General features: G+C 39.3%; 2 protein-coding genes and 2 long non-coding RNA genes across 7 annotated transcripts; 2 read left to right on the top strand and 2 right to left on the bottom strand.

Annotated features, from left to right (window-relative positions):
• Window positions 1–2,416: 2,416 nt before the first annotated feature.
• lrrc53 (leucine rich repeat containing 53) lies at window positions 2,417–13,818 on the top strand. Of its 2 annotated transcripts, none has more exons than XM_085389225.1 (9): window positions 2,417–2,554; window positions 7,188–7,287; window positions 7,364–7,492; window positions 8,824–8,922; window positions 9,723–9,898; window positions 10,483–10,646; window positions 10,746–10,935; window positions 11,029–11,221; window positions 11,442–13,818. In XM_085389225.1, exons 2-9 carry the CDS (start codon window positions 7,281–7,283, stop codon window positions 13,694–13,696), a joined length of 3,213 nt encoding a protein of 1,070 aa, XP_085245351.1. In that variant the 5' UTR covers window positions 2,417–2,554; window positions 7,188–7,280; the 3' UTR covers window positions 13,697–13,818. The 2 variants fall into 2 exon arrangements, with proteins under 2 accessions (XP_085245351.1, XP_085245352.1); XM_085389226.1 differs by lacking the exon at window positions 2,417–2,554 and adding an exon at window positions 6,659–7,123.
• An 8,929-nt stretch (window positions 13,819–22,747) lies between these two features.
• tox (thymocyte selection-associated high mobility group box) lies at window positions 22,748–94,594 on the bottom strand. Of its 2 annotated transcripts, XM_085388064.1 has the most exons (10): window positions 94,025–94,594; window positions 64,248–64,313; window positions 51,321–51,422; window positions 44,029–44,313; window positions 34,943–35,188; window positions 32,025–32,249; window positions 30,199–30,279; window positions 29,608–30,096; window positions 25,386–25,546; window positions 22,748–24,077 (listed from the first exon to the last, which is right to left on the bottom strand). In XM_085388064.1, exons 1-10 carry the CDS (start codon window positions 94,127–94,129, stop codon window positions 24,041–24,043), a joined length of 1,797 nt encoding a protein of 598 aa, XP_085244190.1. In that variant the 5' UTR covers window positions 94,130–94,594; the 3' UTR covers window positions 22,748–24,040. The 2 variants fall into 2 exon arrangements, with proteins under 2 accessions (XP_085244190.1, XP_085244189.1); XM_085388063.1 differs by lacking the exons at window positions 22,748–24,077; window positions 25,386–25,546; window positions 29,608–30,096; ... (3 more) ...; window positions 44,029–44,313; window positions 51,321–51,422 and adding an exon at window positions 58,164–60,642.
• Window positions 94,595–98,749: 4,155 nt separating this feature from the next.
• On the top strand, window positions 98,750–101,118 carry LOC146648708 (uncharacterized). Its single transcript, XR_014908615.1, has 2 exons — window positions 98,750–98,956; window positions 100,622–101,118. It is a non-coding gene; the product is annotated as an uncharacterized LOC146648708 (long non-coding RNA).
• On the bottom strand, window positions 101,119–103,214 carry LOC146648707 (uncharacterized). 2 transcript variants are annotated; one of them, XR_014908614.1, is made up of 4 exons: window positions 103,093–103,214; window positions 102,880–102,992; window positions 101,788–101,882; window positions 101,119–101,679 (listed from the first exon to the last, which is right to left on the bottom strand). It is a non-coding gene; the product is annotated as an uncharacterized LOC146648707 (long non-coding RNA). The 2 variants fall into 2 exon arrangements; XR_014908613.1 differs by lacking the exon at window positions 103,093–103,214 and having other exon boundaries at window positions 102,880–103,085.
• Between the last annotated feature and the right edge of the window lie 16,196 nt (window positions 103,215–119,410).

Genomic DNA, 119,410 nt, shown 5'->3' with positions numbered 1-119,410 from the left:
TGCGGAACCTTCTACCAGATTGCAGGTTTTGTCATCTACGGTTCATAACATCATCATAAGATAGACAGAAAATCTGGAGAAATCTCTGTGTGCAAGGGATAAGGCCAAAAATAAGTATTGTATATCTGTAATGTTTGGGCCCCTTGGTAAAATTACATGAAAAGCATGCATGATTCTGTCCTACCCTCAGGAACACTTCCTGAAATCATTGTCTGTGAACACAGTTCACCGTGCCTTCCACAAATGCAGATTAAAGCTCTGTTGTGCAAAAAGAAGCCATCCACCAAAAAAGCCACTGCCTTCTCTGGATTTAAGATAGCCTGTGACAAAGTGGAAAACACTTCTTTTTTAAGCCCTCAGTTCAAAAGCCTGAATCTCTAATGCCTACAGAACCGACAGCTTGCTCATCTGGAAAGGCACTATCAGTGCTGGAAGGTATAAGCATGTTGATGGGTTCGTCTAGCATAAACCTATTTGCTGGAACGTTCAAGACAATTCTACTACACAGCAAAGCAAGACACAAGTTGCCAAAGTTCTTTGTGTTACTCGTGCACGAGGGAGAGAACTGGACGAGCGCCGTTCCTTCACTTGACCCCAGTTGCTCTCGTCTGCTCCCTCGTAACACTGCTCTTTATTGAGGTTACATGAATATGCGTAGGTTCATTACCATATGACATCTTACATCTTACATTTGTTTACATACATGTAAACAAAGAGTACCAGTCTGTGCATAGTGTAGGTGTGTTTGCCTGGAAGTCCAGCAGTTCATCTACACAAAAGGGACTTATACTAAAACAGATATAGAGTAGGTTTCCTATAGTATAAATCAGTAAGAGAAGGTATGACCTCTCTCATGACCTTAAGATGTGTGTGCATGCCAGAGTGCTGTGGAAGGCACACAGAGTCTTTGCAGACTTCTAAGGATCAGACATCCTGTAATTATGACCAACACCAACATATGCATGCAGATGACATCTTTTTAATGTTGTTACACCCCGGCCTAGGCAACCGGGGTGCAACGTAGAAAAAACAGAAATAAGGAAAATAAAACCACGAAGGCTCTCCACCAAAATCCCGAAACGAAAATATCCCATAACGAAAGTATTGACAAACCCATTCACAACTATTTACAACAAACTATTTATTTACAACACGGGGGGAGATCGCGACCATGACATACTGAAACACAAGGCTTAAATACATAGAAGGAGCAATAAGGGAAAGGACCACAGGAGGGAAACACAGCTGGGGCAAATTAGACCTGACGAGACAAGGAAACGTAAACTGAACACACTAAGATAACACAGACTTTCAAAGTAAAGCAGGAAATACATGACAGTCACGCAAAAACAAAACACTGACAACACCGAAACCTAACAATGTAAATAAACGAGATCAGCTGCATCTATTCCAATAGCACGGCTTTGTAGTAGGAGGATCCGGTGCTGAACTAGTCTGCCTACAGTTTGGATCTTTCACCAGTTCAAAACATTCTATTTCTCATGAATGTAAAATATGGCAAATATTATATGGCAGACTCAGCACTTGAATCCAATATCAAACAAGAATGGGACAACAGTCCTCTCCCAGCAGCTGGTGTCTTCAGCTCCCAGATGTTTACATACTCTTCCTGTCCAAACTGTTTTAAAACATGTCATTGCCATCAAATTCAAAATCACCTTATTTTCTTTCTTAAAATAGCATGTTTTCTCAATTTAATTAGCCGATTGCTCATTTTGAAAAATGCACCATTTTTACCTCCTGGTAACTACTTTGTTTGCTGCTTAGCGACATTTAAAGAAAAAAAATCTGTATTTTTACTGGCATCACTTCCTGACATCAGTGAATGTCCTCCAGCTTTAAGTTGGTCTTTAGTTCCTAAATGGAAATTAGAGCATCTTTAAATGCAGTATAATGTAGCATATACATAGCAGAGAGAACCAGAATCTCAAGACTGGCTTTGATTCAGATGTAGCAGTTACAATGTGCTGAGTCCTGCGTTGTGAAAGTGTGCTGATCATGGAGCACTTATGCTTGCCATGGTCAAATTTGTGACATTCATTTGGGCAACCAACAGAAATGCAGAATGACAGGAAGAAGGTGCATATAGTACAAATAAAGACCATAAGTGGCCACACACAAAAAATGGTTAAACATCAATAGAAAATCCTCACTTTGAAAGCAAATAGTAATTATTATGTAAAACAATGCATCTTTTCAGTTGCAGTCACTCTAGACATCAGTGATACTTATACTTAGAATTAAGATAAACAAAACAAACAACGAAAAAACTAAGACAAAGTTTAAGGCTCTATTTCCAAGTCAGACATGACATCTGTTCCTCTCAGGTAACAGCCAGCTCTACTGAGCATGCTTCAGAGACGGCCAGGTAACCTGAGCTAGACCCACTCATATACACGGTACGTGTTGCAGCACTACAGCAACCAGTAAATGATGGCTCTACAGCAGACAAGCACTACAGGTCATTCTGATGGATCATGTGAGTGGAGTGCACCATATCAGGAGCAGGGTTAAAACACTTGGTTAGGAACAGGTAAGGAACCTGCTAATGTTTTTAATGGATTTCTATGATGACGATCTGACAATGATCTTTTTTAAAATTAATATTTAGATGTTCAGATTAAGAAACCAAGCTGTAGTAGATGACACTGGAATAAAGGTATACAATTTGGTATTTGGTAAATACCAAATTGTAATTGGGTCACTAATAAGCTCTGTTAAAAGCATATTTTCCAAATGTTGTAACTGTCTAGTGAGTTGCCGTGACGATGGTGGGTCAAACTTATCCAAGGAGTCAGTCAACTAATAAGATGGGAAAAGTTTGAACTGGACTGAAACCTAATATCCCATGGTTAACATGTGTGTACCCTGACCATCACACTATCATAAGGCCTGGCGTGCTTCAGTGAAAGTCTCACTAATGTAGTTTCCAGGCAAGTTCGTAGTTTCTTCCCAGCACTTCATTAACCAGTGCAGTTCATCAGGAAATCTAGGCTATATTACCAGCTGGTAATGCCATTTTCAACTTAAACCAGCATGAGGTTAGCTTTACCTCAGGAGGTAGAGCAAGTTAGGTACTAATTGTGACTTCCTAATAATGTACTAACTAATCCAAAGGTCAGTGGTTTGATCCCTGATTGTTTCAGTCTGCATGGTCAAATATCCTGGATAAGATACTAAACCCCAAATTGTGTTTGTTGAAGTGTGACTGTTGGATAGAAAGATGGTAAACAGTGCTTGTATGAATGGGTGAATGAGACATAGACTAGAAAAGTGCCACATAAGAACGAATCCATTCAGTATTACCACTGAAGCTATGTTTGGCTGCTCCCTTTAATCATAAGGAGCCACCACAGCAGGTAGCTGTTTTGACTTGGCTGATTTTTGTTCCTCACACAAACCCAAAGAGATCTGTGTGCCTCCTCGGGATTGAACTGAGGGACCTTCAGACTGTTTTGTGAATGTATGAACCACTACGCTGTGACGTTGCTCAGTGATGTTTTACTAACAGCAGGCAGAAAATCTCTAAAGCAGATATACTAGAAGCTGAACATCCTTAAAACAAAATAACACATCGACTTCAGGAGGCACAGACAGGCTCACTGCCCTCTCATTATAAATGGAGAATGAGTGGAATCTGTCTCCACCTTCAGGTTTCAGGGCGATCACATCTCCGCTGATCAAGTGCAGCAGCAGCTACACTTCCTCCTGAGGAAGAATAACATGGACCAGAAGCTGCTGCTGCTACTGTTCCTCAGTGTAGAGCAAGCTCTCCTACTGTGTGTTCTGATGTCTTATTATTTATATTTTGTTCCTGCACAGTAGATGTGGAGCATCCACAATTTCATTTTTTATGTACAAGGACAATAAAGGGCAGTTCTATTCTGTTCCACTACAAATGTATATTTGTCCTGGTCCTAGGTTCTTGCGTTTACTTATTATTACTGTTATTCTGTGCCTGAAGATTTAGATTACTATCTGATGATTGACTTTCTATCAAACTGTTAATTCTGAGTGTCAGTTCTTGTTGTATTGTGTGAAGTCTGTTGGCTGTTTAGTTTCTATGAAATTTTGGCTACAAGTCTAGATTGCTTTACTGTTATGGTGTTCGGTCTGAGTTCTTTGTTTTCTGTCTCATCCACATGTGTCTTGTCAAGAGACAACAAAGAGACACAAAACAGCTTTAAAGAAATACAGTACACAAAAAAGAGATGCACCACAAAACAACTTTTTTTTTTGGCTGCTCCCTTTAAGTGTTGTCACAGCCGATCATCTGCCTCCATCTAACCCTATCCTCTATCAACAATTTCTGTTCCCCTTCACTACATCCATAAACTTTTTCAGAGATCTTCCTCGTTTCCTCCTGCCTGGCATTTCCATCTTCAACATCCTTTGTCTAATATATCCACTTCCAACTCGAGTTTCTAACTCTGTCCCCAAACTGCTCACCCTGAGCTGTCCCTCTGATGATGTCCATCCTGGTCACTCTGTCACTTGCACGTCAGCCTCTTGTCTTTTTCTTAGAGCTACTGCCTCCAAACCCTGCATCATAGTAGGTCTCACTACTGTCTTGTAAACCTTCCCTTTCTTGCTGCTATCCTTTTGACACAAATCCCCCTGACACCATCTCCACCTACCCCTCTGTAGAACCTGGGACCATTTCGTGGCCTTTGCGTTTTTTAATTCCACGCCATTTCCACTGTGTTTAATGGAGTATAGCCAAATTTTCAAACATGTATTTTTTTCCCATTTTATTTTAAAATTTCAGTCTGAGTTTTTTAAATGAGCTTAAATGGCTGAATAAAAGGCATACATCCACTACCGAACCTCGTGGCCGATTTGTGCCCCATTGAAACCCATTATAAACGCTATTTTTCACGCCAGAAAAATTACGGTCAAATCGATCGTCAGGTTTCCAGCTTAGGTTTCGTTTTGGACTACAGGCCTTAGAGTTGTAATTTTTTTATTTGTCCACCGGGTGGCGCCCTTGCTCCACATGTGACGCCTGCTGGAACATACACATGTTCTCCAGCGGCCTGCTCGAGACAGATACACGGAAAAGGCACACTAATTTCCCGCGTACCACAGCAGCCTGCCCCGCTGCTCGTTCCGGACCATTTTCTGCCCTTAGGTTCGTTTGATTTTTTTTTTTTTTTTTTAATCAACAGGAAATGACGTATTTGTTTTCATGTGGTAGCGGAAGTGTGTGCTGCAGACACGGGAACCGAACCATATGCTCCGGCGCTGCGCGAAACACACCCGCGGCAGAGGCACTCCTCCCCGGGGGAGCAGGAGCAGCAGCGCCGCCTGGGGACATTTTTGGCTTCTGGAAAAAAAATTAAAACCGGATCGAAATTAATGTTCGTGCCAATCTTTTGTCCATCTAAAGGCCTAATTATAATAACAATAAAATATTACTTCAAATGGTTTTTTTGGAAAATATTTTATGTTTTATGTTTTATGTTTTTGGGGCAAAAAAAGCAGTGCGCTCATGTGACGAAACCGGGATATAAAGGGTTAAAATCCGCGAAATGTAATTAAAACTTGACATGAATATTTCAAGGAGAAGTAGGTCTAAAAGATTGGCTAATTTAAAGTGGAATAAAATATTAATATATAAATTTTTTATAGCACTTTTTGGGCGTGGTCGATAGTGTGCATTTTATGAAATGCGCTCCTGGAAAAAAAAATAAAAGGCGATCGAAATGACTGTTGGTGCCAATCTTTAGTCCATCTAAAGGCCTAATTATAATAACAAACAAATATTACTTCAAATGTTTTTTTTGGAAAATATTTAGTTTTTTTGTTTTTTGGGGCTAAAAAAACAGGGCGCTCATGTAATAAAACTGGGATTTAAAGGGTTAAAATAATGAAAATATAATTAAAACTTGACATGGATATTTTAAGCAGAAGTAGTTTTAAAAGATTGACTAATTTAAAGTAGAAAAAAATATTGATATATAACATTTTTAGAGCACTTTTGGGGCGGGACCATTTTTTGGTCCCGAGGTTCACGAAAGGATGGGATTTTGAGGTTCTACCAAGGGCTACTCCACTCTGCCTACACTCTCTTCTTCACCTCTTGTGTACTGTCTGTTGCTGTGGATAGTTGACCCCAGATATTTAAAGTTGTCTACCCTCACTCCTCTATTCCTAGGAGCTTCACTGTTACACCTGTCTCCCGGGTGTCTACTGTCTCTTCAGTAGTATTAAGACGAACTATAATGTCAGTTAAAACAGTTCCCTACAAAAGAAAGCTATGCAAAAGAACAACAGTGTCGAGACTCACAAAAATGGGGCAACATGACAGAGACAAAAGAGATTAACGTGACACACAAAGATGCATGAAATGACAACAAAGAGACTTGATGTGATGAAAAACAGACACAAAACAACTACCAAGAAATTCAAAATCACTATGTAAAAATGCACGAGATCAGAGTGCAGCTGTACATTTACAACAGTGAAAAAAGAGCTTAGTGAAGATGGAAGCTCCACATTGAGTTCAGTGTTAATAAAACATAATGCTTAAATAGCTCTTAAATCAGGTTTAAGTGGTGCTTAGACATTATTGTTTCAACCAGCAGTGCTGTCTGCGCTAGGAATAAACTGCAAAATGCGTTTCTTGTATAGGAGATAAAAGTCTGCCGGGTTGAAATATAATTGCACTCTGTAATGAATGTGTTGTCTTGCTGGTCAATCTGATGAGCCATTCTGCTTTATGGTTATTGTGGAGTAGCTTACATATGTTTATCACCAGAGAAAAGTCCATTAGTAAAAGAGCTTCAGCAGAAACATGATAGGCCTCATTTGGCTACAATGTCGAGCTGTTATCCATCAGTCAGCCTCCTCTGGGGACAAACTCTATCTCCCCAGTGCTGCCTAACACACAAGTACACATGGTGATGCATTACCATTTAGCTTTATTTGTTTGCTTAGCAACAGAGAGCAAACGTGTACTTGGTGATTATTTTCAGTCTGTGAAAACACCTATGAAGACGTCTGTATGTGTTTTATTCATGATGTCACTCATTCGTCTGCAGTACTTGTGTGTTGTTCTTTTCAGGAAGCTGCAGGCTAAGGTCCACACTCAGCCATGCAGGTCTGACTACACAAGATGGGTGATTATGGTGTTTTTACAGTGATACAATTACGTCTTTTTGTAGGACAAACGGATGATAATGGCGATACGGATAAAGCTGTATCAGGTTACGACCCTGTGGAAGAGAGGCCTCATCATCACTGCACTGTAACACAACATGTACAGTGAGTAGTACACATGGTTTTCTTGCATCGCAGAGGCCCACTGCAGGCAGTTAAGATTATGCAAATTTCTTTTCAGATATTTTGCTGATGTTGTTGCTGCTAGTCATCAGCGCCCAGCGCATGTCCCAAGTCCCGTTGTGTCCTGCTTCCTGTATGGTTTGTTCTGAGGATGCTGTCATCTGCCAAAGACTGACTAAAATTATAGGTAAAAAAAATATGCCCTCTATAACTGAAAGCTGAGCCTAAATAAGTGCATAGTCCTACTGTACGGTAGTCATATGAAAAACGTTATTTGTCAGTATTCAGAGCTGAAGACAGCAAAACACGAGAGAAAAGGAACTAACAAAATAAAGGAGAAAGTAACTAAACAGGTAAACACTGAACACAGACATGAAGGATTAACAATCGAATAAGAGGGTACTGGGATATGGAGGACTGGGAGAGTTACGTTACACTGAAATAAAGCATTTCATGCTTTAATAATCAATTGTAAATTAATAAAATAATTTGCTAATTACTTTTTGATTATGTTTGTTTTGTTTGTTTGTTTTAAAAAATATCCATTATATGGTAATTTAATGGACAAAAACACAAGGAAGTTTGATTAGTTTCCAAGTTTATTTGTGAAAGCAGACATTAGCTTACTAAAAACGGTAGAATTAAACCCGATTCTTTGATCCCTTTGATAGAACAGAGAAAACCCGACTCAGAGTGGTCAAAACATTTATAATTCTTTATTCAATCATCTTCCGGAAGAGAGAGCCCTGCACAGCCCATAGCCAGCTGCAGAATCTCTAACATTAGAAGCTCAGCCTGTGTCTCATATAGTGTTATTTTGGTACTTCACACGTCACACAGTTTCAATACAAACAACTCCTTATATGTCAGTAGCTTCCTCTTTTTCTGTCTAACTTCCTCTATTTATTAATATGCGTGTACAGCTGCACACGGACTTCCTGTTTTTCAGTCTGGCTGAGCACTTAGTTTGTGAGTCAAAAGTGCCTTTGGTTTACAAGCCTTCATTACTAAAATACATAAAACCATATAATCAGCAAATAAGCATTAAGAATATATATATATATATTTATTTATTTCTTAACAGTAGCTAGCTAGTACCCCCATATCACAAACTAACACAAGCCTACAAGGGTAGGGCTACCTGGAGTGATGCTAATGTTACGTGCTACTTTCGTGTTACCTTCCGCAATTCGTAATTCATAATACTAATTTGCAAATGGATTGACTAATACATATTTTATTGCACAATGCATTATAAAATGACAAAATGTAATAATAATAAAATCAATCCTTAAAGCTCAAAGAAACACAAAAGCCAGTATTGCAAAATATAAACTAAAGAAAACCAACAGAATTTGACATTACTAAAAACTGTCATATATTACACTTTTTTATAAGCTTATGATGTAGCATAATGCAAAATGTACCACTTTAATGTGGTACATTTACTTCTTATGTATGTAACCGAAAGGCACTAATATGCTGATGATGTTGTGTGTTTTTGTATGCCTTGACCAGTTGCTCCGAATACCACACAGGCTCTGCTGCTAACAGAAGGCTCAATTTCTACAGTTCCGCCTGCCTCACTGTCTGAGCTGAGCAACATTACAGTCATTGGTGAGTAAACTGGTGAGTTCTGAGAATTGCAAAACAGCAACAATAGTGGTAAGACAAGTTGATTCTGTTCACGGGGGGCATGTTCTGATATGTTCTGATTTAGGACCTGGGTGGCTTGGGGATAGAAGCTCCTCTTGAGTCTCTCTGTTCTTGCCCGTATGGTATGGAACCTTCTGCCTGATTGCAGAAGTTTGAACAGTTTATTGAAGGATGGGACGGGTCCTTCAAAGTAAAGCAAAGTTAGTTTAACCCTGGAGAACCCATGGGGTCAAATTTGACCCCATGGGTTCTCCAGGGTTAAATAGTGAATCAAAAAGCAGCCACAATGGTCAAGAGGGGTATTTGAAGGTAGCAAGCAAAAGCTTCTAATGCAGCTTTTCATATTCATTCTATGATAAATTTTGCCTCTCAAATTTACAAAAAATAAAGACTCGAGACTAACTACACACAAGCAAGGCAATTAGTCTTGCTTGTGTTACATGTTCCCTCTTAGTACAGCCTTTAACTTTTGATCCATAGAGGTCAGTGTGCCAAACCCTTTTGCTAGATGAAATAGAGTTACTTTTAAAACTTTGACCCACTAAACTTCAGAAGAAAGTCCTCTGCACCATAAAAATACTGCAAAGCAATGGCAGATGACAGACAGAAAAAGAACAAAAGAAGGGAAATTGTCCTTTTCTTTTTTTAGAAACAATAGCATAGCCAGGCAACAGGACATCTTTCACTTTTTAGATGCATTAAAACATTTAGACTCCCGGTTTTATAGTGTTCAAATGTATTTCTCCCTGCTGATCATCCAGGTTTGAGTCATAACAACATCTCAGAACTTGGTAAAGAGTCCTTCAGAAATCTGCCCTTCCTCCGCACATTACTGCTGGACCACAACCTCCTGAACAGTGAGTCTCTACAGGGTGGAGCTCTGATGAATCTAACCCAGCTACAGGTCCTTACCTTGGGCCATAATATCATTAGCACGGTAGGTACCTTTGCTGGGGAAAATGCTACTATTTGCAACAGTAGCATTTTCAGTTGAGAGATTTTACAGTTAAGTGATTACTTCATTAATCAGGGATAGTAAGTCATGGAAAAGATGGATGTAGCCGTTGTCACTTTACCAGCTGAAGGCTCGAGCTGAACATCTTAGTTTTTTGAAGACCTGATGTGACTAACTCATCATATATGGTGAAGCATATCCTCCTTTTCTCCTTCTGGACACCTATGGGGACAGTAATGAGCAAAATGAGCATCATATTGTATTCAGCAAAAATTGAAACCAGAGATAGAAGTCACAAATGATGAGTAAAGTGTTTACTGAGGTAATAGAGCAAGGCTGCCCAGGGTAATCTTCCTATGGAAGCTGAACCTTTTTCTACCTGCTGGCATTTAGAAAGAAGATAACCTTTATATAAAACATAGACAGTAAAACCAAATACTATGTGCAGATGGTAGTAGATGTTTATCGTCTTCCACAACGTTTCTTGTGCATTTAAAGAACATACAGCATTTTAAGTTTTGGGACTAAATACATGAAGTAAGAATCAACTCTGTGTTGCTGTGTAGATCCAGGGTGGCTGGTTTAAAGGTGCCAAGGCTCTGCAGAGTCTTACACTGGAGGGAAACCTGCTCACCAGCTTAGATTCTCGTTCCTTCCCTCTAAATGACCTCAGAGAACTCAGGAATCTGGATCTGTCAGATAATCTGATTGAGCATGTGGAGAGAAACAGGTAAGAAGTTAATATTACAATGTTTATTTATTTCCTTCCTTTAAAAGAAATAAAGGACCTTCACCAAACCTAATATATATATAACCCTCTGTGTCTTAGTTTCCGTGGCTTGGTGAGCCTGACGACTCTGGATCTTTCCAGAAACCGCCTGAGTTCTGCTCCTGTGGATGCTTTTTCTTACCTCACCTGGCTGACAAATCTCAACCTGGACCTCAACTCATGGAACTGCTCCTGTCAGCTGCTGGAGCTCGCCGACTTCCTGTCCACCTTCATCCAACAACCTGACAAGGTACAGGAACTCCCCCCACTAAACCTACGTCCACTCACCAGTACAACCTGAACTGACTTAAATCTTTTCTCTTTCTATTTGTGCTGATCTCAGATCCTCTACAATGGCCGTAGGATGGTTTGTGCGAGTGCTGACAACCCAGCTGTAACCACAGTGCTGGAGCTGACCGATGCCAATTGTGTCCCGTCCAATCAGAACATCACAGTGCATATAGAGCCAAGAGCCAGCGTAACGCCTCAGTTGTATGCTCGAGATCTAGCCATCACTGCAGTCATCTGCTTTATTGGTGAGAATGATAAACAACACAGGATAAAAGAACAATGATTTAACTCTTAGATGTTAATGAAAGAATAAGAAAAGAGGAGTATTAGATGGAGAATCATAAGCACAGAACACCCAGCTGAAGCAACACAGTTCTAAATGATCAACATTCGAAAATAAAAACAGGAGAAAAATACACTGCAGAACCTTTAATACCCAATCATACTCATTCTCCTGTGCTTCAGGTGGCGTTGGCTTGACTCTGCTGATAGTTCTGATTTACTATCAAGTGTCTCGAAAGAAAAAAATGAAAGAAAGTAAAAGACTGAAAGAGCAAGAAGGAGGAAGCAGCAGCACAGCTAACCACCGTGTTAATCACCTCGATGTTAGAGAGAGGAGGAGGGATGTTTTCTTGCAAGAAAACAGCAGGCAGCAGTGGAACAAGGACGCCGTGACTTTGGACACATGGGCAAATGAACCCAGAGACCAGTTTAGATTTAGAACTGATGAGAACGGTGGCTGTTTCAGCTGTGCTGACTGCAGCAGTGATGCACCACAGCTGAACCCAATGAGAAGAGAAAACAGGATGAATGGAGGGATTGAGGCAGAGGTGGACAGAGAAAGGAGAAAAATAAGAAGGATACCCGACGAGGAGGGGAAAAGGACAGAAGTTCAGCATAGAATCTTGAACAGGGACACCCCTAACAAGTTTGTTTTTCAAGAAAATACAAATTCATCTTCTTATCCACAGAGTGAAGCCTTTAATCAGAGAGCAGAGATCCTGCCAGCCCGGAAGAACGGCAGAAATGTGAACAATCACAGGACACACGCAGAAGTAAAGATTAAAGGATATGAGAGTTTACGCTGTGAAAGTTGTCACAGGACATACAGAGCAGAGCAGGACATGAGACAACGGAAGATTGGGACCAATCCAGGAGACTTTGCTTTCCCTAATGGCTTCTCTTCTCAGTACAGGCTGAATGAAAGCGGAAGGAATGCTCATAACCACTCTGACATGATGAAGAACACAGAGTTGAGAAAAGTAATCAGAAATGTGTCGTTTGATCTGCAAAGTTCAAGAACCCTGGAGGAAGGAAACAGTCAAATTGAGGACAAGAGAGAGGAGGACGTAATAAGAGACAAAAGAAAGAGAAGAGAAAAGAGGCAGAAAGTTCAGTCCAGCCGGTTGGTGAAGGTCAAACTAAACTTGAATCCACTAAGAAAAAGCAAAGTCCATCCAAGGAAGAAAAATGAGCAGGGTCCTTTGGAGAAAAGCAGCTCCAAGAAAAGCAAAGAAAAAAGAAAGGATGGAAAAGAACGTGAGGAGAAGGAAGAAAAAGGAAAGTCTAGCAAGAAAAAAATTGGAAAATCCTCCAAGATTGAGACATCGGCTGAGGTTGGAATCAAGGAAGAAGAGGTCGGAGGAGAGGAAGGACAGAAAAGCCAAACACCCTCTGAAAAAACAACTTCCAAAAGTGTTAACAATGACCAGAAAAGTACAGAAGACAGTAGATACCCAGAGAACAACCAGTCTGTGCAAAGCAGCAGTGCTGCTGACCAATCAGGGTCCACTATTGTTAGTGGACATGGGCAAAGTCTGCTGGGTAATAAGTATCAAGGAACTGGCCTGACTCTGGGTAGTGCTCAGCATTCGTCTACCAACCTCTCACTGCTTGGCTCAGCTGGCTCACAGCTAAGCGGCAGCAGCCTCTCTCTTCCAGGGGGGAACTTTCTGCTCAGCACCTTGGCCTCAGGATCAAATTTGCTGTTCCCCAGAGGTCCAGCTCCTAGTATAGCATTCAGTGGGCCTAACGTGGCTCCAAGCAGTGCTCCAGACATGCTTATTAGAGAAGCTGCAGGGGGAGTTCTGTCTGCTGCTAACCCTTTACATGCAAGTGCAACACCTCAGACCGGAGGAGCTCCCTTGAACTTAGCAGCAAACCCAGGTGTTAATCCTGCAGTTGTCCAGTCCCCCTCTCAGAGCCAAATGCTTCCTGACAGTGCTCCTCTTGTAGCCATGCCAAAACCTGAACTAGTGCAGGGACAAGTCATTCAGAATGCAGGACTGCATGAGCTATCTGTTGAACCTCAAACATCCATGACCAAAGAGAACCTCCCTGCCTCGCAGGATTGTATGTCTGAGGTTGCCCCCAAAAGACTCGAACCAGCGAGCACAGTGGAGAATATATCAATTAGTAACAGTCAGGCAGAGACTGGGAATGTATCTGTTGGTACAATAGCTGATATATCAGTAGGGGGTGTGGCTCAAACTGAGGTGCCTGCAGTGGAAAGGTCTGGAGCCAGCATGCAGGAGGCAGGCGTATCAGGTGTGCCCGGTATATCCACAGAGAGTGAATCCTCCACAGCAGCTGCTCTGCTGCAGCAAGAGTACCTGCCTGAGGAAGGAGGCTCCCCTTCCCTCAGGAGGAAGCTGAGACTGGTGCTTCCTGAGAAGACATCCAGCCGTCCTCTCACTGCTCTGGAGAGGAAAATACGTTAGAAGCTAACTCAGTATTTAAACTACTTTTTATCTGAGTAAAAGGAGCTAATGTTACTACTGAATCATTTTGAGATTTAGAGGATTTCATATTGTTTATTTTTTATCAATTAGTATTTTTGCATTTTAAAATCATTCATGGCCTTTGAAGCAGCATTTGAATAAAATTACATCACATGAAAACCATTTAGTGGCTTTGCTGCAGCTTTCTGTCGTTCCTCATAATCTTCATCTACAGATGGTATTTCCTTGTGTGTTGTGACAGTATAGTTAAAAATGACGACATTTATTCGTGGACATGAAGCACAGTTTCATGTAAGGCGGAGCTGTTGCTTAGTTCAGCTGCTAACTTACAACAGCCATTCACACATTTGAGGTTATAATTGCTCGAGTAGTACAGTAAGTTCTACGGTAAATACAGTAGTGAAATAAAGACAACATCTTTCAGTGATCTGAGGACTAAAACACTGTAACTTTGACCTTTATGCAGATTGCAGCAGGTTTCTGGGGTTTTGGTGTGCATGCAGGATTGGGTTTCAGTTTTGGCCCTAGGGTGGCTGTTTGCAGAGGATTAGGTTTCCTGGTCACACTGCAGAGCTCTACATGCTACCTACACAGGGGTCCATTTACTGTCTGAGCTTTCCTCCTCCCGTGAGTCACTGTGATACATTATACTGTCGAACGTCACTATCTTGTTAATGTTGTTCATGGATATGATCACAGAGAAGGTGTCTGTGGTCCTGATTCTTAGACGGCATTGCATTTCTAAGAACAATAACTTTATTTGTATATCTGTTTTTAAAACACACAGTTTAAAAAAAAGTGCTTCACAGATTGGATAGAAGCACGTGTTAATAATAAGTGTACATTTAAACACACAAATACTTACATTAACTGCTGCATGCACACTTCAACACACATATAAGAAGAATGAGAGCCAAAAATTAAAGATGAGGGTAAAGGTAACTTATAAAAACACTTTTTTAATACAAACCAAACATTGAGCTGACCTGATAAGGCAGAGGAGGGCTGTTCCGAAGTTTTGGAGCTCCAACCTAAAAATTGTGGTCACAAAAAATTCATTTCACTTCAGTTTTATTTATATAGTACCAAAGAGAAAAAATGGCAACAATCAAACAACCCCCTCTGAGCAAGCACTTGGTGATAGCGGGGAGAAAAAAAACTCCTTTTTAAAAAGAAGAAATCAGACTCAGGGAGGGGCAGCTTTGGGTGAGGAAAAGAAGACAGGGCAAAAGACATACTGTGGAATAATATCTAACGATTAAATGCAGAGTGGTGAATAAACACACAATGAATTAAAACAAAGTGAGTGAAGAAAGCCTAGACCTAGTGCAGTTTAAGTAAGGGAAGATTCAGGGTTACCTAATACAGTATAAGCTTCATCAAAAAGGAAAGTTTGATCTTAGAAGTAGATCCAAACTAGGAGCTGGTTCCACACAGCGCTGCTTCCCATTATACTTAAAAACCCAGAGCGGGAACCACAAGTAAGCCTGTAGTCTGTTAGCAAAGTGGGGTGATATGGTACTATGAGGTCTTTAAGATAAGATGGGGCCTGATTATTAGATTAACACGGAGCCAATGAAGAGAAGTTATCATGGGACATCTTTCTAGTCCGTGTCAGTACACTTGTTGTAGCACTTTGGATCAATTGAAAGCTTTTCTGGGAGTTTATAGGACACCCTGATAATAATGAACTAGAGTAGTCCAGCTTAGAAGTAATAAATACAATTAGTAGCATTTTAGCATCTGTTGTTTGTAATGTGTTTGTAATTTTAGAGATACTGCAAAATGCAAGAAAGCAGTCCTACATATTTGCTTAATTCAAAGGTATTGAAAGACAAAAACCTCAAAGATTTCTCACAGTGTTTCTGGAGGCCAAGTAATGCCACCCAGAGTAAGTATTTGGTTTCTAAGATTTCTAGGGCTGAGTACAAATACCTCAGTTTGATCTGAATTTAGGAGCAGCTTGTTAATTTGTAACACACCTAGATGGAGAAAGATTTTTACAAAGGTAAGGACTTTTCAGCAAGCAAACTTTATAAACAGGCTATAAAAAGCCTATTTTAATGTCCTAATTCTTTGTAGAGCTTTCAAAACAGATATTGGATTGATATATGATGTGTTGCTGAATTATATATATTGCATAAAAACATACTACTACTACAAAGTTTGGTATGGTTTTGTACAGGCTAAACTGGTTAGCTGGCAGTAGCAGTGTAGTTTGCAGTGATGCACTATGGTGGGCTGATGCATAGCATGCTGTGGTGTTTAATGTAATCATTACATCAAGAGTAAAACATGTATATTTGAGGTCATGATGCTGATTAGATTCACTCACAGACTCCCTTTCATACTAGCTTCCTTAGTGTCCAGGGGATGGAAATCAGCCATAGAGCTTGTGAAACATCTGCTTATATGTTGTTGAATTCAGTGGGGTTGATCCTCAAAACACAGTGAATATCAGAGTAGCAGCACAGGCCAGCTGATTGCAGCCTTACACAAAGGAAAATTGACTGAAAGTCACAAAACAACTCATGAAACATTTTTCTATGCATGTCTTCTCTCCCAGCTGCACCACAACACCTGACTTTAGGGCTCCCCCTTAGGGATACACCCTGGACAGGTTGCCAGGATGTTGCAGCATATAACTATATAATGTATAAGTAACATGAAGCTATGCACCAATAGATTTTTTTTTTCTTCAAAAAATCATCTCTTTTCTTACATTGGTCTGTTTCCCATTACATCCCATGTAACTCTTTTACTTTCCAAAAGTAGAGTAACACACTGCAGCCCCCCCCCCTACCATTCAACATATTTCTAGTTGTATGCACACTATTTTATTCACTCCATTACTTCACAGCTAAATCTGGTGCTTTTCCAACAAAATCAGCTTAGATGACGTGACGATGATGGATTTAGGGATAGTGTAATAACACCGGGAAATGTATGACATATAAGAAGTGGTTGCAGTCCTTGCCTGTGGTTGTTAGGGGGCAGTGTGTACCTGCACACACAAACGGAGGCACCCTTTCAGCAGCTGCACTTTTGATTTATGACTCACTTTGGAGACATAATTATAACAGAGGGGAAAATACCTAATTTGCTAGAGTTAGGGGCCTGAGTGTTGAATTTGAACTCATTTTACCAAAAAGACAAAGGCTGACAGGAGAGAATGAAACCATTTAACATTTGATATGATCTTCTAAAATATCAAAATGTCAAATGTACACAGGTTTATATTCTGTGGAGGGGGAGGTTTCCCTCAGTATAAAGGTTTAACACTTATGATAGACCAAAGATGGTTTTGTGGGCAAAAATTATTCTTTTTCAAGGTACCAAAACAGATCTGGACTGGACTCCAGATACCCCCCAAACAGGTAACCTGTTTGGTTTTCTCTTCACCACTTTCTCTCTTTAGAAACCATGATGGCTTCGCCATAGAGTACAGAATAAGTCCAGAACAAATCAAAAACCCAGAACACTACCACAGTAAAACGCTATACAAATACAGGCCATTTACCATTTACAGTAAGTGCAATGATCTAGCAACAACTGAGGACCTAGTAGCAGGAGAGTAATCAAATTGCACTCAGGTAGATCATTACTTAACTGTTTCCAGGTGCATCAACAAGGAAGGTAGGAGAGCCAGCAAGACCTTGCCGCTGAAACAAACAAGCAGAGTTACAACAAACACACATGCACACCACAGAAGAGAGAAGCGTTCGAGCATAAGGTGGAGAAACGGTAGAAAACGATGGTAAACACAGGAGGACAAGGAGACCATGACGTACCCCCTACCCCACCCCTCAACAATAAGAGGCTCCAGATGACCTAACCTGGCTTGTTGGAATGCCTACGTTGAAAATCTCTAACCAAGGAGGCATCCTTGACTGTGGAACCAAAGTCCTCTCCTCTGGCAGATATCCTTTCCAATCAACTATCCGGTCTTTAAGTGATGACATGACAAATCCTGCTTCCGGGCCCAAACTACCCTGTGTTTAATAAGGCCTTTGTGTTTTTAATATGTTTTAATGCTTTGTATCTTGTTCTATTTAATCTCAACAGTGATCACAGTCAGTGATCACTGTCGGCCTCTCTCGGTTTTTATTACCTCTATTCATTTTAAAGCTCAGTTTTTAAAACCTTATGATGTAACTACAGCCCATGCAGCAGTATATTAATGACTAACCTCGTATTGTGGATGGATTATCTCAGTTGTTCTCGTGACTCAAGTTCGGTCCGTTTACAGCATCCTGTCATGCGATTGCATTTGTTTGTAACCATCGGGAACCCTCACGTTAACTTTTATCGGGTGGGAAAAAGTTAGCGTTCATCCTCCAGCTTCACTGTTTTAATTATGCTAACATAGCTGTGTCACTAGCGATCATGTACTAGCTAGCCTAACTTCAGTAACTCTACAAATGTCACTGCTGTTTACTTTACTGTCTTCATTTATGTTGAAAGTGATAGCAGAGCTACAGTATACGTCTTAATTTGTTTCGAAAATCCCTCAGTCAGAACATGGTATATTATATTTAGATGGAAACTAGCGAGCTAACTATATTTTGTTGTTCAGTTGCTGTGAGAGGGCAACTCTTGGCCCAATCAAAACTGAAGTTGGGGAAACCGTCCTTTGAGAGTGTTAAATGCTTTTGATGGGCTGCAGCATTCCATGACTCGTGAGAGGTAGGGCAAGTCTACCGAAATCTCTGAACTTCCAGTAAGTTAGGAAACCCTATGAAGTGTTGCAACTGTTTGACTTGTGGGGTCTGGCCACTCCATCACTGCTTGAACCTTGGCTGAGTACACCTTGACCTTCAACATGAAACTTCAATTTTTTACCCTTAACATAGTGTCTGCTCTCAAGTAATCTTTGGAGTACCTGATAAACATGGCGTTAATGGTCCAAAATAGTGTGAGACAAGATGGGAATATTATCCAGACAGATTAGTATGGAGCGGTTGAGGAACTCTCAAGGCACATCATTCACCAACACCTGGATAACAGCTGGAGCATTGGTAAATCCGATGGTCCTTGAAGTGACCCAAATGAGTTAAATGTTGTCTTCCAGTATTTTCCTTCCTTGACGTGGACCAGGTGGTAGGAAGTCTAACCTTGGAAAGACAGTGGCTCCTTGCAATATTTTAAAACAGTTGGAAAAGATAAAAGAGATTTTTCTTTTAACAGTGATCTGGTTCAGACCTTGGAAATTAATGCCGAAGAAGAGTCTTGTCAAGTTGATACAGAGTTTTGTCTTGAAGGCCGGATGATACATACCAGCAGCAAGGGAGTAATGGATATATTTTCCCATTACATCATGTCCTGGTGTGATGAGGCTGTGGCGATAATTCGTGGGGAGCAGTTTACCAAATCTTTAAGGAAAACTTTCTCCAAATCATGATATTCTGCAGGATTGATTGAAAGATATGTAGAATCTGTGCTGGAGGATGCAGCACACTCAAACCTGGAGGGGAAGCAGACTGTAGACAAAATTCATGGCAATGAAGGCTCTACCCAATAATCTTATTTGAATCCCAGTTAATTTTGGGGGGTCACAACCTTTCAGCCAAGTGTGACTCAGAACAAGCAGCCTACCAGGAGCATTAAAAATCTATAAACTGATATACCTTTGGCAAATACTTTTGGCAATATAATTATTGCCAAAAGTATTTGCTCATCTGCCTTCACATGAGCATATGAACTTCAGTGACATCCCATTTTAATCCATAGGGTTTGATATGATGTTGGCCAACCTTTTGCAGCTTCAACACTTCTGGGAAGGCTTTTCACAAGGTTTAGGAAGTAATTTTTATGGGTTTATGGGAATTTTTGACCATTCTTCCAGAAGCACATTTGTGAGGTCAGACACTGATGTTGGACAAGAAGAACTGAGGTGGATTGAGGTCAGGACTGAGGCCAGTGAGGTGCTTCTACACCGAACTCACTCATCCATGTGTTTATGGACTTTGCTTCATGCACTCGTTCAGAGTCATGTTGGCACAGGAAGGGGCCATCCCTAAAGTGTTCCCACAAATTTCACAGCATGAAATTATCCAAAATAATATGGTATGCTGAAACATTAAGAGTCCCTTCATTGGAAATATGAAACTCCTACAACAACTCCTGAAAAACAGTCCCACACACCTCACCCCTCCAACAAACTTTACAGTTGGCACAATGCAGTCAGAGTAGTGCTGTTCCCCTGGCAAAAACCAAACCATCGGATTGCCAGATGAAGAAGTGTGATTTTTCACACCAGAGAACACATCTGCACTGCTCTAGACCACTGGCAGCGTGCTTTACACCACTTTATCTATGCTTTGCATTGCGCATGGTGATATAAGGCTGCTGCTTGGTGATGCAGCTGCTCTGCCATGGAAACTCATTCCATAAAGCTCTCTATGCACGGTTCTTGAGCTAACCTGAAGGCCACATGAAGTTTGGAGGACCTACCACTTTGTTGGTAGGCCACAAACAGTTGACTGTGGAATATATGGTAGTGAGGAAGTTTCAGGGCTGGTCTTGTTTTGTTGTTGGCATCCTGTCACGATACCACAGTGGAATTCACTGAGCTCCTGAGAGCGACTCATTCTTTCACAAAAGTTTGTAGAGACAATTTGCATGCTAGGTGCTTGATTTTTATACACCTGTGGTCATGAAATGATTGGAACACCTGAAATCAATGATTTAGTTGAGTGAGTGATGTTTGGCAATACCCATCTGAGTACAATGGATCCATCTAGACACAAGACAGCTTTAGGTGACAATGTATCGATATTTGTCCACTGGGGAAGACTTCAGGTGACAGAAGAGATATTTTTGTTGAGACAACCTACAACAAAGCTTGGTGACGGTGCTGCAGACATACAGACGGTGCTGTGCTTTTTTGGAAACCGAATTTCCCAGAGGAACCCACCCGAGGGATTAATAAAGTTTTATCTTATCTTATCTTATCTCTTATATGGACAGGCACTTGGGGGAGGTAGGCAGAGCAGGGAAACTGGATGCAAGCGATAATAGTAAAAAAAAGACAATGAGACAGGCGAAGAAATAAAACTAAACTTAAGACATTAAAGACAAGACTATATCAAAATAAAACAGGAAGTGACTAAACTTAACTAAAAAGGGAAATGCAGACACATATATGCAAACTCTAGAAGTGTGACTAAATTATAACAGGACCTAAGGACTCCAAATATTCAGTAACATGGATATAATAAAATTATGAACACTAAAAAAAGAATACAGCCTAAAAGGCTCAAAACCACAGTCAGATCCAGGTCATGACAAAAAGTCCACAGCAAAAACAGCTCTAATCAGGAACCAAGGAACCTGAACATCAGTCCAACAATTTAGCAACAACGAGGGATTTTTTTCAGCCTTAAGTAGCAGGTAATTATTGATTAGATTGCACATAGGTGGGTACCTACCAAACTGTTTGCAGATGCGCCAACAAGGAAGGAAGGCGAGCTAGCAAGACCTCACCTCTGAAACACACAGAGTAACACCAAACTCCTCCGCACCCACACCAACAGAGGAGAAAGAAAGAAAGCAGAAGGTGGAGAAATAGGTAGAAAAGGTATGCCAATGCAGAAGGACAAGAAAACCGTAATATTCTTATTACATATGAGCAATCCAAAAACAGTAAGATAAGACTATTGTGCAGTAACTTCACCCTGTGCTGCCACCTTGTACACCTTGGTACAAATGTAACTGTGTCTGCAAGCATCTACATGAAATGCAAATGTTGAATGCAAGAGAAGTAATGTCTAGTGGGCTCCGTTGTGGCTCTGACTCTTCCCACACCCATGGTAGATGTTCCCACGCACATGTATAGAAATAGTTTAACAAAAATAGCACGAAATAAATAAAATATGAAGCATATGGTAAGTTCAGTAAGAAAGATCTGCAATCACTCATCTTCCTGCTTTTCTGTTCTTTACATGACTACTGCTTTACCACACTGTTCATCTCAATGCTGATATCATAACTCTAGTCCAATCATTTTCTCACCTGCCTTTTTTTAAGCCAATCAGCCTCCACTTTGCATGGTTTAAATCTTTCCTCTACATCTATTTTAGCTTGTTATCATTAAAGAGTAGATAGAAAAAAATGGATGTAGAAACCAGGACATCATGAAGTGCCAAAAACTGCAGTTCCTCATCTGGCCACATGAGGCTGGCACCATGTGTGAGTCATACTTCCATAACTTTATAGCATTAAAAAGCCCGTTTACAACCTGGTACAAAATGTGCTTTAGTGTTTAAATGTAGATTTTCTTGTGGCTTAACGTTAAAGCCCACACCTCAATTAAAGCCAAATAACTGGATTCCATACAGAACATTTAAAAACAAAATAAGCTTTTATACTTCACTTTTGATGAGCACTAATTGCACTTATCCATGTTTATGCTAATTATGAATTTGCTCTCATACAGTTTGCTAAACACGCTTGCACTTAGCCCTTCATTCTGTTGCACCACTGTGAACAATTCTTGGCTCCAAACACCACCAACAACATGCTGGACTTGAAAACTAATTGGTGACATCATAGTGGATATCTTTCACATATAGACTCTGTATGGGGTGGCTTTTGGAATCAGCCTCAAGAGTCCATTAGTTTTTGGCTAATCAGTGCTGGTTTTATTTTTTAACCCTATAATATTAATGGCATCCAAAAATCTGAAATTCAATACTAAACACAATGTGACAAGCCAATACATTAGACCATTTAAAAAATATTAACATTTTCACTGACGTCTCCATCTAAGAAACTAAAGCTGTGTGGCTACAAAAGAAAAGAAACACTAAAGTAGGATTTTCTGTTTGACCTAACAAAGGTTAAAAATACTTATTTTGCGAGACTTCAAAGGTATTTGTTTTGCACTTGCAAACTACTTTAAATAAATGAAGGGGCAGGATACAGACAAAGGTGTATTGTGTCAAAGGAGTTGTAAAGGGCTGTGCTATTATGTGCAGTTAATTAAAACAGCTGTCACAAAGCACTCAGAAATAACATGAAAGAGGCAGGTTTGGAGTAATGAGTGCATGTCAATGCAGCGTTGACTTTATTCTCAAACACATTATTAGAATCTAAAAATAAGGAAATAGGTGCTGTTGCCCAGCGTGCTTTCATCTGCCAAAAAAACCAAACAAAAAACACATTAATACAAAGAGATACAGAACGAGAGCGATATGTCTCGTTATCATTAACACTAGAACAAAAGCTGATTAAAAAAAAACAAAACAAAAACAAATTTAAACACAGCCAACCCAGCAACAGTTAAAGTTTCTTAAATAGCCTCTGTGAACAGAGAGATAGAGATGACAAAGGAGACCATGCAACCCACTTGTGCGTTCTCATTAACACTTCACACACTCACACAGTTTGGATCCAAATCAATATTATCAACAGACATATGCCAGGAGGAGGAGCTGTCATCATACAAAGGGATGTTTTTTTTCAGCAGACAATTGTTTGACATTTTATTATTTCATGGACTAAAATACAGTGGATTTCATCAGGAGAACAACAAACGTTCTTTAATCGTACACAATTATTCACAGTCGGTGCCTGGTTAAACAAACAGCTTCAGGTGCTCTTCCAGATCTTTTTCCAATTTGTCTTGAGCCGAACGAAGCGGTGGGATTTCAGTCATTATCGCAGTGTTCCACACTCACAGTAACCATATGTTCTCTGTCTCTGCAGACACCGAGTGGGACTTCAGACCAGACGGCATCAAACTGAGGGCTAACGTTCATGTGATTAAAGAACCAGTTATCAAACACAATTTGTGTCGTATTTGGTTAATAACATTTTGTTTTTTTTGCCGTTCCTCTGACTTTGGCTATAGAAGGAGACCGCAAGTATGAGTTAAAGAAAAAAGAAACGAGTAATTGTCCTTATATGGACAACTGAAAAGATTATGTTACAGCAATTTACAGCAACTAATTGTAAACACCATCCTTGCAAAAGAGGAACTGGGGCAGATGGGAAATCAGACAAAGGTTGGAGTATATACACCAATATACCTCTCCATGCTGGTGTACACATTTTCAGTTCAATGGTGGTACAATGCAGTAAACAGACAGTAGAAAGCGCCAAATGCAGATGTTTTGTCAGCATTCTCGAGAAATGTTCCATTCTTCTGTTGCTGGAACTATTATTTTAAGAGATAAACTAATTTATTACGGATTTAGACGATCCACTGTGAGTCTGATTTTTGGCTCTCGCTGTGTTTAAGGATGGAGAGAACAAGCTGGAGGTTCTGTGGTGTGGCAGTAGAAGGGCTTGGCAGAAGGTTGATGCCATTTGGTCCTGAGATTAGCTCAGATACAGAGGTTTGTCTCTCTGGAGAGCCCTGGAAGCAGAGAGGAGAATCAATAAGGACATGTTTGACACGCTTCATTGTTTCAATGATGACCACGAGTTTTTCCCCTTTTGTTTCCTAACGAGCCTCAAGAAAAATCAAGTCTGTTATAAGATTATATGAACTGGTTTTGGTCATTTCTACTCTAGATTAATTTACGTTAATCCAAATCTTTTGTATGCCGAGGTGATATGCATTTAAAGTGATTAATGTAGACTGCAGAGTACACATTGGTTAATATTACAGGTAATACAGTTGTATTTCATTTTAATAGGTGTAATCCCACGCATCTGCTTTTAGGCATTTTTCTACATTCATATGGAAACTGAGAACTACTGCTAAAAGGTTTTTATATTTAGCTAAGATAGAAAAGCTTCTGCTTCACTGGATGGCTATCAAGAGCAGTGGGTAAATGTTCCTCACATTATTATATATGAAAGACTAATAGAAACACCACATTCCCATCATGTTTTCAACACCAACTTTCCTTTGTCTTTCATTGACATCGTCTCACTGTATTCTCTTATCCTTTAACAGTTTAGCAGCACCATCTGGACAGGTAACATTTTCTTTCTGTTATTTTGTTTAAATATATGCTGCACCTAGAAACCCATCTAATAATAGTGCAGTTGAATCAGTGAGCAATGACAGACAGGCTGGTTGTTCCATGGTGGAAGTATTTGCATTATTTTGTGTCAGCCAATGATAAGTGTCTATCAGCTGCTAAGGAGCTCTGCTTTGCATTTGGAAGAGTTACCTTAATGCTAACTACAGCTCCACAACACTAGTGGTTAGGCTCACTGGGCAGGACAGCCCTGAAATCACAGTTAGCTAACTTTTACTTTGGCTAAAGCTGTTAATTCAATAGAAATTACCAAGCTTTTTGCTGGTTATGTGGTGGTAGAGATGCTAAATGCAAAAGTGAAAGTTAAACGCAAACTTTGACTAACAATCTCTCTTCTTACAGTATGGAATATAATGTTACATGCCAACTTTTTAAATGGTACTAATACTGCTATGTTACAAATTACTTTTAAAAGTTTTGTTATCCAGGATTATAATAACATGTCACAGACTTCCACACAGGAAAGGTGTAGTCAGAAAGGGGTTGTTGCTGCTCTTGAAATGTATCTTTGATGTTACTTTTTTCCCCCTCCATGAACCATGTTTTCTTGATCGGATGTGGCCACTGCCATCTGTAACCACACATCATCTAACATCACTGCAGACAACAACACGTCTGTCGAGTATTGGGTTTCTTTTTAAACACCTGCAATCCAGTGCAGTGTTAGTACACACCCGTTGCCATGGTAATCAGTGCTCCAGTCCAGAGAGGGGTGATGATTCGGTGTATGCCGACCCATCTGGTGGTAATCCACCGATGATGACATCACTGCTCCACTGTTCATGATACCTCCACCTATTGGCTGGTAGTCAGATTGGAGGGAGGGAAGGTAGCCCTAAACAAACAAACAAACAAACAAACAAACAAACAAACAAACAAACAAACAAACAAACACCCCCAAACAATTAAATTCAAATTCTATTTATAATGTGCCAAATCACAACAACAACAACTGCCTCAAGGTGTAAACAAACAAAACGATTATAACTTATTTAAAATAAATAAATAAATTCAAGAGGGAGCACCATTAACAATAAGTTAGTGATTTCAAATATGCATTTGACAAAAAAGGAGACCTTGAAAATATTCATTCTTTAACTAAATCACAATTACAAGCCCACTTTGTTCTGAGTGGCCACTTTCAAAGCTTGCAACAGGACAGGATTTGTGAGCGCCGCAGTGGAGAGTTCTAAAACAGTAACATATTGTGGCCCCAGATATAAATGTATGTGTCAGATCACATTAGCTGGTGAAATAATTTAGCAAGCTAGCCAACTAGTATTTCCACTTAGATGAAAGCAATAATGTTAGCAAGAAGGTTAGTATGTACGGAGCCCCTCTGATGACATGGTCCAAAAAATAAATAAATTGTGGCCACAAAATACTACTTCGTGGGCACAAAATAGTATAACGTGCCCACAAAATACTTATTTGTGGCCACGAAATACTATTTCAAGGGCACGAAATAGGTATAACGTGCGCACGAAATGCTAATTTGTGGGCACGAATTGGGTATAACGTGGCAACGAATTACGCATTTGTGGCCACGAAATAGATGTGTGCACATCATATTGATACAATTCCTGGACAGCTGCGTAGAGACATAAGCATGAGAGTAGGCTAAACCTATAAACCATGGACAGAGACGGTATGATTGATTTTTATTTTAGGCTGGGAATGAGCTACAAATGCATTTTGAAAAGCCTGGCAATGCAAGGAACCATTATTACGGAGAGACATTTAAACAGGATATTGAGAGCCCAGTTGCTTTACAGACGTAAGTACGACCTGGACGCCGGGATCGATTTTATTGTCAACCAACTGCAAGGGGCTGGGAAAGATCACAGTTATCGGTCAAGTGTTTCGTGGCTACAAATTAGCATTTCGTGTGCATGTTATACATATTTCGTGCCCACATAATAACATTTTGTGGCCACAAATAAGTATTTCGTGGGCACGTTATACTCATTACGTATATTTTGTGGCCACAATTTATTTATTTTTTGGACCATGTCATCAGAGGGGCTCCGTAAGTATGCAATGTTAAATGAAATTTTATTTTAAGAGATAGTTTGTAGTTTGTCCATTGTAACAACCCTTATTATGACATAGCACCGCTAGGGAGTGTCGTCCTATTATTGTAGTAGTTTGAGAGTCTCCTAGTGTGAGTGCAGAGGCCGTCATTACAGCCAAGCATCTGTTTAGAGAGACCGTACCACTGTAATGGGCTGGCGCCGGCGACTACCTACCCCCGGCACATGCATGTACGAATAGAGTAGAGCCGTGGACACCTAGCTTGTATGGTCTTGTTCTGCTAATATAACCAACTAAAGGTCTTTTGTTCTATTTAAGTGACTCGCCTCCGAGTTGTCCGGCTAACCTCCACACCACATGCCCGCTGGACCTACTAGCCGCTCCTTCCTCGCCAGACCGCCGTTAGCATGTTAGCAAACATGGTAGCGTTAACACAAGCCAAAAGTTTATGTTAAACCCAAACTTAAACTTCTTAAACCCAAGCCCCACGTTTCAAATTCCCTGCTGATGACCGATAGTTAAATACAATACTGGTGCTATCTATACTGGTTGATGAGATGGTTTGATTTAATAGATAAAATTAGTTTTTATCTGGCAAAAAGTTAGCTTACCTGCTAGTGCTAACAAACCGCTTGAGACCCAGTGCGACAACCATACAGTACATTTTTACACTTATGTAGCGATGCCATGCATTTATGATTCCTAGCATGCACAGCAACAACAATCCGATGACAATTAAATAAATAAATAAATAAATATTATTTTAACAACCTGTAACACAAAACAGTTCCTGCTAAAGGTGGAAAAAGATTAACTTATTTCACCTATTTCCCCACTTAGGTCACAAATGCACTGTGACTTGCTTGCCTGCTAATATTGCTGCTAGTAAAATAATAATGAAGTGTTTTTGTCCTTATGTGGAGTTTGTGTCATAGAACGAGTCTATGTCACAGCTGCTCATTGTTGATGGTGAGACAGGAAAAGTAGCATTGAAGAAAAATACTGGGGTCTCTCTTTTGTTACACTAGATGCATTCAGACAATAGCAATAAAAGTGTTTAACAAGAAAAAAATGAAAGGTTTAAAGGAGAAGTTGTCCTGAATAGTCTGAGAGGGTTCACTGTGCCAAACATAACTTTAGTGAAAATTTAGTCACAGTACTTGAAAAAAGCAGGTAAAAAGTAAAATCTTTTTTTCTTGCATTAAAGTGTCATTAAGGAAAGTTTTAATGATATACTGTTTATTTCCCCCTTCAACTTGAATTAGTCCATGGACAGCTGATGGGTTCTGAAAGCCATCTATTAGCACATCTTTGGCAGAATGGTTTCAGATGAACAGAGATAGGAATGAAGTTCTGAATGAAACTCGCATGAAAAGGAGAGGGATGGGTCGCAGGTTCATGAGCAGTAATTACAGAATTTTGAGAGCTTTTCTGATTCTATCTCCCAGGAGGAGGGAGGGAAAAAAGTGAAAATGTAAAGTTAGGAGGAAGAGGAAAAAAAACATCAGCAAGCATGTCTCTAACCATAGGATACTCGAGGGAGGAGAGAGATGGAAAAATGAGTGTGTAAAATGACAAAAGTGTGTATGTGGGGGAGGGGGGACTGAAAGGGAAGTTAATCTGAGTGTTGTGAGTGAAAGAGGAGAAAGAGGAGGACAGCAGGTGGTTTGGTTCCCCCTGCTCTCCTCTCCCCCTCCTCCTCTACCTCACCTATTCATCTATTGTTGAGCAAATTCTTCTCCTTCACTCCTTCACAAAGACCCCATCTGCCTCTTTTGTCTCTCTCTCTCTCCTCTCTCCCTTCCCCCATCAGTTCTCACTCTTGACTCAGTAAAAAAAAATAAAACTTTTAGCGCTCTGTAGCTGTGTCCTCTCATTTTTGCCTTCTCTTTTACTTTTCTGTGTTTTCGGGTCTCTCTTTTTCTAAAAATATGCAAAATGGAGGAGAGAAAGGGATTATGGGAGTTGGGGATTAAAAAGTGTACCATAAAAAGGAAGGGGGATCAAATGGGAAGTGAGGCTCAGTGGTAATCTTTGGATTTTAACTATTCTGGAGGAAACCGTCTTCCATGAATTCATATCATAGCTGTTCATCTTTTCTTTTTCCCCTCTGTTCGCAGAAATACTAAATGAGCAGCTAACACTGACAGTAAAGGCAGAGAGGCTGACTGACAGACTGATTGACTCTGTTACAGTCGAGGTAAGTCCTTTTTCAGCTGTGTAACATTGTCGGTTTAACTAATCTTAAAGTGACAACATTCTGCCATTTAGACATTTAATCACTAACATTCAGGCAAATCCACATCAGTGATGGAGAAAGCCATGGTACCTGTGCCAAAAGACTTCAAACACCTGCCAGCAACACCATTAGTGATGGGTAACCACATGTTCTTACATGTAGTTAAACAGCAGTATCTGTGTGTTGTAGCTGTCCTCACCCCTCACACCATCTCAAAGTATTACTAGCAAAAATGACTTTTGCCAATTATGCAGCAAATGTGGTTGGTGCATTGCACTTTTTTCCTACTTCCACATCAAACCGATATCAAACGCACAAACACAACGGTTGCTCAGCGGGTTCTTGGAGTTGTCCACACTTATTTAAGATTTATGCTAAAACAGATACATATAATTAAGACATGGAATCATTCTAAGTGAACAAAATCTTGTAGTAAACTGAATCAAATGCTGCGTCACCATTACGGTCCAACACACACATAAATGACCTTATGACCCACATCTGATGGAAACAGGGCAGCGACTTGTCCCTGCAGATTGATTGTAGGAGAAATTAGGAAACACACATACATACACACGCATGTATCATTATCATCATAGTAAGATTTATCAAGTGCAACTGACCTGTGTCATAGCAGGGGAGTGTGCCATTCCCATTGAGTGGCCACTGAGCTGCTGGTGCTGATGGTGTGGATTGTGCAGCCCTCCCAGGTGTGCCTGGCTGTGGAGCGGAGGGCTGATCTGGAGAGGAGGGGTGGACGCGGCCGCTACAGTGCCAAGAGACATGGCTCCCTGATGGGGGACGCTGGCTCGTGGCACCGTCCCTCTGGAGGACAAAGCCTGGAGCTGGGGATGTATCTGAGGGTGGGGAGGGGGAAGATGGGGGCTGAGGCCAGGGCTCGAAGTGTGGGAAGGGTGTGAGGGGTGAGGGTAGGGCATGTACATGCCTTGATGGTGATGAGGAGGGAGAGGGTGGCTGAGTGGGCTGGAGGAAGGGTGCTGCCCTGGGTGACCAGGGTACACTGAATGTTTGGGTGTAATCATGGAGGTAGAAGAGGGGGAAGATGAGGAGGAAGAGTGGGTTTGCTTCATTTCAGATGGGTCATTGTAACTCTGTAGAAGAAGAAAAAGGAAAACTGAAAATCAGGAATTTTCTGACCCTTCACTCTTATAATCCGTAACTTAACTTGGCGTGTATCAGTGTGTGTAGCGCACCTGTGAAACCAGACTGGCTCTGTAGGCAGCCAGCTGTTTGAGATACTCCTTCTTAGCTGTCTCAGTCTTCTTCTTGTACACCTGAAACGCAAACATTTAACTCTGAAAGTGTGAACCTTCATCACAGAATTTGATAAACAAAAGGCACAACTACAAAAATTAGGTTGGATTTAATCAGAATAATAATAATATCACTCTAGTGCTGAGCTAATGCCTTTTTCTAATAACACAAATTTATCAATTCCCAAAGCATGTGCCAATACTCTCTGAAGCCCAGCAGCGATCAGTCCAGCTGACATGCCACTTGTATAACTGTTAGGTTCACATTAATGACTGTGAATCTCATTGGTATTGTTAGAGCTCACATTCCCCTAATAAACGGTTGATTCCTGTCACAAACATGATGCTGACACTTATCGCCTTTTTCACGCACTCTGCATTTGCTTCCTTCATGATGTCACAGAATAAAATGAGCATGTTATGCCTCAAGGCCAAGAGTGCAGTAATGCTAGTGCTTCTCTGAAGCTATATCTGCACTCCACACTGTATATAAATGCCACTTGTTTTGCACATGTTCAACTACCAACCTCTGTATATTTTATATATTTTATTTTATTGTTTACTCTATTTAATTTGTAAAATATGTATATACACACACACACACGTAGAAAAACATATTTAGTATACACATCCAGTAATGCACACACTCTTATATTGTACATATATTTATTACTCTCAGATTTAGCCTTTCTTATATTTTGCTTGTTTTATGTTATTGTATTTTTTTTTTTGCACACCTCTGGTTGCTTGTGAAGCTCGCACGCAAGAATTTCACTCGCATATACTGTACCAGTGTACCTGCGCACGTGATGTGACAATAAAAGTGATTTGATTTGATTTATTTAGACAGTGGTGATATAAACAAATCACTAATGTCAACATTCTCTCACAAATATAAAAATAGTGTTTGCCATCATCCCAACCTCAATTTTGCATCCTAATTTTGGATTTTACTGTAAACTGATACCAAATACAAAAGACAGATAAGAGGAATGAGAATCAGTTCTGTATATTATGCAAGTACCAGAAAAAACGACTTACTGTTAAATTTGAGTACACCTGTTTTAGCTTCATTTCACTGTTGGTACTCAGCTTTTAAAATGCTACTGCTGATTTTTAAGGATCTTCGTGGCATCCGTCCTCTATATGACCTGCTAGTCAGACATGAGCTTCGACAGAGCCTGAGATCTTTGAACAGAGGACATCTGTTAAAACTGCAGCTGGCAGACATTTGCTGTCAGAGCCCTAAGCTGTGGGATGAACTGCCTGAGTATTCAGGTTAAGTCGGTCACTCACAGACCAACGAAGACTAACTTATCGGTAAGCCTTTTCTGATTTGATTTTGATCTGTTTTAATATGTTTTCTCTCTCTGCTTAATCATTTTTAGTGTGTGTTATGCTCATGTTCTTAGCAGTATTTGATTTTCTGATGTTCTTGCTTTGGGCCGTGTTAATCATTTTGTTTCAAAATGAGCTCTATAAAAGTGAAGAGCCTGCCTTCATAGTATCAGTTTTAACTAGAACTTTGCAGAATTACTATCAGTTTGGTTGCAATTTTGTGCAGCAAACCACCAAATATAAGCAGTGACACTCATCGGAATCAATATGAGTCATGGGGGTGGGGTGGTGCTAATGACATTTTTGGAAATGTTTCACATATGAAGGGAGACGTCACAAAAAACTGAACTACTGAGATACAGTGAAATTTGTCTTTTCCTATTTATTATCCCTTATTCCTACTTTAGTACAGCCTTCCCTCCCCTTACCTGTTTCTCTTCTTCTGCCAGACCATCCCACATGGAGGCCACAATTTTTGACACCTCCCCAAAGGTGGCATTGGGGTTCTGTGCCTTGATATTAGCCTGGGTGTCCCTGAAGAACAACGCGTAGGCAGACACTGGCTTCACTGGTTCATTGGGGTCCTTTCGTTTCTTTTTCTTTGGCGTTTTCGGTTTCTTGGAGATGTCCGCTGCTGCTGGCCTCTTCTCTCCCTGCCGAAACAGAATAAAGGTTAACACTGTATATAGAGAAAATGTGAATGGATGAATATATAGATCCTAGGTCACCAATAGGTGGACTGCGACTATTACTAGATTTTGACAGACTGTTTTTATTTTTCAGCTTTTCTCTTGTTTACGGTAAGGTTATTTTAACCTCCTTTGTCTTTACAGTTGTCAGTGTAATTAATTATTAAGGAAAAACATAGAACAATCTCAGCCAATCAAAAAAGCGCATGTGAAAACAGTCATTCAGAGAAACAGACAGAGGGAAAAGGAGTGTTAACACCGAGATTGTTTGCATGTGAAGTGTAGTTAAGGAAAAAGAAGAAAAAAGGAAACTTAAATGAAACCTTTTCATTTCTCAAAATTAAACATTTTATTTGAAGACACCTTTTTTTTAAAAAAAAAAAAAACAAAAAACTCCAAATCCTGTTTTACTTGAAATGAGAAAAGAACATTTTATTATTATTTTATTGTTAGAGTACCTGCCAGTCCATTGTAAAAGTTAATTGCAAACGTTAAAATACTGTTAAATTGTACTTTCTTTTACAACTGTCAGTCTACTTGAAAACATATTTTACATATATATAATTATGTGGAACTTTATGATTTTCTGGACCAATGTTTGAGGAAATTTTCTCTAACTGGACCTCCTTAAATTTTACTTGGATACCCCCGATATAGACTGACAAAGAGAAATTTGTATATAACACGTAAAGCATAAAATGTTAGAATGTAAATTAAATATATCCTTAAAAACTGTAGAGTGAGTGATTTTCTTTCTGTTGTCAGCAAGTTTGCATTTGAACAATTCACACCAAAACTGTTTTTAAAACATGTCCTCAGCTAATCTTTGATGTTAAGCAATAAGTAAACCGCAGAGATGGTCTTAGGGAAAGTCCCCACCAGCAGAAGAGCCTCTCAGTAGAGTGGTTACAGTCATTGCTGCGCTAAACGGGTGAAGTCGCCATAATACCTCAGCAAAAGCAGCACATCTGCTCAAACGTTATTGTCTATATGGTTCTAAGTTATTCTTCTGAGAAACTTTCACTAATTACTGATTATCATTTAACAGGGTTCAGATCATATACTTTATGTCATAACAACATAAGCCCAGCTGAGGAAGAAGAATTTTCTATACTGTTAAAGAAATCCTTGTATAAATGTGTGCTTGAGGTGCACATGACGTCGGGGGCTGATGTGCAGTTTGCTCACATGTTTAAAGGGCACACTGCATACCATGCTGAGATGCGTCAAGTTATTGGCTAATAGCTTTTTGGAAACCACCTTGTTAGTGCAAAAATGCCTGTCAAATTGTGTCATCTTTGACAATTTTCATGGATTTACCTAAAGAAGTAGTATGCAACAGGCTGCTAGTAACGATGTGCCTAGAGGTACAATATAGAGTTGTGTCATTGCTATGTTATCTAATATGTTTAAACACAACACTGGTTTATCACTTGAGGTCAGTGTTATTAAGTGGCTTAGTGAACAATTCTCTGAAAATGAGTGAAAAAGCAGCCAATGTCCAAACCATAACTTTGAAAGACATTCAGAAAGCTGGAAAACTAGTGCTCAATAACACTTTAAAAATGACAAGAAATGATATAAAGAAATGTTGAGAAAGGGCGTTAAAACATAATTAAGTAATTAATGTTTGACTGAAAACAGCAAGTCTGAAAATAATACTACACACAAACTGGAAAGTGAAGGAAAGTACTGGACCCAGGGTGCAAAGTTATGACATCATAATGTCACGATTGGTCAAGCTGCAATAATGACCCTTGAGCAACATTATTGTGTCTACAAATTATATTAAAGTGGTATCAGTTGTGCTGCTTTCTCTATGATTTGATGGCTGCTAGCTGTTGCAGTGATTTTCTGTAGAGAAATACATTTTCACTTAACCAAAACAAACTCATCTAAGCTGCTTCATCAGCACAGTATGTGCTTTAATCAAATTCATCTGTCTGCAGCCTTACATCATAGGAAAAAAAATCCTCCTGCTGTTATCTGATTCACGTAACATCACCATCTGGCCAATGGCATAACCAAAATCTTTGGATCCTTCACTTGGATTATGAAGAAGGTCATATTTAGCCTGTAATGCTGCACCACAACTGCACTTTCTTTATCATGGTAAATTAATGCCTTTAATATTGCTCTTATGAATAATTTTTCTTCCTTAAAGCACTCTAAACCATCTGTGAGTAAAAGCCGCCAGATAAATTAATCTGCATTGTCTAATAAGCACGCTGGGTTTTCCTGAGCTTGCATACGGCTCAATAAAGGGGTGCCCCTGTTATGATGTGTATGAGTATCAGACTCATTTTTGCTCTTTTATTTTCCACCCTTCCCTTCCTGAAGAAAAAATTACCTGCACAGTGGCTTATACCGTTTCCTATCTATAGTGTGTGACCAAGTTGGTAAATATTATTCAGCAACACAGTAATAGTTTCATTTCCCCAGAAAACGAGCAGTTAGTTTGGAGCGGTGTGAGACAGCCAACGACGAGAGAGCTGATTTCTGTCTAGTTGATATGCATGGAGAATGCCTCCATGATGACACATAACATTATTAAAATAGCTCTCTCACAAAAGAAAACACAACTGGGTGTTACAGCCCAACAAGATGTGAGTCATTTGAACAGAAGATGCTGCGTCCATGTGTCTGTGTGTTGTTACCCTGAGTCCATCATCATTGTCGTCCTCGTGTGCTGAACTGGAGGGAGATGGTGTGGCAGATTTACTTCCAGGAGGTGAAGGGGAATTATGGGTAGCAGAGTTCCCACTCAGTCCCAGCTGGGATTGGTTGATGGTGGACAACTGGTTTTGCTGGCTCATGCCTGATTGGCTCTTGGGCCCAAGCGCTGCTTCGATTGGCTGTTGGCTGCTGGTAAACCGAGAATCTGAATTCACCATCTGCTGCATCTGTGTAAACAAAACAAGTGATTATGGCAGTGAAAAAAGTGGATGACTTCCCTTTATTGCATTTATGTTTAAAATATTCCAATCTGCTGTTAGCTCTCTTAGCTTTTCATTATTGTACAGGCAAAACACATTATGTAATGCACTACAGCCTGGGATGCAAAATCCAATCAGTATTAGTTGATTTGGATAAGAATAAAAATTAAAAAAAATGAAGCATCCTTGATCTGGGCCTCTGTGTGTGGACATTCTACCCCTCATTTGATCAGGTTTTGTCTCTGCTATGTAGCAGTCCGGGATTAACTGATAATGAAATCTCACAGTAATGGTGGTAACAACTGACAGGTCTGAGGAAAGATGGTATCAGAAGCCCAAAAGTATTCTCTACAGATCTTAAACTCCACTGCTACTCCCATGAGAAGCTAGTGCAAAACTTCACATGTGGGAGAGGATGAGTGCAAAGTAAATAATAACGTACTACCTTACTGCGTGAGTGCCTTAATTATTAGACTGCAATGTCTGTCAAATCCCGGGCTTACGTTTATAACAATGGTATGGCAGATACCAACACTTTCCACTGAGTTTTCTCTTATTTATTCCCCCTTACAAACAAAGAATTATTTAATATAACTAAAAAAAAGAGCAAACTTTAAACTTGAAAACTTTCTTTACCTTACAAAATAAACTGATGTGAGCCATTTGTTGTTGTGAGTTTATATAAATAAAAGTCAATTGATTAACTGTATGAACACAATGAAGGGTTGAACAATGCTGAACAAATCCCACAAAAAACTCAAAACATAATATTTCATCTTTTTTGTTAATGTTATTAAGTAGATGTCAAAACATATTTATTAAATATAGAAAATCATTTACTTAAAGAAATGAATGACTTGATACAAAGATATCTCCTTGTGTCCCGTTTTTGTGTGAACACTTGTAATAGTTGAGTTTTTACTGCCATTCCTAAGGTTGAGCTCTTCTTGCAGTGAGCCAGTCATCAGCGATATTCAGTCCACTTCTCAGGAAAACAAAAGTTATCACTGCTAACACCACAGATGTGGGGACTTTGACACCTATGATCACAAATATGAAGACGGGACTCCGATGATGGCTTGTATTTAGAGTTTCCTCTTAGTAAGCATGTGAATAATAACGGATGTGGTCTAGTGTGATGTGTCCCTGTTGGGAACATGTTACCTCAACTCGGCTTCTGTGTCTCGGCAGCGGTCTCTGCTTTGGCGTTTCGATAGAACTGTGAGTGACATTTCTCTTACATGGGAACAGGTTTCAGAACGATGTGTATGTGCTGATGGAAATGCTGAAAATACGAGCTGTGGTTTGACATTGCCTGGGTTGGGACTTTAATAAATGTCATAGTAATAAACTGTCAAAACACCCTATCGCCATAACTTTCCACAAATGCTTTTGCTCTTTGCCAGATTTATTTGACAGCAAAACTATAAAAAGAGGAAATGATATTAGAGCTTCATTAAAAATCTAATATTTTCTTACTATACCTACTGAAATAAAATTACAAATCAATATTTAGTTATTTTATTTGATTACAATCTTACTATGCTCAACTCTATTACAAATTTTAAACTGCCTGGTTCTGAATAACAAAGAAAAGGAGCAAAGGTACCAATGGAAAATTCAGAGCAAGATATGTAACAAATGCCCGTAACATCACGAGTAGCAACAGTTAACTGGAAATAAAGGTCGCAAGGTTATACCAGAGGCTGTAGGCACAAAATAACAAAACTGTTTCACAGATAAAAACATTATCGATGGAGAAAAAAAAAATCTGATTTTCCTTTGCGGGGGTCATTTCTGATGATGGCCTAAGACAGCCACAGAGGGGAAACCCCCGAAGGCTGAGTAATGACTGACTCATGCCATGAAACAAGTGCTGTATGCGGTATTTTCACACCTTCACACAGGTGTGGTTATTACTGGATTTCATTATGAAAAGTAGAGGTGAAAAATTAATAAATATGTTCCTGTTTTTAGTCAAATACAATCTGTATCACTCCTTTGCATGCAATCTCAAAACTGCCAGCAAGAGCTGCCATCATGCCTGAACAAACAGAAAAACCATTTACCTACATGACATTTTACAACAAGCATGCCAAATAAAGGATTTATAAAGTTGTTTTTTCCTGGTCAATTAAACAACAAAATGTCAGCTTAGTAAACATAGATGAACATACAATATGTTTAATGTGTAAACAAGACTGCATATAACATTCAGGATACTATAACAAATAAACTGGTCCTTGGTTTGGTCCTAAAATGATTTAAATACAACTTCAGATGAGCTAGAAAGCATATTATATATTACAGCCTGCCATTATTTATTTAACGATTTAGTCAAAATGCAGAAGCACCATGTGAAAAACTAACCATACCCTTTGCTTCCATAGAGGTTAAGACACTAAGCAGCAAACATCAGGAAGTGTGAGCACCTTAATGTTTTGGCATTTTACAGGTTTGGAGCATTCAGGTGAGTGTTAACGCAATGCCAAGGAAGAAAGATCTCAACGTGATTGGAATGCCGCTGGTTAAGAAAGCTGCGTATAAACAAAGTGAAGCATCAATGTAAAGATGAATGGACCAAAATTCTTCCAAAAAAATGCGAGAGACGAATACTTGTACTTAGTTTTTCACAATCTGCATTTTGGCTTTGTTTGACTAAATAATGATGTGGTGCAATACACCATGAGTCATTGGTCTGATGTTGTATTTACCCAAGTGTAAGACCTGCTATGGACAAGATAATTTTTTATTTCGTCCTGAAATGTAAAATCATAGAAATGATAGAAGGTGTACTTTCTTTTAACCTTGATTGTATTTAAAAAGTTATTTTCCAAAGATCAATTTGATCTTTGATTGTGTTGTTTATCACTATACATCTATATCTAAGGGGTTTCCTAGCTAAATGGGCTTAAATGGGAGTGAATGCATAGTGACAATGACTGACATATTTAATTAAAGCAAAGAGTCTGTGTTACCCAATTTAATATGCATTTTCTTGTCATTTTATACTCTGGTTAATTAAACCCCAGTTAAGAAATATTTTTAAAATGGCACAAGTGATATTCCCTTTGTTTGGCATCAAGACTGTTTTTATATGGAAGTAAAACCCTGTTGAAGCCAGCACCATTGCTTGTGGTTACTGACACTGGGACTCAAGGACAAGTAGATGCGCGAAACATTCACATTTAATGTGGAAAGTTTTCAGATTTTAAATGTTTTATCAATAAAAAAACTTGATATTTTTACTACTGATATTTTTTTGGGGGGGGTGGGGGGGTGGGCTTGGAATTCAACCCACAACTGCTTTCATTAAGGCTTCACCTAAACGTTGCCTTCATTGTTATTCATGTTTTTAATAAGTAACCGCAAAATCCCCAGATAATATCCTAGAGCTCACTTGTTACCAAAATGAAAGACCAGAAGAAGAACAACTAACTCTCATCTTTAAGACTTAAGTCATCAAATATTTTTCCTTTTTGCACAAACAATTTTCACACATCCATCAGCTATAATCGATTAATCAACTAATTGCTGCAGCTTCAATTAGAACAGTGACTTACAACTGAGCAGTTGTAAGTTGTGTCTAACAGATTTTAAATTTAGAAATCTTGCTGCGTGTCTGCAACTGAAATATTAGGATAAGCAATAATTACATTGCACCACATCATATGAAATGTGTATAATAATATGGATGGCAGCACATCTTCTGGATTTCCAATTAAAAAGCTGAGATGGAAATATCTGTTCAGGCGACAGGTGTTCAGGAAAATATATCATAGTACTTCCCAACACCGCATAAAGCAGATGTACGAAGCGCTCCACAATGAACTCGAAATACTAGAGGGTTTGTAAACTTGTAAATGTCATCATGCAATCTGTATTATCATTTATGATTTGTTTGTATTTATTCATAATGCCCAATTTTGGGGCGACACATTTCTGCAGAGTGGTGCTCATTCCTGCGTTCATACATTTGAGTTCACAGCTTGTTCCTTCACTATACAATAGACAAAAGGAAAAATGCTGTTTCGTAAAGATAAATATCACAGAATGAGTTGGAACCAAGTTCCACCAAAATCACCATTCAGAGCAACAACTTCCAATCAGACTGCAGCCAAACATAAAAACAGAGCCATCCACATCTGAATGTTAACTGCATCTGAGTAGTCCTGCCCGTCCTAGGAATCTCTCACACACACACACACACACACACACACACACACACACACACACACACACACACACACACTCACACGCACACGCACACACACACACACACACACACACACACACACACACACGCGCACACACGCACACACACTCACACACACACACTCACACACGCACACACCTTCTTGCTACCACCCTCCCAACATTAGGCTGAGCCAGGCACGGTTGCTAGGCAACCATAATTCATGGACTGGCAATAAATGTATGTTAGCATGAAAATATAAAACTGAGGTACAGAGAAGAGAGAAACTGAGACAGACAGCGACTGAGAAATAAGAGCTTACCTTTATTCCCTTCAGCCCATTAAAATAATTATCTGTATTGTTCCGCATTTAACAAGCAGGTTAATCACAATCAAAGAGTCTGAATCTGAAAAAAAACTGAATATATTTAAAAGTTATTTACAACAGTCTATTCACCTAAAGTCAAAGCTGACAGCTTTCTGTGTTTTTTCAAAATGATACTTAATATTACAGCAGGTACACTTCATATGGAGACAAGAGACAAAAAGGCTGAAAGATCAAGAGTGGGAGATGAGAAAGTTTCATTCTTAACAAACACTGGAGCAATCTTTATTACTGAGACTGACAAGTACTGATACTGTTTCCTCTGAACAACCTTTTTTTTTTGACAGTTCAAATAACTATGAGTCTCGAGTCTGGCTTTCATTTCTTTACTGTATCACACAGTGAGCCACATGTGAATGTCACCGCTAAAAGCAAGAGTTTCACTTTACTGTGAAACGAAGATTGAACATAAGAAGAAAATGTCAGATCAACCAGCTGCCATGATTGGCCTTCAAATAACACTGCCCTGGGCAATATCCTCTTTCACACAGTTAAGCTGAATAAACCATTAAAGAGTACAGTTAAAAACATATAAAGCTGTCAGTTTCACTCTCTTGGAGTCTCCATTTCCTTGAAATAAGTACATTTGTACTTTTTGTACCTAATTGAAAAGATAATTTTGCAATCATGTGTTTTTGTTTATAGATTTCCATCCATCTTCTTCCACTTATCCGATTTAGGGTTGTGTTGGGGCTGGAGCCAATCCCAACTGTTAGTCTGTGGCAGTGCTAACACAAAGAGAGAGAGAGCTATTCGCCCCTACAGCCAGTCTACCAGTTAACCTAACATACAGGACCCAGAGAGAACCCACACACACGCATAGATTCCACACAGAAAGGCCCCATCTTGCCAGTGGATTTGAACCCTTGGACCCTTTTGGTATAAGACAACAGTGCAAACCACCGCACCACTGTGGCATCTGTTTAAGGAATCATTAATATTATACTGAAATGTCTATACTTAATGCTTTACTAAACTTGTTGTTAATCCAATTTTAGTCCAGTTAACTAAACTATTTACACATTTTGACTTCTAGTAAATGGAAAATTGCTTTTTGAGTTTGTAGTCATACGTGTCTCTGTGTGCAAGTCTTTTCAAAACCTAAAGAGTAAATTTTCTTTCCAGTATGTCATTGTTTTTCTTGAGTGGGATATGATTTCATCGTTGTAATAGGGCTATAAAAATACACACACTGATCTTGGGCTACATTTAGGCCTAACGCAGCTGAGTTTACGATGATTATTTTTTAGGCTAATTATAAGCCATTGAAGACCAGACATATTTAGCCCAGAAAAGAACATCCACAGATGCTGATATTTAGGACTTGGCAACAACTCCGTGTATGAAGGGTATGTAGTTAGATTATTAAAGAGGTTTTTAGAGGGAAATAAATGCAAAACCCTTTATTGCGATGGTCAAATCTCCTCCATCTAAATGTACATGTGAATGACCAAAATATGGCTAAATACAAAAACCAAAACTGATTTAAAGACTTAAAAATATCAACAAATGTCTCTGAGATCATCCATGGAAACACATTTGTCACAACAAGTTTATCTTGACTAACACAATAAATAAAGAAAAGCTTGGCAGTGGATTTCAAGTTTCACATTGTCACACAAACAGCAGTTCAGATTGTGGCTGCCGTATGCGTCGTGTTCCTGTAAACTCTGATCACCCAACCCAATCAACCGCACATTACCGAATTTAGTCACCCACACAACATATTTTGTTCATTAAGTGCTGTCAAACCCGGTATCGAACTATACGTGAATGAAAAGAGAATCTACATCTGAGTGTGTGCATATACTTTTCAACATCAAACATGGTAATGTGACCTCATTGTGTGCTTTTTAAACATTTTCAGCACATTACACACACACACACACACATATATAGTAACATAAAATTTAAATATCCAAAATCCATTTTCTTATCATTTAATTGATTTTAATCATGTGAATTATGTTTATGCTTTTAATCAAGCATGATTTGATGGTAAGTGGAACGAGATGATGACTGTTCATCTAGGGCAAATGTAGTGTGTACTAGAGCAGGGCGATATGGCCAAAAATATTTATCACGATATATATTTGAAAATTTGCGATAACGATATAACCGACGATATAATTGATGCGAGACAAAATACAACTCCACAACATTACTAGCGCAAAAAGACAACCTTCCATTTATTTTCACTTAAACAAGAAGCTGGTTTTTATGTACATTAAAGCTTTATAAAAATGTAACAGTGCAAATGCAAATTCCTTGCTGAAAGTTTAACCAAAAGGCATTTCCAGTAGAAATGGGCTGACATATCCTGAGCATAACCATGTATAATATCCACTGAAGTTAAAAAGAGGTGCTTTGCAACATTAAACTGCAGTGTGCAGTACGTATTTTTCGGACCATAAGGTGCACGGGATTATAAGGCACATTAAGCGAAACAAAGCAGTCAGATAAATCAAACTTTATTAAACTCATTCTTCTTGCTTCCTCCACTTCTATACCATTGATTCATTAATGTTGAATTCTCTGGCAGCTGCTCTATTCCCATGTTGTTGCAGTATATTAATGACTAACCTCGTATTGTGGATGGATTATCTCAGTTGTTCTCCTGACTGAAGTTTGGTCCGTTTACAGTATCCTGCCATGCGATTGCATTTGTCTCTAACCATGAAGAACCTTCGCGTTAACTTTTATAAGTGGAAAAGTGTTAGTGTTCGTCCTCCAGCTTCACTGTTTATGTTATGCTAACATAGCTGTGTCGCTAGCGATCACGTAGCACATCATTATATACCAGCTAGCCCAACTTCAGTAACCCTACAAACGTCACTGCTGTTTAGTTTCCTGTCTTCATTTATGTTGGAAGTGATAGCAGAGCTGTACGTTTGATTTTTTTCAGAAATCTCTCCGTCAGAACGTGCTATATCATGCTTAGGTAACTAGCGAAACTAGCGAGCTAACTTCCGCTAGCTTCTTGCTAACTTCTAACTCCGTTAAATGTAATAACTTTTGTTTTCATGGATGCCTGGAAGTTAAACTTTATAGTTACACCTGGTAAAGCAGCAATGCTGATCGTTTTATTAAAGATGAAAGAATTTAGACAGTTTTTAACTCTAAGTGATGCTGCAGTGTTGTTTGACCTGAAGCATACGGAGTTTAGGACCCAGATTACTCCCAGATTTAAGAGCATCTTAGTCCGACAAATATGACAATAACAACGGCCGCTTGCATGTTCTGCAAAAAAATGTGCTTTGTTGTGTATCTGACGGACAAACACCAAACCAGTTCCACATCACAGAAGTTGCACCATTTTTACAAACCAATTGTGGTTCATCTGTTTCACTCAACAATCGGCCATGTGCGTATGAAAACAAAGGCTCTGCGCATGCGCGTTTTACTCCCATTCTATCGCGATATTTCATTTTCCTATCGTTGCCTAACATTATACCGGTATTACCGTGAACGGTATAATATGGCCCAGCCCTAGTGTGTACCTCACTTTTAATGTGAGATGTTGTTGGAACAAAAGTTCAGTCAGTTTTTCCAAGGTAAATACATAACAACTAACAAGGGAACTGTTGTATCCATGCTGAGGATTATATGTTTTACAGTAAAATACCATCTAACATGTCAAAAGAAAAAAAAGATTTTGTATCAGAGAGAAAAAAATAAAAATCTACAAAAATGTAATTGAATTGAAAAATAACTTAAATACACTACACAAGGACATAAAATTGGAAAGAGTAAAAAACAAACACTAAATTCTTTAATTCAAATAGGTTCCTATCATCGTACTAAGGCCAATGTTACAGCAAATTGTGACTTTCCTTTAACATTGACTCCCTGCTTTGTGTGTGCAGAACCCTCAGTGTAAAGTCACAGAACTCAGACTTCAGCCAAAAAAAGAAAAAGAAAAAAAAAGTCTACTCAGACTCATTTTGCGTAGGTCTGCATTTTTTGATTCCATCTGAACTTGTGTGTACAAACCACAAGAAGAGCCATACAAACCTTGTGTTTGTGAGTAGACACCAATTAGAACAAAACTGGCTTAAAGTGCCTGCACCAAGGTCTCGCATCAAATGTAAAGGGGCGATTTTGAAATGAATCATGTAAAGCTACTCTGGTATTTATAGTCGTAAATCCATCTTTGAAATTGTATTTCCCTACTAGTAAAGCATAAATGCCAGGTGTATACACAGTGACTTATTTGGAACCACTTACCACAGACAGAGTGCTAGTCATTGGGCCACCATCCCGGCTGAATGTGCTTCCATCTTGGCTCAACATAGTGGCCCCATCCTGGTTACCAGGCATGCTGGGCAAATCCATGCCCTGCAACTGGTAGGGGTGGTGTGGAGCTGAATTGGAGGGAGGGTCCAGAGAGTGATACGGTCCAGACGGGGAGTTGTGGGGGAGGTGAGGGGGTACCATGTGATCTGGCAGGGTAGGAGGAGTGATGGGTGGAATGTGGAAATCATCATCGCCCAAACCACTGACTGGGTATGACTAAAGACAGACAGGACAATGAAAATAAACAAATACAGTTTAGTCAGGGTCACTGTATTCAATAAAATATTGAGTCATCATTAGCAACATGGTTCTGCTCAGGGATTCCTTGTTCTGTCACACATGGAAAGTACGAGACGGAAAGAGCAGCTGCAAGATCCCAGCACAGAACAGAGCAGGTATCCGTGACAACAGACATGACAAAGATTGCATCAAAATAGAAGCTGCAGTGGAGGTGGGTTGCAAAGAAGCTTGCATGTATGCAGTAACATTGGGCAGGGTAAAGTAGCTTAAACAGCACACCTTACATGTGTAAAAGCTAAATCACCATCAGCTCATGACTGCTGGTATGATATCAGATTTTGACTTCATGGCTGACCTGAACTAACAAGCGTCCTGCCCCTTTGCTCGTAGGGGGCAAGAAGCCCCCCTACGAAAAAGCTATTGGCATCAGCAGGAAGGAAAACCTCACTTTTTCCGATCGCGGCTCAAGAGTTGGTAGTTCGTCTTGTAATCGGAAGGTTGCCGGTTCAAACCCCCGGCTCGGACAGTCTCAGTCGTTGTGTCCATGGGCAAGACACTTCACCTGCCGCCTACTGATGTTGGCCAGAGGGGCCGATGGCGCGATATGGCAGCCTCAGTCTGCCCCAGGGCAGCTGTGGCTACAACTGTAGCTTGCCTTCACCAGTGTGTGAATGAATAGTGGAATTGTAAAGCGCTTTGGGGGTCTCGAAAAGCGCTGTATAAATGCAACCCATTATTATTATTATTATTACTTTTAATAGGAATCAGCCTCTGACAGAACCAGGCTCAGAGGCTGGGGTGATGGGAAGTAGGCATTTATTTAATGCCAACTAGACTTCTAATTTTATTAAGCCAATGTACATTGCTGTTGCCTCATGGGCACTTCATTGGTGTTGGAAAAAGTCCAACCATCCATCGTTGTTTCCTTAGAGTGTTGAATCTACACTGTACTTTGAACAGATGTGGGCATCCATGTGGCTTGCAAATACGGGATATGATCGCTGGAGGGTATAAACTAAACCATCAGCTATTGTGGGCTGGCACTGAGATCAGCTGATTTACCAGAAATGCTGAAATTCATGGTTTTAGTGCTTCTTAATATTATCTTATTAAACAAACAAACATTGCTATGAGCTTTCTGAAATGTTATGGATGTTAAAGTCAGGTGTGGAGTAGCTGACATAACATGATGGGCAACACTTAAAACTTGAAGTGACTGGGCTATATTGCTTTTAGCAGAGTGCACAACTTAAAGAAAATCAATAATAATTGCATAGAGGTCTATAGGAGTACAAGAGTCATAAAACATTACTGTCAGAGTTATTAAATGACTGCGAGTGGAAAAACTACACACCATTGTTTCCTCAGACTCCAGTCTACAGCTCCGTATTGTGTCATGCAGTCTGTCTTCGTCAGCCACAGCTTGTATCATAGACTAATTATCGCTAATGATATTCCCCGTCTTGAAAGAAAAGCCTCGTGAACAAATACTTGCTCATTCAGTGACACAACAATACAGTAATTTATATGTACAAGCCCATTTTGCCTGAGAGAATAGACACAGGCAGGTTTTTGTGTGTAAAAAATACAAAGGTGCTAATCTGACATACCAAAAAACAAAACAAAAACAGGAGCAGTCCCCATATCATAACAAATTATGCTGAGAGCAAAGACACATGAGAGGGAGACATGAAGAGGGAAATGAGTGAGAGAATCATGCAAGAGGAGTGAGAGATAAAGAGAGGGAGAGAGGCAGTGTTAGAGAAGCCCTCTCATACTAATCTGACAGAGGAGATCTTTTATAGAGACTGACAGTCTTTTCTGCTTGGCTAGCCACACCAGTCTCTCCATCTCTTACTTTTTTGCTCTTCATCTCTCACCATCCCTCTCCTTCCACCCCTCTTTTGCTCTCTCTCCTAATCTCATCCTCAATTTCCATTTCATCTCTCACTCTTTTCTGCTCTATCTCAAACCCCATGCAGTGTTGAGTTACAAGTTGCATGACTTGTGAACTAAACGATGAGTTATACAGTATAGGTTCACTGTGGAACTCACTGCCACCGTGCTAAAACACGGTTCCACTTATAAGTTTCCGCTTCAATTTAATATTTAGGAAACAAGATATAAAAATAAAACAAAATGATCAACAAATTGAAAAAAATACTTTCATTTCCCTTCATTTTGTGCTCATGTTCTCTATATTTTATTAATAACCAACAACTGATATTATATGCCATGAAGCTTGTTGTGCAGACTAACAAAAGCTAACTCACATCAGTGAGTCAAACTGCTGCACTGGGTCACAGAACACAGCAGATATGCATCGCTCCCTCTCACATCTTTCAGTTTTAGGCAAATTTAAAACTACTTTGATTTGGCTGCAATTCAACAGTCAATCTACAAAACAGGTTTGTTAAATAAGTCTTTATGGGTGTGTCATGTAATCCCAGTATCAGCTTAGAAGGGCTACGAGGTAGCACCAGCACTGGCATTACCAACGCTGTCTTGACTGTGTCTTTTCATAACTTCACAGCCTGAGTACTTATCAACTTCTTACACGAGTAGCAAAGTTTGAGGTGCCAGGGGCATATTTTAAGATGCTTTTGCACATTCTAAACAGTGCAAAAGCAATTAAGTCAAGCAATGTGTCATACGGTGGAAGCGAAATAGATAAATGCTGCATATAGAAAGAGTGTTTTATTAATCCCAAAGGGGAATTGCACTTTAAAGGAGCATCAAAATGTTGAATATGGATTGAAGATTTGCATGATTGAATAGAGACGCCATTTATTCTCTGATACTTATTTTGGCTCTGTCCTGTTGCTGTAAATACAATCTAGAGCACAACTCTGAATAGTCCCAAAATAAATGCAATTCAGTTTTCAGTAAACTGTACTAAAACAACAAACACAGTCGCTAGCCATACTGAAATGTTACCAAGCTATTTCATTAAATAAAATTATGGACAACAATGTTTTAATTGACCAAAATCTGGTCAGAAACAGTAAATCTGTGAAGCCAAAATGAAAATAATCGGGCTCTATAGACGAGAGACAATTGGAAGATAATTTAGGGAAATGTGAAAATGAAAATAAATGATAAATAACTGAATAAATGAAAGATCAGTAATGACATATAACAGGATACAGTACCTCACATAATGCAAATCAACTGCACTGTTAATGTTCTGTGACTTAGTAATTTAATCTGAAATGTTAGCCTTTAATTATTGTTAAAGAGGATCAACAACCAACATGTAACTTTAGCATCTAATTAAAGAAATGTACCACTCATTTTCACTGTTGTACTCATCCATCTGTTTCTCTGCAACTTTTCAAACTATTCATGGTTCTCCACAGCTTACACTCTGCTTACGATGAATATCATTATATTCTATGTTTTAACAACATTTCACAAATAGTACATTTCCCACATCTTGTCTGTGATCAGCCCCACACCCATTTTATTGTTTACAGTGCATGTGTGGTCAAGTGCAGTTCAACTATAGCTTAATTATAAATGGCACAACTATAACAGTTTCGGGAGGCATTATGTTATCATTTTATCATCAGTCTCACCTGACTAAGGTGTGTCTCGATTTCTGAAAGCAGTTCTTGCCTATGCTGTCTGTGGACTTTTGTGAGGTGATTTCTTTTTAAAAATAACCCACAAGGGAAAAATAGCTAAATCTTGCAAGAATGTTGTTAAAGTTGCGAGAGTACGTGACACTTCTACATTAAAATAAAACAAAACTTTACATACCAAACCATTAAGTAAAACTTGATCTAGTGCAGTAATTTTACTAAAACCTGTGTGACCAACTACATAGCCCTACAAGCGTATTGGGTTTATCGGGCAACCATCAAGCCGAATGGTCCGTTTTCTTGGATCACTGTTACACTGTTGAGCTCTGAGCTGTGCATAAATTATACTGCTTGTCTGTCTGCCTCTCTCCCTCCCTCTCCAACTCTGTCATTCCTTCAACTTCTGCATAAATTATTCTTCTCCTTCTCTCTTCCATTCATGTTGGTAGTACAATAGACTGTTCCTTGTGCAATGGGAGCTCCTAGAAAGACTAATGTAGTCAGGATTAAGTCCTTTCCCACATGTAGTGTTCGTGTTACAAATGCATGTCTCACAACTCCATGTCGATTTCATAAAATTTAAAAAAAGCACATATGATTGTGAGTAATATGTTGCCAGCATTTACAGAAGGAGGTTATCAAATACATCTGCTGCAGACAGGTTGCTGATTTGTGAAGTATCCAATGGGCATTCAGTTAGAAATTTCTTAAATTTACAATACTGTGAGTTGCTTAAAAGTCAATATTCAGTATGACCACTTTTATTCTTCAGCACAGATTCTGATCTTAGGCAAGCTTTCTTTCCAAAAGCTCTTCTTTGGCTGTTCTGTTCTCCGTCAAGATAATGTTATACATGTTATATCAATAATGTTAAGGTCTGGTTCCAGGGGATGTCAGTTCTTAACTGATGGTAATCTATCCAGGTACGCTTTTATTCCATTGGCTGTGTGTTTTTTCAGATCATTGTCCTGCTGAAAAATGAAGTTGTTGTCAATCAGACACTTTCCAGATTGTATTCCATGGTGCATCCAAATCTGATGGTACATGCAATCATTATTTCATCAATATTGACAAGATCTGCAAAAGCACTCGCTGGAATGAAGCCCCAAACCACAACTATGTTTTACAGACGACTGTAGACACTCAGTGTTGTCTCTGTCCTTTGATGATAGTTTGAACCAAAAGTTTTAAAAACGGGATTTATCCTTCATAAGACCTGTTCTAGGACTGATGGATTATAGCAAAATAAAAATATAATCATGATTATTTTACTACAGTTATTCATTTACTTAACAATCATGTCGTTAATGAACTTTACAAAATGTGCCTTTTAACAGTTGATTGCCTTGAACTTTAAATGTAGCCTAATTAACATGAAAAACAAATAAATGGTAGAAATAGAAGGTGAAGGTGGTGGGGGACACAAGGTCATATATCAAGGTCTCATAAGAAATCAGACTCCGATTAATGGCTGTTTCACTGTAAAGCCAATTATGCAGCTGGAGCAGTTGCTTCCTGCAAGTCTTTGGTGGCCTACAGTCTCTAGAGTGGGGTGATTAGGGCCATGGTGGATTACCTGTTGCCCTTGCATACATGCACAGTAGTCACACAGATAGTCGGTCAACAGCCAACCAACACCTCAAACACATACAGCCAAAACTGGACCAGACAAGACCCTTGATGATCCGGAGACAAACAGTGAGTGAATTTGGGCTTTTAGATAGAGGTGAAAGTGCACCAGGTTTAAAATGAAAATCTAATTTTATCCCTTATTCATTATCACTGAAGGCCAAAAATCATAGAATTAAAATTCTACTGACACATGGTGGGGTGGTAATTAGAGTTTTTTAATGTCCACTAGTGGCCAGCTGTTACAGCAGCTATACAGCAGTGTGCGATGCATAAAGCCCTGGTGTACGTGGGTGGGGATTTACAGAAAATGATTCCACTGTGCTGTGATTCTTTCCTGTGTCTTCATAAAAAAAAATAGTGCTTGTAGAAAGATGATGTTTAAATTGATTGTGCAGAGTAAACTGAAGAGATACACATACACTGACTGTATCCTCTGAGAGCTGGATGTAAACACACTCACACAGAAGCTACAGTATGGTTTTATGAATGCTGAATTTCTCAGTCAGTTGTCTTCCTGATAAAACGTGGGAGCTTGTTTAAGAGAAAGAGAAACAGACAAAGCAAAGAACATCGAAACAAAAGTGTTTTTTAGATTTTGGAAGACTTGGTGCCCCGACATATCTTCCACTGACATATTAAATTTGTAATTCACTGATACATCATGATTTTCCACACTGCAAAACACAGACTGAAGAGAAATGTTGCATGAAGATATGTTGACGAGTTTTACTGGAAACAAACTGATATCTTAAAATAAAATGTAATAAATAAATAAATAAATGAATAAAACCATGAACTAACAAAGGTAAAAAAGACAAGAAAACAAATCTGTCAGACTCTTTGATTATAGTGTTTGTTGTGTAAACTGAACAGACAAAACCTAAAGGTCAAGGTTAAAGCTATCTAATAATAAACATCAAACCTCTTTTGTATGATACACAGCTCAGATTTTCATGAAAGCACATGAAAGCTAAATTATACGAGATGTACAGAGACTGTTTTTGTTGTTTTTGTCTCAGATGCACTCACTAAACCATATCTTGCTGCATCAGTAAATATATATTATGACTATATACCTCATATGATGAATAAAAGCTGATTTTTCCTTAGACCAGGTCAAAATACGCACAATACAACGTACAAAGTGCATGGTTTAACCACAATTAATGACCTTTGACTAATACTATGATTAGAGGCTGTTAAGTCATACTTAACTGCACCACCATCAGACATGGAAAATAAAAATAAGCAGCATCAATGTACAACTGTAGGTGCAAACATATTGATCCCAGAGATCAGGTGTGCATTAAGGTTTAAATGATTAGAATGACTTTTCCCACAAGGTTGGCTAGTGTAAGCCAAAGCGTCACAGTTTGGGAACTCACCAATTTCTGGTCAGTCTGTTCGTTTAATAAAATAAATATCATGTACAAGTGAAGTCTAAAAATTCAAACTGACTTCAATCTGGGCGTGAGTTTACTAGAAATTGGGGCAAATGCCTTCCACCTAACTTAGTTGCTGTAAGCATAATGTGCAACTCCAGTTGAATTCTGGGTATTGCAGGCTTTGACAAAGAGATAGTGCTGCAATGATACCAACACTTCAGCTGCATAAATTCTCATCTGATTTTGCGCAAGCGTTACAGATGTGAAATGCTAAATTCCAAATAATCTGCAGTCAATGCTTTTACTTGGTACAGTTTTCTGTGGACACCTGGAAGTGTTTGGTTTTGTGCATGTAGAGGTGTGTGTCTGTATGAACATTCACCCAGGGCAGGCGATGTGTTTCGGCCATGTGTGCGTCTCTCCTCCAGTGCTGTGAGGGTGGTGTCACCTTGCTGAGAGGGTGAGGGGGATGTGGCACACGAAACTGTGGGAAGAATCACAAAGACAAATACAAATTCAAATGGGCCCAGAGGTCAGAGGGAGGTCAGAGGTCAAATCAAAAGGTCATGAAAAGCAGCAAGGAGAAAGCAAGAGACACACACAGAGACAGAGAGAGAGAGAGAGAGAGAGAGAGAGATCAAGTTTTCACTCATACAGAGGAAAACACAAGTAAAGTTCTGTCTTTATAAATGGCTAATATTGCTTTGCTTTATGTGAAAGTTGGGCTGCAATGATACCGAGGTGATAGAAGGAGCAGAAAGAGAGAAAGAGAAGCTGTAAATAAATTGCTTGTTTGTTTCCTCCACAGCTAATCCCCGATAAGAAAAGGTTACCCGGTGCTGCACAGCTGCAATGAGACCGAGACAAACACATAAAAACATCATTGTGACACAGTGCTACAAACAGGCTAGTCACTTTGAGTAAATGTGGCGATCACCACGTTCTTTTTAACACCACTGTGCTGCTGTGATTCATTTCTATGCACTCACATTTCAAACTCTCCTGCTAACACAACAACCACCGACCAAAAACTAATTTGTTATTGGATAAAAACATGTTCACATTATCACATACTGTAAAGAAAGTTATTTTCATGATATAAATCCATCTTTTCTCGAATACATCCTCCATACTCTTGGATTTGCAGGTCAGTTTTTCTATAAATTGTACTTCTTGTATCATACTGGTACATTTACTTCACTCAGCAGTTTAGTTTTTCCCACCCTTTTATTTGCCTCTGTGCTGTTATGCTTGATATTCTGTATCAGCCCACGAATCTTCATGACTTTGCTGATGCCCTGACTTTTCCTCTAGCACTACCATGAGGTTTAAAGTGAGGTGAATGTCGAGAATGCACAGAAGCGGATAGATGTCCGGACTTCCGGTAGACGGCATGTCGAAATAGTCGCTCTTCGCAGGGCTTCTACTTTTATCACAACTACTTGATAATTTCTCACTACCCGCAACAAAGTGTGGAGTTGTATTGGTGGTATTGTGTGTCTGGTGTCATAATCTGCCAAGATGACCAGTAGAAACACCAGGAACCAGGAGCAAAAAAGAGATGAGCTCGCTGCGGCTAATGAAGCCATCATGGCTATGCTAAAGACCACGCTGGACGAGCACAAAGCCTCGCTTTCGGCAGAATTCAAGACATCCGTTCAGCGACTTGAAAACAAGCTGGACAGCATCCAAACGACTCTCAACAACCATGACCAACGGATTACAGCCTTGGAAACTATGGCCACAACTACGAGCGCGGAGCTCCAGAACGTGGTGGCTAAGTTAGCGGTGGTGGCGGAGGATAACGAGAAGCTGAGAGCTAGGCTAATCGACGTTGAAAGCAGGAGCCGCCGCAACAATATTCGCCTCTTGGGGGTCCCTGAAAATATTGAATGGCCCAGGCCGACTGTGTTCTTTTCTCAGGTGCTTGTGGACATATTTGGAGTGGACGTTTTGAAAACGGCCCCGGAGTTGGATCGAGCCCACCGGGCACTGGTGGCAAGACCAGGCCCCAACGCGAAACCCCGAGCGGTTGTTGTCTGTTTCCATAGCTACCAGACCCGTGAGCTCGTTGTGCGCAAAGCTCGGGAAATGCGGGGTAAACTGAAATATAAGGACACCCCCATCCATATTGTCGAGGACTATTGCCCTGAGGTGCTGGAACAACGGTCCGCTTACCGCGGAGTTATGAAGGAGTTGTACGATCTTGGACTCAAGCCTCAGCTTCGCTACCCGGCTAAACTGTTCGTTATGACTGACGAAGGGAATCGGAAGCGACTGGCGTCACCAGGCGACGCTCGGAGCTATATCGCCTTACACCGTCCCCTGAGTTCTAACATTCTGGAAACCTGATCTGAGGGTCATGGTTGGATCCTGCCACTTCCATAGAAGGGCTCATGACATTTTAGTTTGATGTTTGGTACCTAGAGGACAGCATGGTTTGAGTAATTCTAACCTCATTGTTTTTTCTGTTTTTCTCTCATTTTCCTTTATAATACCCCTGTTTATATTTTGTTCTAATATCACTGTTGGCATGCTAGTCTGCTACGTATACATATATGTATATACTGTTTTACTTTATATAAACACACATTTTTTCATTATTATTGCCTCTCCTACAGTTTGATTCCTGCCATGTACAAATGGGGGACAACAATACCCCAGCCTGCCTTTTTTGTGCTTTTCTTCTGTCCGTTTTTGTATAGTAAGATACATCCTAGTTCCTCAATTTTTTCTAGCAGAATATTGACAAGGCATATTTTCATAGTGAGACCTTGCCGCCACAGGGAAGCAAGCCATTTGATAAGAGTTGTGATGGCGAAGTCTTCACATGGGAATGTTTACACCCTGCTGTGCAATGGACACTTGCAAGTTTTGTTTTCGGGGGTATCCAGGTCCAATTTATGTTGTTCGATCTGCATGTATGTATTGCCTTGTTTTATGTTTTTTCTGTTGTTGTTGTTGTTGTTGTGTCTTATTTATTTTATTTTATTTACTTTTTTTTTTCTGTTTTTTTTTTTTTTTCTCTTTTTTCCCCCTGTTCTGTTCAGTCTACTACCTCAAATACAGACACCAGCTTTCCCCTGGCCACGGTCAACTTGTCAAACCAAAGACCTGTCTGAATATAGTAAGGTATGTCGAGCACAATCAATGGTCTTAGAATTGTCTCCTGGAATGTGAGAGGGGTGGGGAATGCAACCAAAGTTAACAAAGTTATGGCGCATTTACAGCAGCTTAAAGGAGATGTGTTTTTTCTTCAAGAGACACATCTCTGCAACAGAGAAGTGAGGCGACTCAAGAGAAACTGGATCGGCAATATATATCATTCCAAATTTAACGCCAAGGCCAGAGGGACAGCTATACTTATTCGTAATAATATTCTGTTTGAGCAACATAAAGTTATTGCTGATCCAGATGGCCGTTTCACATTTGTGTCAGGAAACTTGCAGGGCTCACTTGTGATACTGGCTAGCGTGTACGGGCCGAACTGGGATGACGACTCTTTTATAGCTAAACTTTTCTCTTCACTTCCAAATCTGGAAAACTATCATCTTATTATTGGAGGTGATTTTAACTTGGTTCAGGACACTCTGTTGGATAGATCGTCAACTAAGGCCTGTTCCCTGAATAAATCTGCTAAAACCCTAGAATTTTTCAAAACTCAGCTGGGGATTGTGGATCCATGGCGACATGCGAATCCCACTACTAAGGCATTTTCCTTTTTCTCTCATCCCCACCGTACATATACACGTATAGACTTTTTTCTTGTTGATATTAGGTTTCTCTGTAAAATTAGCCATTGTCAGTATCATGCTATCGCCATTTCAGATCATTCACCAGTTTCTTTTGATGTGGTATTAGCGACCCCGTCTCGACCCATTAAACATTGGAGATTTAACTCTAGCCTGTTGATAAGGGATGACTACACACATTTTTTGAGATCACAGTTCTCACTTTTCCTTGAGTTGAACGATTCTACTGAAGTGTCAAGAGGTGTATTATGGGAAACGTCGAAAGCCTACATGAGAGGCCAGCTTATAGGATTTGTGTCAAATTTAAAGAAGAAAGAGTTAACTTACACGTCCAGTTTATTGAATAAGATCAAAGATCTAGATGGCAGATATGCATCAAACCCAGATCCTAACCTCTATACAGAACGTGTGAAAGTTCAAGCCAGTCTTAATTTAACCACCACCGCAACAGCTATGGTTCAATTAATTAAGACTAAGCAACGCTTTTTTGAATCTGGCGACAAGGCAGGGAAACTTCTGGCTTATCAAGCCCGTGCCGAAGCAACCTCTAAGCTAATCCCAAAGGTCAAGTCTGCTGCTGGTGACATAATATCGGACCCAGAGGGAATTAATGAAGTATTTGTAAGTTTCTATTCCAATCTGTACACTTCAAGTTCTCCCCCTCTATCAGAAGAAACTCTCCAAAATATACATTTTCCAAGAATAGATAGAGATCTGACGAAAGGATTAGGGGGACCTATCACTGTAGTAGAGGTACAAGAAGCCATTAAATTCTTAAACACAGGTAAATCGCCGGGCCCTGACGGTTACTCTGCAGAATACTATAAAGTCAATTCTGATCTTATGGCACCGTTGTTGAAAGATATGTATAATGAAGCCTTTTCAAAATGTCAATTACCCAAGACTTTGTCCGAAGCTACTATTTGTTTAATCTTGAAAAAGGATAAGGATCCCTTGTTGTGCAGTAGTTACAGACCAATTTCTCTTTTAAATATTGATTTTAAAATACTATCTAAAATCCTCGCACTTAGGCTACAACGTGTTCTGTCACAAATTATCGCCTTTGACCAGACGGGGTTTATGGCCGGCAGGCACTCATATGACAATTCAAGACGCCTCTTGAATATTATCCATACATCGTGCAACTCAATTCCAGAGGTTGTGGTATCTCTTGACGCGGAGAAAGCTTTCGACCGCGTCGAGTGGAGCTTCCTCTATGAGGTGATGGATAGGTTTGGCTTGGGGGCTGACTTTATTCTCTGGGTTAAGCTACTATATTCCTCGCCATCCACCTGTATTCGTACTAACAACAACTTGTCTTTGCCTTTTCCACTTGAGAGGGGCACTAGGCAAGGGTGCCCTCTCTCACCCCTCCTATTCGCCATTGCTATCGAGCCTCTTGCAATATGGCTGCGTTCAGAGGATAGATTTAAAGGCATTACAAGGTTCGGTGTGACTCACAAACTCTCCCTTTATGCAGATGACTTGCTCCTGTACATTTCTGACCCTCTAAACTCATTCCCGGTGCTTTTTGACATACTGGACCAATATGGTACACTGTCAGGATATAAGGTCAATTATCAAAAAAGTGAGTTGCAACCCCTTAATTCCCTGGCCAGAGCTCTTCCCCACTCAATAGTGCCTTTTAAGTGGACAGAAACCGGATTTAGATATTTGGGGGTTTTTATTTCCTCTTCTATACATAAAATGATGAGGGAGAATTTTCTATCCCTACTAGAAAATGTTGGGAAAGATTGTGACCGTTGGACTTCTCTACCATTGTCAGTGGCAGGGAGAGTTAACCTGATAAAGATGAGTGTCCTCCCAAAATTCTTGTATCTTTTTCAACATGTCCCGATTTTTCTTACCAAGGCATTTTTTGACAAGTTAGAAAAGATTCTGTTACATTTCATATGGGGAGGGAAACAAGCTAGAATTTGCAAGTCTATTCTTCAGTCCTCTAAAAGTGATGGTGGTCTTGGTTTGCCCAATTTTAGACACTACTATTGGGCAGCTAACATACAAAAACTTTTACAATGGGTTCATAACGACCCCCCTGTAACAGCCTGGGTACAAATGGAAACTGCATCTAGCTGTTACTCATTATCATCAATACTCAGCTCATCACTCCCTTTTTCTCCAACCCTTGTTGGGGATAATCTAATAGCTAAGGAAACAGTAACTATTTGGCGACAGTTCAGAAAATACTTCGGGCTACTTGGACCGTCTTTGCTAACACCTTTATCAAAAATTTTTAATTTTGCACCTTCAAACACTGATGCGGCCTTTAGTAGTTGGAAAGATAACGGACTTAGGACTGTTAAGGACTTGTATAGTCAGGACACCTTTCTATCTTTTGCTGACCTATCGTCCAAATACGACCTGCCTAACTCCAACTTTTTTCGCTATCTTCAGGCTAGAAATTTTGTAAAAACGCAGTTCCCTCACTTTCCCAATCGGCCTCCAGAAACAAATCTGGATATCATCCTGCAGACGAACCCTCATCAAAACAGACTGATATCAGCCTTGTATAAAATACTAGATGTTTTGGTCCCCAAATCCATTTCTCATATTAAGTTGAGATGGGAGGAAGAGCTTCAGACAACCCTGCCAGAACAGCAGTGGGATCGTGCTTTGAAATTGATTCACTCGTCTTCAATTTGTGCTCGTCATGCTTTGATTCAGTGTAAGGTGGTCTATAAAGTACACTATACAAACGCAAAATTATCTAAAATCTATCCAACCATCAGTGATGCCTGTAGCAGATGTGGACTATCGCCTGCCAACCATGTCCACATGTTTTGGTCATGTTCGAAACTGAGTGCATTTTGGAGGAATATATTCGACACACTTAGCCAAGCATATGGCCAGACTGTCCTTCCTAACCCACTCTCTGCAATTTTTGGCATTCCTCCTGACTTGAACTTATCTGGTCCCCTCAAACAGGCCCTAGCCTTTACCACTTTACTGGCCCGGAGGCTTATTCTGTTGAAGTGGAAGCTTCCCCACCCCCCAACTCATGACCATTGGGTGAGAGATGTACTCTTTAACTTAAAGCTGGAAAAACTTAGATTCTCTCTAAAAGGTTCTATTAGGGAATTTAATAAAATCTGGAAATCATTTCTCTTGCTGGTCGACACTATTACTTTACTTCCTGAGTCTGCAGTGAACTGAGCGAAGCTACATTATAATGTTTTTTTTGTTTTGTTTTTTTAATCTTATTTATACCTTATCTATTTGTTTTTCCTTTTGTTTTGCTTGGTCCTTTCTCTGTTATTTGTTTTCTCTGTTTTTGTTTTGTTTGTTTTTGTTTGTCTGTTTGGTTACGGGGAGGGGGGGGGGAGTTGTGGTTGTTGTTGTTTTTTGGGGGTTATGCTTGTTATGTGTATGGGTCCTGAGGTGTTGGTTTTTTTTTTGTTTTTTTTGTTTTTTTGGGGGGGGGGGTTTGTGTGTGTGTGTGTGTGTGTGTGTGTGTGTGTGTGTGTGTGTGTGTGTGGGCAGAAACTGGTTTTCTGCAGTGCTTTGTCTATTGTAGACCTGGTAGGGGGAGAATTTGGGTTGGGGGGTTGGAGGGTATAATGGACATACCACTGTTCTGAAATCAAGATGGACTTAGCTGTTGCTAACTTTGTATGTCATTGTTGAAATTAATAAAACAAAGTTGAAACGAGGTTTAAAGTGAGTTTTCTTTTGTTTTGTTTTGGGGGGGTTTTAACACCTAGCACCATTATCAGATGATATTAGTATTTAGTATTTAGTATTTATTTATTTATTGTCATTGTCAAGAACAATGAAATTGCGTTTGGGGCTTCCATACAACCCCCCAAAAAAGAAGAAAATAATAAATACCCCTTAAAACCCAAGTGTACATATTTAACCCAGTGTGACTCCAATGCAATAAGACAATCCTTAGCAATAATGTTCGTAGAAATTCAGACAAAGACCTGAGAAACATGACAAAATACAACAATGCAACCCATTCAATATTATTGTACTGTGAGATATGATATCAGATATGATAGTTATCTATTTAAGAAAGGGGGGGGGGGGCAGGAGGGGGAAGAGAATAAAGATATGATGCACCAATGCAGACCAGTTCATTGCTATTAAGAAGTTGGATATGGTTATTGTCCGTGAGAGGGGGGCAGAGAGTTCAGGAGCCTCACAGCCTGTGGATACAGGCTGTTGGCCAGTCTGGATGTTCTGGCCTGTATAGACCTGTACCTTCTCCCTGAGGGCAGCAGATGGAAAAGGTGGCGCGCACGGTGATGTTGGTCCTGCAGGATACTGTGCACCCTCCTCAGACAGCGAGTGGGGAAGATATTACTGATCTCTGGCAGACTTGTTCCAATAATTCTGCCAGCTTCCTTCACCACCCGCTGGAGTGCTTGCTGATCGGCCTTGGTGCAGCTGGGGAACCACACTAGAAATCCATACGTCAGAACGCTGCTGATGGCACAGTTGTAGAAGTTCAACATCAGAGATCTGGGAATGTGTGCGCTCCGCAGTCTCCTCAGGTAGTAGAGGCGCTGTTGGGCCTTCCGTACAACTGAGGTGATATGGTTGCCCCAGGACAGGTCCTCGGTCACAGTTACCCCCAAGAATTTAAAACTGCTCACCCTCTCCACCGCCTCACTGCCAATGAAGAGAGGCAGATGGTTGTTATGACCCCTCTTCCGGAAATCTACAATGATCTCCTTGGTCTTTTTGGTGTTTAAGACCAAGTTATTGTCGTGGCACCATGACTCTAGTTGTTGCACCTCTGTCCTATAGTTTGTCTCATCATTGTTGGAAATAAGTCCGAGCACTGTAGTGTCATCTGCAAACTTAACAATGAGATTGGACGCGCAGGAGGAAATACAGTCATGGGTGAAGAGAGTGTATAGCAGAGGGCTCAGAACACACCCCTGAGGGGCACCGGTGTTGACCACAAGGGTGGAAGAGGTGTTCTTACCCACTCTGACACTCTGTCTACGGTTAGTGAGGAAGTCCACAATCCAGTTGCACAGAGAGGAGTTAAGTCCCAGTTGGTGGAGTTTGGGACGTAGTTTGTATGGCCGGATGGTATTAAAAGCCGAGCTGTAGTCTACAAAGAGGAGCCGTGCATAGGTGTTCCTGTGTTCCAAGTGCTTCAGTAATGTGTGCAGCACTGTGGCGATCGCATCCTCGGTTGACCGGTTCTCCCTGTATGCAAACTGGTGCGAGTCCAGGGATGGTGGAAAAGCAGCTCTGATGTGTTTAATGACCAGTCTCTCCAGGCATTTGGCGGGAATGGGGGTGAGTGCCACAGGTCTGAAATCGTTCAGACATGTGACATTTGACTGTTTTGGGATGGGAACGATGGTTGCTGCTTTGAAACAGGATGGTACCAGTGAACAGGACAACGAGGTGTTATATATAGAGGTGAAGACGTCCGCCAGGTCCGCAGCACAGTCTTTTAGCACCCGGCCCAGCACTCCATCCGGCCCGGCCGCCTTCCTGGTGTTAATGCTCCGGAACACACGCCTCAGCTCATGAGTGCTCAGGACCGGAGCAGGGTCGGTTGAGGGGAGAGGGGACAGGACAGGGTCGGTGTTCTCCCTGTCAAAACGGGCATAAAAGAGATTTAGATCCTCAGCCAGAGTAGAACTGTCGGCTGAGGGTGATGGTGTTCTTCTTTTGTAGTCCGTGATAGCCCTGATGCCCTCCCAGACCTGCCTTGGGTTTGTGTTGTTCTCAAACCTGGCCTCGATACGCCTCCTGTGCTGCTGCTTGGCAGTCTTGATGCCTCTTCTCAGGTTGGCCCTGGCAGCACTGTATGCCTCCTGGTCCCCGGATTTGAAAGCGATATATATATAATCATCTGTTCCATGATGTTGTAAACCAGCAACATGGAAAAGAGGGTCAGATGACTTCTCATAAAATTCTGCTGCACTGCGTGGAAGTATTAACAGCATGTATGTGAACTTTAACCTGCATCAAAAGAAGACAATGTACATGTGAAAGGTCATAGAGAGCACAAAGTTCCACACATGTCAGAGGCATTTAAAATACCATTTGGTTACTGAGACAGCTTCAAATGGCTCGCAGCTACATTAAGATAGAACAGATAATGTTTGACCAGTGCGTGTTTTCTGAGTGTTTTGTTCCTGTTAGACTAACTACTGTAGGAATCAGAATGTAACTCTTAAATCAGTGCTGGGTGCATTTGTCTGTAAAGCAGTAATGTGAAGATTTCTAAATTCAGAAATCAAGTTGCAGTTACTAATCATTATACAGCTACTCTCTTACACAAAAACGTTTTGTATACGCATGAATGATGTACAAAAAAAAATTCCCATGGGCATGAGATTCCAGACCAATTAATGTTTGAAGAGTGTCAATTTTCACATTATTTAAAGTTTTCTACAATAAATATAAGCATGTGATGGTAAACACCATCCTCGCTTTCCTCATCACTGCAGTGTCCATAATTAGATGGCATCACATTACAGTGATTTTGTAAAGCGGAACAGGAAGCCAACGCATTATATTTCTGCATCGATGTCTTGTCTTACCCATACTAGTTGATTAGTCTATGAATTTATTTCATAGGCTAATCAGTGAAATGAATTCAACAATTAGTCACCTTTACTTTTTTTTACCGTTACCAATTCTTTACATTACCAATTCTTTCATGTAGAATTTTCTGTAGAAAAAAAAAAATCACAATACCTTTAGACTGCAAACCTACACGTATTATTTTTATGCCTTCCAAAGCACTGATTCACCTGTCTTTCTCCCTGTTTCTGCATTAATACACTAACATTACTGCCACTCCATTAACATTTCCAAAAATGACAAGGATGAGGGTCAGACTTGACTGAAATTGGTTCCATTCATCACAACAACCTGCCTTTATAAAGGCAGTGGTGATTCAATAATAAAGCCATAAATTCTTATTCCACACACACAACTCCCCATCTTCTTATGGCAAAACACTATGAATAAAACATCAAATCATGTATTTCTTTACTGCACAATATTCTCTATATTGTACTCTATGAATAATGTATCTATAGTAGTGCATCTTATTAATATAGGCTTTGCTTGGTGGTGAGGTAATTCTGCACTAACAAACACACATCTTAGGCTTCCCTTAGGAGCTTGAAGTGTACTTTCAAAAGCAGCAACACCCACTTGCTGTGTAGTCTGTGCAGTGTACTGTTCTAGGGCTGTTGCTAAGTTATCTTGTAACAGCTGATGTTTACTATGTTGATCTCACTTTATATAATGAACAATTGTTCTCTAGTGGAAATTTTCCCATTTTTCATGACCATATTTTCAGGTAAGTTGAAATTTAAATGAAAGCAGACCCTTCATAGCGCTTTTTCCCCCCACAAATCTAAAACTCAAGGATTTGAAGTTTGTATCACAGAAGACAAAGAAAAACAATTATTCCCACATTTAAGATTACCAGCAAATACTTCTGATTGACAGTGACAATTAGTTGATTAAAATAATTTTCTATAGGGGTGCTGTGCCAGTGCAATTTGGGTTTTGGCGTAAAGAAACATACCGTTGGTATTTACAAAGAGAGCGTAGTGAGAAAACTGCATATATATATATATATATATATATATATATATATATATATATATATATATATATATATATATATATATATATGAGGCCTTTTTCTCTTCTCCCGTGATGCCCTGCTGTGTAAAGTGCAGCTGTTTACAAAGTAGTCTGCATCACGAGTTCCCTTATAACAACTTTGAATACAGGTGATACGACTTGCTTTGTCTCATTGGTTTTTCAAACTAATCCCTAAATCTCTACTTCCCCCTCTTAGTAAACTAATCTACCCAACTTATGTATATTCAAACAGTGACACACACACACGAGCACACATGCACGCACTCCTCCTATTAATGTCAGAAAACCTTCCAAGATCACATAGTAAAGCTACATTTCTGCATGCTGCAGTTTAGATTGCATTTATCTTATTTTATTTAAATCTGATCTTTTAATGTACTTGAGATTATTTACATATTTTTGAAGTAAAAAAATTATTTTGATACATTAATAAATGTAAAATGATAAATACAATGAAAGTGTTGTTTTTGTTTGTTTGTTTGTTTTTACACGTTGTATACAATTATAAAACACTGTAATCTCTAAAATGGAAACCAATGAGCAGTTCATTCTGAAACACCAGTGTTTCTTCTCTTTTGAATATTTATTATTGCTCATTAATAAGACAATTGATAGATTACTCGATTACTTAAATAATCGATAGCTGCAACCCTGACTCACAATGCAGTATTATTGGGATTTTTAAAATTTGTGATATGGTAAGTATTGCAATAACATGTATTGCAATCTATCACCATTTTTCAACTGCAAATTATGTCCTGAAAGTTAAACTTAGACAAATCTGACTTACATAACAACATAAAGTTATCTCACTTCATTTTTTTAAAACTCCAAAATAGTATTCTCAGACACCGTCAATAAAATCTGCCATAAATGTCGTCATAAGACAGTTAGTTTGATGTCAGTGAGAAACTGAATGGGGTCAAGTTGGCAAGTACATGCAGTCCATTTCTGATAATACAGCAATTAACTGTGATAAACTGTCTAAAATCACATATATGAATTTGAGTTTTCAGTGGAGTCAAATTAATGTAAGTTTGCTTGTCTAACGTTATCTCAGGATTTTGGTATGTAAGATTAGCGCATTTGTTATATTCCCAGATCATTTTTATTTATTTAATAAAATATCAATATTTGATATCCCTGCATTGCTACATACATTGTAATACTATGCTGTATCGAACTCCCCCAATACACACACACACACACACACACACACACACACACACACACACACACACACACACACACACACACACACACACACACACACACACACGTGTGTGTAGTCGTATCCTTGTGGGGACATCTCATTGACATAATGCTTTTCCTAGCCCCTTACCCTAACCATCAAAAATGAATGCCTAACCCTAACCCTTACCCTAAACTTATCCATAACCTTATGGTAACCCTGACACTAAAACCATATTTAGAGTCTCAAAAATGCCTTCCAACTTGTGTGTACCGGGATTTTGGTCTCCATAAAGGCTGTTGGTCCCCACAAGTATAGTAAACTTCCAATTTTTGATCCCCACAACGATGTCTAAACCGGTACACACACACCTGCTGCCTTTGTTTACTCCAGATAAATGACAACCACACTGCATGATTTTAGAAAAAAGGGAACACTCATCCCATGAAGTCACCATGTTACACTGATCCATGGTGCAAGATATCCCCAAGATAATTTGGCTGCACGTCAGAGAAGCTGCAACTTTCTCAAAATGCACTCTATGCGTTCTGATTACGGTTTCTCATTAGTAACCATATTCAATAAAATATGGAACATCCAACATTACTGCTGACATACTTTTAAAAGGAATTTAGAGAACAGCTCAGTGTGATTTGAAAGCAGAAAGTCAAACAAACAACTTCACAGGGCACACTCTGTCTCTACACACAAATGAACGCACACACACAGTCTCATAAACACACACCTGATTGGTTGAGGCGAAGTCAAGGCCTGGTTCTGGCATACCCAGGAACATGGTGTCCCCATCCAGCTGGAGAGAACAAAAAGCAAGAGCAACAATGTCAACAAACCATAATCAAACACAGCAAACACATAACGGAAAGCCGGCAAGGACACAATAAGTAAAGATGGAGGTAGCAGATTGCTGGCTGGCTGCCAGTCAACTATCTGTTTGCCATCTTCTTCAGACATTGAAAATCCTGCAACCTGCCTGAGTAAGAGGGCCGTAAACACACTTCTGTTTTATTACTGTCCATGTCCATCATACACAAGCAGAGATGAGGTGATTTAACAGTGACTGTCTTTGCCAGTCACCATAAAACAACCCTATTATTTCAGAATTTGACATTTTCAGAATGACAGATATTAGTATTTGTTGTTTGCAGATTTGATATGCTGAATCTAGAATTTTGATCCTGCCATTTTAAGTCACTGTGTGACTGACATTTGTTAAAGCACGTTACATAACTTTCACAACAGGAAATATTACTCTATACTTTATATCAGGGCAACTCATATACTATGAGAATAAAACATTATATTTACACAGAGCATCCTATTTGTATGCAGGGCCTTTTACTTCCTTATTTCTCTCTCTTATCTGCACAACACTTCCTCCTGTGAAGCCCTTTCTTTCACAATAGCTTTTATTTGTCCTACATCACAGACAGCAGTAAAGAACAAAGGGTTTTAATGTCACTGCATGTCACAGGCAAGCCACTAGAAGAAAAACAGTCTACAAGATGGTTTTTACATTTCAGTATTCTATTTGTTTTTCATTTTAACTGCATTTAATGTTCAAAGACATTCATAGTGAAGAAGATAATTATAGACTTCAGTTCAGCATTCAATACAATCCACCCCTCACAACTCATCAGGAAACTGACAGACCTGGGTATCAGTTCCCTCATCTGCAAATGGTTACTGGACTTCCTGACCAACCGCCCCCAACATGTCCGGCTGGATAACCGCTGCTCATCTACCATCACAATGAACACCGGTGTACCACAAGGCTGTGTGATGAGCCCTTTCCTCTACTCCCTCTTCACCCACGACTGCAGACCTGCTGATGGTTCCAACACCATCATTAAGTTTGCAGATGACACCACGGTGATTGGCCTCATCAGTGACAACGATGAGGCCGCCTACAGGGAGGAGGTGGATCGTCTGGCTGAGTGGTGCGACAGAAACAACCTGCTGCTTAACACCGAGAAGACCAAGGAGCTCATCGTGGACTACAGGAGGAATGCTGACCCACATCCACCCATCCACATTAAGGGGACAGCTGTGGAGCGTGTGAGCAGCTTCAAGTTCCTGGGAGTCCACATCTCCGAGGATCTCACCTGGACGACCAACTGCTCCAAGCTGGTCAAGAAGGCTCACCAGCGCCTCTTCTTCTTGAGGACTCTGAGGAAGAACCACCTGTCCTCAGACATCCTGGTGAACTTCTATCGCTGCACCATCGAGAGCATCCTGACCAACTGTACAACAGTCTGGTACGGGAACTGCTCTGCCTCGGACCGGAAGGCGTTGCAGAGGGTCGTGAAAACTGCCCAGCGCATCGCCGGAGCACCACTTCCTGCCATAAAAGACATCTACAGGAAGCGGTGTCTGAAAAGGGCTGGGAAAATCATCAAAGACCCCAGTCACCCATCACATGGACTCTTCACCCTCCTGCCCTCTGGGAGGCGCCACAGGAGCCTCCGGACTAAGACCACCAGGTACCGGAACAGCTTCTTCCCCACAGCTGTCAGACTCCTGAACTCTGCCTCCTGACATCTGACCCACGTTAAACTCATGGACTGAACATACACACACCCACAATGGACAACTGTACCCTCAAACACAATAATAACATGGACTGAACCACCACTCACAACCACTAGCACTTTATACAGCCTCTGTAGAAACTATCTACACCCTCACTTATCTTAACTGCACTACTGTATAGCTCTGTGTAAATAATCATTCTGTACATTCGATAATCTTTAATCCTGCAACTGTTTACAACTTGCATAGTTCCCATTTCTGTATAGCTGTATATCCCAGATTCTGTAAAGTTATTTATTTCATATTCTGTATAGTTTTTCATATTTATATCCTGTTCATATCCTGTACATAGCTTGTACTCACTACAGCCTGTACATACTTATAGTTATAGAATATTCACAACATACTTCATACCGTGTACATTATAACATACCATAATAGACCCATTTCTGTAATATACTCACATATCTATATTATTGCTAATATATATTGTAATATATCTATATCACTAAAGCACTTCTGGATGGATGCAAACTGCATTTCGTTGCCCTGTACCTGTGCATGTGCAATGACAATAAAGTTGAATTCTATTCTATTCTATTCTATAATTGCTCATTAAATACATGTTTCTGGCAGTGTATTTATAGACTAGGTTGACTCCCCCAGCAGGTCTATTCATGTGATAAAAAACTAAATTCATTAACTGCTATGGTCTCTATTAGCCTACTGTTCCAGTTAACCTTTTTTTATCAACATGTAAAATAATGATTTATATGAAATTTTCTCTTGTATTTTGTTTATCTGCTTCATCTGTTCATTTGATATCTAAACACTTAAGTCGGCAAGTTAACAGTCATTCACTGTTCCATGTAAATAAGGTTAAATATGATTTCTGTTCTCCTGCTGCTATATATACAGATTAGTTTGTCTTCATGTTGGAAGCGGGTAATAAACTCCATGGTGCCTCTCTCTTCCTGTGTGCAGAGCTACATACAAATAGCTCAGCTGCTCTAAACGTGCAACTACACTTAACAACTAGCAATATAGCACGTGGATGGTGCTACATTAATTGTGCCCCAAAATGTATTTTGTAACGTATTCAGAATACGTTACTCAATGAGAGTAACGTATTCTGAATACTTTAGATTACTTAATATTAGAGCTGGGCGATAGAACGATAACGATATGTATCGCGATATAACTTTTACTCGATAGAGAAATTAAGCTATCGCGATAGACCTCGCCGCTCTTGTCCTCTAAATTAAGTAGCGCAGAGCCGAACCAATCACAGCTGCAGCGTCACGTCGCGTGACTTGTTACATACAGCACAAGTGCCAAGCCGCACGTGGGTTTGTTTGGGAAGCAGCCAGCGGGTAATGGAGCCAGCGCGTAATGGAGGAAATGAGTGTTCCGACTAGAAAAATCAACCGAGCGTGACCGAAGAGAAAACAGATGATGGTTCCAACGCCGGAGAGATTGTCGAACGGAAGAGCCATAGAAGTTCCGTAGTGTGAAGGTATTTCGGCTATTTCAAGTCTGACAAAAAACAGAGTAGCGTGCACTGTAAATTGTGCCGAAAGCAAGTCTGGAAATACAATAAACTGGTGCATGCGTCACACTGTGCGCCACGTTATTGTTTCGGTGAAATGAATTTCTACAATACTGTTACTGTTAATTCTACTCTCTGCAGTGTTTAAATGCTTACATATACACACAGTTACTGTCCCTCCACACATACGACTCGGTTCTGCTTCTATGCCCCAGCTTTGTTTACTTTTTCCCACCGAGGCTTCTAGACTTCTGATTGGCCAACATTTCTGCACGGTTAGGAATCTAGCGCCACCTGCTGCTTTGGCATGTTCATAGCAGCGTTTTCCTTCATTTCTGCCTTTATTGTGTGGACGGGATTATTTTTTAAAACGAAAACGGAAAATCTCCGTTTTCAAAAATACCCGTGTACGTGTGGACGTAGCCTCAGTCTCTGACTGGAAGCGCTAATTCGTCATTCGGCTTTTGCCAGACTAAAGTAACTGTTAAAACTGTTTGAAAAGCTAAACTATACAACAAGGAGAGATTGAGAATTTCCTTTTAGTTCTCAGTTTATTTGATATTGACAAAAGTTAGTCAGTTTTGTCTGTTCTTCTGTAAAACAAACTAAGATTTATTTTTAGAATTAATATTTTGTTTCTAAGTGGAATTGACAATTTAGTCTGTTTCGTTTGTTCTATTTTGAAACTTAAACGCTTTAGCGGCTGCCTTTTGTGTAGTTTGCAATATTTGCCTTTATTTATCTGAAAAAGTCTCATGTTCCTTAAGTACATCTACCCTGTTGAACTTATTATGGGAAATAAATATTTAAATAAAAACAAGCTGCTGATTATTTCACATTTTACTTGTGAGCAACAGCACATTTAAATCTTACAAATATAGTTATTTGGCTTATATCGTGATAGATATCGTTATCGCCTGAAATGAAAAAAACATATCGTGATTTGAAAAAATCTCATATCGCCCAGCTCTACTTAATATATTGTCAAGCTTTTTACAACTACATGAATGTACTATTGCTGTGTGATTTATTACTATTACTGAAGGCTACTTGCGATACCAATACAAACTAGATTTTTTAATTTTAATATAAAATGAGTAACAGTAGGGTGGACATTAGGTAAGGCTGCACTTTTTGCAGCAATCCCTGAAAACTATTCCAGGCGTATATAAAACAGGTCCGCGGCTCCAAACTGTAGTAAAGGGACCTCTGGCTAATACGTTGGGTTCTGTGTCGGGCTCGTAGCCGAAAACTAGCTTTACTTTGTTGTCTGGGTCAACTTTGCTAGCACGAGACAGAGAGAGGCGTTGAAAGGCTGCTGCAACGGAGCTTATTGTTTCGGAGGAAAACACGAACAGTCGAGTCTTAATAGCTGACTTACAACTGGGCTCGTCAGGCACTCTTTTTGGCTGCAGTGGTTATTGTTATATTTACATGCTTCCACTTCCCGTTTCTGGTCGGTGACAATTCGTACTTTTCCACTCTCCTTTTTCTCCCACCTCGCGCTCACAGACACATAACGGGTATGGCAGTCCATTCTCCCCGCAGCACAGACTACACTGCCCATGAAGCTACATTATTTAGTTGACACTAGACAAAATACTTTACAACTCCACAACTTTATGAAAACAAAGGCACTGCGCATGTGCGTTTTACCCATATTCTATCACGATATTTCATTTTTTTATTGTTGCCCAACATTATACTGGTATTACCGTGGACGGTATGATATGGCCCAGCCCTACTAAGAGGGAAGAACTTTCACAAACTGACAACAGTGGCCTCCTATTTAAAATACTACACTTCAATTCTTTGAGCTCTTTAGAACAACACATTTGTTCACACATTTTTGTAAAGCCAGACTAGGCTAGGTGTGCTGTACTTTTATTATGGTATAAAGGTACTGACTGCTACTGCTTTAGTGTAAAACAGCAGTGACTATTACTAATAAAAGCCTACACAACTCATGGGACTAAACAAAACAGTATTTGAATCCAGAAACCATATTCAAATCAATCATGGTATCCTTGGTAGATAATCATTGTCTTGGTTGACAAACACAAACAGAAGAACAACATTTGAACAGGTGGGTAAAAGCAAAGCACTGTTTCTTGTAGACTAACACACACGCACACACATACACACACAGGTGACAGGTGGACAGACAGGTGTAGCTGCTCTATCCATTTGCCAGCTGCTGGGTATTATGCAAATGAGGTGTAGGTTTACAGAGTCAACAGAAAGTCAAAGAACAGTGTTGCTTGTTGCCTGGTAGAATTAACAGTTAATTTTTAATGCCTTACAAGGAACACGTCCTCAAAAAAACATAACAATTACAGGAAAGGTGAGATTTGCATCTCTCTCCTCGCCATTCTCTCTCTCTGTGGGTTTCCCAGAAAAATCAGAGGACAAAAAGAAACAAGCAGACCTGCTGACTTCACTGCTAACCTAGCTTCTTCCATTTACCTTTGACCTGAATATATGACATCTCACAGGCACACACACAAAAACTACAGGGAAGCCCTTCAGAAATATACACAAATAGCAACATGCAAAAAACCATCATGGATCAAGACTGATGACTGACAAGTTTACCATTTGTTACTACATTTGATTCTTTCTTTATCTCATTAAACACAGTGGAAAACAAACTAATATAGGTTAAAATATATCTGCATACAAAATAGTTTAAGGAGGAGTATGGCTGCTATTTCAAACCGCTATTATTAGCCAAGTATTAGTAAATATATTTGCTCTGATAACAAAAACAATTGTTAGTTAACCATAACTGATGTATGTTGCCAAGTGTGTAAGGATACAAATACTTAAAAAACAAAAATACTTTTTCGCATCAGTATAATTTATTATTGGGAGGATGTATAGCAACAGCTTGACAATACAGTCTGCGCTACTTTCCACTGATCAGCTGACAAATTCATCCACGTTTATAATTTCCACTTCAGGTGCCGCTTGCATTCATTTAAGAAGGTTCCTCTAGTCTTGCGGCAGCGTAATATCCCTCACACGAGCACAACCAATGTGAGCACCTGCCTCAGCTCTTATCTTAACCACCTGCTTTGACGTATGATCTAACCTCAGCCTGATGCTGGTGCCTTAAGACTGTAAATTGTGGTGTTAATGCCATGCACACTTACCCTCTGCAAATCATAAATAACAATTCATCAATTCCTGAACTTTACATAAAAAACATGAAAAATTTCAAGACCCACATTTACAAACCAGGGTACAAATACTCATTTATACATGCTAAGCCAAGTGGCTAATGTGTTCTTGCTATCTAAAGGACAAATACAGCTCTCAACCTACAGTAAGTACCATGAGAAGAGAGGAGATGAGAAAGAATGAGGGCAGAGAGGTGAAAAAAAGCGAAATGGTGATGATTTCTTTTCAACGGGCGCTCAGTCTGGGAGGCAGAGTGGAATCTATTAGGCTTTTCATTAAGTCAGAAGGACCGACAGAGATCTCAGTTGCTTTCAATGACTTGAATTTGTGCTTATTCGCTCAGCAACCGTGTTGAAAAGATGCAGCCTCAACCTAAACACTAACATTTATTTGACCAAGGTACCATTAGGTGGTGGTTTGCCGTCGACATTACCAAGGACAAATATTTCTTGATTTCACTAGTATCATTACGTTTGTAGAGACTATTACTGATTGCACATTTCAATTCATTAACCACAATAAGGCTGCGGCTGTGGACTATTTAAGTAATTGAGTAATCTACTGATTATTCCATTGATTAATCGAGTAATTGTGTAAAAAATACTTTTGTCTTATTAATGAGCAATAATAAATATTCAAAAGAGAAAAAAACACTGTTTTTTCAGAATGAACTGCTCATTGCAATTTCTAAAATGAAAACCAATGTTTACAAGTTTAACTGCATATAACATCTGTCAAAAAAAAAAATCCAACCTTTTGATTATATGTTGAAATTAAATTTTTAAAGAAAACATTTTCTTACATGCAAAAATATATAAATAATTTCAAGTACATTAAAAGATCAAAGTCAAATTTAAAAAAAGATAATCATCTAAAGCAAGACATAAAAATGTTACCCTTACTCTGTCTTCTTGGAAGGCTTTCTGAAATTAATAGGTGGCATGTTTTTGTGCTGCTGAAAACAGATCGTATGATGGTGTAGGCAATATTTAATATTAATAATCATTCAGTGGCCTACTTAACAACCTTCAGGTTGTTGGCTCATTTTTATTGGCTTGTGAATTTTTTATATTTTTAAATATTAATGCAGTTGAATTATTACAGTATTTTATATGATTTCACTTTCAATCTAAAAAAGTTACGAAAGCCTTGAAATTAATAAGGTCTAGTACACCCCATCCCCCCCTTTAGACGCACCCGTTTGCTGCAGGTACGGCTTCCATGTAAGATAGGACGGCTGCTGTCGGCCGTCATTAGGCTGTATAATTTAAACATGTATCAGACTAAGATAACAGTTCATCTGCATATTTTATTACAACTTCTGGAGGCTTACTGCCGATTTTTTCTGTGTAAAACAAACGGTGGTGGATGGAGCAGCTACAAAGTTTGCTTTTATTCACGCCTGAGTTTGTTGATCAGGTGCTTTGATGAAGGACTCCCACCAGCTTTTTCCCAGTAAAGGTTTTAATGCTGATCACAGGAACAGCGCTGCTGTTTTGGAAGCTAGAAACATATTTTCTTTCATTCAATAATGGCTCCGCCTCTTAGTCGTCAAATGAGGGTGAAACGCTCTTTGTTTACATCATTTAAAACATCTGCTGCAGAATCGTGCCTTAAAAGAAACATTGAGGCAAAGAATGTGTGTCGAGAATTTTTTACAATCAAATTATTCAAATTACTTGATGAATTGTTACAACCCTAAACCACAATTATGTTTGAGGGCAAAAAGTCACAAATGCTGATTAGCAGTGCAACATACTCAATCTCAGCAAAAACACAGCTCATCTGTTTAGGTTACTAATGAGCTGGTTGATAGCTGGGCTGCCATTTATTGTTAATTTCCTAAAGACATTATGTCAGAGAGTTGACATCATCCCCACTGCAGATGGCTACAGTTTACAGTACTGTTGTATGACCATTGTAAACATTCATATAAATTAAAAGAAAAAAGTCACAACTTGAAACCATTACTTTTTTGGGCAACAAGCTGGTTACTGGATTTTCTCCAACAAAATTAACATACAGTCAGTTGGGTTATATTCTCTATAAACCAACCGACCTTATATCATCCTTTTCAGTTGATGATGTGAGATACAATCGCTCTGTTCCTCTCTCCATCCATATACAGTCTGTGTTTATGCACCACATACACACAGGGTGAAACATGGAGCAGAGGGGAGAAACTAGTGTCTCTGCAAACAAAATTACTTTAAGCTCTATATTAAAAATCCATCCATCAATTTTCTTAACTACTTAGCCAGTTTAGGGTGGGGGGTACGGGTGTTATAGCAGCTAATTTGTAGCAAAATAGGTGTCAGGTTGGCAAAGTTTAAGTCATAAGTTTGAGACAAGCTTGAGACAAAAGTCTGTGTTTCTTATTATTAGCATTGCAATAGTGTTTTTGTTTAAAGAAAACTTACTACTTCCCCAATCCAAGGTCACGGTGGGGCTACAGCCCAGGGCAAGAGGCAGGGTACATTTTGAGACGGATGCTAGAGAGATAGACAAGCAGTCACACTCACAACCACATCTACAGCCAATTAACCTAACATGCATTTCTATGAACTTTAGAAGAAAGCTAGTGTACCAACAGAGAACTCATGCAGGCACAGAGAGGCCAGTGGATTCAGATCAGGAACCATCTTGCTGTGCTAACCACTTAATCACAGCAAGCTCTGTTTCTCTGTTTTCTGCTACTTTCTAAAGGATCGCTTTTTGTGATCCTCACACACACACATTCATTTCAATATATTGCGAGAAAAGAAAGAAAAGGGGTGAAAAAAAGAGCAAAAATAGTCCCAACTAGCAAGATACTGGCAATTCTGGAGATGGTGTTCTGCTGGCGCAGACCTAATGTGCAGTACAATGAATGGTCTATATGTCCTGTGACCTTCTCTGGGCGGCATTTCTGTAACCAACCAACCTAGTGTAATGTGTTATACCCTGTAGATATAAAATCATCAGTTTTATAAACCCTGTCGACCGTAAGTACCTGATTAAGACTAGCTAGCTAGGTTTAATTTAGTATTTAAAACTAATTTGGGGTTTAGTAGTTCACGGCTGAGGCAGCAGCTCTGCGTCAGTCTGATTGGGAAGCACCCTCATTAGCACGGTGTGGCTTTTATGTGGAAATGTGTTGTTTGGGGTGTTTTGTCTTCGATTTCACTCTGCTGTTAAAAATCAGACATTCTTACACTTATAGGCTTATCAGTAGTCGTACCACAAAACAGGAATGATTGTAAAAGTTATCAGTGTGCATCTCAAACCTACCACTGAGAGAACAAAAAAGGATGGCAAGGTTTGTAGTCGAACCAAATTCCTATCTCTTACTCTCTCCCCGCTCATGCCTCTCTCTCTCTCTCTCACACACTCTCTCATCTCTGCTGCTCCCTTTCTTCATTTCTGTGTATGTGAGTCTGTATTTGTGTGGGTAAAGCAAAGGTTTGAATAACAAGCAGCCAGCTAAGTGGGTCAGGGTCGGAGGAAGGGGGAGAAATGGGAGAGAGAGACTATTAGGATGACAGACAAGGACAAAGGAAAAGAATACAGTGGAATACAGTGCATCAAGAAAAAGGGGAGCAGAATGTGGAAGAGAAAGGGGGAGAGGTTAGAAATAAAATGTGTAGTAAACGAGATCAAAAGAAGTCATTTGTGAGGGTTACAGAAATTCATTCAGGGGTTTTTTACATTAATTCGCACTCAATATTGTAATCTACTTGAGTCTGAAAATCAAATGAAAAACATCTTAAGTGTGAGGAATCATCAATCCCCAATCATAAAACCAAAAAAAGCTTAATTTTTAGGATAAAGTAAAATTTTAGCTTAAAGAGATCACGGCATAGCTTTAGGTGTTAGAACAGCAATAAAAACTGCAGATGCGTGTACAACAAACGATCTGTGCTCAGCGTGTTTGCAGCGTTGGATTCGACTTACTCTTTGCACAGAGCTCAAGCTGGAGTGGGAAACATGACATGTCCTCTTCTTGTGAAGATCTTTGACTAAATGTGTCACAAAGACAAAGTAACCATATTTATCACTCATGGTTTTGGGTGGAGGTTGAAACTACTTGGCTGGACCAGAGTGAATAGATTTAAGCTCACTCTGAACTGCATCAGGAGACATAAATCAAAATACAAGTGTGTACAGAGAGATAGATGGAGAAGGACAGGAAGACTTATTTTGTGTGTGTGTGTGTACGTGCTTGTGTGGGGAGCTATGATAGTTCAGCTCTGCAATTGTTTATCTGTCTTTTCTTTGTCACCCCGACAACAATATAAACCAAATTTTATTGGCTAAATGTATTCACCCTGACTGTAAATTTAGACTGTGTGTGTGCACTTTTATGTAAATATCGTTCAAATATGCGTGCCTGAGTGTGAAGAGAAATTTTACATTCTTGAAACAGCTGTTTAATCATATTCTTCTGTGTGTTTATGCTGGCTCTGTGGTGGCCATTTCCCCATTATGCTGCCAGTAAATAGCAGCAATCTTTTTTTAAATTTGGAGCTAAGAGTAATCCAAGTATAAAATCTGAATAAATCTCATGAGACAAACTGTCTTTTGAGTTTCTAATATATTTTCTGTAAATTACAGCGTCTTACCACCAGCAAACAAAAGCCTGAACACAGGTTCTTATTCAAGAATTACTTGTTTCGACTAGCAAAACACAGGCAAGTAGGTCTACGAAGGCAACGCAGTCAAATAAAAGGCTATTAACACATTTGGCAAATTTGGTGTTAAACAAGGGGACAAATCTTTTGCTATACACTTTATATATAACCCCAAATCCCCAAAATGTTGGGGTGCTGTCTAAAATGTAAATACAGACAAAATGCAATGATTTTCCAATCTCATAATCCCATATTTTATGAACATAGAAAACAAACTGTTTAAAGTGAGAAAATGTACTTTTTAAAGAAAAAACAAGGTTATTTTCACTTGGATAGCAAAAAAAGTTGGGAGAGGGCCATGTTTACCACTGTAGCATTTCCTCTTCATCTAATAACAGTCTGAACTTCCAGAACAGAAGAGACTAGTTGAGAGGAGTATTGTCCTATTCTTGTCTGATGCAGGATTCTAGCTCCTCAACAGTCCCAGGTCTTCTTTGTCGGATTTTTCATTAATGTTTTCTTTATTTTTGTGAATACAATATATGAGTTTAAAAGATTTACAAGTCACGCATTCTGTTATACACATTTCATTTAAATCTGCTCCATGTTGTGTTCAACAAGACTTCAAAACAGACTATCCAGTCTTTAGGAAAATATTTGCTGAGCCCACAGATCAAGTGAGCTAAAGAGTCACTCTTATTTAGACTTCTATAACATCAGACCAGGACATTTGCCCACCACTGGCAATTACAAAGGATGCTTGTTTAACAAAACTTCTGCATCAGTTTCATATTTCAGATCTGAAAACCATCCTTTAAATACAGTCTATGATTTTACACCATCTAGCACGATCATAAAAAAGTTAGTTTAGCGTTAAAGTGTAGTTCAAGCCTTTGCCAAAATTACTCAATACACCAACACAACTGGCTATCACTTTGACATAATGAGATTAATGTGCTTGTGTACACATCCAGCAGTTAGCCAGCAACACAAACTTTCAACTGCAAGTGTGCTGGTGGTTACCTGTTAATTTGTCAGCCCAATATGCACTCTCTTTTTGTTCTGTTTCTGGTCCACCGTAACTCCAGAAGGCCTCTGACTCTTTACCTCCTTAATGTTAATCAGCTACTGTAGTGATAATGGTATGTGTTATTATCCTAGAAGATCTGGCGGACCTGTTTGATAACAAACGTTCAGCTCAGCAGACCCTGTGATCAAAAAACGCACTTACAGAGGTCTATTGTGTCTAATAGCTATGTGTCATTACTAATGACCAAAAGAGAAGAAGATATTGAGAAATGTTTTTTTATTCACTGTTAAAAAAAAACAAAAAAACACTGCTGTTTGGTGCTGAGCAGAGAATGCATAGTGGCCTTTAGTAGTCTGCTGTTTTTACAGAGCAAGAGCAAAAGGCTGTAAGTTGGACTCGAACTCTGGCCACTGTATTTAAGCCATCCACCTGCTCAACCAGTGAGTTAAACTAATGTCCAACAGTGATGCATAAAAACAACTTTTTTTTAATGCATCAAATGCTGGGAGAATAAACCGTGTGAAGTTTTGCCTTTTGTAAGATGGAGCATTAGATGATGTCCTCGCTGCTGGAAATACTGTGGTTTAGGTGAAGGAGATGCCATGATAGAACATGCAGGAGGCAGGACGCGGGACAACCACAGCACGAATAGCAGACCCACTGATATTCCAGACAGGTTTTCTTTTTTACCCTACTGGTTTTGTATGATGTTATAGAAAGTGGATGTTTCTAAGCTGTTCATCTCAGGGACACAGGTATAACTGTAAGAGGCAGAAGTAACAACAAATGCCGTCGGACTAAGGGCCTGCTCCAAGTGTGTCAATGTAACAGATGTCAGTAATTGTGTTGGGCAGCAGTAAACAGTAAACTGCTAAACTATGACGTGAAAGTCACTCTAGAGCTGTGGGGGGCTGTAAATCAGATCACACCTAAATGTCTGCAGTTTTATCACCAGAAAGCTTCCACAGTTACACAGCTTTAACTTGTTACACAACTAATTATACAATGATGTTATGCACAATTTCCTCATGGCATGACCAGCATTTCCTATATAACTGCAAGAAATTTTAATACCTGAAAGAACTTCAGAGCGTGCATTCACTTTTGCTATGTTTTCGTTTACTGTCTTGCAGCAGGACTTGAGGTTTACATTGTGATAGTAACATTTATGAAAATCCATCATAAACAAGCACCTTTGTGAAAAAAGTCTGACCTTTCCTGAGAGAATTAAATTGACACTGACACGTCACACTCCATGCACTGAGACGAGCAGCAGAATCACAGAAAAGTTTGTTTGAAGTCTCAGATAGTTTATAAGAGAAGAGGAAACAGGGTCAAAGCAGATACAAGTTTACACATTTCTAATGTGACAAAGTTATTTCAATCTATCCATGGTAATTAGCAGTTCACTGCAACAGTTATGATTGTATGATCAGGAACAAAAGCTGAGTGCTAAAAAAAATAAAAAAAATAAATACGGGCCGCAACAGCTCTTGAATAATGCCTCGGGAACTGATCCAATCTCTTCCACGACAATTGATCCAAGTCATTGTCACTAATACAGTACACACACACACAGAACAATGCAGCAACGAATGCAGTATGTGATTTGATTGCAATATGTTTGTTTTGGAAATGAAATCCTGATAATTAGTCCCTTCTGGCAGCGCACTGTCTCTGCCCGTCTGTTCCGTTTGGCATCCCTCCACCAACCAGGAGTCCCTCGCCACCCTGTCCCCATGATTCCACCAACTGAAACACTTTCAGACACACCGGCACACAAGCAACAGTGCTGAAACTCACCCAATCGTGCGGGGGGGGGGGGGGGGGGGGGTTGGCATGATGTTCAGTAGCGTGTATGACAGCCAACTTGGACAGACGGACGGACAGATTGATTGGTTGTGTTCTGATAGATAATTAGATGAAATGCCGACACTTTGGAGAGTGCTATAGGAGTAAGACTATTGTAGAGGTACTGTACAACTTTTTAAATACCCAGCACTGCTGATATATGACAAGAGCATTCTAGCAGTCCAGCATAGCACTTTGTTACTCAAAGAGCAGGTTAGTTCTCACTCACTGTTCTCACTCACTGTGCACAGAAGCACATTTTCATACTGCTGATATGTCATTTTAAAGTCACTGCCAAATCCCTATTAATTAATTTTTTGTAATCCTGAGTGACAGCGATTGTTCTTTAAAAATGCTAATACTTCCATCAGGGTTTGGTGAGGAGTGCATTCTTTTTCACAGTGGAGAGGATCGTCTGTTTATGACATGGCTGTGAGCCAGCAATTACAATATACAGTAAGCTAAGTCAGCCAGCTCATGTGGAGCAGATTTATTATTACATGAACACAGAGCATGTTCCCTGCAGGCGTACACTGAGCCTGAGGAGAACAGGGTGTGATGATGATGATAATGTAAAGTCCCCCAAGGTGACTTAGAATGCTTTAACAAATAACCTGTCGGCTTTGGTAAAAGCCGGCATGTTTGTTGGGTTAATTTGGGGTTGTATGAAAACCTGCAGTCGACATCTAAGAGTCTGTTAACTGGTGATGTTGTATTATTAAGCCTTGGCTCACCCCAAGGATTTGACGCTCCCAAGTTTGTCAATTCACTGTTTTCATGGTATGTCCTGGACCCCTAGATTGGTCGGATACTTCCTCAGAAGGAAGCTGAAAGCCAGTTTTAGGAAGCAATAGCAGAGGCTGTGACCCAGTTCTTGAAAAACTCATACTTGTGGTGAAATGGGGAGTCCACATAACCACCTGCACATAAACCATCTCAAAAGCTACTGATCTGGGATGCCAGCAGCCTTTAAGTAAGCACTCTTAAGACATCTGTTGGATGAAGATGGTTAATGCCAAAATGGTGCATATGAAGGTAAAGAAGCAAATTAAACTTATTCTACTTTAAAATAGCCCGGGATCTGAACCAGAGGCAGTAAGACCATTGATGGACATTGATGTCAAAGTGTCAGATAAAGTGATATGGAGAGGCAGCTGATTATTGCTATGTGGTTTCTTTGTCACCAAACAATCCAGCATCACCTGCCATAACACAATACTTACTAACAACCTACAGAAAGTAAAGAGAGCCAAACCTATAGTTCAGTTACCATGTTCAGTAAGAGAAAATAATCATGATACAGTACATTATATGCACTAAACTAAAATATGTGCAAGATGTGACAAGTTCAGTTCTCTATTTTCGCTTATTCCATCTTTTTCTTTCTTTAAAAAAATAAAATAAAAAATCTCTGTGTTTCACAAATCCTCGTCTTTCCCCTTGCTGTCTACTAGGACTGCAACAATTCATCGAGTAACTTGAATAACTCAATTAGAAAAAGTCCTCAACGCAAATTTTTTTGCTCCAATGCTTCAGTTGTCACTATGGAAGGAGTTTAACATGAAGCCAGAGTCGGTCTATACACACACGCGTTCACACACACACACACACACACACACACACACACACACACACACACACACACACACACACACACACACACACACACACGCGCGTTAAGAGCAAAGAGGCGAATGAAGAGACGGCAAAAAGAGCAGTGTTTGTTACTGTAACTGCCATTAAAACCTTTACTGACAACAGCTGGCAGAAATCAAACCCCCTGTTCAATAAGATCCAAGTGAAGAAAAGCAAACTTTGTAGCTGCGCCCATCCATGGCTGTTTGTTTTACACAGCAGGGTGTATGAGGCCATATTTATGTAGATTAATATAAAATATAAGTATTAACTCATTCACTGCCAGCCATTGGCAGTGAATGAGTTAAACCCATTGACTCATTCACTGCCATTGACGGCTATAGACGTCAATGGCAGTGAATGAGTTAAGATTAATTAAAAATATAAAAACAAGAGCTTTTTTCACCCCCTTCTTCTACAGGACAGTAAAAATATACCTCGACCGGTAAAACGCTGTTAGGTTGGACACTGAATGATTATTAACATTAAATATTAACATCTACACCATCATCAAGTCCTTTTTTTTCTGGACCAGGAAACATTGCATCAAAATACAGGGCAAAGAAGACTGCTCGCCATTCTTCATTGCAGGCACCACGTATTCTTTTTACAGGCTTAAAGGCACACACACTCACCCCTTCACTTGCACACTTAAACATGTAAACACACTCACAGGAACACACACCAAATCTCCCTCATATCCAGGAGACACAAAACTGTCAGAACTCCTTTGCTACATATTAATGTAAGAAAGCCTTCCACAGTAAAGGCAGTTTGATTTTACGCCTTACTTTAGGTTGCATGTACACCTTGACATGACTGTACTTGTGATTATTTTACATTTAAGAACATGTTTTCTTTAAGATTATGATATTGCATGTAAACACAATGCGAGGGTTTAGGTTTTTCACAGATGTTGTATGCAGTTAAACTATTAAAACACTGCAATTTTTAAACACATGAACAGTTTGATTTGAACAACCTGTATTTTTTCTTTAGAATATTTATTGCTGCTCATTAACAACACAAAATAATCCATAGAATACTGAAATAACTAGATTACTCGATAGCTACAGCTTACTGTCTATCCCCCATGTTTTTCTGTTCTTGTCTCATGCCCTGCTTTTTCCGCCATGTTCACTTTTTCCTCAGTATTTGCTTTAGAAATACCTCACCCAGCTTACCCAATCATCATGTTTACATTAGGCTCTCTCTCTTTCTCTCAGTGAGTCTTTATTCATTCCTTTCTCACTTGCATACAGTTTCACCACAAATACTTGTGTTGACATATATGCACTTATGTTACTTCACGGTACTTCAGATTTACAGTGAATTCACTTTTGGATCAAATTACCTTCTCCTTTTCACATCTGTTCAGAGTCACTATGAGCGCTGTCAGCCAATCACAGTTCAGCACAACTCACTTCTGTATATACTTTCATTAAAACTAGCAGCTGGCCACAGGGATGACGAGCCTGATGCTCTTTACCTTCTGTTTCTTTGTTAACAAAAAGTACAAAACCCAGAAATGAACTAGAAGAATGAAGCACACATTGTTGCTCCAATTAAAAATACACCATGCCATCTGGCAGCGAGAGCACAGTCCAGCTGATGTCAATCAATGTTACGTGCAACACAAATGACGCCCTACAAATAAGACAGGGGGTGTGAAACATTTAGTGAATTCTAAGATTTACAAAAATAACACATTGACAATAACTTCTATATTTTCACAGCTGGATGTGGGGATGAGCACTACATTGTGTAACTAAATAACCTGCAACTGCACATAAGTCATTGGCCCTGATGCAATGTTGGTTAAACTTACAAGTTTAATGATCAATCACAGAGCGTGCCAGAACATGTCTGTTGTTTTTCTACCACAACGCATAAACTTTGGGTGCCTACTAACTCTCCAACAGAGGGTGAGAAAGAAGGAGTGCCTCACTAGCGGCACAGAGGTACAGGGAGGAGAGGGAGACCAAAATCTAAAAAGCAGATCTGCCCACAGATTTTTTTGTTAGGTACTTTTTGGGGGAAAATAAATCAAAACAAACTACATCTGAACATCTACATTCAATTCAATTCAATTTTATTTATATAGCGCCAAATCACAACAAAAGTTGCCTCAAGGCACTTCATAGATACAGAGGAAAAACCCAACAATCATATGACCCCCTATGAGCAAGCAGTTTGGCGACAGCGGGAAGGAAAAACTCCCTTTTAACAGGAAGAAACCTCCGGCAGAACCAGGCTCATCTGCTGCGACCGGTTGGGGTGAGAGAAGGAAGACAGGATAAAAGACATGCTGTGGATGCGAGACAGAGATTAATAATAACAGATATGATTCAATGCAGAGACTATTAACACATAGTGAGTGAGAAAGGTGACTGGAAAGGAAAAACTCAATGCATCATGGGAATCTCCGGCAGCCTACGTCTATTGCAGCATAACTAAGGGAGGATTCAGGGTCACCTGGTCCAGCCCTAACTATATGCTTTAGCAAAAAGGAAAGTTTTAAGCCTGATCTTGAAAGTAGAGATAGTGTCTGTCTCCTGAATCCAAACTGGAAGCTGGTTCCACAGAAGAGGGGCCTGAAAACTGAAGGCTCTGCCTCCCATTCTACTTTTAAATACTCTAGGAACAACAAGTAGGCCTGCAGTGCGAGAGCGAAGTGCTCTAATAGGGTGATATGAATCTGGTTAGATACCATATTTCTAAGATTTTCAGGGCCAAGTACAATAACCTCAGTTTTATCTGAATTAAGAAGCAGAAAGTTAGCGGCCATCCAGGTCTTTACGTCTTTAAGACATTCCTGCAGTTTAACTAATTGGTGTGTGTTATCTGGCTTCATGGACAGATAGAGCTGGGTGTCATCTGCATAGCAGTGAAAATTTATGCTATGTCTTAAAATGATACTGCCTAAGGGAAGCATGTATAATGTAAACAGAATTGGTCCTAGCACTGAACCCTGTGGAACTCCATAATTAACCTCAGTGTGTGAAGAGGACTCTCCATTTATATGTACAAATTGGAGTCTATTAGATAGATATGATACAAACCACTGCAGTGCAGTACCTGTAATACCTACAGCGTGCTCTAATCGCTCTAATAGGATATTATGGTCGACAGTATCGAACGCTGCACTAAGGTCTAGCAGGACAAGCACAGAGATGAGTCCACTGTCAGAGGCCATAAGAAGATCATTTGTAACCTTCACTAAAGCTGTTTCTGTGCTGTGATGAGCTCTGAAACCTGACTGAAACTCTTCAAATAAACCATTCCTCTGCAGATGATCTGTTAGCTGTTTGACAACTACTCTTTCAAGGATTTTTGATATGAAAGGAAGGTTGGAGATTGGCCTATAATTAGCTAAGACTGCTGGGTCTAGAGATGGCTTTTTGAGTAAAGGTTTAACTACAGCCAGCTTGAAGGCCTGTGGTACATAGCCGATCATTAGAGATAGGTTGATCATATTTAAGATCGAAGAATTAATTAATGGCAGGACTTCTTTGAGCAGTTTTGTACGAATGGGGTCTAAAAGACACGTTGATGGTTTGGAGGAAGTAATTATTGATGTTAACTCAGAAAGATCAATTGGAGAAAAAGAGTCTAACTTAACATCAATGGTACTAAGAGTAGCTGTAGATAATATTACATCTGTGGGATGATTATTGGTCATTTTTTCTCTAATGATAAAAATTTTATTTGTGAAGAAGTTCATGAAGTCATTACTAGTTAACGTTAAAGGGATGGTTGGCTCAAAAGAGCTCTGACTTTTTGTCAGCCTGGCTACAGTGCTGAAGAGAAACCTGGGGTTGTTCTTATTTTCTTCAATCAGTGATGAATAGTAAGATGTTCTGGCTTTGCGGAGGGCAGCAAACTATTTCTCCAGGCTAAATGATGATCCTCTAAATTTGTGACATTCCATTTCCTCTCCAGCTTACGAGTCATCTGCTTTAGGGTACGTGTTTGAGAATTATACCACGGAGTCAGGTACTTCTGATTTGAGACCTTAGTTTTCACAGGAGCTACAGTATCCAGAGTCGTACGTAGTGAGGAGGTAAAATTATTAACAAGATAATCGACCTCTGTTGGGGTAGCGTTCAGATAGCTGCTCTGCTCTGTGTTGGTACAGGGCATTGAAGATGATAACAGTAGGTGGATTATATTCTTAAACTTAGTTACAGCGCTTTCAGAAAGACATCTACTTTGATAAAGTCTACTCTCCACCGCTGTGTAATCAATTATTGTAAATGTAAATGCTATCAGGAAATGATCAGACAGGAGAGGGTTTTCAGGAAACACTGTTAAATGTTCAGTTTCTATGCCATATGTTAAAACAAGATCTAGAGTGTGATTAAAGTGGTGGGTGGGTTCTTTTACATTTTGAGAGAAACCAATTGAGTCTAATAACAGATTAAATGCCATGTTGAGGCTGTCATTTTTAGCATCTACATGGATGTTAAAATCACCCACAATAATTATTTTATCTGAGCTGAGCACTAAATAAGATAAAAAGTCTGAGAAATCAGACAGAAACTCTGTGTAAGGCCCAGGTGGACGATAGATGGTAACAAGTAAGACTGGTTTCTGAGTTTCACAGCTGGGGTGGACGAGGCTAAGCATCAGGCTTTCAAATGAATTAAAAGTCTGTCTTGGTCTTTTGTTAATTAATAGGCTGGTGTGAAAAATTGCTGCCACACCGCCCCCTCGGCCTGTGCTTCGAGATTTCTGGTAGTTAGAATGACTCGGGGGTGTTGATTCGTTGAAACTATTGAACTATTGAAATCGCGTTTGAATTTGCACTTGTTTTTTGCTTTGACTTTGCGATCGCGCGAACTGTGTATAGAGAGCGGCAGCACTGATTGGTAAGTCACAGATTAATTGCGCAACAATTCCTCTGGCATCGTCTTATCAACTATCAAACATGACAAGTGAAATCTCCTGCAGCAAGCTTGAACATGTGAGAGAGGTTGATTGCGCAGAGAATTGCTGATCGTTATGTAAGTATGTGTGTAAAAGCAGATGGATTTACGCAGGTATTTTAGTTCTGCAGAGCCAAACAAGACAGGTCAGGGTGAAGAAGGGGCAGCCAAAGAAAAGCCTACCACAAAACGGAAAAGTCATGACAAATCAGACTATGAGGCAAAAGGAAAGCGCAGCTTTTTTGGTTTCATGGACAAAAGAATTTATGTGGCTGGAATATGACGAGCTAAATAACATAATGTTCTGCCGGGTGTGTCTTGAGTTTCCCTCGATTTCTGAGTCGACAAGCGCCTTTGTTACTGGGACCAGTCATTTTAAGAAAGACCCCATCAGAACCCATGAGAAATGCAAGAAATGCATTATTGCTCAGTCTGCAGTATCTTTCCCAGAACAAACACCAATTGCAAAAAACATACTAAAAATAAACCAAGTACAACAAGAAGTCCTGAAAAAGCTGTTTAGAACAGCGTACTATGTTGTAGAGTGAACTACCACTGGCAAGATTTAGCAGTCTTTGCAAACTTCAAAAAGCAAATGTCCTAGATCTTGGTTCCACTTGCCTCTTACTGAACACTGATTCATGTTCTACACAGTTCTTGCAAGTTCATAGAAATTTCTGTTCAATTAGAACCAAATATTTGAGTTGATGATTGTAATTTGTTGTAATTTGTGTTTGAAATTTTTTTAGATTGATGTTTTGTTTCCTTTACAATATTATACATTAAAGTATAACAAGGAAACAAAACATTAATGAAAAAATTGTCCTTTTTTTTTTTCTTTTTTTTTTTTTATTCGGGCTACTTAAATTTATTTTGGGCTACCAAAAACTGAATAGTGCCTGCCCGAAGGGCTAACAGGGATTTTGACATTTTGCGAGCCCTGCTTTTAGCCATAAACAAGCACAGTTTCAGAAGCTAGAAGACGTTACCTTACATATCAAGTCTTCAGGCATCTGGCCTTCTGTGATAACACTTCCATTAGCATACAGGGAGAATTTCTGTGAGAAGAGCTAGTTGTAAAACAAACTCTAAACAGGATACTGGCGACCTGTGGACATGAACACTTTAAATTTGCCCTCCTGTTCACTGAGAGGATCTCTGAGTAGAACAAGAACTGCTAGCTGAAAGCCCTCCGAGAGGCAGATGAAACATTCAGGAACACAACGACAACAGCAACTGAACTTTTAAAATGAGACAGAGGGGAATTGTTTATTACTAAATTAATTGCAAATGGCAATCAATTTACCAATGGACAAATGCCCAAGTAAAGTGGAGAACAGTGTATATGCAGATGAAATAGAAAGTTGTATATTAAAATAGAGCTGGGCGATAGAATGATAACGATATGTATTGCGAAATAACTTTTTCTCAATAGAAAAGTTAAACTATTGCGATAGGCCTCATTAGGGCTGGGCCATATTATACCGTTCACGGTAATACCGGTATAATGTTAGGCAACGATAGGGAAATGAAACATCGCAATAGAATGGGAGTAAAACGCGCATGCGCAGTGCCTTTGTTTTCATATGCACATGGCCGCTTGTTGAGTGAAACAGATGAACCAGAATTGGTTTGTAAAAATGGTGCAACTTCAGTGATGTGGAACTGGTTTGGTGTTTGTCCGTCAGATACACGACAAAGCACATTTTTTTGCAGAACATGCAAGCGGCCGTTGTTATTGTCGTATTTGTCGGACTAAGATGCTCTTAAATCTGGGAGTAATCTGGGTCCTAAACTCCGTATCTTCAGGTCAAACAACACTGCAGCATCACTGAGAGTTCAAAACTGTCTAAATTCTTTCATCTTTAATAAAACGATCAGCATTGCTGCTTTACCAGGTGTAACTATAAAGTTTAACTTCCAGGCATCCATGAAAACAAAATGTATTACATTTAACGGAGTTAGAAGTTAGCAGGAAGCTAGCGGAAGTTAGCTCGCTAGTTTCGCTAGTTACCTAAGCATGATATTGCATGTTCTGACTGAGAGATTTCTGAAAAAATTCAAACGTACAGCTCTGCTATCACTTCCAACATGAATGAAGACAGGAAACTAAACAGCAGTGATGTTTGTAGGGTTACTGAAGTTGGGCTAGCTGGTATATAATGATGTGCTACGTGATCGCTAGCGACACAGCTATGTTAGCATAACATAAACAGTGAAGCTGGAGAACGAACACTAACACTTTTCCACTTATAAAAGTTAACGTTAAAGTTCCTGATAGTTAGAGACAAACGCAATCGCATGGCAGGATGCTGTAAACGGACCAAACTTCAGTCAGGAGAACAACTGAGATAATCCATCCACAATACGAGGTTAGTCATTAGTATACTGCAACAACATGGGAATAGAGCAGCTGCCAGAGAATTCAACATTAATGAATCAATGGTACAGAAGTGGAGGAAGCAAGAAGAATGAGTTTAATAAAGTTTGATTTATCTGACTGCTTTGTTTCGCTTAATGTGCCTTATAATCCCGTGCACCTTATGGTCCAAAAAATACGTACTGCACACTGCAGTTTAATGTTGCAAAGCACCTCTTTTTAACTTCAGTGGATATTATACATGGTTATGCTCAGGATATGTCAGCCCATTTCTACTGGAAATGCCTTTTGGTTAAACTTTCAGCAAGGAATTTGCATTTGCACTGTTACATTTTTATAAACCTTTAATGTACATAAAAACCAGCTTCTTGTTTAAGTGAAAATAAATGGAAGGTTGTCTTTTTGCGCTATTAATGTTGTGGAGTTGTATTTTGTCTCGCATCAAATATATCGTCAGTTATATCGTTATCGCAAATTTTCAAATATATATCGTGATAAATATTTTTGGCCATATCGCCCTGCTCTAGGCCTCATCTCTCCTGTCCTCTTAAAAAAAAAAAAGAAGAAGAACAGCCAATTAGGGCTGGGCAATATGGACTAAAATTCATATCGCGATATAATTTAAAGCATGTGCAGTAACAATATATATCACGATATATTCTTTTCTTCTGTATAACGCATTTTCCACACTGTAAGGCACACTTAAAATCCTTTAATTTTCTCAAAAATTGAGAGTGTGCCTTATGTATGAATTCTGGTTGTGCTTACTGACCTCGAACTGATTTTGGCTGCAGAAATCTGTTAAAAAATGTTTTAGTACAACTTTGGTAAGCCGCACTGCTTGATGGATTGTCAGGTCCCAAAGTCAAACGAACACTAAGCGTTAAAAACGGTCTAAATTATTTCATCTTTAATAAAATCATCAGCGTTGCTGCTTTATCGGGTGTAACAATTAAGTTTAATATCCATGCATCCATGAAAACAGAATTTATTAAATTTAACGGAGTTAGAAGTTAACAGGAAGTTAGCTCGCTAGTTTACACCTAAACATTTCATACCATGTTCTGACTGAGAGATTTTTGAAACTAATTAAAACGTACAGCTCTGCTACCACTTCCAACATAAATGAAGACAGAAAACTAAACAGCAGTGACGTTTGCAGGGTTACTGAAGTTGGACTACCTGGTATATAATGTTGTGCTACGTGATTGCTAGCAATACAGCTATGTTAGCATAACATTAGCACAGTGAAGCTGGAGGATAAACGCCAACTTTTTTTCCACTCGATAAAAGTTAATGTGTGGGATTCTGGTGGTCAGGGACAAATGCAATCGTATAGCAGGATGCTATACACGGGCCAAACTTCAGCTAGGAGAACAACTGAGATTATTCATCCACAATACGAGGTTAGTTATTAATATACTGCAACAACATGGGAATAGAGCAGCTGCGAGAGAATTCAACATTAATGAATCAATGTTACGGAAGTGGAGGAAGCGCAGTTTTTGGCTTTCCCCATATTTCAAGAGTGAGAGACGAGATCTCTTTGTTATGACTGTCGCCCGCCATAATTTGCAGATGAGAATGGTTTTAGCCGCTGCGATGCTTTCGACCAAAACAGGCACAGCTTGATGACATCATCAACATGCGCTATCACGATAGAGTCAAAATCTCTGTCGTTGGCTAAATTTATATCGTTTCTATCGTATATCGTTTATGTCGCCCACCCCTACAACCAATCCAAATTAACTAGCGCAGAGCCGAACCAATCACAGCCACAGCGTCACGTGACTTGTTACGTACAGCACAAGTGCCAAGCCGCACATGTGTATTTGTTTGGGAAGCAGCCAGCCGCCGTGCCGCCCGGGTAATGGAGGAAATGAGTGTGCTGACTAGAGAAAAATCAAACGAGAGTGTGACCGAAGGTTACCGAAGAGAAAACAGATGATGGTTCCAATGCCGGAGAGATTGTCGAACAGAAGAGCCACAGAAGTTCCGTAGTGTGAAGGTATTTCGGCTATTTCAAGTCTGACAAAAAAACAGAGTAGCGCGCACTGTAAATTGTGCTGAAAGCAAGTCTGAAAATACAATAAACCGGTGCATGCTCAATGACTGAAAACGCTAATTCGTCATTCGGGTTTTGGCAGACTAAAGTAACTGTTAAAACTGTTTGAAAAGCTAAGCTATACAACAAGGAGAGATTGAGAATTTCCTTTTAGTTCTCAGTTTATTTGATATTGACAAAAGTTAGTCAATTTTGTCTGTTCTTCTGTAAAACAAACTAAGATTTATTTTTAGAATTAATATTTTGTTTCTAAGTGGAATTGACAATTTAGTCTGTTTTGTTTGTTCTATTTTGAAACTTAAACACTTTAGCGGCTGCCTTTTATGTAGTTTGCAATATTTGCCTTTATTTATCTGAAAAAGTCTCATGTTCCTTAAGTACATCTACCCTGTTGAACTTATTATGGGAAATAAATATTTAAATCAAAACAAGCTGCTGATTATTTCACATTTTACTTGTGAGCAAAGGCACATTTAAATCTTACAAATATAGTTATTTGGCTTATATCGTGATATATATCGTTATCGCCTGAAATGAAAAAACATACCGTGATATGAAAAAATCTTATATCGCCCAGCTCTATATTAAAAGCACAAGCAATGTTGGACAGAGGTGGAAGAATCATGTGACAACAGAGTTGGGCGATGTATAAAAATTTTCCAACCAGCAATCGTCAGTCCAACAATCACCGATGGGCATTTGCGCATGCGCAGACTTTTTGATGGGCAGGGCAATGTTATCATATATATATACATATATATATATATATATATATATATATATATATATATATATAGTCACCAATTTGGGATTTCTTTGGCTTTAAACCAGATGAAAGAGGTATACCTAAGGATGTGACCAAAGCGGCATGCCACTTGTGCAGATGTACAAATTGTTTGAGTACTTTGCCAGCAAAATACTCAAACACGACTAACTTGCATGAGCATGTACGTGTCCACCATCCACCTGAGTATGCTAGGCTATCACCAGCTTCTGCAGCTCCAACAACAAGCATTTGGGCGCACTCTGAGGAGGGTGCATTTGCTCGCAGATGAAAGAGGGTGCTGTTAAAACAGTGCTATTTTTTTCTGTTCGACTGCATCTATTAGCTCCATCATTATTAGCAAACTTACTCACTGGTAAATAAAGAAATAAATCGCCCTTGTAAAAACTATCGATATATTCGTCCAATCACCCAACCCTATGTGACAACAACCTCTTATTGAACTTTACACCCATTAACATGTAGCAACACATCTGTAAAATTCTGACTGTATTCAGACATGCTGCACAGTTTACTTGCAATTCTTCAAGGTTTTTATTTGCAGCCAATTGCATGCCAGAAGGCTCGGCTGTAAACTATCTCTTTATATTTATTTTTGTTTTTTTATTACATTTCTCCACACAACCAAGCTACTCATTATTTTTGCACCAACATTTTTCTTTTTATTAAACACCCTACATTATCAGTAGCTGTCATACTCAACCTTGAGAAATAGGTTGTTATGAATTGGCTATAAAGCAGCCTTAATGCAGAGCTCTAATCAGAATGGATTATTTTGGATTGATGGATAATTTAGCTTGTTTAATCCATTTGTTGATGAAGTGAGGATTCTAAGACCACATTCTGCCAAAGATATACAAACAGACACAGACAGTAACACAGAGAGACTCACAAGCTAAAAGTAGCATGGGCCTCACCGTGAAGCTATTCAATGCAGTGTATTTTAAGGGTGTAAATGGTAAATGGCCTGCATTACACCCTTTGGTGTAAGAGCAAAGGGTGCAATCAGACTTATTTTGCCACTTTAGAAAAGTAAAACTGCTCTGTATTTGAGGTTGAATTCCTGAAAACAGTCACTCATTTCAGATTCAGAGCCAACCAAGAAGCTCAAGTACGTCTTTAAAAGAACTGAATTAATGTTTAATCAACTCTCCTACTTTTGGCCTCTCTCCCTTTTCTTCAGTTTTTCTCTGCCTCTCTATGCAGTAATATGATCTCTTCTATCAGGCCGACAGGGCCGTGAATCAAGACACAGAGGAAAAAAAAAATATAGTACAAACCTTGGTGGCCCCACCCCCACTACACACACTCTACCTCCTCTGTGTGTGTGTGTGTGTGTGTGTGTGTGTGTGAGTGTGTGTGTGTGTGTGTGTGTGCGCGCGTCTCCCTCTCCCTCACTCGCATTCTCTCTCTCTCTCTCATCAACAACATCCCTACCCCCAACAACTCTCTCTCTCTTTCTCTTTCCAATCCCTACCCCCAACCACACAGGCTTGCTCTCTCTCCACATCCTCCGAGCTCTTATCTTCTATCTCTCCTTCCCTCTTTCTGAAACAAATACACACTAGCAACAACATGGCGCAGTGCTATATGGGGCCTTTCCACACTTGATGTGATTATGAGCTTAAAAACACAGCCCAGTATACACCACAGTGAGTTTGGTCATTACGGTAACAAATAAATAAATCAAAAAAAAAAAAAAATGGGGGAATAACTAACATATGTGCTGCTTACGCCCAATAACCACAGATTAAGGTCAGAGGTCACAACAGCTTTGTCATCACTTCTGCTCCATGACCTACAAACTGCATATAGTTTAGAAGTTCTCCAAATCTGCTATTTTTGTACTTTATTCAAAGAAAAATTACATTTATGCACCATCAGAGATCACACAGCACAGTCATGTCAGAGTCAAGAAATAGTCTCCCCACTTTTACCAAACTGCTTCATAATCCAAACAGAGCGGTGGCATACACAGACTCCATCAGCCGAGCATATTTCTTATTCCAGCACATATACACGTATATCAGCATATTTTATTATTGAACAAGAACTTAACAATGAGCATACTAATTTAAATATGTCTATCATTGGTTAACCACTTCAAGCAACTCAAGAAGTCTTGAACTCAAAATGGGCTTCACCAAAGGAAATATGGGTTCTCACTGATTTTAATCAACTTCCACTTTACAGCCCCATCCCATAATTTGTGATTTGTAAGTAAGTTCTCTCCATTTGAAGTGTCATTCTCTGATATATAATATTTTCTAACATCTGTCTTGTCAGCGAGCTCAACAGCACCGTAGCTGGTGTGACTGTTTCATTAGATGGTCTCCAGTTGTTCATGTGGCCAACAATGAAGGAACTATCCTGACGGTGGCATTTTTGGGGTTCCAGAGCTTCGGAAATAATCAGGTCTGAACTGTCGGGCAAAGACGCAATGGGACAGACCCAACCGTATGAGAAAGAGTTCAGTTAAACTCATCAGTGGAAACAAAGAAAAGGTGGAGTCAAAAGTTATGACATCAGGCTACAGGCCTGCCTTTGTTGGTTCCTCCGGTGCGCATTACATTTTACCCTCTGAAGTAGGTTACTAGCGACCAATCTAGGATTACGAGTAGAGTCTGGGTTAGGTTAACCTCCAACCTTTTTTCCAGCACTAGCTGAAAAGTTTCTACAGGAAAAAAAAATGAAATGCAAACTTGAATGTATATAACCTGCTTTGGAAACTTAGTTCTTCTAGTTTCTGAACATTTGCATGTTTAGCTTGTGGCTAGAATGAAATCCAACCCTTACACTAATCCTACATGCTTTGTCAGTGACCTGATGGATATTTTGATGTTAAAAGGCCTTCATCCGATCATGAAAACTACTGCACGGGTTTGTTAGGAGAATTTCATATGACATGAGTATTTAATTTGAACTTCCAGTTGCTGTTGTTTGCATGGTATGTCAATAAAACAAATTGAAGTATAAAAGAAAATAGAGAGAAAGGGTTCAACACACCTTAACTACAGGTGCACAATTGACTTAGAATGATTTATTGATTAATAGTTCATTAAAGTCAGTATTTTCTTGTAATGAACTCATTATTACTATTTTTTTTTACTTCTATTTAAAAGTACCAAACTACAAAATGAACCAGTCTATTTGAGACAGAGGATAATCGAGGTTAATAGTAGCAGTCAATTCACCTGGATGCAGTCATTAGCTAAACCTTATTAAATAATTAGGCAATTTTTTACTGTCAAATGGGCATGATTTGATTGAACCAAGACAATTTACTCTGACAAACATCCCCATACACTGGATGGGGATGGATTGTCCTTAACTGCAATCTACCTATAAGCTAAGCATCCACATCCACCCATCCTGGATCCCTATCAGGTCCAGGTTTCTACTGTAAATCTAACCCTGACCTTTGCTTCCCAAACTCCATTCACCTTGACCAAGATAGAATCAGAAACGAGTACTGCAAATTCTACACAAGATCACCTCTGTAAGCATACTACAAAAAGAGATCCTGGTTTCCTGTTTTCCTCCCTCATGCTTGCCATCTCTTTCATTCCAAACATACATCTTCTGTTTGGACTTCAAATATGCAGCATATTTAAACCCGATGGCCTTTCTATTACCAGTGGGCGTCTTTTTAATTATAGGTGTCATCACATCACAGACGACAAAGCCGGAATAAAATTACAGGCTCTGCACCCTCTAGTGAGTGAAAAATATAAAAAGAAGCACTCAAATGTAGTTACCTTCAGTAACTACGATAATTAACTGGAGCCTAACAAGCCAATTAATTACCCCTTAATTGGCAGGGCGCGGAACATGAACACGGAGAGGGGAGACAGCTGAGTGGGACTAATAAGTCAGAATAAGACAACACAAAAGTGTATTTTATCTGCTAACAGAAGAAGCCTATGTGCGGTAGTTTGCTTTCTTTCCCCCACTTACCTTGTTGGTCCCAAAGGCCGGGTCAGGGTAGGAAATCTGTCCCAATCTATTGTGGTCTGGCGCGGCTAGAGACTGAGGAGGAGGCGGGTAAACTGTTACATCCATGGCTGGAAATACATCCACTTCTCTTCCGAGTTTCTTTCCTTGCTTTTGTAATTTCAAAATTAAAGAGATTTAACAAAAACCTGAGCTTACTCTAAAAAAACAACTTTTTCAAAGACAAAACTAACTGGTGAAATAATTCTTAAACCAAGCTGTGAGAGGCAGCGAAGTTTTAGGCTGACGCTGTTCTCCACACACCGGCTTTCCTGCCCAAGAAACTGCTGCTCTGGGGAGCAAAGTTCCCTGTTCACGTACTTCTCACGTTAAAAACAAACGTTAAAATGAAGTAGTGCTTTTAAAAAGCACCGTTTCCTCTAGTGCGTCCGTTAGCCCTGTGTATGGTTCGGACAGGGGACGTCGTGGACCCTGTCTGTCCCTGCTTGGGACTCTGTTTGAATTTTCCTCCACTGCTGATGCTGCTGCTGCTGCTGATGCCGCCGCTGCGCGTGTGCTCAGTGCTGCGGTGCCTCGCGGACCAGTCATACAAAGAGCTTTTCTGTCAAGTTAGCGAGAGTTAGTCACAACGAAGCCGGAAGTACGTTTCACCTCACAAAGCCCGGGTTCTGTCAGGAGAAAAAAATAAGAGCTTAGCGATGACAATACAAATATTACCTTTTTCAGGCTTTTCGTAGAATTAACACGCTGACTAAAATAATGATGAATGATTTAAAAGAATATACTATTCCCCAGAGAGTGACTTTATTTTGGTGGTAACTGACTGTATGAGGCGTTTGCAGCTACCTTAGCAAAAAAAGATGGAGCTTATGGCAGCACGTGCTCCATCTAGAGGGGGGGAGAGTGTTATAAGGTCCAGCCAGTGCTGTACAGTTAGCTGTTGTCTATGTATTAATTTTGACTGTCATCACCTTGAACAGCTTGTTGGCTTATCTGTTAAACTTTGGCTAATCATTATAGTTTAGTCTTACCAGGACATAGGTTTGCCAGAGACAACAAGGCAGGAATATTGTTGTTTCCCACTTTCTATGAAATGAACCTGTTCCAGAACACTCCAGAATTGTACATGCTTAATGACTCAGTCTGCTGAGGTATACTGAAATGTTGTTATGTATGAAAAACAAGTACACAAAACTACACAGGTTACCAATGTTTAGCATGTACAGGACTTTTATTTATTAATATTAATATTATTATAATTAATAATACTAATATTTTTATTCAACTTTCCACACTCCTTTTCTGAGTAAATACAATACACCTGAAAGCTAAGCAAAAACTGAGAATTGCCTTCTACCAGCTTCACCCATGTGATAAGAATATTTCCAGTCTTTGTTGTAGCTGCAGTTCCCTTTCTTTGTGGTAGTTTCCATCGTGTCTGCTGAAATATGCATAGTGTGACTTGGCCCATAATGGCAGCCCTTCCTGCTCTCTTCACAGCCACTGGATAAAAGGCAGTCTTTAGAGATGTCTGACAGGGGCAGAAAAGATGGAAATGCTGTGCAATGTTTCATAAAGTAGGACACCTGGTCACCCTATCAGTGACTGACTGGTAAATTTAATTACACTTCTGCATTCTCTTCTGAATTCGGTGGTTACACTGGTGGTAGCTACAGTGAACCTATAGCAGAATGTAGCCTAATGCAAATTTTCAGGCTACAGGTTCACTGTACAAAAAAACAGGTTAGGCCAGCCAGGCCTGATACCGTCTTTCACATTTCTTTTGATGCTACACAAGTAAGCTAAATTTTACTTTCATTTCTCTTGTCTGAGCTGGCTCTGGTAGCAGTGGAGCCATGATCATCAATCTGGTGGTCCATATTTCTCCTTGGATCTCCAAAGAGTTTCTGAGAGCTAGTTCAGAAATAAAGCCTGAACTGGCAGCAGATCAATCTATCGAACTAAGGTGGTATGTGGAACCTTTAAAATACATTCTCCTGACATTCAAGTAATGTTTCCACCAGAGTTTAAAGGGCCTGTGATAACTGCACTTAATTTTTAATTTTTCAGTTTGAGCAATGCAGTCTAACTGGTGTTGGCAGAGTACACCATCTCTCTTTATTCCTCTGTCAGAATGCCTTTACGTAAATGGAAACTGATGTCACTTCAACAGACAAAGGTTTTCTCTTCAAAAGTACAAGCTGTGCAATGTCAAATTTTGACTACACACGATGAATATGCACCAGAATATGCACTTGTAGAAACAAGAATGTAAAGAAACAAGAAAGGAAAGCAGTGGGTGGACCTGTCTGGAGAAGCTGAGCCAGAGTCTGTTTGTCCTTTAGCTCATTTTTTTGTTTTTGATCAGCATCATAGCACATTCTATGAAACTGTCAGAAAATCGATGGAAAGGTTCAGATACTGGGTTAAAACTCTTTTTGTTGATGCAGCATCTACTTTATTACAGATCAGAATACAGTTCAGCCCAGCCGTCATTTTTCAGTCTGTTATCAGGTCAGTATGGTGTGACAGTTTTTGTTTGCTGTTTTGTCTACAGATGTCCCAAACAGCATTCCTAAAAGGTGGATTGAAGTCCCAAAATGCTGCCACAGAGAAAATAATGGGGTGGGGAGGACTTCAAAAGCAGAAATAATGACACTAATTTTCAGTCTGGGAGGTATACTCTGGGACAGTGTTAGGTTTAGTTGTAGACGGGAAAACAAATAAATGAGTGTGAACTTTGGTAGGCAGGGAGGGGGGCATCAGGGGTTGCATTGGGGTTGGGGTCCCCCTCCTCCCAGAAAGGTCTCCAGTCCATCAAAGGGCAAGTTTATTATGTGGTTATTCTAAATTTACCATATTATAGATGTTGATGTGAGAAAGTGTGATGGTCTGTCTCTCTGTGAAAATCATTTACTTTCATTTAAAAACAGCAAATGGAAAAACTGCAATGTTGTCTCTAATTTCAGATGTGGTGGTAGAAAAGTAATGCATTTAAATTTGTTTGTGTATGGATATAAACAAGACTTATTTTTATAGTCTCCTGTGCTCATTTTAAATCAGATAATTGATAGTGTAGCCCTTAATTTAGGTTTGGGCAAAGTATAAATAGTGTCAAATTCAAAAGTCATGTAAATCATGGAGATGAAACAAGATAATCATAGGGTAGGGATATTGTAAAAGAAACAAGGAAGCAGGCTGTGTGTTTTAGAGTGAAAGAAAGAGACCATTCAATATAAACGAAAGAGGAATGATTCCTTTCATGTTTTCATGATATTTAATGACAAAACATATAGCCAGTATCTGCAATTACACATGTGTACACAGTTGCACATAAACAAAGAAAAGCTCTCCCCCTACGCTAAAATACACACACACACAATATATTCATCTTGCAGATTCACACACAGTGAACTTAAACAGATGGTCACACATGCAGATCAAATATAAAAAAAACTGCTCACACAAAAAGTATGTGCAGAACCCCACATAATTATACCCTATATGGAATAATTATGCCACAGCCACATATAAGCATTTGTGTGCAGTCCAAATACACACACTCTTAGGAAACATGTCTATGCTCATACCAGAACACTCACGAACATACTGCACACACAAGCAGGTATCATAAAATACATTTTCTTATTTTTATACATCCCTGATACTCTCACATCACACAAACACACACAGCACAGACCAGCCCACACATACTTAGCGAACATACAGTGTTTGAGTTGCCCATCCCCCCAAATACACACATACATATATGCACCCCTCCCCTCTGAAAAAGGCATAATTCACTTCCACATTCTCCTCCCCCACACACAGTTCCTCTCTATAAAACTCCACACATACATAGACTGTATACACACACGATGTGCACATGAACTGAGCCAGTCAACACACACACACATACATACACACTCACACACCTATAAGAGTAGATGCAAGGACAGAACTGCAAACACACACACATGCCTGTGCTGCAACACACATGCTAATGCATGTCAAGACACACACAAATATGTGCACAAACAAAAGACCGCACTCTCTCTCTCTCCATGACTCACTCTGCCTCATACAGTGTTAAGATTGCCATGCATGAACTTTCCAACATATTTTGGGTTAAAATTGCAGTGTACTATAGCATATGAATGATGTGTGTCCCTTCATGTTGGGGGATTACATTATAGATTCATGGCACAGCCATGCACTCCTGAATGAAAACAGCCAGTGCTATATGTGTTACAGCTTTCTAGTGGGAAAGAGACAATGCAAAAGAGGAAGGAAATCAGAAAAAAAAAGAGTTTATTAAGGCAACTGTTGCATAGAAAAGAACACAGTGCGATATTGCTAATGTGTTGTTTTTTTTATGGAAGAAATATAGTATCATCAGAATTCAAGTATTTTTAGACATTGAATTTATGACACTAAATTTTTATCCTCCAAATTTCCCTGCAAAAATATTCACCTGCAAAAATTCACCTGCCAAAAATTCACCTGCAAAAATTCACCTGAAAAAAATTCACCTGCAAAAAATTCACCTGCAAAAAATTCACCTGCAAAAATTCAACTGCAAAAGTGATGAACTTTAATGACCCAAGCCAGAGCAATCAGCACCAGATCGAGTCGAGTGGCTCTCGGCCAATTAAATTACGCTGTTTGATCACATGACACTGTTAGCCAGCAGTTTGTCTCCTAAAAGAGAGCTGTTTAGAGGTGAGTGATTAAGTTTTTCTCCTAAATAGAGATCATTACAGAACGCCTAGTCCTACTTAAAATCCCATTTATTTTTATTTTATCATCTACTCGAACTAAGGAAAACGTTTGACTAACTCAAAGACAATTTCCACGCCTCCCCTGCCTGACTGCAGAGGCAGTTTTGAATTTAGGAGCAGCAAGATGGAAGCGGCAAACCCTGGCGATTCTCCGGTAAGTATATTGTTTTTTATCTTCAAGTTTGTCTTTTGAAACGTTAATTTTATTTAAATCCGTTGCTCACGTATAAAGTACACAGACGGGGTCTTTGCTCAACTCGTCTGAGGCGTGTCTCACTAAGCGCTACATGCTAGCATCCTGCTAACCGAGCTACCCTTTACATGCTGTGCTTTAGAAAATAGGATACTCGTTAAAAAATACTCCGCAGATATTGATAGATAGACGAACACTGCAAATATAATGTTGTAAACGAAAACGGCCTTTGGTGAAGTGGTAAAATACACCATGAATAAAGCCATAGATTGAATGGCTGCCATGGTTGCAGAACGGCCTGATTTAATGACAAGAATGGGGAAGAGTGAGGCGAAGTGAACCAAAGCCACAAAACACGGTCAGACAAGGCGGCAAAAGGGCAGTGATCTGTCCGTCAGTATGAAGTTGGTGTGTGCTTTGGTGAACAAAAACTCCAGACCGGTAGCAGGAAGGTGGGAGACTCGTGTTTCACTGGAATAGTGGTGAATTAAAACATCCTTTGTTGGGGACATTTAGGTGTAAATGCATCCATAAAGGTGAGACAGAGGCAGACCAGACAGTGAAGAAAACAAGGCAAACATTAGAAATATTAAAACGGAAATATAGGATTAATATAACATACAATTGGGGAAAATGTAAGGAACACAATGTAAATGATATTGTAAAGTCATTAAAACAGCATACTCTGATTAAAAGAAACAGATAATTGGGTAGGAGGATGATGATTTTGATAATAATAATAATAATAATAATAATAAAATAAAAAAATGTACAAGATGGGTATGTATACTTGTAGCCAGAACTTAACAACTATAAAGTTGTAGCATGTCAGTACCTTACCCCATCCATTATATCCACACTTTCAGAAAAGGATATGGTCAATATCTTTACAAATACTATCTAAACTTAAACGGGATATCCCCTCTGCTTCTTCTGCTTCTCGTATACACCCTCAGGGTTTGTGATCAGCCAGCAGCTGATATGATCATTAATCCTGTAAAATAATATTCTTTCAGTTTATGAATCTGTTTGCATGGATTTCTTAATCTGTTTCCACTGTTAGCAGAAGTTGTGCATGCAGTTTTGGTGTGCTGCTCTCCAAGACTACAAGCTGCGTTAAAGTTGGAAGTAACTGGCCGATGTTCCACTGTTGAAGATAGCTGTGCCCATTTGTTGCACATTGTGGGTATGGAGAAGTTGAGGCCCTTGCAGGCTACCCACAATTTCCCCAAACTGAGCGATTATACATCTTCCTTCCATATTTGTATCTTGTGTCACTAAAAATAATTTTATTTAATTTTATACATTGATTAATGACCTGCAGAATCTCCTTATCATATTAAGTGATTCATAATTGTCACTTTATGCTTTCTCCATCTTGAAAGTGATGACATCCTTGCATTACATCCTTTAGGTTCATTTTCTGCAGGCAGGTTTCTGACAGAGAACAGGCAGATTTACACTATAACATGCAGCGTTCTATAGATGGACACATAAAGAAATGAAAAATTACATGTATGTGCTAACTTTCTAAACACTGTTACATTAATGATTAAGTAGATAAAACATTTATGTCAGCCTTGGCTCATAGTTCATTTAAAGACAAGAACTTTGTGTGTGTTTCAGGTCCTGCACTCTCAAAGACTGAATGAACCAGCATTGCAGCCATGGGTCACTGTGAGCATCACAGGGAAGGTTGAAGCCGCCCACTGCAGCTGTAAGGCCGGAGTCACGGAGACCTGCACCCACGTCACTGCTCTTCTGTTTAATGTAGAAGCAACAGTGATCTGTGGCACAAGGACTGTTACAGGTGAACCTGCATACTGGGTTTTGCTGGGTAATATGACCAAGATACAGCCAGAGGTTGGCCATAAGAGACTTCTCCTCTTCAGCTGCCCAAAAAAAGGCTCTTGATCAGAACAGACCATCTGTAGTGACAGGTAAAAGGAGCCGTCCTCAAAAAAAAAATCCCACCTGCTACTGTGGAGGAGTTGTCACTGCTATAATGCCATCATGTTTTATCTAGGGGTCTAGATTTATGCCTATAGTGCACTGCCATGTAAATAATTTGCATTTACTGAATGAGTATCACTGTTCAAAAATTGAATAAAGAAACAAACTAATTTTTGCCTTTTTTTTTTATTAAAACCACTTTATAGAACATCACATCAGTTACAATGTAGAATCCATGTCACTGGAGAATTTTGATTCAATAAACAGTAAAAAGGTGAGCTGTGAAGACCAAGGACAAGTGCAGCTCACAGGTTTTCTATCCAAGGAATCCCAGAAGATTGCATGGTGTCATTGCCCAGCAGTTGTTCGCAGGACATATGGACTCAACCTCAATCCCTCACACTGAGCAGCATGAAGTGACAGTGCAGAGGAAAAACTCCCCTTTAACAAGAAGAAACCTCCAGCAGCAGTTCAGTACCAGCAGCCATCTGGGTTTGGATGGGTTTGGAGGAGAGAGAGAGACACAGAACTACCAAAAGTATTTTTTTTTTTTTATGTGATTGACTGTTGTTGTAATTCAAGCCCTGAGTGTAGAGCAGGTAAGATATAAAGTTGCATCCTAAATTCCATGCTCATGCAGAGTGTTTAGTTTATGACTTTTTCACCTGGTCATTTCTTGATGAACAGATGGTCTTTTAGGGTTGACCAAGCTGGTACCTTGACTCTGTTCTCTGCAAGATGTTGCAAAAAACAAAATCATATGGAGACAATATTGGACACAAAATATATAACAATTTAGTTAAATGTAGCATTAACTCATAGGTCTTGCTAAAGTAAACCTTGTATTCTGATTCATCACAGCAGCAGTTCAGTTGGATGATGTCAGTAACTGCAGCAAGTGTCTTGCTGACTGAATAATTACATCTTGCATAATCTGAAACAAACACATAAAGACAGAAACAATTTATAAATTAACGTTTGATAAAATCTAAGAATTAATCATTTATTAGATACCAATATGAATATGTCTACCATAAAACTTGTGTGGAGCGAAGTTACATTCAATCAAGATGGTCTGACATGCTACAACTTTATAGTTGTTAAGTTCTGGCTACAAGTATACATACCCATCTTGTACATGTTCTTTAACATTATTATTATTATTATTATTATTATCAAAATCATCATCCTCCTACCCAATTATCTGTTTCTTTTAATCAGAGTATGCTGTTTTAATGACTTTACAATATCATTTACATTGTGTTCCTTACATTTTCCCCAATTGTATGTTATATTAATCCTATATTTCCGTTTTAATATTTCTAATGTTTGCCTTGTTTTCTTCACTGTCTGGTCTGCCTCTGTCTCACCTTTATGGATGCATTTACACCTAAATGTCCCCAACAAAGGATGTTTTAATTCACCACTATTCCAGTGAAACACGAGTCTCCCACCTTCCTGCTACCGGTCTGGAGTTTTTGTTCACCAAAGCACACACCAACTTCATACTGACGGACAGATCACTGCCCTTTTGCCGCCTTGTCTGACCGTGTTTTGTGGCTTTGGTTCACTTCGCCTCACTCTTCCCCATTCTTGTCATTAAATCAGGCCGTTCTGCAACCATGGCAGCCATTCAATCTATGGCTTTATTCATGGTGTATTTTACCACTTCACCAAAGGCCGTTTTCGTTTACAACATTATATTTGCAGTGTTCGTCTATCTATCAATATCTGCGGAGTATTTTTTAACGAGTATCCTATTTTCTAAAGGGTAGCTCGGTTAGCAGGATGCTAGCATGTAGCGCTTAGTGAGACACGCCTCAGACGAGTTGAGCAAAGACCCCGTCTGTGTACTTTATACGTGAGCAACGGATTTAAATAAAATTAACGTTTCAAAAGACAAACTTGAAGATAAAAAACAATATACTTACCGGAGAATCGCCAGGGTTTGCCGCTTCCATCTTGCTGCTCCTAAATTCAAAACTGCCTCTGCAGTCAGGCAGGGGAGGCGTGGAAATTGTCTTTGAGTTAGTCAAACGTTTTCCTTAGTTCGAGTAGATGATAAAATAAAAATAAATGGGATTTTAAGTAGGACTAGGCGTTCTGTAATGATCTCTATTTAGGAGAAAAACTTAATCACTCACCTCTAAACAGCTCTCTTTTAGGAGACAAACTGCTGGCTAACGGTGTCATGTGATCAAACAGCGTAATTTAATTGGCCGAGAGCCACTCGACTCGATCTGGTGCTGATTGCTCTGGCTTGGGTCATTAAAGTTCATCACTTTTGCAGTTGAATTTTTGCAGGTGAATTTTTGCAGGTGAATTTTTTGCAGGTGAATATTTTTGCAGGGAAATTTGGAGGATAAAAATTCAGTGTCATAAATTCAATGTCTAAAAATACTTGAATTCTGATGATACTATATTTCTTCCATAGCATTGTGGCTGATCGGACACACCCCTCTCACACACTCTTCACACTCCTGCCATCTGGAAAAAGGTACCGAAGCATTCGGGCACACACATCCAGCTTTTTTCCACAAGCCACCCGTCTCCTCAGCAAAAAGGGACTGACTGATAAACACACACACACACACACACACACACACACACACACACACACACACACACACACACACACACACACAAACATTATCACTCAGCTTAACTCAACTACCTCAAAACATTGAGACTGGACTGTCTAATCAACACAAGCGCAAACACACTGACCTACACCACCAAACTATCGTACACACCAACCTGTAAATGCACAATATTATTACTGGTCTTTTTGCACTAACTTCTTTACTTCCTAATTTTTGCTGCTACACTAAGGAATGTTTACTGTTCCTCCACTACTTCAACTCATCATCGCAAAACCTTATTATTATGTTACGTTGTGTTTTTTTTGTCACATTGTCACTATGTTGCTCTTGTTTGCACATTTGCATGTACACTTTGTTGTCTGCTGTCTGTTAACAAAAAAAAAACAGTCTTCCTTAGATAGTTAGATAGTTAGTTTTTGTTAATTTATGTTCTAATTTATGTTAGGTCAGTCTGTCTTGTCTCTGCTAGCCAGCTAACTAGGCCTCTTAGTTAGCTAGTTTAGTGTTTTCTGTTAATTTATGTTGTAAATTTATGTAGCACCTTGGTCCTGGAGGAACGTTGTTTCGCTTCACTGTGTACTAACTGTATATGGTTGAAGTGACAATAAAGCCAACTTGACTTGACTTGACTTGACTTGGTAAGAAGAAGACCTAAATACAAGTAACTACAAAAATAAGGGCAATAAAGGGCAAAAGCAATCACATGAATGAATTTAACATGAGGGAGCTGACACAAAAGGCTGGCCCAAGAAACACAGAAGGAAAGAAATTCTAAATTCTAAAAGCTGAATTTAGGAACTTAGGACTAAAAAGACCCAGGAAATATACAAAGATGAAAAGATAAACATTAAGGAAACTAAGAGTTAAAATAAATAAAAATTTAATAATAAACAGAACTTGAAAGTCTGAATAATTGGTCATAACCTGAGCTATGGTTCACTTTTTCTATTGGAGTAAGTACATTCAGATACTGCTATGCATTCTTTCTAATGGCAGCTAGGGAACTCCTGCTGTTGGAAAAACACTTCCAGCTGTAACATCTATTGGAAAATACTTTGATTCGGAACTTCCAGATGAGCTTATGGCATCAGTCAGATGTTTGCACAGTGCTCCCATCTACTGGGCACTTGTTTCTGTTTTTGTGTTTTTTATGTCTTTTCGTTGCATCTTTCTGCAACGCACTAATCACTTCCTGCAGAAACTGATAGACATTGGCCTCAGCCTGAACCCAGACTTTACTTCGGATTGGACCGACAGTATTGATTCCAGATTGCGAGACCAATCTCAGGTGGTGTTTGATTGGATAATGGACGTAAATAGTTGAACCATATCCACATACATAGAGCAATTTTAGATTCATATGTAAAATATGTGTTAGACTGTGTAGTCAATGTTGAAAAAAACAAAAAAACTTTAAAATATTATTATCAGCATACTGTATGGGGTGAGTCGTAATGCTGTGGCACAACAAACAGAGGCAGTGCAGCATATGCAGAACTGTACATGTGTTTAAATAAAGCATTTCATTAATCACCAGAAATACCAATGAATAATAAAATATGTATAGCAGACTTTTCAGAATGACCAACTACGGCAGTAAGCATGATTCATATTTGTGTACTGTAAACCCATCAGAGTCAGATGTTTGAATCTTTGAATGAGGTACACACAGCCTCTGATCACAGAAAATGAAATGAAAATGTAATGGTTGTTAATGCAAGTCAAATAAATGATTTGATTTTTATTGAGAACTTAACCATTATTTAGTTAAACTCAATTTGTGTTTGTTTCTTTTTATATTCCACAAAATTGGTGTATCACTATAATTCCATTACAGTAGACAAGAAAAAGTAAGCAATTATCTTGTCCAAATAAACTGAGAAGAAATGAAAAGGAATAACTAGTGGTACTCAAAACTGATTGTAATGGCAAATTGTAAGTTTGGCTTGAATTCATTCTTATTAGCAAGACAGCCTGAGGTTAGTTTTTCCTTAAAAACCAATAAATAAATATGAAGAAAGGTTGAGTATAACTAATTTCCCTTTCAAAAAGAGTCGGCTAACCTAGAATTTTGCAAAATGATTACTTGGCACTGCTTTGGTCTGCAACATTTCAACAATTAACCGATTACAGCTGTTATTATGAAATACAATTGCAATCGAATCTATTTTGATAGATATAAAAAGACAGATATAAAAAGAACAAAGGTCTTTTTATATCTGTCTTTGGTCAAAATAGATTTGGACAAAATAGATTCTTGAAGGTAAAGTTCTATATTCTGTCTCCTTAATTTTTTTCATGATTAAAAAACTTGGGTTTTTTTTCATGCCTGACTGTTTCTTGGCCAGTAACACCAACTTCCTGCTCTGTTGTTACTGTGGGGTTGGCAAAGACCCAGTAGAGACTCAGAGAAATAACTATACTCAACCAGGAAACACTCCAATTATATTTTATTTAGTAGAGTAACAAGAAGGGTACAGTGGGGCAAAAAAGTATTTAGTCAGCCACCGATTGTGCAAGTTCCCCCACTTAAAATGATGACAGAGGTCAGTAATTTGCACCAGAGGTACACTTCAACTGTGAGAGACAGAATGTGAAAGAAAAATCCATGAATTCACATGGTAGGATTTGTAAAGAATTTATTGGTAAATCAGGGTGGAAAATAAGTATTTGGTCAATAACAAAAATACAACTCAATACTTTGTAACATAACCTTTGTTGGCAATAACAGAGGTCAAACGTTTACTATAGGTCTTTACCAGGTTTGCACACACAGTAGCTGGTATTTTGGCCCATTCCTCCATGCAGATCTTCTCGAGAGCAGTGATGTTTTGGGGCTGTCGCCGAGCAACACGGACTTTCAACTCCCGCCACAGATTTTCTATGGGGTTGAGGTCTGGAGACTGGCTAGGCCACTCCAGGACTTTCAAATGCTTCTTACGGAGCCACTCCTTTGTTGCCCGGGCGGTGTGTTTTGGATCATTGTCATGTTGGAAGACCCAGCCTCGTTTCATCTTCAAAGTTCTCACTGATGGAAGGAGGTTTTGGCTCAAAATCTCACGATACATGGCCCCATTCATTCTGTCCTTAACACGGATCAGTCGTCCTGTCCCCTTGGCAGAAAAACAGCCCCATAGCATGATGTTTCCACCCCCATGCTTCACAGTAGGTATGGTGTTCTTGGGATGCAACTCAGTATTCTTCTTCCTCCAAACACAACGAGTTGAGTTAATACCAAAAAGTTCTACTTTGGTTTCATCTGACCACATGACATTCTCCCAATCCTCTGCTGTATCATCCATGTGCTCTCTGGCAAACTTCAGACGGGCCTGGACATGCACTGGCTTCAGCAGCGGAACACGTCTGGCACTGCGGGATTTGATTCCCTGCCGTTGTAGTGTGTTACTGATGGTGACCTTTGTTACTTTGGTCCCAGCTCTCTGCAGGTCATTCACCAGGTCCCCCCGTGTGGTTCTGGGATCTTTGCTCACCGTTCTCATGATCATTTTGACCCCACGGGATGAGATCTTGCGTGGAGCCCCAGATCGAGGGAGATTATCAGTGGTCTTGTATGTCTTCCATTTTCTGATGATTGCTCCCACAGTTGATTTTTTCACACCAAGCTGCTTGCCTATTGTAGATTCACTCTTCCCAGTCTGGTGCAGGTCTACAATACTTTTCCTGGTGTCCTTCGAAAGCTCTTTGGTCTTGGCCATGGCGGAGTTTGGAGTCTGACTGTTTGAGGCTGTGGACAGGTGTCTTTTATACAGATGATGAGTTCAAACAGGTGCCATTCATACAGGTAACGAGTGGGGGACAGAAAAGCTTCTTACAGAAGACGTTACAGGTCTGTGGGAGCCAGAGATTTTCCTTGTTTGAGGTGACCAAATACTTATTTTCCACCCTAATTTACGAATAAATTCTTTACAAATCCTACCATGTGAATTCATGGATTTTTTTTTCACATTCTGTCTCTCACAGTTGAAGTGTACCTCTGGTGCAAATTACTGACCTCTGTCATCATTTTAAGTGGGGGAACTTGCACAATCGGTGGCTGACTAAATGCTTTTTTGCCCCACTGTGGAAACAGATATAGATCCAAGTTCCTCAGCTAGACATGACAGAAAATATACTAAATGTGCAATTTTCCTACACACAAAAAAAAATACAAAAGGATACACTGTGTAAATAGTTTATTGAATGTATTGGTTCTTAAATAGCACTTTTGTACTCTGAGCACTCAAAGTACTTTATACAACTTGTCTCGTTCACCCATTCACACAAGCGCTTTTGTGTAGTTTACTAGGTTTTCCCTCTGCTGATCAGCTCTGTTGGTCAAGAGTAGAGAGCCTTCTGACCTTCTGGAGAGAACAGAAACAGACTTGCAACAGGTGGTGAGGACAGCACAGCGTGTCATTGGTGCAACTCTAGCCTTTCTCAGTCATATTCACACTAACCGACTACAAAAGAAAGCTAGTTGTGTTATAATGGAGCACAATCAGACCAGATATTGTCTTTCCCCTGTATTATGTATATACAAGCTTTCTTAAGTTTACTTTAATTTATGCTGCTGTCTTTTTTTTCTTTTCTTTTTTTTTTCCTGTCAAACGTAGAGCTGTTATTTTTTTTCTCAAAATGATAGACTACCCATTGCTGGACAGTCAGGGAAGGAGGTGCTAGCTAGCCACTTGCAGGATGGGAAAATAAACACACAGCACTGTATTATAGTTTTCTTTCTTGTGTGACGCCCTGTGTTTCACAGTTAACCTTTGGAACACCTGCAACAGCTCTGTGGTCTCACAAAAGTGACAGAACCTTTGTGCAAGACCAAAAACATCTCACTTGTTCTTCTGCCTAAACTTTGTGAAGTTTGCCAGATGCGTTCCCACTTTTTGTCTAGTATGACAGAAGACAAAATCATACATGACACCTATTCTCATTCTCATCTTCAACGAGGCCTTTTGATGTCAGGATTAGACCATACTTGTTCTGACATTATGCAGTCCAAATCCAGCACTACTCAAATATGTCTTCATCTTAATATTTAGGTACTTGCTTTGTTGCCATAATGTGAGAAATACCTGGACACACACACACACACAGGCAGTCTCCTCTGATCTGACAGTCTCATATTCGATGAATGCCCACTGAATTCATTTGCACATTTTTAGCTGAAGGATGATGCATCATTCAGACCTATTTTTCCCCGCAGTCACTGTTTTACACCCCATCTCATCATTATTTCATACAAGGCTATTTATTATGCTACTGTACAGCACACACACACACGCACACACACACACACACACACACACACACACACACACGCACACACACTAGAATAAACCCTCTGTATGGCTTCATATACACCGCATGAATACAGATTAGATGTGCATAAATACAGAAGCAGCCTGTTTGGAACTGAAATCAAAGGCAAATCAATCAGTTGCTCTTAAGCTTATACAGTTTTATATACTACTTTAACTGCTGGTAGATTTCACATGACGTGACGTGAGGTTTGTATTTGGGAAAACCTAAATAGATTTCCAGAGAAATGATGTAGCTTTATATATTGACCCTACCTCACAGTGACAATACTTCCAAGTAAGGGAATTTGTTTTGGAAGAATGACCTTCGTTCCTCCTGTCCAGCATACTTGTAGAATCTAACACAAGAACCTTGAAGCTATTCTGGATGCTTAACTCACCGATATTGGTCAATACACACACACACACACACACACACACACATATATAAAATTAAAGCTAACACAAAGGGGCGGGGGGGGGGGGGTGTATGTGTATGTGTGTGTCTCTAATACTGGACTATGTTTTAGCAGTGTCAGCTTCAGTGTGTCGATGTGTACAGAGAAAAAGCCCTGTGTTTGTACTGTACTTAACAGCTGTGAGTGCAGGCAAAATAAATGTAACTCAGATTAAGATCTCTTAATAATTCAACCAATCACACGTCTTCCAGGGTATACATTTCAGTGTTATGGGGTAACTTCCTCTTTCTGCCTCACGCTGTTTGGGCCTGTTTGGTTACATAACTGATGGCTGCTGACTCTACTAAGCAGTGGTATAAAAGAAGTAGTTAATTTTTTAGTTTGTTGAGGTTTTAAAATTGTGATGGTGGTGGTATTATTTCTTTTATAGTATATAACAGACTTACTGATGTTAAATGGGAAATTACATCATTACTAAACAAGCCATTTTGTCTGAAGACTTTTGTAGCTGTCATATGATTTTTATTATATAATATAATGACTGATTGTTATCAGTCACTTCTAACTGTTCCCCCTGATCAATTTCAGGTTAATTTTTGTATGGTGAAAATACTGCAGCAGGTTGTCTTCAAATTCACTTGTGTTATCTTAGCATTTAAGTGATTAGCTTATTCGTCATTTATACTCTGTGTCTATCATTTAGATTTTCTTTAAAATCTAGCAAATCTACATACAAGTCCTTTGCTACATTAGGACGCATTTTCTCCTGAGTCCAGAGTTAGCATCAAATTTGAATCCACAACTCACCAACAGCTCATCTGCTAAAGAATGCAAATAAAATAACTGCGGCCTCAGTTCATGATTTATTCATAGAGATTTTAAAAAAGATGACAAGACAAAAGTGGAACTTTTTTTGAAGGTTTGGGTGAAAGTCAGGTGTCACAGGACTGAATTTCATAAAAGGAACATTTTACCAGCAAACACCGTGGTAGCCTGAATATTTAGCCATCAATTTATGCCCTGAATCTCAAGCTTGCTTAGTATATGTAACAGGACAATGATCTGAAACACACCAGCACACCCACCTCCGTATGACTCAATATAGCGGGGCGGCTGTAACTCAGCTGGTAGAGCAGGTCACCTGCTAACCTGAAGGTTGGTGGTTCAATCCCAGTTTGCTCCAGGCTGCGAGCAAAGTATCCTTGAGCAAGAAGTAGATGCTAATTCTTGAACACTGTTCTTGCTGGCAAGGGTGCAAAAAAAACCAGTACAAAGGTGTTTACCCCATAGATCCAGTCTTTAGGGGGACTGGACACAGACGGTTACTTTTGGATAGTTTTTTTCCCTGTAATAATTAAAATCACCGTTTAAACACTGCATTTTGCTTTTACTCGAATTATCTTACCCTAATCTTAAACTATTTAAACCTGAACCATTAAATAATTGCCAAAAAATTCAAATTTTTTGAAAATGGAGTTTAGTGAACATTTAGTGATGACATTAGAAAATAAATGAAATATTAATTTGCATTTACAACTTTTAATTTGTACCATATTTGCTGCATCAGGGATTGATTGGTTTTTTTATTGATTGATTTTTGCAATGTATTCATTAAATATTTATTCTTCAACTTATTTCAGTTTTTCAGAGGAGAAAGAAAAATCCCACTGATGTAGAAGTTCTAAAAACTCACAAAAACCCACGTATCAAATATGATACACTCGGCGTTAAAAGGTTAAAATTTATTTGATGATCTGAAACATTTCAGTGTGGCAAAAATGCAAAAAATAAAAAACAAGAAAGAATGGCGACAAATACCTTTTTACTGTACTGTATAAAACTTTACTTATCAAATTCTCTCCAGTTTTAATCATGAAGCTTCCTTGAACCTTCCTTCCTTGAATCACAAAGCTAGGTCTTCCTTGAAATGATATTTCTGTAAGACTGGATTATCTTCCCAATTATTACTGGTGCAACACCACATTTATATCACTTAAGTCCACTCGGCAGGAGATTGTTTGGGGTAATTTCATCTGCAGAGAGTCAAGCAAGTAGTTTTGTCAAAGCTATTTATTGGTGTCTTAGAGATAAGAAAAGGTGTCTGGCTGAAGCAACATTGGACACTGTGAACAAACAATCCTGTTTTGGGGAAAAACTATTTTAACATTTGCATACGCAGGTAGGAGCAGGAGGAGTGGCTCAACTCACAAGTATGCATTTACTATAAGTGAAAATTGTACTGTGAGATGGGATGCTGTGGGAGAAAACAATGGTCTGTCAGTGAGAGCATTTCTGATCATTTCAGTAAGAATTTATCTCTGACTTCATTACATTAAGATAAAATGTGCACTTACACTTCCTTCTCAAACTATTATTGTTTCGGTTTGCAGAAACACTCCCCTCAGTTTTTGCTGTACATCATATCATGCCCAGACTGTCATTCGCCATTTCCATCTTCACTCAGATAGCTGACAGGGAATATGTGTGACAGGAAATTAGTTGAGGTTTGCAGTGAAGCATTTTGAGATAATCTGAATGGAAAATGACCCGACTCCAGCTCTGACCTGTGCTTCTTTGAAGGTAAAACTCAGTCAGTATGACAGGGTGGCACTGACGCTTCTATTTTAAAATGTATGTAGAGATAGAGACTGGTAGCATTTCCATGTGTTCATCTTACTCAGCATAGCAAAGCACAGTGCAGCAAATTCAATTCAATTCAATTTTATTTATTCAGCACCAAATCACAACAACAGTCAAGGCACTGTATTTTGTAAGGTAGATCCTACAATAATACATACAGAGAAAAACCCAACAATCATATGACCCCCTATGAGCAAGCACTTTGACAACAGTGGGAAGAAAAAACTCAATTTTAACAGGAAAACCAGGCTCAGGGAGGGGCGGCCAAATAGATACAATTTGATGTATTCATTTTATTTATTCACTGATTTCAAATATCAAACTGAGGTTTGCATCTACTTAAGTAATTCCAGGATAACTCAACATTTATTGTGCATCTCTGTGGTCTCTGTTCATCAGAATCTGTTAGCGCTAACACAAAAATTTTATGTACTCCAAAAACTGTAAATAAAAGAGGTCACCACAGTGACAAGTTGGCCAGTCTTTTATTTATTTTAAAAAAAATTTAATTTAATTTGATTAAATTTTTTTTTGCCAGAAGTCAGCAGGCCTAGTTATTGGCTAACAAGTGCTAGTTATCAGCTAACGCTAGCAAACTTAGTTAGCATTTGTTATGCCTAATTTGTGCTAATATACCAATGAAACGCTCAAATTTTACTCACAAAAATGGAAGCAAGAACATGCTGGACTGTGCTACAGAGAAAGTGACACTGTTATCAGATAAGTCCATTAAAATGCTCCAAAAGGGGGCAACAGCACAAACACAGTGCTGAGGTCCAGTTGTGAGATTTGAATTAGTGGAGGTAAGGTCTATCAGATCACTGTCACTGGCAGTCCTGAAGAAAATCATGAACTTGTTTAGTTTAGTATAAATATTACATTAATTGCAGTACAATAATTGACCCTCTAATACAGCGGTCTCCAACCTTTTTTGGGCCACGGACCGGTTTAGTGTCAGACAATATTTTCATGGACCGGCCTTTAAGGTGTCGCGGATAAATACAACAAAATAAAATGATACGACCAAGACAAAAACTGTGGTATTTTGTGAATATATATATATAATAGTAAATGCAAAATTCACTTTGTAATTGTGTAACTTTATTAGCAGCGTCCTCCTGAAATGCACCAACAACATTGAGAGTAACATCCTCCTCTCTGCCCCTTAATGCTCTCTGGTCGCTGTGGTAACGAACAAATATTTCTTTCAAAATAAGACACACAACTACAACACGGGAAAAGACCCAGGGAAACCGAGTTAATGATAAAAACCATGAAAACCATAGATTTAATATCCGAGTATCAACTCTCGCAGCCCGGTACCAAACGACTGGTACCAGTCTGTGGCCTGGGGGTTGGGGACTGCTGCTCTAATAGACTTAAAACTATAGGACTACTCTGTTTCATTCATTTGTGTTTCGTGGGGGAAAGCAGCAAGAAGCACAACAAATGAATAAATGAATATTTACCCTTTTTTTAACAAATAGCTCACTGTCTTCATCTCTTCAGATAAGTTCTTCAACATTGATCATAAGGAGCTAAAAACTTTCTTTCAAATGACATGATGGCATGATTCTCAAGTATCAACAACCCACCTCGTCTTTATGTGGCCCATTGACAAATTTTCGTTAATTTTTAGTATTTACACAAGACAGCAGGTATCATTCATGGCTTTTTTTCCATTTTGCTTACACTCTTGTTTCCTGTAATTTTTTTCGGGATCCAAATTTCCAGCGAACCCAAGCAGATCATAAAAGACATAAGCTGAGATCGGTTGTGATCAGGCCAAGTCACGGCTAAAATTTATGAGTTTGTATTGCTCTGTTTTATCTGAAAATTCCCTTAGCACAAGTTAACCTACAGGATTTTCCCAAGGTATGTTAATTGTTCCGCTGCCATGGCAGAAATAAAATCATTACTAGTGAACATGTCGAAAGTGTGTCCCAGCATCTTCACTACTGTGCAGATGATGGTAAGCTTAAAATGACAGAAAATGCTGAAAAATGTGAACTGTCAGAAAAAGTAGCCTTGACCTGTTTCCAAGAGACAGACTGGAGAGCAAGTATGTGACTTCGCCCATATACCTGATAAAGTTTGGATAGAATGGGGGGGGGGCGGAGTTTAATAAATGTTTCAGCTTTAACCAAGATAAATCTGAAGCCACTGAACCCTGAGTCACTCCTCATGTGTTCTTTATGAATGCATACATGAATGAGTGTGGGTTTTCATGTTAAATTGCTTAAAGTGAGGTCAATAAGACTTGAAAAGTGTTGAAAAAATCCAATACCAGCTCACTGTGCATTAATATGTATTTGCAGAGAGACTCAAGCTTCTATTTGGCTGCTGTCTATATGTGATCACCACACACCACGGGGCTTGGAGAGAGAAAGTAAGAGAGAGGGAGAAGGGATAGTGTTGGTGACAGCCCGTCAGTTTGCATTGACAACAATGTGACGATGAGGTCTACTCCGTTTTGACAGGTTGCCCTATTCGCGCACACTTGCACACACGCCGATATAACAAGAGTGTGTGTATGTTGCAGAAAGGGAATAATAAATTGGACCACATGATTTTAAAGTAATTGCTAGTTGTCAAGGTGACAGAGAGGTGAGGCAAAGAACTATAGATACTATGGCACTGAACTGATTAGTAGTAAACAAAAAACTAATCAGAACAAGAATATGCACACTGATATAAGAGGGTCCTACAACTTCAGGCTTTTTTGTGTGTTCCCTTTCATATCTAATGCATTTCTGTAATTCACTGTAATTCAAACTTTTTTCTAAATTTTTTTGTCGAATTTAGTTACAGCTCCTAGAAGATATTTTAAATGCCCTTCAATACGCTTTGCATTCAGTTATTATTTCATAATATTATGCTAGACTCAGTAAACCCTTCACCGGTGACATTTTATTTGGGCTAGGATAAAGGGATGGAATTTACACTTATACACAGTGTTGGGAAGGTTACTTTTAAAATGTATTCCACTACAGATTACAGAATTCATGCCCCAAAATGTATTTTGTAACATATTCCATGAGAGTAACGTATTCTGAATACTTTGGATTACTTTATATATTGTCAAACTTTTTACAACTACATGAATGTACTATTGCTGTGTGATTTATTACTATTACTGAAGGTTATTCGCCATACCAATACAAACTAGATTTTTAAATTTTAATATATGAGTAACAGTAGGTGCACATTAGGTAAGGCTGCACTTTTTGAAGCGATCTCATATAGAAAACTATTCCGGGCGTATATAAAACAGGTCCTCGGCTCCGAACTGTAGTAAAGGGACCTCTGGCCAATACGTCAGGTTCCGTGTCGGGCTCGTAGCCGAAAAAACTAGCTTTACTTTGTTGTCTGGGTGAACTTTGCTAGCGAGAGACAGAGAGAAGCGTTGAAAGGCTGCTCCAACGGTACTTATTGTTTTGGAGAAAAACACGAACACAGTGTACAGTTGAGTCTTAGCAGCTTACTTACAACTGGGCTACACTGCCCAATACAGTTACTCATATTTTGTATTTTAAATATGTAACGCCAGTACATGTATTCCTTTACTCCCCAACATTGCTTATACAGCATACCTAAAAACAACCCAACTCCAACCTACCACCAACCTGGTAGATGTTAACAAGTGAAACCCTAAAGTAGTTGTTTTTTTATGCTTCCTTATTTGTCTTACCAAACATTAAAACCACATTCATTAGCCTCGTCTTCCTTCAAGACAATGAAGATCAGACTCAGTCCAGTGTTTCCCATGGATGATTAAATTAACTTGATCGTGGAAATTGGAAGACCATTCCAATGTTTTGTTGTCCTGCTAAGACTGTGGCCACTGGGAAAATGCAGTTGCCTGTGGGGCAGCACTTGGTCTGTGTCAATCTCTCTCTACTGATAAAGATCATGTTGTTAACTGGTAATACTGGTAATACTGGTAACGGTTGCTTGGGCACAACACTATGTCACTATACCCTGCTAGCACTATAGCATAATAGCATTTTTCAATAGCATTTTTAATGACCTGCTGAATCTAACTATGCACATTTTCTGACCTACAAGATAGATTTTTGTCTTCTCTTTCTCCTGAACTACCAACTCCTCACCAAGCGTGGTTCTGCTTGAGGGGATCATCAAATTTGTGGAGTTTTCTCTCTAGAACTGAAGGTGTTAAAAAAATAAAGAGCCTTGAGGCAGTTATTGTTGTGAATTTGAACTACATAAGTAAAACTCAATTACCATATTTTTCGGACCATAATGCGTATTAAGTGAAACTAAAGAGTCAGATAAGTCAAACTTTATTCAACTCATTCACAATAACTCTCAACATTGTTCAGTTGTAACACATAAAATTCAGAACAATACGCTTACTTTTTCGGTTCATTCCTCTTCCACAAATCCAAATCTTCGTCTTCTCAGCTGCTTTATTCCCATGTTTTACTGACTGATTGAATTTGAAATCTGCTTCGTAAGCATGTCTCTTAACAGGTGCTATTTTTGGGGTCCTCATACACACACGATACAGTAATATTATGTTGAAGCATAGTATGTATTACTCTACAAGGCTCCTGACTACAGTAGCCGTAATGCTCCGACAATCCATCAAGCGGTGCAGCTTCGTAGCTTACCAAAGTTGAACTAAAACATTTTTTGCCAGATTTATGAGGGCTGTGTACCACATAAAATCCGTTCGAGGTTAGTAACCACAACCAGAATTCATACATAAGGTGCACCGGATTATAAGGCACACTGTCGAGAAAATTAGAGAAACATTTCGAGCAAATTAAAGGATTTTTAGTGCGCCTTATAGTCTGAAAAATAAGCTAATACATAAATATGCTTAATGATTCTTTTCTTTAAAAAATACACCATCAAAACTGGCAGTCAAAGAAATAAATTGCATACGTCAAATCAAAAAGACAGAAAGGAACAGAAAAGGTGAAACAAATAATAAAAAGACTCTTCTTTTAAACTTCATATTTCATATCCAAAGTATATCCAAGGTTTATTAAAAGCAACAAAAACAAATTCAATGGGAAGCTTGTCACAGTACTGGGTCCCAGTATTTTGTGTGTTTTAGGTTTATTCTTTGATTATTGTTATTTTCTCAGTGTTTCCTGGTTTATTTTGAAAGAGCCTTGTGTGTCTTTGTCATAGTGTTTAGTTTCACTTCCCCTGTGGCGTCATTATGTTGATTCTAGTCAGCTGTTTCCCCATGTGTTTCCCTTCCCCTGTCACCTCCTGTGTGTATTTAAGTGTCTTTGTCTTCCTATGTTCATTGTCAGGTCATCTGTTTACCTTCCACATCTTGTCTTAGTCTTCATAGTCTTCGTAGTTGATTCATAGTTATCACCGTTAGCTGTTAGTTTTAGGGTTTTTTTCCAGTTTAGGTGTTAGTTGAGTTCTCGTTACTGTTCATGTTGTTTGCACTTGTCGTCATCAGCCCTAATAAAGGCTCGCCTTTGTTTAAAGACTACAGTTCTTCTCTCGGTGTGTGCATTTGAGTCTGTTTACAAAACACACTGGCGTACCCTGTCATGACAAAGCTGAATGGGTGATGTGTGAACAGAAGAGAACCACCAGTAAAATCATGGACTAAAATGAATAAGGCACAAGAACTGAATGTTCAGGTTAATGTTCTGGAGATAGCAAACAGTTCAAACAGCATTGCAGTGAAACACACAACAGGCTGCTTTTGTGAAGAAGAACAGTTTAAGATCTCCATATTATAATCCTCCACTGACTCATGAGATGGAAGCGGACATGGAGGGTGTCTTACCAAAACAATGTTGTAATACTGTTGGAAAAAATGTCAGCCATCTGTAAAATTGTACATATTTTACATCTAGACAAGATTTCCAGCTCCATGTTTTTCCATTATTAATTACTGGATTATATTTTCATATTTTCAAACTGTCTTTCCTATTGGCTTCCCCTTTGAAAGCCAATAGCAAAGACCTAACAGACAGTTTGAACAGGAGGTAGGTGGGATTTGCTTCTGCTTATAGCCAGAGTCGTGTGCCGCACATGTCCATATTAGGTATATCCCTTCTTGCTGACATCATGTAAAGGCAAAATTAGAAAAAAAAATCTGAAATGTAGCATTCATAGCAGTCTAAAATCTGAGCTGTGACTCACAGGGATTACTTGTGCACTAACCTCTGACTTTCCCTCTGTCTAATGTAGCCACCAGTGTACATATCTGCAGGAAAAGAAGAAGCACAAGCAAATTCCTTTTAACATTTTTGAATTTCTCATTTATGTTGTAAAGTGAGATTTTTATGACAGAAAGTCCGTGCCAGCACCTCTACCAGGGTGCAGGTAGAGGTGCTACCCCCTTCTACCCCCAAGCCATAAAAAGATGTCATCACATATAAAAGACCTCATATTCAAAAGGCCAAAATAAAAGAGTAACAGATTCACCAAGAGACGTACACTTTTTTCAGTTTAGTTCAAATCAAACGGCTGGATACAGACAGGCTAGTAAAGTAATCCATTTCAACATTTATGGAGCAATTTGTGCATAGTATATTGCAGGGCTATCTATTATGACACTGTATACACCCACCCAGCCACCCACAGACAGACACAACGCCTGAATGGTCTAATGCAATGACACAGAGGGATTGATTCAAGCTCCTAAACAGGCCACATCATATTAAATACTCTTCTCTTCTCTTCTCTTCTCTTCTCTTCTACATTATTCATGGCAGTACAAAAGCAGAAAATGTGTTTTAACAAAGGTGCATTTTGTAAAATGACAATTTCTCCTTGTTCCGCCAAGATTTTAATGAGCATCAGTTTGTTTGTGTTTGCTTATTTGTTCATTAGCACATGAGCATTTATCATGTTATAATGCATGGATGCAGAAAAACAAGACACAAAGTCTTTGACACACAGACAGACACAGACAGGCAGACAAAATGAAAAAAAGTAAAACAGAGAGAGAGGGAGAGAGTCCAAACAGGGAGAAATGGAGCGCAGCACATCAATCATTAGGAAGATTATTATGGCAGTTGTCATGGCAACGCACACCCTTCCCTCTCTCCCTCCTCTCCCTCTATTTCTTTCTCTTTCGCTCTCAAATCAATTCAAATGCACTTAAATGCCACAGCGGGTGTAGCCATGTCGCTGTACCTGTAGAAAACAAGACAGTAAGAGAAGAACATGAATGAGGTAGCATGACAAAAAGGACAACATTTTAAAGTCGCTTTATATTGTTTAATTAAGGAACCGTACATTTCTCATTTACCTAAAGCTTTACATGAGGACCATAAACAGCTGGAAGCCACTACTGGCAGCCATATTGTGCAGATATGACTTTATCTACCTTTTATCTCCCCATCCCCCACCACACCACTAATCAACACACACACACAAAATAACCTGCTGTGGGTGGGGCGGGGGGTGGGATGGTTACTACAAACTGCAGGAAGAGGGAGCTGCTCTTCCATAAGCATAAGATAGTGGTGACGCTGTGTGGAGATC

This window comes from Rhamphochromis longiceps, linkage group LG18 (genome assembly GCF_057381845.1).
Source record: "Rhamphochromis longiceps isolate RC_006_pf linkage group LG18, R_longiceps_female_GT1.1, whole genome shotgun sequence".
NCBI classification, from domain to species: domain Eukaryota; kingdom Metazoa; phylum Chordata; class Actinopteri; order Cichliformes; family Cichlidae; genus Rhamphochromis; species Rhamphochromis longiceps.
The sequence above is the reverse complement of the archived record's forward strand: the minus strand, read 5'-3'. Positions and strand labels throughout refer to the sequence as shown.

Excerpts from the sequence above, each read along its gene's own strand:
- tox (XM_085388063.1), bottom strand. The coding sequence starts at position 64,309 with ATGGGGACACCATGTTCCTGGGTATGCCAGAACCAGGCCTTGACTTCG. Across the intron at positions 60,643-64,247 it reads ACTTCGCCTCAACCAATCAG|GTTAAAGTTCACATACATGC; the intron begins GTGTGTGTTTAT and ends CTTTTGATGCAG.
- lrrc53 (XM_085389225.1), top strand. Across the intron at positions 7,493-8,823 it reads AAGACTGACTAAAATTATAG|TTGCTCCGAATACCACACAG; the intron begins GTAAAAAAAATA and ends TGCCTTGACCAG. Across the intron at positions 10,936-11,028 it reads TCATCCAACAACCTGACAAG|ATCCTCTACAATGGCCGTAG; the intron begins GTACAGGAACTC and ends TGCTGATCTCAG.